Source organism: Lactuca serriola, chromosome 2, assembly GCF_051521515.1.
Source record: "Lactuca serriola cultivar US96UC23 chromosome 2, Lser_US96UC23_V15, whole genome shotgun sequence".
Taxonomy (NCBI): Eukaryota; Viridiplantae; Streptophyta; class Magnoliopsida; order Asterales; family Asteraceae; genus Lactuca; species Lactuca serriola.
The window spans coordinates 201,192,200-201,333,491 of NC_136409.1; the positions used below are offsets into that span (position 1 = coordinate 201,192,200).

At 37.9% G+C, this 141,292-nt stretch overlaps 4 protein-coding genes and 2 pseudogenes across 4 annotated transcripts; 3 read left to right on the plus strand and 3 right to left on the minus strand.

Annotated features, from left to right (window-relative positions):
• Positions 1-41,191: 41,191 nt before the first annotated feature.
• Positions 41,192-41,680, minus strand: LOC145089960 (putative RING-H2 finger protein ATL71 pseudogene; annotated as a pseudogene).
• Positions 41,681-42,557: 877 nt separating this feature from the next.
• LOC145088130 (dnaJ protein homolog) lies at positions 42,558-45,508 on the minus strand. The gene is made up of 7 exons (XM_079026349.1): positions 45,370-45,508; positions 45,076-45,260; positions 44,077-44,245; positions 43,831-43,975; positions 43,466-43,742; positions 43,170-43,368; positions 42,558-43,081 (listed from the first exon to the last, which is right to left on the minus strand). The coding sequence occupies exons 2-7, from the start codon at positions 45,223-45,225 to the stop codon at positions 42,759-42,761; spliced, it is 1,263 nt and encodes a 420-aa protein (XP_078882475.1). The 5' UTR covers positions 45,226-45,260; positions 45,370-45,508; the 3' UTR covers positions 42,558-42,758.
• A 19,531-nt stretch (positions 45,509-65,039) lies between these two features.
• On the plus strand, positions 65,040-65,531 carry LOC145089961 (RING-H2 finger protein ATL70 pseudogene; annotated as a pseudogene).
• Positions 65,532-82,387: 16,856 nt separating this feature from the next.
• Positions 82,388-82,885, plus strand: LOC145089962 (RING-H2 finger protein ATL70-like). Its single transcript, XM_079028335.1, has one exon. It carries the CDS (start codon positions 82,388-82,390, stop codon positions 82,883-82,885), a length of 498 nt encoding a protein of 165 aa, XP_078884461.1.
• Positions 82,886-88,420: 5,535 nt separating this feature from the next.
• Positions 88,421-89,787, plus strand: LOC145088131 (uncharacterized). The gene has a single exon (XM_079026350.1). The coding sequence runs from the start codon at positions 88,597-88,599 to the stop codon at positions 89,671-89,673; it is 1,077 nt and encodes a 358-aa protein (XP_078882476.1). The 5' UTR covers positions 88,421-88,596; the 3' UTR covers positions 89,674-89,787.
• Positions 89,788-90,161: 374 nt separating this feature from the next.
• Positions 90,162-94,469, minus strand: LOC145088132 (uncharacterized). Its single transcript, XM_079026351.1, has 3 exons — positions 93,951-94,469; positions 92,598-92,756; positions 90,162-92,087 (listed from the first exon to the last, which is right to left on the minus strand). Exons 1-3 carry the CDS (start codon positions 94,302-94,304, stop codon positions 90,417-90,419), a joined length of 2,184 nt encoding a protein of 727 aa, XP_078882477.1. The 5' UTR covers positions 94,305-94,469; the 3' UTR covers positions 90,162-90,416.
• Between the last annotated feature and the right edge of the window lie 46,823 nt (positions 94,470-141,292).

The window sequence follows — 141,292 nt, forward strand, 5'->3', positions numbered from 1 at the left end:
ATATATATATATATATATATATATATATTATCCAAGACTTCTTAGAAGTCAGGAATAACTATTCCTAGTATGATGTTAGAAGCATCTTAAGCATCACAGTGATGCCTTTAATAGGTATCATGCTCAGGTCTATTACACAAAGCAAATTGTTTAGGACTATGACCTTTAAATGTATATAATTTCACATCTCTCTTGAGATTCTCTCTCAAGACATGAACTCATTCATTGAAGTTACGTCTATTGAATGTTATTGTTTTATCAAGTCATTTAACGAAAATAACTATTCATAGTAATGAGTGTGGATTATTTATCTACAAAATTCATTTAGTATTTTCAATATTTAGTCTTTAATAATTAATACCCTTTTAGTTTCCAAAAACATTAATTATCAAAGTCTAGGATCCAAGTTGCAAAACAAATAAATGATTATGTGACATTTATCTCATTCATTTGAATTTAGTCTGGTAGATATTGATTATCATTTATATCTTACTATATAATTCATAGATTTATGGGATTACTATTAAAAAATTTAATTAGACATGTTAGATCTCATATATGCATCTGATCTCTCTTGCTTAGGTGACATTGATCACAAAAGATTTCCGATCAAATTATCCAATTTGAAAAACTTGTGTAATCGGCCTATAACTTGGTTTTATAATTCTAGTTTTCAAAAACATGTTATATCATGGTTATTGCATGCATCCAATAAACCATAGTATACTTTAAAATATTATTTTATGAAAAAAGAATCACATTTTAACAATGTTCTTTTATAAAATCCGGTTTTATAAAATTGACGCGATCAAAGTTTAATAACTATTATTAAGTCAATATTTTAGCATTTTAGAACATTTTCAAACCTTTTAATAAAATTTCTTTTATAAATTAAGGTTTGGAGTTTGAGAAGTTTACATATCTCTATTTTAAACTTATATAATTTTATTCCCGAAATTTTACCGGCTACTAGTTTTAACGAAAAAACTTGTTTTATTTTAAAACTATTTTTACCATCTTATGCTAAAAGGTAAATTTCATTAAAATCAAACTCTTTTGTGATGTTTATTCATGTTCAAATATTATTTTGCATTTTAAAAACTAATTTATCAACCATAACATAATAATAACGACATAAATATAAAACAACACAAATATGCTATAAACATATGTGCATAAACAAAGCCATAACTAGTAATATTTTTGTGAGTAATCACAAAAATATTAAGTCCATTCCTAAAGGGACTTAAGGGACCTTCATTTTGTAAAGTCTTCATGTGGTCTCACTTGCTTCAACACCTTGTAGCAAGTTTATAAAAATAATTTTATAAAGTTTGACAAACTTTAATAAAATCAAGTTTATAAACTTTGGATCTTCAAAATGGCCACCATCTTAATTCTTGTTACATTTTTATAAAATAAACTATTTCTAAAAACTAATCTATTACTTACAAAAATTAACAAATAAAAACTATCTATTTAATTATTACATATCATATGAATAAACAAATAATTACGACCATTTTAAATAAATCAACGCATGCAACAACACAAATGTTCATGGCTAGTTTATGCACATCATACACATTTATATACTCAAAATTATATAAACAACTCTTTGTTTTTCTAAGACAACTTTTATGACTAAAAATATACATGTAAACTTTTAGTAAAAAATAAAAATTATAAAATTTTGAAAGTTTTCATAGAAAATATGTATGGATTTTTCTTGCAAAGTGAAAACTATCCATGTTTTCCAAAAACAAAGATTTAATCAACTTAACAAATAATCTAACTAAGCTTACAAAAATGACTTTGGTACAAATTGTTGGATTTTTATTCAAAAATTGTTTCAAAAACATGTGGCAACGAAACACTGCGATTTTGAAAAAATAAAACTAGTTTTATATCAACCAAAAGATCATTTTGCAAAACTTAGAAAGTTAAAAACAGCCATAAAAAAAGTGTTACAACCTTTGAAGACTTTGATTCCCATGGGAGATTGGAAGTTGATGAAGTGTGGCATGAAACTTCAAGGTAAAAGTTCTCTAGAGATATCCACCAACAATAAATCAACTTGATAAGATTCTAGTCTTATTTTTGTAATAAAAGAATCTCTTAAGCTCTTAAGACAAAGAAACTAGTTTTCCTTAAAAGAGAGCATTCAAGTATCATCTTCATCTTTATGTTCTTAACACTTTAAGAGACAAAAACTAAAGAGAATATAGAGGTGGGAAGCCATAAATTTTTTGGTTCACTTAGTGCAAGAAGTGAGAAAACTAGTTCTTTTCAGTCCTTCTTCAAGTCTTTATCTTATGGATCTTAGCATTTTAAAATCCATGCTTCATCAAATCAACTAGCTATGCTTTCTAAAAGCATAGTGTGTTGAATAAATTAATCAAAAGCAAGTCTATTTTTATAGTCTCCTTGAATATTTTATAAAAAGAAGCTAGTTTTTCTATAAAAACTCCTCTAATTTTTATAACTTATAAAACATATAAATTCATATAAGACAAAAAAAAACCATTTTGGTCCACAAATATTTACATGACATAATAAATCATACTTTATGATATATTTTGCTACTTAACATTGAAATTAATATTTCCATGAAATAAATAATTTACAACTAATTACATATAGGCTTAGGTTATTGTGTTCTAACTAATTATTGTGTGGATGTTGGAATGATTGTAGCCTTGTAGGCCAATCATTTTAGTTATTTTAAGAAAATGATTAATAAATATTATTGAATTAAAAATAATTAAAAAATACCATCTAATTTCATTGTAAGGGTATTTTAGTCAATTAACATAAATTTAAAAATTGAAAATTACGGATTTTAGGAAATAATTAATTCTCTTAATTTTAAAAATCTGATTTTTTTTATAATAATTTTATTAATTCAGACATTTTAAAAGAATGTGTGTATGATTATCTTGAAAAAAAAACATTATATTCTGAGAGAATACTATAAACATATATTATCAAGATGAATAATTTTTAATGAATACATATTTTATACCAAACGAATTTTAATATTTTAGATTGAGTAAGTACATTTATTCTTAAAGAATACAACTACGAACATAAATTACATTCATTCTGAAAGAATACAACTAATATGGTCCAAATAATAAAATTATAAATATTCTAACATATAACATTCTTAAATATACAATTCTTGAAGAAATGCACTTAATATTCTTCAATGATCCAAATAATCAACTTGATTCCAACTATTCTAACGAGAATGTAATGTATTATTGTAAAAATGTACTTCTTAGCAAATATATTTTTCTTGAATTCGATATCTGATTGTATGTTCTGTAACCATTCTGCCAGAGATATATGTAAATATTCTGAAAAAACAAATGATATTGTAAATATTATGCAAGAATGATACACTAACATTAAAGACCATGTTAACAAAAAAAAAAAAAAAAAAAAAAAAAAAAAAAAAAAAAAAAAGCCCAACGCCAAAAGGAATGAGTGATATTTTAAATATTTTGCAATAATGATAAAATAAATTACGACTCCCATGAAATAGGAATCCAAAAACGAATTCAACTTTATACAAAGATAGTTTTGCCTCCGTATCATATCAACCCAAATATTAGAATTTAGAACCATGTGAAATTTTAATAAGATGAAGAAAAAACTCAAAAAAAAAAATAAAATTAACAAACACTTATCAATCAATCATAAAATTACAACAATAAAATAAAACATATGTTTGACTCCTTCCCTGCAAATGATTTAAACAAATGTTAAAATTTATGATGTGACATAATTGAAAATATAAATTTTCTAAAAAGTTAAAGTAAATTTTCAATGCTCACCTAGACTTAACAAAATGAGTTTTACAGTGAAGCGTTCACTAAAATCTCTATAAATGAAGAGGTAATTTGGGTTTTTAAAATCATTTGGCCATTTTCATTTAAAATTAGCCGAACCCCATTAAAATTACAAACAAAAACTAAAATAGTTGTATGTACAATTTACATGGTCTATATCCAAAGTTCCACACATAAGTTGTATATTCAATTTTCATGTCTTATTTCGTTACTTTTATCGTCCCCTTTAAATTCAAAAACTAATTAAACAATTTATATAAAAGCAACTTTTAGATCACCACCAATAATCATGGGAGAGGTTTCCCAATCCGTTTATGAACTAATTATGAAACATATATGAGGTGAAATTTGTCCTCTTTTCTTTATTCAATTGTTGCATGCTCTTTCTGGAGTGAAAGAGTTATAAACTTCTATAAGAAATATGCCAATAGTCTAGTGCAACGCTTGTTGCACGAGACCATGTTATGGGTGTTCAGTGTATGTGCCTCGATCAGTTTTTGCGAATGAAAGTAGTTATTCTAACATTCCAAAATTCAAGACCAAAAATTTCATTTTTGATATAACGATTCATAAAACAATTTATAAGAAAACATCATCAAGTTAATTCATTTCATTAAAACCATAGATCACATGTCTCGAAACCATATCATAAGATAGTAATAATGTCAGAGTACAAATCCCAAGAATCTCATGTGCGGAAAGTCATGTGTGTGATGTGCTGCTACCGTACCGGCTCCTTTCCCTTCGAAGAAGAAGGACCTGAAACAAAAACTGAAAATCGTAAGCACAAAGCTTAGTGAGTTCCTCCATCATACCACATACCATATAACATACATACTGTCTAGCATACCCGGGTACTAGACTACCCATTCAGTCTCTTTCAACTGGTAACTGCCTAGCATATCAGGGTGTTGGCCTACCCCTTCGGTCCTATCGACCGGTACCTAGCCTAGCATATCAAGGTGTTGGCATACCCCTTCGGTCCTTTCGACCGGTACCTTGTGTAGCATATCAGGGTGCTAACCTACCCCTTCGGTCCTTTCGACCGGTACCGAGGACTATTTCACCACATACTTTATCGCATAGTATCTAAGTGCATAAACATATAATCATATACTGCCTAGCTTATCTGGGTGCTGGCATACCCCTTCGGCCCTATCAACCGGTACTGGGGTCTATCCTACCCTTCCTAGCACATATCACATAACATCATAGCATACTAGCACATAAACATAACAGATAGCGACATACCAGATAATTATCACAAAGACAATCATCCTTACTATAACTCTTACTAGTGGGTCGGCCTTGGTGCCTTAGACCCACTTCTACTAGAAGGTAACTCACCACAATGTCGTGAAGTAGCTGAACTGTCCTCGGTGTTGGGATCAACTCACCTCAAACTCTTACACATAACATCTCTTTTAATTAGTCTTGCAAACTTATAAACCCTTTAAAGGTCAACTCTAGTCAATGGTCAAGTCAAAGGTCAACAATCTAGTCAAAGTCAACCTTCTGGTCCAAGTCAACATTCTGGTTGACTCAACTCACCGAGTTGGTCCGTCAACTCGTCGAGTTCCATGATTCATAGAATCTCGAACTCGCGATCCAACTCGCCAAACTACCCTCTAGCTCGTCGAGTTTCTCCTTATGACAGAATCAGTACTTTCTGTTTGAACTCGTCGAGTCCTTCCTTGGACTCGTCGAGTTCTCCTTCATACAGAGTTAGGGTATTTCACTCACAGCTCGGCGATTTCATCCTTGAACTCGTTGAGTTCCTCTTCATATCAGTTAGGACATTTTGCTCTCAACTCGCCGAGTTCATCCTTGGACTCATCAAGTTCATTGATCTTCAAGTCCATAAACACATCCAACTCGATGAGTCATCTTCAAGACTCAACAAGTTTGCTCAGTAGTAGAAAAGGTTGGGGAACCACGACCCAACTCGTTGAGTCGTATGAACGACTCGTCGAGTCCCCCAAAGTCCAAACTTATCCAGTCGATTTTAGTCGGGCTTAATGTATCCAAAACATATATATGGCCTCCTAGTGTCTATATAACATGTAAAGTTACAAACTTGACATTCATGCATGGGTTATTTAGCTCAAAAAGGCTCTAAAAGTGGTTCTTATGATGGATGGGACTCCCATGGCCATAAAGTTAGCACCTTTATGCCATGGAGTCCCTCAAAGACTCTGGATCTGAAGTCTTGACCCTAAACATATGCTTGCATCCATGAATGGTTCCAAAAATGGTTCCTTAAAACCCTAAACTACTCCATGAAGGGATCTAATAGATGAATAGACAAGGTATTGACTTTATAGCTCAAATGACCTGGAAATCGAGTTCTTCTTCTGGATCCTAAGCTCCTTCCTACCACCAAGCACTTATAGCTTTCCCTCCTACAAGAAAACACCAAGAAATCACTTCTTCACTCACACATACTCACAAAGCTCAAGATCACGAATTAGGGTTTTCTGGACTATAGGAGGCGATGAGGGATGCCATAATGGGGTTGTTAAGGTCTTTAAATAGTGTGCAAACCCTAAAAATTAGGGTTTCACTCTGCCAACCCTACTCGCTGTGTCACACCCCAAAACCAATAACGGCGGAACACGTTCTGGGGTGGAGAACGTCATGTACAGTATCATAACAATTGCATAATAGTAAAAACAAGCGACAACAACCACTGCATATATATTGTAAATTTCGTTACAAACGTGTTCTGTAAAGTTTATAGACACCAAAAAAAAATATAACAAAATAAAAGATGGGTCTTGTATGTGCTCTATCTTCTCCAAAAGCTGCACCTGTACCTATCTATCTTTGAACTGAGGATACAAGTTATTTTGAAAACGAGTATCATCATAAAGCTGGAGAGTTCATAAGAATTTAGTGTCGTTGTTGTATAAAAGTGTTCACAAACTTATAGTATAAAAACTGAAATTTATGTTTATAAGTAGTAGAAATCCCTAGAAAATCCTATATTTTCCAGAAAAGTACAATGTAAGTTAAATCCTTTGAGTTGTGTGTAAGTCTTATCATTGAAAACCTACAGTTGTAAAAGTACGGTAATAAATCTCATGTGAGTAACATAGATGAAGAAAAGTTATGCCTGTTGACAGTAGTAAGGGTGCAAACTTCCATTAGTAATAGATACTTACTTACTTCGGGATGTTAGCTTAGACTTTAGTCTTAGTGTATTAATTTAAATAAAGGTGTAACCCTCATGTAACCAGACTGGATGATAATAGAGAATCCGACGACCTTCCTGGTCATGCGTAGTGTAGTGATGTAGTGCCACCCCTGGGCCTAGTCGGCTCGGATTGTAGTTAACAGTTGGGATGTAATAGTGTCTTCCCAATTTAGATCTATACATGTAGTGTTACCTTCCGTCTGGAAAGCCCTGGTCACATGGTGTAAGCGCAGTAAAGTGTCTTATAGAGGGTTAGTGTGTATACTCTGGATTAGTGTATTCTCTTGTATTATAGTATGGTAGTCTTTTTGTATAGTTCATAGAGTGTTCTCTTATACGTGTATTACCTTGTAATAATAGCAGTTATAGTGAGTATAGTAGTAGTAGAGGTAACAAGCAGTAATCTTAATTATACCTATTATAGTTAACTAGAGTGTATGATCTCATGCCTTTGAATACCAAAAGTAGCGGGTAAGATGAAGACTTTCATATCTATCACGAATATATATGATATATAACTGAGAAATCAACGACAGTCGGACGGACAACAGATACCCTAAGACCACATCAAACAAGAACAGGAAATAAGGCGAGCTATCGGTCCTAAGTCCTTCAAGTCTTACTTATATAAATATATTAATTTAGATATATTTTAAAAGAAAAGAAAAATAGTTTAAACATAGTTTTGAAAATAGTTTAACAACAATTTGAATCTTAAAAATGTATTTAATAGTCAACTAAAACAGTTTTATTGGTAAGCATCTAAAAGTGTAGAAAATCCATTTTTGATGATAATTGATAAATCACATGTGATTTGATAATAAAAACTTGTAGAATTTTACTTGTACCCCCCCCCCCCCTTAAAACTTGTAAAAACATTTAAAAAGGTTCATTAGGGGTATGAACTCACCTGCAATAAGTAGATCGGGTGGATGTGTCGGATGAGCGTTTGGTGCCAAGTAAAGACTTGTACACCCTTTATGACCCTAGTAACATATGAAGACATATGTTTACAAGTAATTAGTGATTCAGACTCTAATTATACACTTATATACATCCTAATGTGATTAAAGGTCTTATGGTTGAGTGCTAGAAGGCTAATGGGTTGCAAGGGAAGAGTATAAGACCTCACCATGGAGTTTACTCTTCTAAAACTCACCTTAAGTGAGTTTACGGTTGGGAGACCACATCCCCCATGAGTTTACAGCTTAAGGTTCCAAAAGAGTACTCCCTTGGAGTCTACGGTCCAAAGACCACTCCTTGGGAGTTTACGGCCATAAACCCCATGGTTTACGGTAGTAAACTCTTGTACACCTCCATTCTTTGACTACAAGGCCCTTGGCTCATTCCTAACAAGTTCTAGTGAGGGTATAAGGCTCTTTAGGGGGCTTAAACTTTCATTTGGCATGTTTAAGGGGATTGTACAGTCTAAGCATATGCTTGGGCTGTAAACTCTAGTTTACCCCTCAAATATTGATGTTTAGGTGTTCCAAGTCCGAAATAGCAAGTGCCTAAGCCATATCTTAAGCCTAAATGTGGTTTAGAAGTGTTTTAGGCTTGGTTTGCAAGCTTAGAGGGTGTTTACGGTCTAAGCATGTGCTTGGACCGTAAACCCTCTTTCAAGCCCTAAAAATTGTTGATTCAAGGTTCAAACACTTCTAGGTTAAGTCCAAAACTAGTTTCTAATCTTAAAGATAAAAATTTGGCACTTTTGACAACATTTTACGGGTTTACGGCCTAAGGAGGTTCTTAGGCCGTAAACTCCTCTTTTTCAGCCTTCTTGCATGATTTTTGGGTTAAAACATTAATCAATGATGTCTAGAACAAGTTAGGCTAAGAGAACTTACGTTTTGGAGGTGGAAACTTGTGGTTTTTGGATGAAATCGGTCTTGAGGAGAGAGAGTAGAGAGAGAAGGTGGGTCTAGTGTGGTAACAGCTTTCTAAGGAGTTTTCACCCTCCTTTATATAAGGCTTGGGTGTTGTACCCGGTATACGACTACCCGATACTTATGTTTAACTAGGTTTAAACTTTTTACCTGGTTAAATGGTCGTAATTAAAAATAAACTTTTTCCAATAAAATGGAAATGTAATTTACGTGTTTTTATTTATTTTATTACGACGATAATAACATAAAATACAAATAAATAAAACATTTATTTATTTGCCGACCCCAAATTAACGGAACTTTTATAAAATAGAATATTCATTAACGGAAACGAGTTATAATGACGGAATATGTTTTTGGGGTTGTCACATCATCCCCCCGTTAAGGGAATTTTGTCTCTCGAAATTTAGAATTCAAGCAGTTAAGTTATTACAGTACTACTAAGTAAAGAGATGGGGATATTTGAGTTTCATTTGATCCTCGCGCTCCCAAGTGAACTCCGGTCCTCGTTTGGCGTTCCATCGAACCTTCACAATTGGGATGCGGCTTTGCTTCGTTCGCTTTCTTTCCCGGTCCATAATCTACGCAGGCTCTTCCACGAAGTTGAGGCTCTCGTTGACTTCGATCTCGTCGAGTGGGATTATGAGAGTCTCGTTAGACAGGCATTTCTTCAAGTTTGAGACATGGAAGGTAGGATGTATGTTACTTAGCTCGTGGGGTAGGTTGAGTTTGTAAGCTACGGGGCCGATTCTAGCGAGAATCTCAAAAGGCCCTATGTACCTTGGGTTCAGCTTTCCATGCTTTCCAAAGCGTATTGTGCCCTTCCAGGGTGAGACTTTCAAAAGGACTCGGTCTCCTACCTGGAATTCCAAAGGTTTTCTTCATTTGTCTGCGTAGCTTTTCTGTCGATCCCTAGCGGCTTTTAATCGTTCGCGAATTTGTACAATCTTCTCGGTCATTTCTCTGATGATCTCCGGACCTGTGAGAGCGCTATCAGGAACTCGTCCTTTAGCTCACTGAGTGTCACCCACCTCAGCCCAACACAGAGGGGATCTGCACTTCCGGCCGTAGAGGGCTTCAAATGGAGCTGACTTGATGCTCGTATGATAACTATTGTTGTAGGAAAACTCCACAAGGGGTAAGTGTGTATCCCATGCCTTACCAAAGTAAAGTCAATCACACAGGCTCACAGCATATCCTCTAAGGTTTGGATCGTCCTCTCACTTTGTCCGTCTGTCTGCGGATGGTAGGCTGTACTCATGTCCAGCCTCGTCCCTAATTCTTTTTGCAGTGATTGCCAAAATCTCGAAGTAAACCTACTATCTCTATCAGAGATAATAGATACAGGGACACCATGCAGTCGTACTATCTCCTTAATGTATGTTCTTGTGAGTCTCTCCATCTTGTCTATTTCCTTGATGGGTAGGAAGTGCGTGGACTTGGTCAATCTGTCGATGATGACCCATATGGTATCCAACCCACCCGTTGTCTTGGGTATTTTAGTTATGAAATCCATGGTGATCCGCTCCCACTTCCACTCCGGTATCTCCGGTTGTTGGAGAAGACCTGATGGCTTCTGGTATTCGACCTTGACCTTTGCGCAAGTAAGGCACTTACTCATGAAGGTAGCAATCTCTGATTTCATGTTAGGCCACCAGTATAGCTTTTTGAGATCTAGATACATCTTATCCGAACCTGGGTGAACAGAGTATCGAGTGTTGTGTGCTTCCTTCATGACCAAGTCTCTGAAACCACCGTGGCGCGGAGTCCAGATTTGGTCCATGAGATAATAGGCTCCGTCACCCTTGACCTCCAAGTTCTTATCCATTCCACGTAGGGATTATCCCGCTACATTCTCAGGCCTTAAGGCTTCGAGCTGAGCCTCCTTAATCTGTGCGGATAGATGCGAATGGATAGTCATTGTTAATGACTTGACTATTCGACCAGAATATTCTTTTCTACTTAGGGCGTCTGCTACCACATTGGCTTTCCCCGGTGATAACGAATCTCATAGTCGTAATCATTGAGTAGTTCGACCCACCGTCGTTGCCTCATATTGAGCTCCTTCTGGTTCAGTATGTGTTGGAGGCTTTTATGATCAGTGTATATTATGCTCTTCGTCCCATACAAGTAATGTCTCCAGATCTTTAGAGCGAATACAACCGCCCCTAACTCGAGGTCGTGGGTGGTGTAGTTAACCTCATGTGTCTTCAGCTATCTTGAGGCATAGGCGATGACCTTACCTCGTTGCATCAAGACACAACCGAACCCTTGGTTCGATGCATCGCAGTATACCACAAAATCTTCTGTCCCTTCGGGAAGGGATAATACTGGTGCGGTGCATAGAGCTCGCTTCAGGGTCTAGAATGCCTTCTCCTGCCTCTCTTCCCAGTCAAATGTTACGTCTTTCTATGTCAATGTGGTAAGAGGTTTCGCAATCCGAGAGAAGTTCTGAATGAATCTACGGCAGTAGCCAGCTAGGCCTAGAAATTGACGAATTTATGTAGGCGTCTTCGGTGCTGACTAGTTCTCGATAGCTTTAATCTTGGATGGGTCCACGTGGATTCCTTCCTCACTAACCACGTGTCCTAAGAATTCAACTCTTCGGATCCAAAATTCTCACTTAGAGAACTTTGCGTATGACTTCTCTGATCGTAGGGTTTCTAAGACTCGTCGTAGATGATTCCTGTGATCATCCTCGCTCCGAGAGTAGACGAGTATATCATCAATAAAGACGATGACGAACTGATCTAAGTATGGACGACACACCCTATTCATCAAGTCCATGAACACTGCAGGTGCGTTAGTCAGTCTAAAGGGCATCACTATGAACTCGTAATGTCCGTAACGAGTTCGGAAGGCTGTCTTCGGAACATCCTCCTCAAGCACTCGTAACTGGTGATACCCGGACCTAAGATCAATCTTGGAGAAGTAACTCGCCCTTTGTAGTTGGTCGAATAGGTCGTCTATACGAGGAAGAGGGTAGCGATTTTTGACCGAGAGTTTATTGAGCTCCCTATAATCGATGCACATACAGAACGATCCGTCTTTCTTCTTCACGAACAAGATCGGAGCTCCCCAGAGTGAGAAGCTCGGTCTTATAAAGCCCTTGCTGAGCAGCTCGTTAAGTTGACCGGATAGTTCTTGCATCTCGGCAGGCACTAAACGATAGGGCGACTTAGCTACGGAGGTAGCTCCTAGGACTAGGTCGATTCTGAACTCAACCTCACGTTTGGGAGGTAAACCTGGAAGGTCCTCTGGGAAGACGTCAGGGAAATCGCATACAACAGGGATGTCTTTTGGATCTCTCGTTTTCTGGATTGTGTCGACGACGTGTGCAAGAAAGGCGCGGTATTCCTTAGGCAAGTATTTCTTGGCTTGAATACTTGAGATGATACGAAGAATCGTACCGGGTTTGTCTCTGTAGATTAACAGAGTTTCATGATTCGGTGGATTTAGGCGAATGGCTTTGTCGAAGCATAGAATATCAGCGCGATATAGACTCAACCAGTCCATGCCGACAATGACATCGAAACTCTTGATCGATACTGGTATGAGATCGATTGGAAATGAATGATCGTCTAACGTGAGGGTATAACCTATGTAAATTTCATTAGAGATTTCGGTCTTTCCGTTAGCCACTTCTACTACGAATGTTTCTTTTAGTGGTTGTGGGGATTGTTTAAGTAAGTGTTTAAATTTTTGGTTTATGAAGCTTCTTTCTGCACCACTACCGAATAAGACACAGGCATAAAAGTTGTTGAGAAGGAACGTACCCATGACTACTGTGGGATCCACTACTGCTTCGTTGTGGCCAATAGCGAGTAGTCTTTCTGTTCCTCCCGCATTCCCAACCTTTGGACAGATTTTCTTGAAATGGCCAGCTTCACCGCAGCCATAACAGGTCTGGGTCACTCCTGAACTGGGGACTTGCGAGATAGGTTTGGGTTGGGATCTGCAAAACCAGACGGTATGGCCCTTCCGGCCGCAGTTGGTGCATTGCAATTCACGGCAGGGACCGTTGTGATGGAATGGGCACTTGGGGCACTTGGGCAGGTTCCCAACATAAGCTTTTGCTGGTGCAGGGGTAGCAGGAGTGGTGGCAGCATGGACAGCCACAATTTGTTGACCTTTGGAGGAGGGTTGAGTTTTCTTGCCCTTCTTCTGATCCCAATGCTTCCTCTTTTTGTCGTTTGATTTGGGTGGTGTAGTGGTAGTTGTGGTTGCTGTAGCTGGAGTGGAAGGAGTTTCATGATCAATCAACCTGTGGGCTAACTCCTTGGCGTTGTCAAAGGTTGCAGGATGGGAGGATAGAACATTTCCTTGATATGGGGGCACTAAACCCCAGATGTATCGCTTGATTTTCTTGCTCTCAAAAGGTATCATGTTGGGGCACATAGCCACCAGGTCGCAGAACCTGGCCGTATAAGCCACTATGTCTGTCCCTTTCATTTTGAGGTTCCAGAGTTCCTCTTCTAGCTTATGTACCTCTCCTCTAGGGCAGTACTCCTTCCTCATCAGGTCCTTTAGTGTGTCCCAACCCATGGCATTGGCTGTTACCAAAGAAAGTGAGTTAACATGGCCATTCCACCATGTCACGACCCTTTCGGTAAAGGTGGCAGCAACGAACTTGATTTTGCTTTCTTCGGGGCATGAGCACATTTCGAAAACAGCTTCAGCTCTTTCGATCCATTAGGACAGAGCAAGGATTCCTCCGGTCCCATTAAAGAATGTGGGTTTACAGTTCATGAAATCCTTATAAGTACACCCCTGTGTACGAGAGGGGATTTCACCATGTCTGGAGTTGGTGCCCATTCTGGCTCCACTAGCATCGCCAGAATTCATTTGGGCCATGGCTGCCATCACAGCTGCGATCACAGCTGTTTGAAACATCACTGGATTGAACTGCGGAGGAGGAGGTGGTGGAGGAGGGGTTTGAGTTGCTGGTCTGCCTCTGTTTGGGCGCTTGCGAGGAGGCATCTTTTACTGAAAGTTCATAGAAATGATAGCAATAGTAAAAGTCTATTGCTAATATGATAAGAGTGTTTCATGGACTAAATCATCATAGCCCGAAAATCAGAGAGAGAGTCATAGCAATAGAGTAGTTAACTGCCAATTTACTGGTATTAATGATGTAATACAAGTTCGGGAAAAGTGACCTAATAGTAGGTCTTACATCAATCCAAAAGGAAAATGTTGGCAGTCTAGAGGCCTAATTAGAGTACTTTCAAAGTTAGGAATGTTTACAGACAAGTGCTCTACTGAGCACAGAAAAGAAAAGGCTAGTCCTTAAACAAAAGAGCGAGGTGTTCCGACATCTTCTACTGGCGACGGGTCCCCATTGGGCGAACCCTCAGGTCTGCTAGTTGACGCATAACTTCCTGAATATGTCATTCATGAGCCCTCTGACATGCTCGGAGTTCCCTAACTTCGGCTTGGGATGCAGCTAGCTGTTGCTGCAGAGCCTTATTGGTCCTCCTTGTCCTATCCATAGCTTCTTCAAGTTGGCGGATGCGAACAGTGTTGAGGTTTGAGTTGGCATCCACTTCTACAACCCAGCCAATGGCTGCTTGACCTTGCTCGACGTTCCTGGAAATTCTTCGGACCATGATGAGCAGAACTTGGTCCGCTGATCCTCCCTCACTTACGTTGTAGAAGCTTCGGTCTCAATTGTAAGGTAAGGGCTGACCCTGCTCCTCGCTCCATCGGTTCAAGGTTATTGCCCACATGGGAGTGGGACCTTGAAATGTCGGACGGGGGTTGGGGTTCGGAGCTACAGGGGGTAGGTTGCTAACTTCTGGCTCGGAACTGGAGCTATCCGAAAAGCCTTCTGCATGATGATCATCCAAAGGGATCGGGTGGTCATCTTCTGGCTCCTCATCGAGCCATCCTCCATTGCCCTGGTTTGGATAATACGGATAGTCGGGGTAGTGGAAGCCAGCCATGCTATCTACGCGAGAAAAGGGTAAAGAAAGGTTAATAGACGTGCTAATCTAGGATACTTATAAGATGGACCGTTATTAGTCAACCCAATACTTGCGTAGTGCATACCAATTACATGTAACCGAAGCAGGATAGTCCTTCGAATAAGCACCCTAACTTCCGATCCCCAATCAAACAAGAACAGGAAATGAAGCAAAGGCCACAGATTCTGAGTCTATAGCACCCTAGTCACATGTAACCGTGGTGTATCCACTTAGCAACTATTGTCCTACCAGTAACGACCCTTTTAGTTATCATATACGTAGTTAGTAGAATGCAGAATACTCTTATACTATTCTAGTTCTAACGTTCTTGTGGTAGTGTTGGTAAGTTTTTGGACTTGTTGCAACACCACAATCATTCTTAGGCACATGCTAGTCACTCCTGGAAAAATGTAGTTGATCAGGCTACATCCACCCAGATGTCACTATATGTTTCTAAGCTTAATTGTGTTGTTCAACAATCTTCATACTTTTGTTCTGTTCTAGTATGATACTGACCCTTTTGTAGTGATGAGTGTGTGTGTGTGTGTGTATATATATATATATACTTAATTAAATATTTTAGTATTTATAAGTATATATTCTTGGTCAGAGTGTTTTAGTCCCGAAGTGTTTATAGTTCGTATATCTTTTATAGGTTGATATACTTGATTCACTATAAACAATGCTCTGATACCAATCTGTCACACCCCAAAACCAATAACGGCGGAACACGTTCTGGGGTGGAGGACGTCATTTACAGTATCATAACAATTGCATAATAGTAAAAACAAGCGACAACAACCACTGCATATATATTGTAAATTTTGTTACAAACGTGTTCTGTAAAGTTTATAGACACCAAAAAAAATATAATAAAATAAAAGATGGGTCTTGTATGTGCTCCATCTTCTCCAAAAGCTGCACCTGTACCTATCTATCTTTGACCTGAGGATACAAGTTATTTTGAAAATGAGTATCAGCATAAAGCTGGTGAGTTCATAAGAATTTAGTGTCGTTGTTGTATAAAAGTGTTCACAAACTTATAGTATAAAAACTGAAATTTATGTTTATAAGTAGTAGAAATCCCTAGAAAATCCTATATTTTCCAGAAAAGTACAATGTAAGTTAAATCCTTTGAGTTGTGTGTAAGTATTATCATTGAAAACCTTCAGTTGTAAAAGTACGGTAATAAATCTCATGTGAGTAACATAGATGAAGAAAAGTTATGCCTGTTGACAATAGTAGGGGTGCAAACTTCCATTAGTAATAGATACTTACTTACTTCAGGATGTTAGCTTAGACTTTAGTCTTAGTGTATTAATTTAAATAAAGGTGTAACCCTCATGTAACCAGACTGGATGATAATAGAGAATCCGACGACCTTCCCGGTCATGCGTAGTGTAGTGATGTAGTGCCACCCCTGGGCCTAGTTGGCTCGGATTGTAGTTACCAGTCGGGATGTAATAGTGTCTGCCCCATTTAGATCTATACATGTAGTGTTGCCTTCCGTCCAGAAAGCCCTGGTCACATGGTGTAAACGCGGTAGAGTGTTTTATAGAAGGATAGTGTGTTATACTCTAGATTAGTGTATTCTCTTGTATTATAGTATGGTAGTCTTTTTGTATAGTTCATAGAGTGTTCTCTTATACGTGTATTAACTTGTAATAATAGCAGTTATAGTGAGTATAGTAGTAGTAGAGGTAACGAGCAGTAGTCTTAACTATACCTATTATAATTAACTAGAGTGTATGATCTCATGCCTTTGAATAGAAAAAGTAGCGGGTAAGATGAAGACTTTCATATCTATCACAAATATATATGATATATAACTGAGAAATCAACGACGGTCGGACGTACAACAGATACCCTAAGACCACAACAAACAAGAACAGGAAATAAGGCGAGCTATCGGTCCTAAGTCCTTCAAGTCTTACTTATATAAATATATTAATTTAGATATATTTTAAAAGAAAAGAAAAATAGTTTAAACATAGTTTTGAAAATAGTTTAACAACAATTTGAATCTTAAAAATGTATTTGATAGTCAACTAAAACAATTTTATTGGTAAGCAGCTAAAAGTGTAGAAAATCCATTTTTGATGATAATTGATAAATCACATGTGATTTGATAATAAAAACTTGTAGAATTTTACTTGTATCCCCCCCCCCCTAAAACATGTAAAAACATTTAAAAAGGTTCATTAGGGGTATGAACTCACATGCAATAAGTAGATCGGGTGGATGTGTCGGATGAGCGTTTGGTGTCAAGTAAAGACTTGTACACCCTTTATGACCCTAGTAACATATGAAGACATATGTTTACAAGTAATTAGTAATTTAGACTCTAATTATACACTTATATACATCCTAATGTGATTAAAGGTCTTCTGGTTGAGTGCTAGAAGGCTAATGGGTTGCAAGGGAAGAGTATAAAACCTCACCATGGAGTTTACTCTTCTAAAACTCACCTTAAGTGAGTTTACGGTTGGGAGACCACATCCTCCATGAGTTTACGGCCATAAACTCATGGGAGGAGTGTAAGTGAGTGATTTCATGCCTTTTGTGGTTGTAGAAGTGGTCCTAAGGTAATATACAAGGCTATAGGGGTGTTTAAGGTTCCAAAAGAGTACTCCCTTGGAGTTTACGGTCCAAAGACCACTCCTTGGGAGTTTACGGCCATAAACCCCATGGTTTACAGTAGTAAACTCTTGTACACCTCCATTCTTTGACTACAAGGCCCTTGGCTCATTCCTAACAAGTTCTAGTGAGGGTATAAGGCTCTTTAGGGGGCTTAAACTTTCATTTGGAATGTTTAAGGGGATTGTACAGTCTAAGCATATGCTTGGGCTGTAAACTCTAGTTTACCCCTCAAATATTGATGTTTAGGTGTTCCAAGTCCGAAATAGCAAGTGCCTAAGCCATATCTTAAGCCTAAATGTGGTTTAGAAGTGTTTTGGGCTTGGTTTGCAAGCTTAGAGGGTGTTTACGGTCTAAGCATGTGCTTGGACCGTAAACCCTCTTTCAAGCCCTAAAAATTGTTGATTCAAGGTTCAAACACTTCTAGGTTAAGTCCAAAACTAGTTTCTAAGCTTAAAGATAAAAATTTGGCACTTTTGACAACATTTTAGGGGTTTACGGCCTAAGGAGGTTCTTAGGCCGTAAACTCCTCTTTTTCAGCCTTCTTGCATGATTTTTGGGTTAAAACACTAATCAATGATGTCTAGAACAAGTTAGGGTAAGAGAACTTACGTTTTGGAGGCGGAAACTTGCGGTTTTTGGATGAAATCGATCTTGAGGAGAGAGAGTAGAGAGAGAAAGTGGGTCTAGTGTGGTAAAAGGTTTCTAAGGAGTGTTCACCCTCCTTTATATAAGGTTTGGGTGTTGTACCCGGTATACGACTACCCGATACTTATGTTTAACTAGGTTTAAACTTTTTACCCGGTTAAATGGTCGTAATTAAAAATAAACTTTTTCCAATAAAATGGAAATGTAATTTACGTGTTTTTATTTATTTTATTACGACGATAATAACATAAAATACAAATAAATAAAACATTTATTTATTTGCCGACCCCAAATTAACGGAACTTTTATAAAATAGAATATTCCATTAACGGAAATGGGTTATAATGACGGAATATGTTTTTGGGGTTGTCACACGTTGAGTCGAGGCCTCTCGACTCGTCTAGTAGACTTCAAGTCCCGCGTCCATTCATTTGTTCCTACTCGAGGAGTTTGGGGCCTCCGACTCGTCGAGTCCCTTTGCAAAAATGAATAATTCTTTAATAAAATATATACCAGGAACTGGGCGTTACAGTTATCATGTATCATCTTTCATGTAATTGCTTAAGTAATATTAAGGGTTATTATTCAATGGTATATTGTAGATTAGGGATAAGATTTAGAATCGGAAAACCGGACCGGAACCGGAATCGGACCGGAACCGTAACCATTTGAACCGGAATATATAGAATCGGTTCCGGTTCCGGGTTTAAAATTTTGCTTTATCCGGGTTCCGGATAATCTAAGTTTGGGTCCATCGGGTCCGGGTAAACTGGATCTAAAAACCGGAACCGGTGTTTGGAACCGAAACCACTTTTAAGGTCGGAACCAGTTTTTGTAAAACGTTTAAAAGATGCATATCTCATTCGTTTCAACTCCGATTGACATGTAGTTTTTTCCAACATGTAGTTTAGAGTTTGTACATAATCTTAGACTATAAATTTTCCATTTTTAATTTTATATTCATTGAGTTACAGACCCCCAAAGTCGAGATATCAAAATTGTAAGTTTTTAATTTTTCAGTTTTTTTGTATTCGGTGAAAGTTATAAAACATGCATATCTAATTCGTTTGAAGTCGGGTTGACATGTGGTTTTTTCCAACTTGTAGCTTACAATTTGTACATGATTTTAGACTACAATTTTGTCATTTTTGGTTTTACATTCAATGATTTACAGTCCTCCGAAGTCGGGATATCAAAACTGAAAATTTTCAACTTTTCAGTTATTTGTTTTTGTACTTTGTATTATGTGAAAATGTTAACACATGCATATCTCATGCATTTAAAGTCGGATTGACATGCGGTTTTTTCCAGAGTGTATTTTAGAGTTCGTACATGATTTTAGACTGTAATTTTGTTAATTTTGGTTTCATATTCAATGAGTTACAGCCCCCCAAAGTCGGGATATCAATATGAAAATTTTCAAAGTTCAACCCACTAAGTAGTAAGTAATTACCAAAAAATTCTGGTTTTTCAGGGTTTTATGGTTCTAAACCGACTTTATACGGTTCCAACCTACCCACTTTGATGTTTCCGGGTTTTCCGGTTCTAGACCCACTTTACCCGGAACCGGTTCCTATATATCGGTCCGGTTTCTGGTTCTATAAAATCCTGTTAACCGGTTCCGGGTCCATCCGTTCCGGGTTTGGACCCACTTTCATCCCTATTGTTGATGCAATCAATGTTAGATCGTGTTTTTGAATTTTAAGTTTAGGTGCTGTCAAAGTCAAACTCCCTTTGCATTAATCTACCAGTCCAATATGAAGTAAAAAACAACTTCAGTCTAATATGTCAGACGTAAAATACTTGGGCGACATTTTCTTATGGACTTGGATATTATATAATGGAATAGTTTTTATGTTCAGCCTAGAGAAACCCTAATGCCAAATGTCGGACATTACAAAGAACGAAAAATTAAGCAATTTTAAAATTGATTGATATCATTATATAGACTAACACTAACAACCCATAATTAAAAATATTAATTTCTTAGTTTCTTAGTTGAATTAAGAGAACAGAAAACTAAATCGAATGAATGAATAAATACCGGATTGAAGGCGTAACGATGATCGGGATTGACGATAATGTCTGGGTTGGTGTACGGAAGCAACTGTAGACTTATTCTAGGGATGAAGGCTTGTGCGCCGACTATGGAGAGGGAGGACGAAGAAGTAGTAATGGCGTGATGACGATTAGGGAAGATACACATGGATTAAAGACGGCGATTGATCGATGATTTATGAGAAAGAAATGGAGAAAGATAATAAGGGTTAGTGAAAAAATTAAGGTAATATCCATAATTATAAGGGATTAATAATCGATTTAATTAATTAATATTATTAATTAAAATGTAAAGTTACAAACCTACCTTTATCCATGTTCTTAAAATGATTGGTCTATATTCATCTCTACCTCCACACAATAGATATTTAGAATACATGAACCTATATATATATATATATATATATATATATATATATATATATATATATATATATATATATATATATATATATATATCAAGAATCAAATTCTTATAAATAATATATTTGCATCAAGTTGTTGTTAGTGTGACCCATTAGGATCATATATTATCTAGCAATATCATAGTATAATGACTCTTGGGCATATAGATCTTTCACCCTAGGGTCTCATAATTTCGTCTACTCCTACACACTCTCAAGAGCCGAAATTTTGTTGTAGCCTCCCTGTAAAACCCCAACTCTCAAGTAATAATTTTACAGCGTTATTTTCATATTGAAAGGTCTACTCAACGAGTTGGATGCCCTGACTCGTCGAGTAGGAACATTTTTAGCCATGTATTTAAGTGACCAACTTGCCGAGTCGGAGGCATGACTCGACGAGTTGGAGTTGGAGGATGAAACCCTAATTTCCGGGGTTTTGCACCCTATTTAAAGGGTCATTAGCCCCCCCTTAGCCTCCCTTACGGCCCCCTTTGAGTCCAGAAACCCTAAAACGCATTTTCTCTCCATATTTGTGTGTTTTAAGCTTGGAGGGTGGATCTTGGTGAAAGGAGCTTGAAGAACAAGAAGCTTGAGGCAAGGAACGGTTGTGGATCTGAGTTCTACTCCAGTTTAGCATCACTTGAAGGTAACAAGTCGTTACCTTGAATTTCCTCCTTCAAGATCTCTTCATGGTTAAGATTAGGTCTTTTCTAGCATGTATGATAGCCATTTTCGGGTATGGGCTAGGGTTTGAAGTTGCAACTTCAAATCTGAACTTATCTTGGCCTCTATAACTATAAAGTTTCCAGTTTTAGCAAGTATGAGTTATTCCCTTTGAGTTAAACCCCATTTTAAGCCTGGATTTGGTATTCTAATCCTTTAGAGCCTTGCATGCACGTAAAGTTTGCAACTTCACGTGATAAGCATGCCTTAGGAAGCTAGATCTACCATTTGGAGCCTCGGAATGGCTCAAAATCATCTGGGCAATAAATGGATTGTATGCACTCGATGAGTCGGATAAGGAACTCGACGAGTTGGGAAGGGTTTTCCCATTGTTTGGTTTCAACATGGACTCGGCAAGTCAGCAGAGGACTCGACGAGTCAGTTAGGGTTTTCCTCGACTTCTGGACACGCATAGACTCGATGATTTGGTTGGAAACTCGGCGATTCGGTGGGGGTTTTATGACCTTCTGAAATCTTAAGGAACTCAATGAGTTGCTAGCTACACACGACAAGTTGAGTCAACATGGATTGTTGACTTTGACCGTTGACTTTGACTTGGACTAAGGGTTTACTAGTTGACTTCTAGGGGTAGTTTAGTAAATTGGAAATTTATGGAAATGGTCCTATGGTAGATATAGGTGGTGAAGTCTGTGGTGGTGATTTGAGAGATTAAGCTTACGACTTCAGTTCGACAGTTGTGAGGTGAGTTTTCCTCACTATACTCAAGGGTCTAAGGCACCAAGGCTGACCCTTTTGGATTGCTATACTAATATGTTGTATGCTCGAGTATTGTATGATCTGTTAGATCAGTATACTGGTAGATAGGATGTTATATGTTGTTATGATCCGTTAGATCAGTATCCTGGTAGATAGGATGTTATATGTTGCTATGATCTGTTAGATCGGTTTGTCTGTCTATAGACTGTTATGTGATTAGCTGATATATGTGCACATGTTTGATTGGTGGTTGAGGCTTATCTGCTTTATGCGAAAGCCAATAGACCTGGGCATTCCAACCCGATGGTTGTGGGTCGTGAGTATTCCATCCCGAAGATGATTGGACTCGTAGTATGTGGGCATTCCAACCTGTTGGTTGTGAGCCTAGGGTATTCCATCCTGAGGATGATTGGACCCATAGTATGTTGGCATTCCAACTGGATGGTTGAGGGCTTGGGGTATTCCAACTTGATGGTTGACTGGACCCATAGTATGTTGTTCGTGATTATATGTATATTATTGTGTGTATGGGTATTTTGGGGGAACTCACTAAGCTTCTAAATGTCAAAGAGTCAGTGGGAGTCTTAATGGTATTGAAAGGTTTCAAGAACAAATCAAATGAACCTTATCGATCATCACTATCACACGAGTTGAGGTTTACAACCTATCGTGTTGACATTATTTCTGTGTTGTTCCAATTGAGTTAATTATGCATGTGAGTTCTATGAGTTTTCATTTTGAACGCATAAAAGGCAAGGCACCTTAATCAATGAAAGGTACATTGATAGGAAAGGGTGAGCTGCTTAACTACTTGGAAGACATGGTGGGCAGCTGTGCTACCATAAGGCAAGAAATCAAGATTAAGAAAGTTCGGTCCATATGAGTTTGAATTTGTCGTAAACTTTGGTTTTAACAAATTCACATGGATAGGAACACATACACCGTTTAAATCTAAGTGTCATAAGATTTCCTCCTTCATGAAAATGATTGTGAGGAAATACTTTCACTAAGAAAGATTTTAAGAAGATAGTGATTGTAAAATTGCATTCTCGAATTCGATTATGGTTACGATATCCCTTTCCATGATTTGAATTGTGAGGTTTGGCAATTAGTCTTAATTGTTTAGACACACATATGAACTATCTAAGGCTAAGGTGTATAAGTTTAAGAGGCCTTGATAAAAGATTATCAAAGCATTAAGTATTAGAAACATGGACTTAAGAAATTCAATAGGTATTGTCTTTCTGGAAGTTAAGATGTTTATGAATACATGTCGAAGCTAGTGGGAGCATAAGTGTTATGTTTTATAATAATCATCATGATAGTGGGAGCATAAATGTTATGATTGTATGATTATTAAGGAAAGTATTTCAAGTTGGCAATATTAATTATAGAAAACAAGAGTCATTCTTTCCAAAGTTGTAAGGATGGAATGGTTGTTTTGCTATAATTAAGGGAGAGAATATTATGCTTCATTTCAAATCTAAAGGCTTAGGTTGTGGAATGTTTATAAATTTAGTCAAAGGTATATAGTGTGTTCTTAAAATTTCGATTATGATTACGGCATTCCTCTTCACAATTCGAATTTTGAGAACATAGCAAATAAAACATTATGGCAGAAGATTGATAAAGTATCAAATCTTTATGTAAGACATTATGCATCATGTCCCATACGCTTCGGGTATAGGATCGATTGCAAATGCTATAATATTTGACCATTCTAAAATTTTCCAAATGTCTAGCGCATTTAGAGGGAAAAGGGACTAGAATTTGTTTTGACTAAAATAATTAAACAACTATCAAAGGACAATCCAAAGTTCGCCGAGGATTGGTCGCTTATGAGTAGTTGGAAGTATAGTATTGGAGAATATGGAAATGTTTCCATATTGGATGGACCATATTGACATTATTATGAATAGACAAGATTCTATTTAGAATGAGTTGTCATATGGAAATTATGGAAACATGTCCATATTGGAAATTGAATATTGAAAATCTATGTGTAGATTAGAAACTTTTATGCAAGGGATGTTCAAAGGAATGTACTTTGAGTGAGAGACATCGTATCTAAGGAATTTTCTTGTAGCAATCTCCGATAGAGGACTTTGTAATATCATTGGCAATAGTCTTTGTGACTTTGGTGCAGTGACATTACGAAAGGATCATTGCGTAAAATGTTAGAATCTAGCATATTCTATAAGTAGCAAGAATTTGATATTCTTTCACTTATGGAAAAGGATTTGGAGTTGTGAAATGAGAATGATTGGAAATTTGCTCAATCTGGTCTATTTCACATAGTAAGAACCATAGGTAAACATTGTGTGCATGCTAAGAGCATGGGACAAGTGTAATAATTCAAGTAAGAAGTTGATTACCCGAAACAACAAATAATGAGTAATCGATATGGTGATAAATAAAAGGTGTTTTATTTATACTCAAAGGTTTGAGGCCATATGGGATTAGTATTATTCTTGTGTTTCACTTTGCATGTTTTGACTTCCAGAATAATTTAATTGGTTAAGAACAGTCAAATTATTCAAACGGGCCACAGTCGTTCATATGTTGGAAGTAGATATGAAAGAAGACTGTCGTGAATTGGTGTGTGGATTGTCTAAAGAGTATTAGACATAAGCAAATGTTTGCTGCAACGTTCATGAGTGCTTATGAATATGATTTGAGCATTGGATTAAACCCACGCTCACTTGGATCACTCCATGAATTGTATCACGAGTGATTGATGAGACGATAACATCTTATATTCTTGAAACCGAGATGTGTGAGTTGTATCTTGCAAATCGGTTGCACATTGATAATATGTAAACGCACTAGTAACTTGGTGTCATAAAACATATTGTTGTGTGTGATTCGGTGAGTGAGTGCAAGCGAGCATTGAATCAAAGTTTATCCGTTCCTTTTATCCAAAGTAGGATAAAAACAATATCTTTGGGCCCCTCGATGATTTAGTGATGACAAACGTAAATGCTCAGTCGGGCTAGGGCTAATTTGATTTGTTCAATTAGTCAGTCGTCATAAATCGGGAATCGAGATATAGTACAAAGAGAATGATTAGAAATCATGTCTCATACGATATCTAGAATGGAGGAATATATGATCCCTTATCTAAGGACACGCGTATCTGATAGGATCAGAGTTGACAGCGGCTTTGGAAAGCTACGATTGCAGATTAGGATCTGAAGTCATACGCATAATAGTTATTAGACTTATCCAAGTGGGAGACTGTTGGATTAGTGTTTAAGTCCATAACTATTTTGGTATGTACTTGACCCAATGGTGCATGGTCCTTTTGGGTTGCCTTCACCAAAGCAACTTGATAGGATGAATTATGGAGAGAAAGGATTAAATATGATTTATTAATATATTATGAGAATAATATATTAAAGGAGAAATCATATTGTTTAATTAATATTAGTCAAGAATTAATTGGTAATTAGTTTTGTGACTAAAAGAGATTAATTAAACTAAAGGGACTGGAATTGTAATTATAAGATAATTGCAATTTGGGCTATGGATTGTCTTAAATTAAGGAGTGGACGAATTATATGGGGAAACCCATAAGGAAATCTTCCAAGGCCTTAATTAAAGGGGTCCATGGGTTGCTTAGGGCTTAAGCATCCAAATTAGGGTTTCCTTGTTAGATAACCCTAATAGCCTCACTATATATAGATCCCTTAAGGACCAAAAACGTGGACATGACTCCTTCTAGGGTTAGAACACGTTTTGGGCAGCCTCCATCCTCTCTCCTCATCATCCTCTTGCTTATGGTGTTTGTGAACCATTAGAGGAGTGACACTTGTGACTCTAAGCTTTCTAAAGTCAATACAAGGAGGAATTGGATTGTTATTGCTACATAACAATCAAGGTAATATCTTAAACCTATTCTCATGTTAATATGATTACTTGAATGCTAGAATTAGGGTTTATAGTCTTGGATAACTTGCATGTACAATAGAGAAACCTAGATCTAAGCATTAGGGTTTGTATGAGCACATAGGATGTTCTTAGGACCAAAACCCATCAATTGCAATCATGATCCAATAAATATCCAATTAAATTGATATTCTTAAGACCCTAAATTCTAACACTCTAGATCTCCAAAAACGCCTCTAAGGTGCTCCAATGGTGGAAAAATCAAAGTGTTGGTTGCAAGACCTAACCCCCAAGGTAAATGATGAGCCAAATGACCAAAACGCCCCCAAAAGTGAATTTGTGTGGGTACCCTCGCAAATTTGTGCGGGTGAGACCCCACCCTCGCAAATGATGATGAAATACTATCAAATATTTTCTTCCACTACTCCACCCTACTAGTCAAGATTCTCTTGGTCCCCTTCACACCTCACATCAAATTTGGCCAATCATCTTCAAGCTTCAAAAAGGATAGTCCAAGCCCAATAATAAGAGTCTATGACCCATCTTCATAATCCTCTTTAATCCAAGTCTTCAACATGCCAAACCCAATTCTCTCAAAATGGATCCACAAATCCCAAAAACTCCTCAAAATCCCACCAAGCCCATCTCCAAGCTAAACCGTAACCGCATCGAGACTCTAAAATCCTGCAAAACACCTTATACAAAATAGAAAGTACCCAATATGATCCAAGATAAAGAAAAGAAGGAATATGCAATGCAATAACAATAAAAATGCTAAAAATGCTAAAATAAACTATAAAAAATAATGAAATAAAACAAACTATCATGTGCTTTCATACATGGCTCGTCCTTCACTTATTAATAACCTAATTCACAAATCGGTCAAATAATATTGGTACCCTATTTTTATCCAGGCAAAAGATATATCCGTCTTCGCTTTCATCTATCTTCATAGCAGACAATAAGATTTTTGTCTTAGAAGTGCAAATTCAAGTTGGGAGGAAGCAATCATAAAGAATCTCATTCTCTGCTATGGAGATAGATGAAACTTTTTGCCAGAGTGTTATTTTGTTTTGTGAGTGCAAATTCTTTTAGTGTCTTCCTTATGTTTTTGTCTTGCAAGTGCAAATTTGAGTTATGATGAAACAATCACAAAAAATCTTGTTGTCTGCTATGGAGATAGATGAAACCAAAACCAAAGACATTATCTGATTGGAGAAAACTAGGGCGCCATCATTATTTAATTGGTTCGTGAATTAGGTTACTGATATAAGTGAAAAACGAGTCACGTATGAGAACACCTCATTAATGATTATCCTACATAGGATGTCGTGAGCAAAATCTGAAGAAACCGGTTGATGCGACCTTGCTCTGGTTTCTTCTGTGAACTTCTCTCGATCGTCTAGCTATCACTGCAAGATCACAAAAACAGAGGTCGTCATCCGCATTTCGGGAGGGGCTCCCGGAAGAACGCTCCAACGGTCAAGTTAGAGGGTATTTTAGGGTTTATGCGTATTCTCTCTAGAAAACTTGGAGAACTTACCTCGCAGGTCTGAGAGCACATTCTTTTATACCTAGCACTCCTGCCTGATACGTACCAGACATAATCGCTTTTGGGGAGACAGGATCAGAGGCGCTGATTGGAGGGTCGTGCGCCTTCAACCGCTAGAGCGCTCTCATTGGCTCAGACGATAATGCTCTGATCCTCCTGCTTGTCTCCTGACCGTATCTTTTGTATTGGATCCAGGAGCGCCTCTTGGCGGGCGCGAGCCTTCCGCCCGTGCGCTTCGCTCCCGGGGACGCCAGCGGGCGCTAAGCCTGCTGGGCTGAGCTAAGTTGGTGTGCCCGACTCTTGGGCTAGACACGGTTCTACTGTGCTGCCCTAGGCACGCCATCAAGTCCCCCAGTCCAGTAGTTGTAGCGTTGCAGCGCTAGTTACGGCGTTCTGGGATTAACTAACTGTCGCGTGTCGGTTTTTCTTTATCCGCCACTCCGTCTTTAACGGCGACGTGACTGCGCGATATGACTGGCAGTTATGTCACTGTGCCAGACATTTAAATGTCCCGCCTCTTCCACTTCCTTATTAAGGGCCTTTGCATGGTTTCTCTTGCCTCATCTGTTCCTCCTTTTCCTCTTTGTGCTTATTTTCCATTTTCATTCATGGCAAACCTTCCCGAAATCATTCCATCCGCCGCCGAGTATCGCCAGTTGGAGATCACTTATGGTTTGTCTTCCTTGGAGGGTGTAGAGTTTCCCTCTCCAGGTTCCAGCATCTCTTCCCCTCCCCCTGGTAAGATTGGGGATTATCTAAAAACCCTAGACGCTGGTATATGCTTTCCGCTAACGGATTTTCAGGAGGAGGTCCTGCAGAAAGATGGTTGCAGCCTTCAGATGTTGACCCCCAACGCAGTTAACAAAGTGGTTGCGTTTGAAATGATCTGCAGGGCCAACGGGTACCTTCCGGATTACTTCGTCTTCAAGTTTTTCTTTCGGTTCTATGTTACCGGAGATAAATGCCCGGTCCGGCGAGGGGGACACGTTTTAGTCCCCGACGGGCGCACCCCCAAAAATTGGCAGGATAAATGGTTGTGGGTGAATCAGGAGCTAGTTGGGAGTGGCCGTTATCGTGCCAATGTTTTCGCCGATACCGTCCCTAAACCCTTCCCCCACAACCAAGGTGTCGCCGACTACTTGAAGGGTGTGTAGGTATCCGTTGAAGATTACTCCGAGGAATTTCTTTCTGGGGTAGGGAAGAGTCCCTCTTGGAGGTGACGTGGCAAAATGGCGGTGTTTTTCTCCGTCATTAATGGTGAGTGTTGTATCCCTTTGTTCCTTTTTGTCTCCTTATTACTCCTGTGTTATTTATTTTTGTTCTGCTTTCCCTAGGTGCTGAGTCTTCTCTGTCTATGGATGAGGTGCTGCGAAAACGCTATCGAGGCAAGTTGGAATTTCGCGAAGTGGATTTGGTCGATCGGCTTCCTCCACCTCGCCGGATGGATCAGCTTGCTCTAACCACTGCCCCTCCCGTTCCTCCGACAAGTTCATCGGTGCCCGAGGAGAATCCGCTGCATGCTTGCCCTATATCTGTTGTCATGCCCCTAGGTGCGTTCCTTCCTCCTCCATGGAGGATAGTGAAGACAGCAAGGAGGGGATCATTGTTGATGTCCGGCAGATGCGGGCGAAACAAAAAGCTGTACAAGCCATGGGTGAGCCGGTTACTGGCGCGCCCACTGTTACCAAGCGTATACATACTAGGCGCAGCTTTTCTCGCCTGCTGAGTTCTATGAGTTCCACACCGACTGGTATGGTGGTGATCCCTGATGACGACGCGCAACAGTCCGAAGGGATCGACAGGGCGACTGAACAGCCCGTTATTTCAGACTTCACTTCTATTCCTTCTCCAAGTGTTCTGTTTGTTCCTTCAAAGCCTTCCAATGCAAAAGGTTCTGGTGTCCCAGGACAAGTTGCAATCTCCAAGGGTGGTGGTCCTGGAGATGGTGTTTCTGAATCTACTGTTTTCATTCCTCCCTGGGATCTTCGCAATGACTCTCGACTCTCTGTGCACGCCAATGCTTTGGAATTTTCGCAACACGCCTTTCCTCCGGCTGCAGTTGGAGATATGGAGGCGATGGGTAACCCCGACCTTGCTCACAATATGGCCTATGCTGCCGCGCAGGCCATGTTTTATCTTGTTGCAGGTTCTCGACGCATCCATTCCCTTGGCGAGATGGAGACCGCGCATACCGCCTGTGGATCGCGTATGGCAAGTCTGGAGCGTCGTCTTATCGAGCTTGGTGATGATCTTCGTGTATCTGAGAAGAAGTGCGAGTTGTTAGCTTCTAAGAAAAACGTCCTTGATGAATCCAGAGTCGCGTTGGAGGCCAAGGTTGACTCCCTCACACAGATGAATGAGGGTTTGATGATTCAGGTGGAGAGTCTTGAGTGTGATGTCGCTGATCGTGACAAGTTTATGTCGTCGCTTCAGTTGGATGTGGATGCTTCTCGTTGAGACATGGATTGGTTAGTACGTGTTGGTGTTGTTTGTATTGTTGATAAGTTGATTGAGCATCCCGATTTTACCAATGCCATAAGCCTTATCCGTCATGTTGCATTTGTGGCTGGGGTTGAGTCTCTTTAGAAGGCTTCTGCTGGTGTTGGTGGTGGGGGTGTGGCTGCTGGTGCTTCTTTGGCTGGTCCTACGGTTAGTGTAAATGATGCTTTTTTGTCTTTAGCCAGTATGGATCATACATCACTGTTGGGTTTGGGGGAGTTAGGTATTAAGGGTCTTCGGGAGTTGTGTTCTTTTGGTGGTTCTGAGAGTGCCCCAGAAAGTGTGGTGGGTCAGGAGATTGTGCCAGTAGTTGAGGTTGGTGCGGGGGAAAATGTTAAGGATGGTGAGGTTGGTGGTGAAGGTGATCGCAGTGTTGGAGCGGGCATTGGTGATGGTAATGTTGGTGAAGTGGTCGTGGGCGATGGAAAGGATGTTGGGTAGGGTGCCCCGGCATCGTGTGCTACCCCTCCTGGGGTGTGAAAATTTCTCTGTTTAGTTGGTATAGGTTTTGATGTTTTGGCTTATGTAATGTTTGGACTTTCTTTTCTAACAAAAATGTTTTATTTTATGGGTGCATATTTTGTATGCTCTAAGCATTATCTCTTTTTTTTTGCTTTGCTTATTGTTTTGCTTGCTTGTTTATTATACATTATCTAAAAGATACAGCACCCTGATGTGCTAGGCATTTCGTTTTGCCCATGCTATCGTTGACACACTAAGTGTCGGTATTGGGTGCTCTTAGCACCCAACGATCGAGCTTTTCACGTGAACATTTAATCGTTATAAATTAATACGCTAAGTATCAAAGATCAGCAATTGCCTTATCATTCTACATTGACCGCAGATTTTTTAAATACACTAAGTATTAAACTCATGTCACTAAGCATGGACATATGTACCCTAAGTACTTAGGATGTGCTACACTAAGTAGCACATCGGTCAGCTGGGATTGCGCCTCTTCCCTCTTTCTTGTTTAAAAGAAAACTTTTTCAAGTTCCAAGCATTCCACGTTCTTGGAATCTGCTTTCCTTCCATTGTTTCTAACACATATATGCCATTCTCATTTGCTTATGTGACTCTATAGGGGCCTTCCCAGGTTGGGCTCGACTTGCCTCGTTTTTCCTTAAAACGTATTTACCAACTCTGAACGCTTTTTCTTTTACTCTTTGGTTGTAGTACCTTTCTGTCGCGTGCTTGTATGCATCTTGGCGCATTCCAGATTTTTCACGCTTCTCCTCTAGGGTATCCAGGTTTATCCTTAGGTCTCGAGCGTTGCTTTCCTCATCCTTGTTGGCCACCCTTAGTGTGTTCACTGCCACCTCCATGGGGAGCATGGCCTCTGTCCCGTATGTCAGACTGAAGGGGGTTTCTTTCGTGCTTGTTCATGGTGTAGTTCTGTATGACCACAGTACCATCGGTATCTCCTCCGCCCAATTCCCTTTTGCTTTGCCCAGCCTCTTCTTGATTCCATTCACAATAGTTCGATTGGATACCTCTGTCTGTCCGTTCGCTTGCGGGAGTGCTACCGATGTGAAATGTTGGCTTATCCCTTTGGCGGTACACCACTCTCTGAACAAGTTCTCAGCAAAATGCAGGCTGTTATCACTGACAAGAACTTTAGGCATGCCAAACCTTGTCATGATGTTCTTCCATACGAATTTTATCATGTGCCTCCCCGATATGTACGCCAGTAGCTCCGCTTCGATCCATTTTGTGAAGTAGTCCACGGCCACCAAAATATACTTTAGCTTTCCTGGCGCTTCTGGTAATGGGCCTACTATATCTATGCCCCATTGGTAGAATGGACACGGGCTGGATATGCTATGCAGCGGTACCGGGGGATTCGCTTGGACTGGGGCGTAAGACTGACACTCCCCACATTTCCTGGTCATTTCTATCGCATCTTGTTGTATCGTCGGCCGGTAAACCCCAATTGGCAACACCTTTGCCGTTAAAGCCCATGCCCCTTCGTGTGCGCCTACCTGGCCTGAGTGTGCTTCTTGTAACATCTCTCTCCCTTTGGCTTGGTCCACACACTTTAGGCATGGGGTCATAAACCCTTTCGTGTATAATTCTTCGTTAACCATTGCATATGAAGGCGCTTTTATACATATCTTCCTAGCCTAACCATAGTCGTCTGGTAATACCCCCATCTGTAGGAATTCCCGGAACGGTGTCATCCACATGGGCCCGGCTGGGGCTAGAGCGTTCACCTGCTGCTCGTCTATACTTCTTTCGCGGAGTACCTCTACTAGGACCTTCTTTGACAGGTGGTTGAAGCACGTGGATGCCAACTTACTTAAAGTGTTTGCCCTCTTGTTTTCACTCCTAGGTATCTGCTTGATTGTAAACCGCCCGAATGATCCTACTAATTGTTTTACCATCTTTACATACTTTCCCATCCTTTGATCTCTCACCTCGAAACTCCCATTAACCTAGTTTGCTGCTAGCCTCGAGTCGGTTAGGGTCGTTACAGCTTTCGCACCCATCTGCTTGGCTAGACGCAATCCTGCGAACGGCGCTTTGTACTCTGCTTCGTTGTTCGACGTGTGGAAATCAAAACGGAGGGCGTAGGTTACCTCTTCTCCTTCTGGGCTGGTCAGGATCAGCCCCGCCCCTGAGCCTTCCCTGCTGGATGCCCCATCCGTATACAAAGTCCATGAACTGTTATCAGTCGGGGCCCCTTCAACTGCCCACACTTTCTCTTAGGTCGGGTCCCCTCCGTCTGGAATTTCTAGTAAGAAATCAGCTAGTGCTTGTCCCTTGATTCTCGTCCTTGGGCGGTAATTTATGTCGTGCTCTCCTAGTTCGATTGCCTACTTCGCCAGTTGGCCCGACGTCTCCGGCTTGAGTAGTATCTGTTTGATGGGGTAACTCGTGAGCACCTCGATCTGGTGTGCTTGAAAGTACCGCCTTAGTTGTCGCGCCGCATAGATGAGTGTCAGGACCAGCCTCTCTAGCGTGGGATAGTTGAGTTCTGGTCCTTGCAGCGCCCTACTAACTAAGTATATAGGTTTTTGTTCCCCTTCCCCTTCTACAGTCAATACTGAAGATATTGCTTCGCCTGATGTCGAGAGATACACCTGTAACGTCTCTCCAGGGACGGGGCTGGCCAGCGTGGGTAATTCATGTAGTGCTTCCTTGATTCTGTGGAGCGCCTTTTCTGCTTCATTTGTCCACTGGAAATTGCTCTTCTCAATGCATCCCTTCAATGTGTGGAACAACGACATGGCCTTGTCAGCGGATTTCGAAATGAACATGCTTAGAGCTGTAAACTTCCCATTCAGACCATGTGCGTCCCTGAGAGAGTTCGGAGTTGGTGTCTCAATGAATTCATCAACCTTGGTCGGGCTGGGTTGGATACCTTGCCTGGTGACGTAGTACCCCAGGAATTGCCCCTCTTCTTCCCCAAACGTACATTTGGCTAGGTTCAGCTTCATTTTTACCGCCTCTAGGGTTCGGAAAGTCTCCTCAATATCTTGCAACATCTTGTCTTCATGCGGGCTCTTAATCACCATGACGTCCACATATACCTCGATGTTTCTCCCGATTTGTTTAGCAAATATTGAGTCGACCAGGCGCTGATATGTGGCCCCTGCATTCTTCAAGCCGAAAGGCATCTTGGTGTAGCAGAAAGTGTCATGATCCGTGTAGAAGGCTGTTTTCTCCTCATCTTCTTTGCTCATCAAAATCTAGTGATACCCTTTGTACGCGTCCAAAAAGCACTTTAGCTTGAACCCTTGTAACAATTCCACTTTCTGATCAATCTCCGGGAGGGGGAAACAATCTTTAGGGCACACCTTATTTAAGTCCAAAAAGTCTATGCACATACGCCACGACCTGTCTTGCTTGCGGACCATAACCGAGTTCGCGATCCATGTTGGGAATATTGCTTCTCGCACTATCCCGGCTTCTGCCAGTTTGGCCACTTCTGCATTGATTGCCCTGTTACGGTCTCCTCCCTGGACTCTCTTTTTCTGCTTAACCTCTTTTGCGCCTGGTTTAATTACGAGTTTATGCTCGATGACCTTCCTTTCTACCCCTACCACGTCTGTAGGAGTCCATGCAAACACATGTTTGTATTGTTTGAGCAAGTCAACCAGCGCTCTTCTTGTGTGGCTTAGGAGATCACATCCAATGCTGACTGTTTGGTCGGGGTATCTTTCATTGATTACTTCCTTCCCTTTCTCGGGGTTGTTTTGGGCCTCTTGGTCTCTTTGGTTATTTCTGTTGGCTTCATAACCGTATAGCATTGCAGTTCTTTGGGCGGGGTGGCCAGCACCGTAGCCGCTCCCATTGGGGTGTCGAACTTCATGATCCCATGCATAGTTGATGGTAGTTCCCCCAGCTTCAGGAGGGTTGTTCTTCCCAGAATGATATTATGTTCCGCTGAATGTCGAATGACCACGAAATCTATCAAGGCGGTTTTCTTCCGTTGCTTGTCGTGGCTAGTAATGGTCAGGGGGAGGTGGATTGTGCCCAACGGCCATAGGCTATGACCGGTGAATCCTACTAGCCTCCCAGATGTGGGTCGCAAGTTATCCTTCCAGCGATCTGGGAGGAGCCGGAAGCAGTGCTCATATATGATGTCCGTCGAACTCTCGGTGTCAACGTAGACCCTATGTATAGTTACATCCCTGATGGAGGCTTGTATCACCAGCGAGTTGTCGCCCCTCCATCCTTCCAGTCGAGGGTCTTGTACGGAGAAAGTGAGTGTGCGTGTTGAAATTTTGGCGGTCTCCTGCTCCCCCCATTGTTCTTCCCTGCTTCTCTTACTTCGTATCATGAATATCTCCTTGGGCTGGATCCCCTCACGAGGTGTGCCCTTGGCGTTTTCAGCATCAAACTTGGCGCATAGGCTTCGCGCTACTTCCACCAGATCTCTTTTGAGTTGCTTCTCTTCCATCTCTTTTTTTAATACCGAGCAGTTGATCGTATCGTGGGTCTTACTCTTGTGATATTCACAATATCGGTTCTTGGGTGACTTGGCCGACTGCTGTTTTTCGGACACCGTGTACACTTCTGGGCGGCGACCTCGTCTGTCGTCCTTGACAAACGGTCGGAAGCGCGCCGGTGGTCTTCCTGCCTGGCCATAGTGCTTATTCCCCCCCCCCCCCGAAAATCCATGTGACCCAGGTTTTGATGTCTGGTCGCCATGGCATTCAAGTAGGCCTGCTTGGCTGCCTCGCCGTCTTCCTGCTGCAGATACCGCTCTACCCTTTCCTTCAATTCGGCCCGTGTTAAGCGTTTCTTTCCCATGAGTTTTTGTGACAAAAGGCATCGTGCCCCTACACGTCCAACGTAGCATTTATAAACCTTGTGAAATATTCTCGTACCGTTTCCCCCTCTTTCTGTTTACAACCTATGATTGAATGAGAATCTCCCTTGTACTTATGTAACTGCATGAAGTTGGTAAGGAAAAGGTACTTAAGCTGAGCAAAGTTCGAAATGTTGCCCGGTTGTAACATCTTGAACCACGTGCCAGCATTGCCTTCAAGGGTTGTCGGGAAGTACGTGCACCAGAACTTCTCGTTAAGTTTCAATGACGTCATCGTCCATTCATACGTATCGATGTGGCTATTCGGGTCGATGGTTCCATTATACGTTTTGAGCATCGGGAGCATTGTTGTGTTTGGTATTTCATAATCCAACAATTCTTTGACAAACGGAGACGTCACACTACGGGAAAAACCTTCTTGGCCTGGAACAGTCGACGCTCCCTGTTGATATTGAGGGTTCATGCCATGTGATGGCGGTGTGAGGTAGCCAGGACTTAGTCCGTAAAAGGGGTATGGCTGGAATGGCAGCTGGAGGGGATAACTGGCGGAGAAAAGGTGTGCGGGGGTTATAAGGTTGATCATCACCGGCTTTTGCAGGCTGCCGTTGGCGGGGATCGTCGGTCCAGTCCATGCGCCGGCCATCGGGTAGATGAGTGGTGAGTGGTTTATCATGGTTTGCACCAGCGGCGGTAACGAGGTTGTTGAACTCTGTCCACCCGTCATCTGGAATGACGATGGCGTTGCAAACGACGGAGAGATTGAAAACATGGCTCGATGGAAGTGTTGTTGAGTGGACCGGTTGTGCCTGCTGCAGCGGCGATGCAAAGAATGGTGGCATCTGAAAGTGTGTAGACGGAAGTGGCCCTACCGGAGTCGTCCCTTGCTGAGGAAGCGGTGGTTGTGGAACGTTTCCGGCGATTGCTGTAGAACTTCCTTCGCCTAAAATGGCCCTGTTGACCATTGTAGACGGTGGTGTTTCGTCCAATGCCGTCATGGGACGTATAGGACTGGTCGGTCGTCCCTCACTACCGTTGGACGCCATTGACGTTTGCTCTTGTGCTTTTCGTTTGTGTTCTTCGTCTCACAAACGGATGGCGCCAAATGATGCGACCTTGCTCTGGTTTCTTCCGTGAACTTCTCTCGATCGTCTAGCTATCACTGCAAGATCACAAAAACAGAGGCCGTCGGCCGCTTTCCGGGAGGGGCTCCCGGAAGAACGCTCCGACGGTCAAGTTAGAGGGTATTTTAGGGTTTATGCGTATTCTCTCTAGAAAGCTTGAAGAACTTACCTCGCAGGTCTGAGAGCACATCCTTTTATACCTAGCGCTCCTGCCTGAGTCGTACCAGACAGAATCGCTTTGGGGGAGACAGGATCAGAGGCGCTGATTGGAGGGCCGTGCGCCTTCAACCGCTAGAGCGTTCTCATTGGCTCAGACGATAATGCTCTGATCCTCCTGCTTGTCTCCTGACCGTATCTTTTGACTTGGATCCAGGAGCGCCTCTTGGCGGGCGCGAGCCTTCCGCCTGTGTGCTTCGCTCCCGGGGACGCCAGCGGGCGCTAAGCCTACTGGGCTGAGCTTAGTTGGTGTGCCCGGCTCTTGGGCTAGACGCGGTTCTGTTGTGCTGCCCTAGGTACGCCATCACCGGTCATAAGAACTAAATGTGTGTAAAAACATTAAGGACTAAATGTGTACAAACTGAAAAAAATATTACTTTATTAAGGTCTCGTTTGATTTGTGTCTTTCCAGCTCCAAAAAGTTCTTTCTAGCTGAATGGCCAGAAAGACCGCTTGATTTGCACAAAAAAAGTTGTCTTTCTCGGTAAGATGGGTCTTTCCTACAAAGCCACAAAACCCAATCTGAATGAAAAATCCACTCGCTATAGACAAATGTGTCATAAAGAAACGCCTTGTTCGTCTCCATCAGCGCCTCTATCAAGCATCATCAGCCATCATCGCTCTTTCCTTCGTTGGCCCAGACGTCACCGTCCTCCTCCGTCTCTGATCGGAAGTCGCCGACCCCCTCCGTCTCCCACCAGGTTCGTCTTCTTCTTCTTTTTTTTTCTTTTTCTGATGCGTTTCTTATTCTGATTATGTTTCCATAGGCATCGATCTTTTTTTTCTGAAATCAAAATCAGATTTTGTTCGAAATCAGATAAACATTTCAATATCATATTTTGTTTCATATGAAATCAAAATCAGTTCTTTTTTTCCTTCTCTTCTTCTGAATCTATGAAATATTTTTGTGGGTAATATCAAAATCAGATGTTGTTTCATCTGATAGGAGAATACATGTTGAATTTTGTTCAAACATGCTGGTTTTTCGATATATATGTTGATTTTTGTTCAAACATACTAATTTGTACATATATATGCCGAATTTTGTTCAAACATGTTGATTTTTGTGTGTGTGTGTGTGTATATATATATATATATATATATATATATATATATATATATATATATATATATATAATTCATTATGTATGTATATATATATATATATATATATATATGTGTGTGTGTGTGTGTGTGTGTTTGTGTATGTTGCTTTTTATTATAAACATGTCACAAAGGTAATATGGTCATTTTTCATCATTTAACACAGTCAGTAAGACATACAATCAAACAGCATGGTGTCTATTTCAGTAGAAAACTTTCCCAGACAGCACTTTATCAAACAACAACTATCAAACGGGACCTAAGTCATTTTTCCGGTTTAACCTGGAGTAGTCGGTTATAAGGGCTGAATGTAGACAAAAAAAAGTCAAATATGGATAAAAAAAACTCAATGGCCAAATAATTACAAATCAAAAAGTATATTGCCCTTTTAAGTTATTATCTTAAACTTAAAACAAATATAATACAATTTTTTTTTTCTGTTTAACATGTTTGAGTGTTGAGCTTCCCTATGATGTATCATAATAACAATATTTGAAAGATTTTATTAAATAATAACTAATTTTCAGTTTTATTCTACATAGGTTACTCAAAATTTGAAATTGTTTAATCACCTGAGTTTAAGTTTTGTTCCTTTGTTGTGAAATTTTCTTAAATTGTAGGACATGAAGGACAACTTCTAAAATTATTTTGTTATTTGGAGTACCGTGCATATTGGGGAAATCTACTCTAATAAATGAAGGTTTTTTTTGTCATATGTCCGCTTCTCATTCATTTGGACACATGACATTGTGTAAAATCGTTAAATTTTCATTTTTCACTTTTTATTTTATTGTATTTTTTATTTTATTAAATTAAAATTTCACATTTAATGTGTAAGGTATTTATTAAAAATGGTGTATATATGTAATGTATTCAATACATTAAAGTCTCATTAATTTTAATAATTCAAAAAAATTCTATTTTTCTTACAAATTTAAAAATTGTTAAAATTCCATATTTATTTTTTTTTAAATAAACTCATGTAATATATGGGTGTCACACCTGATATAGATAAATAGTATAGGCAGGGTCGGCCCAAGGGCAGGGCGAGCTGGGCCACTGCCCAGGGCATCAATGGATATAGGGGCATCAACTTTTGCTTTCTTCTATTGGGTATGCATTACATTTAGGCCCAAGACATCTATTTCCTGACAAGGGCACGCTTTGAGGTTTGAGAAGGCAGAAGTCGAGCGGGGAAAAAAGAAGCACGCCTTTATTTTCTTGGTGAACGCACCCAACACGCCTAATTCCAAGAGTCAAGAGAATCAGAGAAGACGAGGAGACCTGGAGCAGTATTAAATATCAACGGTAGTTCTATTTTCTTATTTCAGTTTTCTAGTTCATCTTCTCCCTTATTCCCTTTTCAGCTTTACACTACCGAGAAAGCCTAGTTCTTCTTTTGATTTATGATTTCAAATCTGATATTACTAGTTTCCTGGTTAACTGAAAGTCCAAAGCTCATGAAGCAATATTAGACAGCAACAATTGACTTCAGTTGTTTTCATTAAGTATTGTTAATATTAGTTATTATTATTATTATTATTATTGTAGTATTGTTAACATAAGTTTTACACTAATTTTGATCAAGTATTGTTAATATTGGTTCTAAATTGATTTTGATTTCTGTTAATCTCCATAATTTCGTTAGTTCTGAATTCTGATTTTTGGGATTTCGTTAACAATGATTATTGATTCTGATTTCAGGATTTTTTTTTGTGAATATTGATTTTGATTTCTAGAACCCTTCCTGCGTTTAGGACACTTGCAGTACGCCATTAGGCATTTTCTTCTTATTCTTCTTCTTGATTTAGTAGTTTTAGGTGAGCCTTATTGTTTTTTTATAAAACTTTTTAACTCTCGTTAATGATTTCTAATTTCAGGTTTTGGGTTATGATGAACAGAATGCAAATTTTACTATTATTATAGGATAATTAATGTTTTTGCTTCAAGAATTGCTTTGTAACATTTAGTTTGTACCATTACGTAATCTAACAAAAAGTTGTTTTAAGTAGCTGCTTTAGAAGATTATGTTATAAAATTTTGGAATTGTATTAACATAGTATAAAAATAGGGCACTATCTTCTCTATTTGCCCGAGGCATGGAATTTCATTGGACCGGCCCTGAGTATAGGTAAATGTATCCGAAGAAATGCCCGACCAAAGCATTCACAAGACCCATAATGGGTTATTCATGATTTAAAGTGATTCGACTATTTAATCTCTGAGAGCATACAAATACAATTGAATTTTGCTTCGCTCATCAACTTCGTTTTCTTTTCTCTCATTCTTTTATCTCATATATTGAAACCTTAGGTTGGGAAAAAATGAAAATTATCAATATTTCTTAACAAGCTAAATGTTGCGTAATTTCAATTGCTTTCTGATTGGGCCAAAAGAATAAATAGAATAAAATAAAAAAACCCAGCAAATTAATATTTAAGAAAAAACAAAAATTGAGTTTGGTCAAGTTGCCAATAGATGATAGATCAGAGAATGGAATCTTTTTGCTACATAAAAATTGCTTGCTACTTGCGTATGTTAACAAATAAGTTCAAAGTTCGAGTCAAGTCAAATCCATCGGGGTCGGCAATGGCGAGTTCCGGCACACCGGGCAAGTAGGATGAACCCTTAACCACGTATCCACACAACTTACATGAAACATGTGACCACATTCCGGCAACAACCGGATGACATCCACCGGTTTATAATCCTCCAAGCAAACAGAGCAGCCTGCAGAGCCACAATCATCAGCATGGTTCGACGTGTTAGTCTCGCCGTTGAGAAGCATCACGACCTCAGAGTATAGAAACGTCGGGAAAGTCGCCAGGACATATTCGTCAAGACCTTGAGAGAGTCTTATAAAGTGATATTCGTCGTAGTCGGAGTCGGTGGTGGTGTCGAAAGAGGTGATCATGGGTGGCAGCTGTGATTGAGAGCGCCTGCTGCGGTTATAGATGTAAGAAGCATAAGAGAGAATGATTAGGAGGAAGAGGACGACGAAGACGAATCCTAAGCCGTAGGTGAAGCCTCCTTCAGTATTTGGGGTGTCGCTGGTTGTGTACGATGGTTCTCCGACGTCCATGAGGAGGAGTTGTGGACTTCGGTTGTTTAAATGCTCAGAAGTGGAATGCGCAGACATTCGGGGTCTTAATCGTGATTCGTGAGGCACATGCCAAGCCGTCATCGGCGTATGGCGTATCCTATGGGCCAGTCTATCTTCCTTTTAACATTTTTTATCATATCAGCTTGAAAAATCAATTGTTATTTGGGAAAATAAATAAATAACAAATTTTCAGTATTTGAGTGGAAATTGTGGGTTTGACTAGTCAACTATAAACTCATGGACAGCTATAGATTATTTGTCATCTCATATCTAAGAAATCTTAGGGTTCAACTTGCACACGTTTCGAATCTTAAGTTCCACTTACACGTATCGTGTCGTTAATTACTGAAGTCAAACGAGTTCCGACACACCGGACAGGTAGGATGGACCTTCAACCAAGTATCTATACATCTTAAATGAAATAAGTGACAACATTCCGGCAACAACCGGAGGACGTCCGACGGTTTATAATCCATCAAGCAAATAGCGCAACCGGAGCAATAGTTAGTGTTGTGGGTGTCCGTTTCAGAGTCAGCGTTGTGAGTCATCATGGCCTCCGAGTAGAGAAGCGTCGGAAAAGTCGAAATGACGTCATCGCAAAGACCTTTAGGGAGTGTTGTGATATGGTAGTCGTCTGAGCCGTCACTGGTGGTGGTCGGTGGTGATAACTGAAAGTGCATCCTGCGGTTGCAGATGTAAGAAGTATAGCAGAGGGTGAATACGAAGAGGAGGAAGACCAAATAGAACCCAAGGCTGTAGGCTATGTTTCCTCTGATATCATCGGAGCAGTCTTCACCGCCGCTGTAGGATGGTTCTCCGGTGTCCATATTCCGTCGTGTAGGATGAAACGGAAATGTCAACTTAGATTTGTTTATACGGGATTACTGAAATATGTATAAACAATGTGCACGATTTTTCCAAAAATAACAATATTTGATTTGATATAAAGCTTAACAGACGTAATAAATAATAAAATATGCCTGAAACAAAATCAAGCTCTATGAGTATCCTCCATATATATAATTTACAAGATTTGTATGTACTATGTATAGAAGGTTTGTTCTGAATTTAGTTTCTAGTTTCCCGGGTCTTAAAGCAAACGGAATCCAAATAAATCAAACACGGTGGGGTGCTGAATGTTGCTTTGAAGCGAAGGAATCTAATGTTAAAGATCATTTACTGATTTAAGGAACTAATTAAATATTACAGTACGAAGCTTATTTTAAAATCATTTACTGTTTTAAGTAACTAATTAAATAATATTGTTGGGATGTCACCCGGTTTTATTTAAAATAAATAATGTTCCATTAAAATAAATCTTGTTCCATGACTTACGTGCATCACTATTTTTAAAAGTTTTGATTCGAGTTCTTTTGTATTATATTTATTTGTTAAATAATTCAACGTGTAAATGGCCAAAATGGTACATATGAATATGATATTGTAAAAACCGTAAGCTCAATGTAAGTTCTACGATGAGTGTTACTTTTGATCTTTCCAGGGAGCACTTTCAACGAGCTGTCATTGTGGTTTAAATTTGTTGCGGCTTTGGTCTTTCCAAGTTCCAACTCCGCCATTAAAAATAGTATGCTAAGTGCAATGACAAATTTTCCCTCCTCATTTGTGTCGTGTTTTTGTTACTTTGATGTCCTTTTAATATGTTTTATACACTCCATTACTTGTTATCATCAGGAGAAAACAAAATCAGAGAAAATGAAAAACAAGTTAAACAAGTATTTCAGATGAGTTTTAACCATACAATCTCAAAAAGTCTCAATACAAACAGACAGACAGACAGTATAAAGAAAGAAAATCACAGCCTGACATTATTGTCTTGCCAAAACCTATCATCATAATCATAATAGATAACCAAACCACCGTACTCCATATGCCTCAAAACTCAAATCATTGCTGTGCACATTGCACCCTCTGTGCACCACCAGGCATCTCATCATCTTCATCATAAGCTTCTTGAGCTTGTTGCTGCTGTTTCCTTCTCATCTCCTCTTCAATGTTGACATCATGCAGAGTTGTCTCCTCACATTCATCCAACTCCATATCTGTCATCTGCATGGAAGGCTTAGGTGGCAGCACCCCCTCCAACGCCTTACACTGCTCAGGTGACAAAGATTCCGGGAACTCAACAGTAAAGTGGATGTACAGCTTCCCCTTCATGAATGGCCTCTGATACATTGGCATTCCCTCATCATTTATCGCCTTGAATTGATCTACACAAACAATGATCATAAAATAACAATCAGAATCAGACTAAAACTAACAACATTAAGCAACTCACAAAGAAAACAAAACACTTACCAGGCTTAACGACCTCCCCAGGTTCCGATTTGATGAGAAGCTGTCTGCTATCCAAATGAGTTAATATGAACTGGAACCCACACAGAGCCTCGGTTAAACTCAATGTGTGCTCAACAAACAAGTCATCACCCTTTCGCTTAAATTTAGGGTGCTCCTTTTGTTGCAACACAAACACAATATCACCTGTAACCGTGTCAGGCTGCAAAAGAACATAAACAAAGTCAGTCTGTAATCTATGTATATCTAATGTAAATGACTTTATACATTCAGATCATAATTGAATGATAAAAGCTTACAGCTTCATCTGCTTCACCGGGGAAGGTAATCTTCTGGGAATTCTGCATGCCCTTCTCGACGTGGACTTCTAGAACCTTCTTTTCTTGAACAACTTTCTCACCCTTGCACTGTGGGCAGCGATCTTTATCATTAATGGTTTCACCAGTGCCCTTGCACTCGTTACAAGGATGCTGCATTTGTTGGATCATAGATGGGCCAAGATGTCTGATTGAGACTTTCATTCCTGAACCTTGACAGCCTGCACACTTCATTGAAGCACCTGATTTTGAACCCTTTCTGCAAGATTTGAACTTTAGTTAGTGGGGATTAGAAAAAGGGTAGGAGATAAAATATCAAAGAAGGTGACCACTGACTACTCACTCACCCCTTACACTTGGAGCAGAGTACATTACGTGAAAGAGAAAGTTTTTTGGATGTTCCATTGTAGAGATCCTCAAGGGAAACTTTAAGAGGGTGAATGACATCTTCACCCCTACGCTGTCTTCGCCCCCTGCTGCTACCACCAGCACCTGGGAACAAATATTTCAAATGAATCAAGCAATAAACACAAAGCCATGAGCTTTAAGCAAGAATGGAGCTTATAGACAAGAACTAGATTGACACTGCTTACCACCAAAGGGATTACCACCACCAAAGAAGGATTGGAAGATGTCAAATGGGTCATGACCACCGCCTCCGCCACCCATTCCTTCTTTCAAGGCATCCTCACCATACTGGTCATATATCTCACGCTTCTCGGGGTCACTCAATACCTCATATGCTTGAGCAAGCTCTTTAAACTAAAAGATAAACATCACATCACAGATATAAATACAAAGATCACAAAGATATTGATGCCCATAAAATGAAAATTGTCTCAAATAAGAATCATTTTTCTAAACTTAACATGGAGACAACATTAACTTTTATTGATTATACTTCAATACTTTAACTAGAAGAAACTGGTTTTGATATTTTGTGTATGAATTCCTTCTTGATTTTTAAAACAACTCATGTATTATGATTTATAAAAGCTGCCAGAATCAACATTAAAAAAACAAAACAAAAAAAAATCTCTTTAAATGATTTCAGCTGCATAACCCTACTAGCAAGTTATCATGATCAAAGCATCATATGAATATATAAGATACCCAAGAATGAGCAAAAGTCTCATATAGAAGGCGATTAATACATAAAGTATGATTGTAAAGTTTAAACCTTGTTAGTTTTACTTCAGTGAGCTGGCATATTATCAATAGAAACTACAAAGGTAGCACTCCTTTTCAGCATTAAGGGCTGCATAAAGATGCACTAAATCCAAATCATCTTGATCCAGGCCATATACAGCATATTAGCTGACTAAAGTTTTCTAAAGGTTAAGGGTAACATAACATTAGACCTAACCAACAGCTTAACAAATAAAACTTGTCTTTATCAAAACATCATCTAAGGAATTACAAGAGCCAATTTTCACCCAGTGACGGAATTAAACCATACGAAACTCATCAAGTAACAACCTTCACAACAAGCTGTATCCTATTGTTCTCTAGTATTATGAGGTTTAAAGGTTCAACACACAGTACAATAATAACTAAAGATTAACTGAAAGATTAGGGTTAGGTTTTAGCACCTTTTCAGGATCTCCACCCTTGTCAGGGTGATTCTTAATGGCGGCTTTCCGATAAGCCTTCTTGAGATCATCCTGGGAAGCACTTTTGGGAACACCCAGGATCTCATAGTACTTCGTATTATCGCTCTTCTTCGGCTGTCTTCCAAACATCCTGTTTCTTCGACCTTCGATATCTAATTACAAATCTAACACAAAAACACAATCAAATTAAAACCAGATCGGGCAACTATATGATCGCGCAATTTTACACAACAACAGCGTAGAAAATTCTGTAAGGTAGATATAGAAGCATACCTGCCAATAAGCAGATCGGAAAAGAGATCGAAATCGTGAAGACTTGAGTCGGGTGTGTTCGGCGAAAGAGAGAAAGAGGGGTTTGGAATTTTGGGGTAGAAGGTGTGATATTATTGAGGAGGTTGATATGGACGGTCCAGATTGTTCGATCTGTGGTTACATCGATACCAAAGAAGCCTCTAGAAGACTTTTTGTGTTTACACTTTACATCTAGAAACAATCCCCACCATTCGGGCATTCCACACATATAATAAAATCTTAATTATATTTTACTTTAATAATTTTAACCATCTATAAGGTTAGCCAAACACGTCTTAAATTAAAATACAAATAACTAGTTTAAAATTGATGTAATTTTTTTAGCTATTATTATACACACCTTATTGATAGTTATACAATTTTTAATATCGAGATTCTATGTCTAGAATTATATAGGCCCTGATCTATAGCAAGAGTTTAATTGTATGCATTGATGGACTGACTTATCGAATTAAATTAATTTTATCAAATACACTTCTTCTCATGATTTTGATTTTATGTTTTCTTTTTCTTGGTTAGCATTTTGATCGCTCATGAGTAAATATTTTAATGAAGGGTTTGTCAGAAAAAAGTTTGTGAGATGTGGTTTTGAAAAGTTGAGGCATCTTCAAACATACACTAAAAAAATCATTTTTATATTATAATGTTTCAACCCTATACTATACTTAACATTATATATAGTGTTGGATTTTAGTGTAATCTTAGATATATTGTTGAATAAAAAATAATATTAAGAGTAAATTACACGAATGGTTCCTATGGTTTGGGTAATTTGCACATTTGGTCCCTAACTTATTTTTTTAACTTGGAAGGCCCCTACTGTTTGCTTTTATTATGCGCTTGGTCCCTACTGTTTGTTTTTGTTACGTGTTTGATCCATGTCTTACCTAAAAATACTATTATTCAAATAGGAAAAATGGTGGGATAGGTAAGGTCAGAGTCGGTCCATTGGTTTTTAATGTCTTGGCGAAAAAACTTAACAATGCCCCAATACTTGTATTAAATCTATATCATAGTTAACTTTATTAAAGTTATTTGTAATGTAATTGATTCTAAAAAAAAAAAAAAAAAAAAAAAAAAAAAAAAAAAAAGTCAAACAAAACTATTAAACGTGAAGCAGGAAAACAAAATCTAGATACATTAAACTATTAAACTGTGAAAAACACCCCTAATGTCATTATCTTAAATGTCAATATTATAATAAAATTAGAAAACAAAAATGTCAATGTCTTCATCAAGTTGTAATATACTCTTTTGAAGAAAAAAAAAAGTTGTAATATAATCTCAAAATTGAAACAAATACTCTTCAAATCCACTATCAAAACCGGAAACAAGGAATTAGGAACAAAACATTGTTAGAATTGCAGTAACAGTACCCAATTAAGGCAATCAACTTCAAGGGCATAATAGTCCAACTAATTTATCCCTGTAATATGCTTCCAAACTAAACTCCACGTCACTTTAAATTGACAATATTAACTAAAACACATCAATGAGGCAGAGGCTAATAACATCAAGGGCAGAATGGTCCAGATTGATTGCTTTAATAGTCGAGCAAAACCAAACCAAACTTGCAAACATTACATCGCACATGGGTAAAATTCCAAATCAAAAAACATAACACCTAATGAGAAAAATTGACATCCAGAAGAGCTAATCAACAAATTAAGAACCGGGGAATTCCATAGCAGTAGGGCCATGATCATCCATAATAAAACCATACAGGGAATACTTCCATTCCAAATCTGATGAGTTCTAGATAGCAGTCCAGATAGTCACTGAAATCGGATCTGGAAAGGATATCTAGAAAATGAAAAAAATAATACTGTTAAGAGAGAAGAATTTAGAGAAATCGAGAGACAATATAGTAGATTTTATAGAAATTATGGTGCTTGTTTTCTTGACAGAAATCGATTGCTTATCCGAATAAAAACCTCTTGACCAATCAACGATTGGAAAACCAATCGATTCCACATCCTCTACATCCTGGCATTTAGATTTTCTAGGTGACCATTGGAAGATGGAAACCAAAACCAGACGCAAGATTTGAAGCGAGTAAGCGACACAGATCGGAGACGTTAAATTCATTTGGGCCAGGTACTCATACAAGTAAACTTATGCCCTCTCTCTTCTGCTGCCCTAGACCTCCGCCCAACTCGCCCAGGTATTGGGCCGGCCCTGGGTAAGGTAAGGTGAGGGTGGGGTTGGGGTGTGTTTATTTAAATAATTTAAAAAATCAAGAGAAAAATAGTCTTTTTAGCTAAGACATGGACCAAACGCGTAACAAAAACAAACAATAAGGACCTTTTGAGTTAAAAAAAGTAAGTTATGGACCAAACGTGCAAATTACCCTAAACCATAGGGACCATTCGTGTAATTTACTCTATATCTAAAATATTACTTTTAGTGTTAAATATAGTGTAATGAGTTGGAGGTCGTTAGTGTTTACATTATCTTTTACATTATTATTATAGGTATATTGTTAAAAAAAATGTGTTAAGGGTTGGAGATGATCTTAGTATTATCACCAGATACAAGCTCTCCCCAAACCTCATAATATCAGGGAACCGCATTGGATGGTAAGTAACTCATTTTGTCTTTTAATTATTATTATTATTATTATTATTATTATTATTATTATTGTTGTTGTTGTTGTTGTTGTTGTTGTTGTTGTTATTATTATTATTATTATTAATTCATAACAATCTTATCTACAGTACCAAGTTTAAGCCAAGCTAACCCACCTCTCATTTGGCTGGCTGGTTTGGAGTCGATGGGTCAATAGCTGGTCAATTTCATCCTTGGCTAAAATTATGTGAGTCATCGACTTCTGACTACAAGTTCATGCGACATTCTATCATCATACACTGATTTCCTTCTCCAAGACGGTGTCCTCTACCGTTTCTATTCCCCAACACCATTGCTCCAGCACACCACTCTCTTCATCCACAGTCTGATCTCTTTTCCTCGGTCGCTCTATAGTCATACACTCACCACCACAAAACCCATCTTCGATCAATTGATTTAGAAAGCCTCACCCATGTTCTCCTCCACTACTTTGCTTACAACTATGTCCTGTTTTTGTATTCAACGGCTTGATGGATTCTTTGGTACTTTCCTACCGACCACCGCCGAACCAGAAGTACCCCTTTTGTATGTTTTTAACCTTTAATCGGTGATTTTCTTATTTGAAAGATAAAATTGGTTGTTTATGCATATATGTTCCTCCACCGACTCATGGTGGCCTATGAAAAGTCTCTATTACGAGATTTTCCTCAGGTACATTGTGTTAGAAAGTGGTCTACCATTTTCATTGTTTTTAGGGTTTATGATTTGGATTTCGTTGTTTTGATGTATACATGTGATTTCTGTTAATTTCTACTATGAAAAAATGCACTTGATATTAAATACTTCAAGCTATTTCTTCCACGTCTTCTTCTTGTATGTGTGTTTTTTCTTTGCCCTTTGTATCTATTTGTGAACCTTTGTTTGTGCCTGTTTTCATTGTCACATTTTTTGTATTTGTTGCCCTTCAAGAAAGAGGTACCGACAGACAAAGAAAATCGAGAAAGGAAGCATATCATATGGATAGGGGAACCGGGATAAAGTTTAATCGGTAACAGGCAACCCCCCCCCCCCCAAATTCCCCTTTAGTCGATCAATGTTTCACCATTTTTGCCCTCCAAATTCTTACTCATTACATTGGCATTCACTCGAATTTTGAATTTTGCTAACAGCAAGATGTATTTCATATTTGAAAACCGATACATATCACACCAATTTCCTTACCGGTACTCTCAGTCTCAAAGAGGAAAATGAGGTTTTGAGTTGTTTATATGAGGGCTTTGATTTTCATCAGTTTCCACTTTATTTTTCTTTGTTTCAGGCTCATCTAATGTAACATCCCGAAATCAAGTATTTTTATTAATTATTGAATCTTTTTTAAAAGTGGCACATTTGGTCCATTAGAGAAAAAAGGCTTACGAAATTGGTCGTACGTATGGCATACGTAAAAGTACGTGCAGCGTACTCATGCAACATGAATGATCGTGGATGGCCAGTAAGTACGTTGGGCGTACGTTTGGTACCTTGGGCATACGTTTGGTACGTCGGGCATAATAGCCCAGACTTAAAACCCTAATTTTAAGCTTGCCCCCTATTTAAAGAACATAATGTCTTCATTTGAGCATCCTTATCGGCCACCTAACCCTTTTTAAAACCCTAATCCCAAGTTGAGTTGCTTGTGTGAGTTCTTGCAAGTTGTTGAGTGTTCTTGGTGCTTGTAGGGGAAGAAGGAGACTGGAGAAGAAGGAGTGGGGGATATCAACCTTGTAGATCTAGAAACCTCTCCCCTTTATGTATCATTTTCAGGTATAAAGTCTATACTTTGCAAGCTTTTCATTATATTTTCATGGTTGAAGTTTCATGAACTTTTGTCCCCAAGATTGGACCTTTATAAGTGTGGAGCACTCCAAGGAACTGGATTTGTCCTTTCATGTATTTTAGGACCTTTAGATTCATAAAAATGGTTGCTTGATCATCCCCTTTAGCTCATGCATGAGTAAAGTAGATTAGAGTGTTTAGCTGATACATGAGTAAAGTAGATTAGAGTGTGTTAAAAGTTAAAGATTGTTGCTTTGGGTCCTTCCTAGCCATGCAAAGGCTTAAAGACATCAACTTTATGGGTTAAGACGTCTTAGATTGGTAAGATCTAAGGTTGGATTGGTTGTCTTAAAGGATTAAGACACTAAGTTGGTGGAAATGGAGGCAGACAGAGTACGTCAGGTGTACTCCTGGCTACGACCCGTGTAGCCGGTTCCGCCTTCGATGGATGTTGATTTTGTAGTACGCCCTGCGTAAGAAGTAGTACGCTCTTTGTACTCACTGATAGTTGACTTTTGTTGACTTTAACATTTTTTTTTGTCAAGATTTAGGGTTTTGGACCATGAGAATGGCAAAATGGTCCTTTTGCCCTTAGAAGTTTTAGTTGTGGAATTTGGACTCGTGGATGAGTTTTGGGCCTTAATTATTAATTAGGGTTTATTATTTTGTTGATTAGACGGAGTATAGATCCGACAGTTCATGTGTGAGATTTACTTATCGTAAGTATCAGGTGTCTCATTACTTATTCTTACCTGTGTGGTAGAATATATGTATATGTGATGACCAACTGGGTCTAGTTATTATTATTGTGTTATGTTGTTTATTATGTAATTGAGACTATTGATAGTCTCTAGGGTTGCATATAACCCATCGGTTATGGTTAGCCCACTGGGATTGTTGATAGTCCCCAAGGTTGCTAATAACCCTTAGTTGTTTACTTATGTTGTGTTGTATGTGGTATCTTGGAGAAATCACTAAGAATCGTGTTTACAATTATTGATTTATATGTGATAGGTACTTCCGAGGACCGGGGAAAGGCGAATGTTACATGCATTGGGAGATTTACTACTTGGACATGTTTATGAACTATGATATTTGTGATACTGGTTGTTTTGGGATAATTATGTATTTGATAACTTGGTTTGTGAAACCCTAATTTTGGTAAATTAAAATGAAAATTATGTATTAGATAACATGGTTCGGGTACCATGATTCATAGCAGATTGAGAGGAGATAACATGGTTCGAGTACTATGTTTCGTAGCAGATCGAGAGGTGATCACATGGTTTGAGTACCATGATTCGTGGTAGTTAGTGCTTCTGTTTTTACCAGTTATCCCGTTGTGTTTGATTAGACTGAGATCATATGTGATAGAGTGTGGGGTCTGAGGGCCCTGTCGAACGAGTTTCAATGGAGCATACCTTGAGAAGAAAATCGAGTTAGTTTCTGAGAGATTTTTTGGTGAACTGCCAGTTGGAGTCGCAAGACTTATGGATGAGTAGAGATGATGCCTATTAGGGGATTGCGGTCTGAGTTGAGTAATCGACCGGTAGATGAGACGTCACCTTCTATGACAAGAGTTGAGTTGTCCCCATTTATGGGAGAAGCGAAAGAGATAACGAGTTTTCGGTTTCAAAGTTTGGAGGTAAACCCCGTGGGGTAATAGGGTTGCAACCTTTTCCCCATAGTATTTGAGCAGTATGTTTGCTGCGAGGTATTTTCATACCATGAGGGAGTCATTAGTAGGACTAAAATGGAAGAGAACAACGAGGTGCCTTATTGAGGGAGGCATACTTTTAGCAACAGTTACAGGTGATCAAGAGGAGTATATCGGGGCGGTGGCCCTCGTTGTCTACGTTGTGTATCGATTGTGAGAGTGAGGTCTCTTGCTTTTTTGATGATTCCCGCGGTAGGAGGATGGTCGAGGAATCAGTGATGAGGTGTGTGATGGTGTATTATTTTGATATTGAGAGTCAGGTCTATTCGAAACAGTTGGCGTATCCAGCGGTGTGTCGGACTGAGGCTGCAAGATGACTAGAGGTAGTCATGTTGGGAAGATTCCGAGATTTTTGTTTGAGTTGTAGGATACTTGGAGTTGGTTGGTTTCCATTGAGAAGATCATTGAGTGATTACATGGTAAGTTCCAAGAGTCAAGTGTGATGTACTTGGTAAAACAGTCTGGAGTAGATTGTTGGTATGCCAATTGGTGATGGTTCGAACCCTAAGTGGGGGAGAACTAGGTATTTTATTAGGAGGATCAGCGATTCGTTCAAGTGCAGGTAGAGAACTAGTTATGGAGATATGTGGTGCGAACACATAAGACCTGGGTTATTGGTGGATGAGGCGAGGTGCAAGGTGGGACGACGTATGAGTATGTGCTTAAGAAAGGATAAGTGAATCCATGGAAGGTGGCCATTGGTCATAGAATTTGTTGGGGCTAGGGAATTCTTCGGGTTTGCAAATATTGAGTTCGAGGTGGTTGGGTCACTGAGTTTAGGGTGTGATAGCTGAGATTTACGGGTATAGGTATAGATTTTGATCTATACTATAGAAGGGGCAGCAGTTGATTTGTCAACCAATTTTAGAGTCGGTATGAGTAGTTTCCTATAGGTGGTGATCAGTAGAGGATGGAGCTTCGGATTTTCTTCAACGTGTATTCAGTCGTTGATGATTCCTCCGTATTTCCATTTGGTAGATGGGAGTATTTTGAGGTTTCGAGTTGCGTAAGTGGGATATCAGTGGTTGAGACAAGACAACGTGAGATGCTGTGATGATGTACCGAGGTACCCGAGTATAATGTCTAAATTTTTGGTCATGTTGAGACTCGAGTGTGAGATGGCGAGTAGAGTACCGAGAGATTTTGTTCCAGTGGGAACCCATCAGTTAAGTTTCACCGGAGTGGGACTGTCCAAGGGTGTATTTGTGCTGAGAAAAGTGCCTTGCCTTCGAGAATTCACATCATGGAGTGGCGGTGCATAAGCTGGGTGGGTGTAAACACCTATCTAGGTTGAGTTGCGGAGCATGAGTTGGTGAACTTAGTGTAGTGATGTCTTGATGATGATATTATGGGGTGTTAAGAGAGCAAGTGGATCCAGGTGGTAGTAATCGCTTTGGATTATCAGTAGAAACCATGGAGTGAGCCCATGGCGAGTTAGTGAACGAGAGAGTGTTGTAAGACTACGGGGTGCCGTAGCATTCATGAGTTAGTGGGAAAGGGTATCGTGGTACTACAGGGAGCCGTAGTATTCGCTAGTCAATGAGAGAGTGTCGTGATACTGCGGGGATCCGTAGTGTTCATTGGTTAGCGGGAGAGTGTTGTGATACTGCGGGGAGCCGTAGTACTCACTGGTAAGTGAGGGGTGTCGTAAGCCTACGAGGGGGGGGGGGGGAACCGTAGCACTCAGTAGTCGATAAGAGTGAATATTGTTCTGCGGGGAGTTGTAGTATTCACTAGTCAAAGTATGACACAAAGGAGTTCTTAGGCTTGGGTAGCCTTACCACTTGAGTCTTCTGGAACTTAGTTACCGGACCAGGGGCGAGACTGGGGTCTCCGTGTCGGATGAGGATTGTTGTTTCCCAGGTTGAGGATGGATTATCATAATCGGAAGGAATTGGAGAGATGTTGTGTGCATAAATTTCGCAAATCGAGGGTACGGGATGAGTATCAGATTGGAAATGAGTGGTTCTAATTCTGCTGTGAAATCAGACTCTCGAGTTGAATTTGGGGCAATTCATGTATTGAGTAGGCAAGATGAGGTTCCGGATTCGCAGATGGGTTCCATTTTGAGGGGTATTGTGTGTCATCTGATGTCTTAGACTTAAGTGGGTCTGTTCATCTGTATGGGAAGGATCGTGAGACATATGGAACTAATGAGTAGTAGACGATAGAGGTCGAGGGTGAGATGATTTAAGTTGGGCTTGTAGTATTCGCTTGGGGTAAAGCGAACTTCGTGACTTGTGTGTCACACTGGGTCGAGATAGTTAGTGTGAGAAGGAAGTCTGTGAGACGTTTTGGGGTATGCAACGGGTAACCTTTGGAGGTTCAACTGTTGGGTCGGGAGTTGACCTGGTGCATAATATTGAAAGGGATATTTGAGAAGGGAGTTGGGGCTTACGATTGTTAGATGTCAGAGGATACTTCTGAGCAAGCATGACCATTTTCATGTGTCTGAGGACAGGGTGTTTAGAGTTTAATTTTCAGATGGGTTTTGATTGCAGTACAGTGGATGGGTCCCCGGTGTGATGTGACTTTTTCGTTCCTTGGAGTATGATATGAATCGTTTAGCATGTCTGGTATGAGTGATTGGTAGCCAACTCTTGGGCATTGAATTGTTTCCATCAGACACAACAAGAGAATCTGAGGCGCCGTAAGTTATCGGGGTCTGTTACTCGAGGGACGAATAACATGGTGATATCTTGAGAGGGCAGTTTGGCAGTGAGACAGGCCACTAGAGTCTCCAGGTTCTGGAGAGTCAGACCGGGTATTGTAGCGGAAGAGGGTTATGTCCTTTTTCGGGTTTAGGAGTTCATGTTTGGATTCAGGTGTCCATGGAGGAAGATAGTTGTGTGGTATGAGATCCTTTCGGTGGTGCTTTTCGGGTTATTGGGTTCGATCTATGTGTTGTTGAGGAGCGATTTTGAGGGCGAAATCTAATTCAAGTGGGGGAGAATTGTAACATTCGGACTCCCATGTATATTATTGTGTGTTTAACTTTTAAGATTTATTGAGTGACTCGAAGAGTTGTCGAGTTGATCGCGTGGGATTAATGAATAGACTCGGCGAGTCAAAAAGTCGACTCGCCGAGTTGGTGTTGTGTTGTGAAACCTTAATTTCCCAGGTTGGGGCCTATATAAGGGAACTTATGCCCTTATTTCTTCCTCACCAGCTGCCTAACCTTCCTGTGTAAAACCCTAAATGTGTGTAATGAGCTAAAAGAGTCTTAGAGGCTAACTTGGAGTAACCTAGTGCATCTTCTGAGGAGAAGAGGAGATTATCCATCAAGGAAGCAAGAGAATCGGTTGGATCTAGAGTATCTTCATGCTAGGGCTTCAGTGGGAGGTAAAAGCTTGCACCTTTCTCATTTATTTCCCTAGATCTCAGTATATTGGAAGATTAGGGTTTCTTCCACCTTTTGTTGGGACTTCGAGCATATAGAGTTATCATGGGGTTTAAACCTCAAATCTGGACCTCGTGAGGTCCCTAGAATCCAAAGGTCCCAACTTCATTCATCCACATAAGGGTTATTATGCTTAACACCTTGTGAGAGCATGTTTTGGTATATTGGAGCAAATTACCATACGTGAACGTAAAGATCGAAGCTTTACGTGACAACCGAGTCTTGAGATGCTAGATTTAGTGTTTGGAGTGGTAGATCTGCTTTGAATCGTCTGATTAAGGAATGAGTTTGAATGGACTCGCCGAGTCGATGAGCCGACTCGACGATTCGGTGAAGGTTTGTCCCAATGAGCTTGATCATGTGATAGCTCGATGAGTTAGGGGTCAACTCGACGAGCTGAGCTGGACCTTCACGAGACTTCTGAGGAAAACGTGTGGACTCGACAAATCATATGGGTGCACTCGGCGAGTCGGGTCAAACATGGGTTGTTGACTCGAGATTGACTTTTGTTGACTTTAGGGTTGGGTCAAACATGAGTAATGGAGACCATGGAGGGGTAAAATGGTATTTTATCCACTTCAAGAGTTAGAGAGAGAAAGAATAGCCTTCGGGTATTAGAGTCATGAAAAGAGTATTAATTAGAGATATTAATCCTTCGTGTTAGGCGGAGGTTAGTTCGAGATTCGAGTACGAGGTTATTTGCTTGCTTGCTTGCGAGGTGAGTCTTCTCGCTATACTTACCATGAATGGTATCTTTGTGTGATTGAGATGTCTTATGTGTTTATATTGAGTACTGAGATATCCTGCATTATGTCTATGTGATTTATGTTGTGTATTATTCTATGCTTACTGAGTTAGGACCAGAGGGTCCACTCGAGTTATGGGATCGGAGGGTCCCACTGAGACACATTGACCGGAGGGTTTTACTGTGTTATAGCCTCGAGTGGCTAATGAGATGTGTGTGGTATTTTGGAGAACTCACTAAGCTTCGTGCTTACCGTGTTATGTGTTATGTGTTTCAGGGTTTTCTCAAGATCGCGGGAAGGCACCGGCTTGATTGTACACACCAGCGAAAGAGTTGTGTTCTGAGGATCCTGGATTTTAATCAAACAATTATGGAGTTGCGAGTTGTAAATTAAATAAATGAGATTTTTGTGAAATGTGTTATGAGAAGTATGTGATTTTAAATGAAAATTTTGTTTGAAATTTTTCGGTGTTACAAAAATAGCCAAGATAATATAATCCCCATACTCTTTATAATTCTTCACCATCTCTTTTGACAGTGAATCCTAAATTTTAAAACTATGTTCAATGAAAACCATTTCACAGTTACTATCCTTACAAAACTTATGCACAGAAAAAATATTAACTTTAAACTAAGGAACAACAAATATATCAAAGACATTTAAATTTGATGATAATTAAAGATTTCCAATCTTATTTATTTTAGCAGACGATCCATTAGGATGTTTATTAAGTTTTGACACATCCACAATGTCATAAAGAAGTGACTCAAAAGTTATCATATGTTGATTAGCTGCTGAGTCAGCGACCTAACTTTGATAACTAACACACGAATTAAAACACTGAAATAATGGAATACTTGCCATATTAGCAATTGCAGTAATATCTTCATTCATTGAACTCTCATTTATGAGACGAAGAAACTTGTTATATTGCTCACTAATGAGGTAATGAGCATCATTTCCTCCAACCAACTCCGGTGAATGACTAGATGTACTGTCATAGGTAAGAGAAGATGAATACATAGAAAAAGTTTATTTTGATTATTCTGATTATTAAAATCACTCTTAGGTTTGAAACCTTTAGGATATCCAATTAGTTTATAACACTTTTCAATCAAATGACCTTTAAGGCCATCATTTTTACATTGCAAATTCGGATTTCTAGACCTATTTTGATTTTGATTCCTTTTAAATTCATTAACCCTACTATTAAACACATATGTTTGAGTTTTAGATGCATTAGTTGAAATCAAAGAGCCATTCTTTTAATGTGATTCTTGTCTAGAGATAATAAAAAACAGTTTTGACATTTGGTAGAGGATCCATAAAAACAAAATGACTTTTAACTGGATTATATGTATCATCTGTTGGGTTAAGGTGTCTAAGCCCATAACGAAATTGATATACTATTGTAATTACAAGCAAAGTCCTTTTTGGGTTGCCCTCATAACTAGAAATATCTATAACTGATATTAAGAGAGAAAAATATAATTTATTAGATTATTATATGATTAATAAACTGTAATGGGAAATTATGGGAAAATGATTTGTTAATATATTATGTGATTAATATATTAATTAACAATAGATGGATAATTGTTTATTTGTTATGTGGTTAATAAATTAATATGAGATCAATTGTTAAATAATTTATTTGTTAATTTACCTGATTAATAAATTAATGTGAAATCAATTAGAATTGATTAATTATTAATCAAAAATAATCTGAAATTAATTCAAGATTGACTGGAATTAATTAAAGGTGCAATGAGTGAATTGTAATTGTTCCATAGTTGAATAAAAGAAGGAATTCTAGAACCCTCCATGGTATGGACGGTTTTGCATGGTTTCCTAGGATTTTTGGAAGCCTCCTGGTTGCATATAAGGAAATGGTTTGAATTATGATTAAATATATTATTTAATTAATTCAAATCTTATTTTGCCTACAAGTTACCTAAACTATAAATAGGACCCCTTGGCTTGCCAATTTCATTGACCACATTACCCATAAACATAGGAATGAAATTTTCCTTATATCTCCTCTCTCCTCCTCATTCTCGGGTTTTTGGTTTTGGGTGTGAGCCATTAGAGACATCACCCTTTTGATACTAGCTTTCCAAGACCAACTACCACACCCCCAAACTAGAACGGTGAAATCGTTCGAGGGCGGATGACTTCATGTAGTATCGTAACAGTTGAATTAATAGTAAAGAAAGTAAAACAACCATCATATATATAATTTAAATGTTGAATGATACTTGTTTCAAAACAAATTACAATATGATGAAAAAATGAGTTTTAAACCGACGCCTTAGCGTCACTTCTCCAAAAGCTAAAGTTTACATGTATTACTGAATCCCTGAGAAATACAAGTAGATTTGAAAGAGTAGATCAACATTTAAGCTGGTGAGTTCATAAGTATTTAATGTCAATGTTTGTATAAATTTGAATGAAGTTGTTTGTAGATGTTTGAAAACTCCTAGAAAATCTCATATTTCCTACTAGAATAAAAGTAGTCTTCTACCAAGACCCGACTGTTTTGAATGTTTGCTTCTAGAAATCCAATATTTTTCCATAAGTATGTGGTAGTTTAAAAGTTCTAAAACTGTAATGCAATAGTGTTTTTCATGCCTAGAATAGTAGATTTATGTGTGTATAAAATCACTAAGGCATTTGATAACCCCGTAAATCAACGTGTTTTAATACTCCATGTGAGTTTTATAACCATGCTATTGACCCACACTGTCTGTAACAACGTTCTTCAGGAGTTGAAATGTTATGACGTTTGTCACCCCAGACCTGCCGGTCTAACTGTAGCTAACAGTTTAGGTGCGGGATTGTCAATCCCATATAGATCTATCCACAAGTATCACGCTCTCCCTACAAGAGATTATGGTATATAATACAGGACTTTAACTGCATACTTGAAAGTACGTGAAGTTGAATGTCTCACAAAACATAGTATCAAATAGGTTTACGTATGAAAAGTCCATTTGTTCTTGTATATGAAAGTATTTCCTTGATATAGTACTTATAGTATGTAAAATCTCATGAATATCTAGTAAACTATACCTATTATAGTTTCTCCAAATGTATGATTTGTTTGTATGATTAACCCTAGTGTAGCGTCGACTTTGTATGTAAAGTATATGTTAGGCGTGTCAAACCCAACAAATAAAGGGGTACAAAATGACTCCATAACATTGTTACTTTGCACTAAAAATGTAATACAAGGTAAGCAGGGTCGATCCACAGAGACACGGGACAAGTGCTTATACCTTTTGCGGAAGGTACAATAATGGTCACATAAATGGGGAGGGGGGGTTGGTATGCAATGATTTAAACAAGAGGATAAAGCGATAACTAAATGATCAATTAAATGAAACAAATTCAGGATTTGTGAGAACTCCAACTCTATGTAAGACAATTTAACAATGTGATTCCAAGGATGAAATAATATCTACTCAATTCCACCTAAGTTGGTACTTGAAAGTGTTAACAAGTTCTAACACTTCTCATTCACCAAGTTGTCAAATTCAAAACAAGCTCTTTGAAAATAACCTAACCTTCTAATTTAGTCTAAACAAGCTCTTAGATAGAAATCAAAAGGTTGCAATAAGATTTATGTGAATGTTCCCAACAACACCCAATACTCCTCACAAGCTCGGGAGTGTAAGAGTATGTGAATAAGTTTTACACTAAATTCATTCAATGGAAATCGATTTAGTGTTTGTTACTTAGTCCAATTCACAAAACAATTACAGATTTTGCAATTAGATAACTTGAATGACCTAACCCTAATTCAAATGGCTAATAAGAATCACAATTAGAATCAAACATTCAATTGAAACAAAATCAAATTCACTAGGTAGGAACTGGAAGCAAATATAAAATCACATGATTGAAATCACAACTATAAAGTCAAGACATAAAGTTGGAGAAACTAGGGTTCTAGCCACTCATGGCTAGAACAAGATCACAAATCTAGAAAATGAAATTAAAGTTCTTACAAAATGAAATCAAATGTTCCCAAGTGTTAATCAACTCCAAAATCCTCAAGAAAATCGCCTTCTCTTCTCCAAAAGTCGACCCCGTAAAGAAAAAATTGGTTCCCCTTTTAAGAATGGTGAAAAACTGCTTTAAAACCCACATTTACGTTTACACGGCCCGCGTAAATTAACATTGTCATTTACACGACCCGTGTAAACGCAAAAATATACTGCGCAGAAATCTACGTTTACACGGCCCGCGTAAACGCAAGGCTTGCATTTACACGGCCGTGTAAATCTCTGTAAAGTCAAAATCTTCATTTCTTTGATATCTTGCTCCTCGGTGCTCCGCAAGTCCTGAAATTTTGTCTGCAACTTTTATTTACCTCATCCAACAATATCCTACCTCCAAAAGTCCCTGAAATATCACAAAAGTATTTGAATGAAATTGTCTCATGAAAAATCCCGAAAAACATGCAAAATGCATGAGTTTAAGCCTATATGCAATGTACTTTTATGAAATAAAGCTACAAAATGGGTACATGAAAAGCACCTAACAGTATAACATTTGTAATAACATTATTGAACATTTATACTCAAAATATAAATAAAATGTTTGATATTTATATAACAACATGTTTCATTCGAAAAGGACAAAGTGTTATTGTGATATGTTGTATGAGAACGTTTTCGTATGATAGTTTATAAATCACATATGATTTATTATATAATAAAAAGTATAGCTAAAGATTGATGTTTTTCACACAAGGATAACTGTGTGTGTACTTGTATTCACCCCCTTAAAAGTGTATAAAATCATTTATAAAACATTTGAAAACGTAGTTATAGGGGTATGAACTCACCTGATAGATTGAAGAAGGTGAGACAAAAACCAAGCAGAACTTTGACTTGAGAAAGTTGATTTCTCGGGAATCTCGGAAATCTCGGGAGTGTAAAACCTTCCTTCGGAACTTGGATGTGAAGATCGGGGCTTCGGGATGGCTTCGAGGGTTTAAACGCAGAGCTTCGGCACGAGAAAGAAGAGAATTGAGCAATGAAACCCGAAACCCTTTGAGCTCTATTTATAGCCCAATTATTGGGTCCCATGTCGTGGCAAAAGGGTTGCCCACGTCGTGGAGTCGATCCTATCCCCTTCCATGGATGAGACGTCTGCTGCCATGCCTGAAAACCCATCAGTCATGGTCCCACGTCGTGACCATTCGTGCCACGTCGTGGCCAACCTAACAGCCTCGGATTTTGTGTCTCGAACTTGTAAAATCCGTAACTTCCGCGTATGAGCTCCGTTTTCGACGTTCTATATATGCACGCGTAGGTGAGAATATGGTCTACAACTCTCGTTTAGACTTCGTTGGCTAATTTTGACTTTATTTTTAATTAATTATTTTTAACAGGCCGGGACACGAAAACTACGTCGTAAATCCATAACTTCTTCATCCTACGTCCGTTTTCGTCAGACTTTTTACCGTTGCACTACTATTGTTGAGATCTTCAATTCTTATTTAGGTTGTTTCAGCCAAAAGTCTCTCAATCTCTATTTCGAGTTTTTAGCTGTCTACTGTTATATCCGGAACTTGGAAAAATCATAACTTCCTCATACGAAGTCAGACTTGGACACTCTTTTCACGTACATTTACGGTTTAATGATATCTACAATTTTCATTTAGATACCTAAGGCTAAAAATTATTGTATTGAAACTTCAAGTTTTACGTTTAACTGTATTGACGGTTTTTCTGTAAATTTTAAGTTGGTCATAACTTCTTCGTTATAACTCGGATTTTAGTGTTCTATATTTCTGAAACCCTTGACACAATATCTATCATTTATGCAATCCAGTAGAGACTTTTGAACATTTTATTTTTGACGATAATTTCATTATATCAAAAGAGATTACAATTCTTGACTTTTTAGGTCATTACATTGATTCGAAATATCGGGTTGTCACACCAACAAACACAAGGGATTAAAGTGATTTGTTTACTACAACAAATCAAATGCATTTAACCCTAATCCTATGTATATTTCGATTATAATAGGTTTCCTTTAGGATTCTTGATGTTCATAATTTATTGCTATCAATTAGAGAAAACATAGATCCTTTATAGGTTGCATGTGAACTTAAGCGTTAAGATTTTCTGCTTTATATCTTTTTGATAACCTATAAACCCTTCATTATCAAGCCCACTTAAAAACCACATTAACTTCACTAGTTTAGAATTATCATTAAACTTAGTAGTAGCTTCACAAATACATTCAGTCTAGTTGGTAAGTCCATCAAACTCTTTCCAAATGGAATCAAGGTTATTAAAATATTCTGAAAGGGGTGAATCATTTTGTTTGAAGAAATTTATTTGTTGATGAATTATAAAAACAATAGATCCATCAGCCTTATTATATGTTTCAAAAAGTTCATTCCATATATCTTCAACATTCTCAGGATAAGCATGTCCAACACATATTGATTCAAAAATAGACCTAAGAATCCAAGAACACACTACATCATTAGCACGTTCACATTTTAAAACCTTTGATTGTTCAACCTTTTCTATTTTAAGAGTATCATCTACAAACCCTAGCTTATTACGAGCCTTAAGTCCTCTCATCATAGAGTTATGCCATAAACGCTAGTTTTCATTTCCCAGTTAACTTCATAGTAATAATAGAGGTTATATCATTATTAGATGGATGAATATATATATATATATATATATATATATATATATATATATATATATCCCAGTTAACTACCACCAAGAATATCAGTGGAACCAATAATATTTGAAAATTAGACAAGAATAACAAGCAAGAATGTACAAGAAAACACATACTATTGTGTTGATTACAAGTCCCAATGATAACGACGGTATGTTGGGGCCCAAGACAATAAACACAAAGTCAGAAAACAATACAAGAAAACAAACAATTGCATAAATAAGTAACTGGTGTACTAAAGACAACCATGATCTCCCACAACTACATCTACGAAAGAGAGTAAAGGGAACGCGAAATAAATCACAAAGGCTCTATAGATATTTTTGGAGAGACCGTATCTCTTGGTTTCATTCCATGCTAGAGTTATTTCGATGATGAAACTCGTTCTTTAGTTGAGTTAATCAAAACTTCGAAAAGAGATCGACCGATCGAAGTTCAAAAACGCCATAGATCCTCTCAGGAATGCAGATGTCGAGTATCTACCAAGATCAAATCCTGAAACAAAAGAGAACTCGTAATAACAAGAACTAAACACAAGGATTAGACAAATGCGAAACTCTACACTGGTGTAGATCTACAAGGAATCAAGCAGAAACCCTAGATTTGACACTGATAATATCAAATCTACAAGGTTAATTGATAAGCAAAAAAAGTGCAGAAGAACAAGAGAAAAAAATACTCTAACCTTTGCGTAACAGACGACTGTGAGACAACGTCGTTCAGTCAGTAAACAAAACTTTGAGCAGTGAGCAACCTCTGCTCTGCTACCATGATGAAAATACACAAACCCATGATTTTCCCAACTTCAATAGTTTCCTTATTGATAAGAAACCAGTTCGTTATACACGACACTTTACAACTTAATCCTCTATACAAGAATCCTAACTCTACTCTCAATACAAATCACTTAAAAGAATATTCATCAAGAACTAAGAACATCAAGTATGTATGAAACCCTAGTTCTACGGAAACCCTAATATCCGAAGAGAAAAAAACAAGAGCGCGTGAAAGAGTGTGTGTGTGTGTGCGCGCACATATGTAAACTGAATGAATGACGATCCACAACTCCGTTTCAACAATATATACTCGAGTTGCTTGTATGACCCATGGGTCAAGGATACGCGTGTCCAACATGTTAACATTCAATAAAATGATCCGCAACCTAGAAGAAATACAACAAAACACAAACAATCCTTTATAACAAAATATGTTTCAAAACAAGTATTACTGGTTGACACATTTAACCCTACAAACAAAATTAATAACAAACTAATACCTAAACAAATAAATAATAAGATTGAATATGAAACGGTTTGTATTTTCAACACGAGAAATTAAATATCATCTTACCATTTGTTCCTATTTTTCCTCCTACCATATTAAATGTTGACAAGTGGAATAATGATTATTAATTTCATTAAATGTCTAATTAAATGTGACACATGTCAACATTTGATATGGTAGGAAGAAAAATATGAACAAATTGTAGGATGATATTTAATTTGTCTTTCAACACATACACATCCTCAAATTCTATGATAATGTTATCCTTTTTTTTTTTTTCATAAATCGATTATTATATTTTTAAATTTATTACAACTAAATTATTATGTATAAGATAAGATGAGTTATTCTGTATATCTTAAGAAATCTTGTTTACTCTTTAAAACCTTAATATAGTAATATTTGTTAAGTCAAATACTCATAATTTATTCGTTTAATATATGGATATGGTTAGCATCTGTTAGTTTAATGTTAGATTACGATAATGACCATAATAAAATACTTACATTTATGTATGTTGTTATGTGTATGTAAAGTGCCGTTCTAAAAAAATAATATATATATATATATATATATATATATATATATATATATATATATATATATATATATATATATATATATATATATATATATATATATAAAGCAATCATTAGATAAAATTAATTAGCAAGCATATAAAGTATAAACAATATGTTGAATATGCATTATTATTAATCTTTTTTGTCTTATTTCTTTATGTATTTATACATAGATTCGAGGTGAAACTTAAATATAATGAAAATATATTTACTCAATCTGAATCATTAGCTTAAACGGATTAAAAACATATGAGAGTTGTTTTTAGAAGTTTTTTATTAAAAAAATTAATATGAAATTTTTTTATGTATCATCCATAATGGGAGGGTTTTTTTTTTTTTTCATTTTAATTTTAATATATATGTTTAGTAATTTCCTTTTTGTTATTATTGGTGTCTATCTTTTATTGGTAGAAAAAACAATAAGACACACCACATCATTAAAAAAGCTAAAAAAAAACTTGTTAAGTAGCATTTTTTTTTTTTGAAAAATCTCTAATATTTAAAAACTCATTCATAAGTTTTTATCTTTTTGTTTTTCTAACAGCTTTTTGGCATTAAAAATCTATTGAAAACTTCTAAAAGGCTTTTATTGTGAATGTTGTAAACTGGAATAAACAAAAATATTTACGATCTTTTTGAAATAATTAGATAAATGAATGATATACTTAAAAATGAATGGTATCTATTTACCAAAATACAAAATTAGCATCTAATGGGTTTTGATTAAACTCAAAGGTCAAGGACCTTAATACTTCCATATAAACCAACCCAAGTTGACAAATACTCCCCTCATACACAATATGAGCGAATCGCCGGACACCGGAGATTTGTACAGCACCGACAGCACCGGAAAACCGGAAGGAAGCCTTACCTATGTCCTCGGGCTCTCCTTTGCCATCATCATCCTCTTATTAACCCTCTCTTACGCTTCTTACAAGTGCAACCGCAGCAGACAATATCAATCACCATCAGTTGATGACGACAACGGCAACCACCTTTTCACAGTCTCTCGAGGTGTTGATGACGCCGTGCTCATGACTTTTCCGGTGTTTGTTTACTCTGAGCACGTGATGCCTCACAAGGTTGACTCTGCCGCCGATGCCAATGGATCCGGTTGTTCTATTTGTTTGGCAGATTATAAACCGACGGATGTTATCAGGTTGTTGCCGAAATGTGGTCATTTTTTTCATCGCAAGTGTATAGACACGTGGCTGAAGGTTCATCCTACTTGCCCGGTTTGCCGGAACTCGCCGTCGCCGGAAAAACTGTCGATTCAAATTCAACGGAGTTGACCGATCAAACAAATCCAATGCAATATATATATGTGTGGCAAGTGAAATTGAATTTTTTGTTGTAATAATATTTCAAAAATGAATACATTCGGTATGGATGATTACGTACATTGAGTGGGTTGTACTAATGAGCTTGAATCTCACTCATAAATACATCAAGTGAATTGTTGAAGTATATCAGTAAGTCGGGCATAAAATTTTCCTCTTTTCTTTTATGCTTTGGAAGTAACTCGTAAATTTTCTTATACAGAGCCTCTGGATTCGAAATCCAAGCATATATATTTCCTTTTATTGTTCCGTTATTTACCCTTCATACGATGATCCTGAAATGAATATAATATTGACCTTCAATGATAAGGTTTACCATTCTTAAAGTACACAGAAATTCCCAAAATAAATTTGAAAATATTTAAGTGTAATTTAGTAATTTACCACCATCATCTGGTGGTTATAAGTTAGAATAAAAAATTCAAAATGAAATCTCAATGTAAAAATTAGGAAAAAGTAATTTAGATTATTTGAAAATTTTAATACATCAACTAGTTTTATAAAAACAACATGTTCCTTGTTGGTGGCCCTGGAATTCCCTTTAAATATTTTCTTAATATTTCCCGAAAATCTTTAAATATTATTAAAAAATAATCTTTAATTCACCACTGAAACAATTAAAGTCATTGTTTTTATTTCAATTTTATGTTTTTCACCATTAGATCAAATTGTTGACATCATCTTTCCCAAATAGAATTCAAACATTGTTTTTTTTACTCGGCTCCGTAACCTATTTGTGAGAACAAGAACGATCTAATGCGCAGGAACAAGGTTTGAAAACTCAAACCTTGAGTTAATATTTTAAGATCAATATCTACTTGCTAATCAAAGTTCCAGTCAAGTCTGGATAGACCAGTCAAGTCTGAGTTAATGTATTCAACAAACGATCAAGTCATTTAATGAAGAGAGAAGATAATGATCAAAGCTAAGTTAATAAATGAAGAACAAAAAGAATGTTTGAAAGAATATTTAGAAAGATGAAGTAACTTGGATATTGCTAAAATGAGTGAAAATTGATCCATCGTTGATTTAACATTGAAATCTAGTATAAATAGGAGTACATGAAACATGGTACTAACCAATTACAATTAAAGGACTGGATAAAAGAGTTACATCTGACACTCTGAATATCCGTGTTTGAAAAATAAAGCTAAGTCCTATGACAAGTTAAATCAAACAAAAGACAAATACAATTAATGTAAAGAGTCAAAGCCTAGATTCCAGATCAGCAAACATTCCGGACATAAAGTCCATTCCGGAATGCCTTCACTTCTAATTGCCACTGTAACAGCCCGGATTCCCAGGTATTATTCATTTATTTATTTTGATGATTTGTGAGGGGACTCGGCGAGTTGGAGCCTAGACTCACAGAGTATGATCGCGGATCTGGACGCGGGTTCGCGCCTGGACTCGGCGAGTCCGCGCTGTTTGATGAAACCCTAATTTCTCGGGTTTTGGGTCTATTTAAAGGGCCTTATGGCCGTCATTTGTGCTCACCAGCCCCCAGAGCGAAACCCTAGCGCATTTGAGCGTGTGGAGTGAGAGAAGGAACCATTATCAACCATTGGAGGTGTTATTTAGCAAGGGAAAGGAAGTTTTAGACAAGAGGAAACAAGGGGATCAACTTCCTGAAGATTTGAGGTCCAGAACATCACGTTTGAGGTACTATTTTCGAGCCATTCTCTGTTATGTTGATGTTCATGTTGATTTAGGGTTTGTTGAGCCTTTTTGTGGCTAGATCTAGTGCCCAATTGGTTCCATAAACGAGTTAGGTTCTGGATCTGGACCCTTGGAGGTCCAGAGTGTCCCTTTGTCCAAGCTTTTTATGAATCCATGGGGGTTTTGGATTAGGGTCCTTGTGCTTGAGGTCAAAACACCATTTATGAGTCATGGGGTGTGTTATGAGCGCCAAGACATGAACTTTACGTAATGAATGTGTTTGGGAGGGCCAGATCTATGAGTTGTTGGAGCGGATCTGACCTCAAAAGTGAGATTGAGTTGGTGCATGGCATGGACTCGCTGAGTCCGAAGAACAGACTCGGCGAGTAGCATGAAGTTTGTCCTTAACCACTCAGCGAGTGGTCTTGCCGAGTTAAGGGTCGGCTCAGTGAGTCAGGGAGAGTTAGAGAGGGTTGACAGGTGGACTGAGTCGAGCTGGAACTCGCCGAGTTGTTCTTGAGACTCAGCGAGTTGAGTCGTGGTGGCCCCGCGATTCATGCCAGGTGGAACTCATCGAGTCAGGGGAGTACTCGACGAGTCAAAAGAGAATCCTAGAGAGTTAGTGAGCACGTATAGACTCGCCGAGTCGCTCTAGTGCACTCGCCGAGTCCGGTCAAAGTTGACCGTTGACCGGAGTTAACCAGTGTTGACTTGATGGGGGTAGTCAACCCTAGTTGAGAAAGTGTTAATTAGAGGTATATTGTGTTATAGGATGATTATAGCTCGGAGGATCGAGCGCGAGTGACTTCCGGGATTTGCAAGTTATCGAGATACGCGAGGTGAGTCTTCTCACCATACTATACCTTGAGTAGGTAACCAGAGTTATGTGACAAAGTATTTGTATGCTATGTATGTTATGTGTTGTACTGCATTATTTCTATGTGATTTATGATGTTCATGTTTACAGAGTTAGAACTGGAAGGTTCCCAGAGTTAGAACCGGAAGGTTCACAGAGTAGGATCCACGGACCCACAGAGTTATAGCCTCGAGTGGCTAATATGTGTTATGTGCGGTATTTTGGGGAACTCACTAAGCTTCGTGCTTACAGTGTTTTGTTCCATGTGTTTCAGGTTTCTCTCAGGATCACGGGACGGCACTGACTTGATTGTACACACCAGAGAAAGAGTCATGTTTTGAGGATCCTGGTTCATTATGCAAGTGAAAACGGAGTTATGTTTTGTAATTCGATTATGAATGAGATTTTACGAAAAGTGTTTTTAAGAATTAAACGATTATTTTTAAATGAAAAATTGCTTTGGAATTTTCGGTGTTACAGGCACACCACTAACATATCTTCAAGTCCGGACATAAACAGATTCCAGAACAATCTTCACTACGGAACACCATCTGACTTCGAAATGAAATTGGGACTTAGGATTGCTAGAGGTTCACTTTCAGGTTCCAACAATCTCCCCCTAAGTGAACTTAGCAATCAAGTTAGCTTAGATAGCTTCTTCCTTGATGAATGTGTAGGCTCTGAACAACCATTCTCGCACTTCGATGTACTAGGTCAGCTGACTTACAAAATTTGCGTTGACCTGTTCCGGAGCTTCAGACATGGATGCACACCTGATGAACTTTTGAAGAGATTTGGTAGGAACCAGGTGTTAGTCAAGGACTCTGAAAAAGTCCTTCTTGTTTGTCTTATTTTTTATGTAGACAAACCCTAGAACCGGTTCATCAATTGGACCATCCGCAAGCAGTTCAACTTCAGGAAGCACAAAGTCGATTTTTGCAACAAAGTCTTCAGTTCCGTATAAATGAGCCAACTAATAGTCGCGTCTGCAAAATTTTGCGACATAGTCTTTGAGGAAACTCAGAGCAGCATGGTAAGCTCCCATACTGATATCATCGTTTTGGATTCCTTGAAAGTGAGCAACTAATGTAAGAATGTCATTCGGATTCATCGATGGGAAGTCAACATCAGTGATTGTGCGGTAGGCTGGTTTGTTTCGGATGATGTGATATCGAAACAATGGGCAGTTAAGCTCGAATTTCACCAGGATCTTTCTTGCAAACCCATGAATCTTGGTAATTCTCTTCCTTGTCCACACTTCCTTTAGAGTTTGTGCGTTCTTGGAGTAGAATGTTTTAAGTCTTTCTCACTCAGTCCGGATGATCATCTCCGGATTGTCGTTAGGGTGGAGAGGAGCGAACTTGATGTAAAACTTGTTATAGGGAGAGAGAGGAAGATCGAGCTGTTCGAAATCATCCATCGGAACATCATAATACATGAAAGGAATGATTTTAAGATCACGAAGGATGTCTTCACGTCATAGAGGGGATATTCCACGCATCGGGTCAGGATTATCCTTAAGAGCTTGGATCCGAATGCTATCCTCTAAAGCTTTGTTGATATCCTCCTGAGACCATCCAAATTTTTGCTTTGGCGGAGGTCCAGAGTGGAAGGCTTGATGCTCAGTTGTAATGGGCTTTTTGCCTTTGTCATTTTTATGGCGGAGATGACATGCGCCATGTTTTCATATATCACAAATTCTGGAGTGGACGTCGGAAGAGGTTTTTCTGGATCATCAGAGATTACCCGTAGTATTCTTGAGTAGAATCATGTGATCTTTGATACGGTCAAGGAGGGTATCATGGATATTCTGGATGAGCACTTGGGCACTTTCCATTCTGAGATGGTGGCGATGATGGGAGCTCGCACTTTGACTTTCCATGAGTTCCGGGCATGTGGGGCTCTGGATTTCTTCGGGAAGAAGGGCCTGATTGCGAGCAAGCGTTGGCTAGATGATGTCAAGAACGCCTTCTGTAGTAGTTGTTGCAATGAGGGGGAAAAGTTTAGACTTGCATCATGTCTTCTGAAAGACAAAGCTCGAGACTGGTGGGAGGAGGTTGGACACGCCTTATGAGGAAAGGAGGTTGAGTCGATGACCTAGGAGGATTTCGTGACGAGGTTTCAGGCTAAGTTTGCACTGGTGATTGAGGTCCAGCAGTGGGCGATGGAGTTTCAGGACCTTCGCCAGACTAATGAGACGGTGACAGAGATCATTGTTATGTTCCGAGAGAGGGTGTTACTTGTTCCACAGTATGTGGCAGACAAGGAGATGAAGAAGGCGAGCTATCATGAGATGTTGACGAGTAATATCATATAATTTGTAAGCAGATCCAGTTGCAAGACACTGCATGATATGGTGGTGCGGTCCAGGGAGAGGGAGATTGACCTGGAGATGGAGAAGAAGAGGAAGTCAGATTAGGTTCAGAGTTCTGAGGGTTAGGGAAAGAGGCGCAAGGTTTTTTACTCGAGGTTAAGGTGCCAGCAGGGCCAAGGCCGCTGCGACAAGTGCAAAAAGACGCACGATGGGGAGTACAGGGTGGGTGGTTCTGGTTGCTTCAAGTGCGGTAGGACGGGTCACTTCAGCAGGGATTACATTGCCACCACCACCACCTAGGTATCTTGATATGATTTGCTTCCATTGCAATCAGAATGGCCATAATAAGGCCAATTGCCCGAGTTTAATAGCGAGAGGACTAGTTGTAGCACCCGCTCCGGCGACGCTATGGATTACTAATTGTCATCAGGGCAAGGTGGAGGCGCCTGCTGTGAGGAGTAAGGCATTTCAGTTGACACCCAATGAGGCTTGTGTGGCACCAGATGTGGTGACAGGTATGTATTTTATCCTTATCTTTTATTTATGCTGATTTTTCCTGTTTATATCTATGTTTTGTTTTACGGTTGTTCCTCGTGAACGATATCTCTGTATTGGTCTTGTTAAATTGGGTGGGGGGGGGGGGTACCCAATCCTTTGTATCTTTTATGCTCAGCAAGAGGTTTGCCGATGCTCCGAGGGAGCTGGATTTTCTATTAGAGGTTGAGATTGCTGATGATTGTCCTGTGCGGGCATCGAAGTTCCATCGGGGATGTATATTGGAGTTTTTTAGTGAACGGTACCTGATTGACTTGGTTCATATCCTCTGCGTGAGAGCAAGGTAATTGTAGGGATGGATTGGTTGAGCCCTAATAGGGAAATGATTGATTGCGAGCATCAGTTGGTACATATTCAGACCCCAAGTGGGGGAGAGTCAGTAATCCAGGGAGAGAGTGTTCAACGTGGGTCAACTTTATGTTCAGCAGGTAGGGCAATACGCTACCTTCAGTAGGATTGTTCCTAATTTGTTGCCTATGTGATGGATACCCGTGAGAAGGGTGAGGCGACTATGGACTATGTAATGATTGTTCGGGAGTACCGGATGTGTTTCCTGAGGATTTTCCTGGTGTGCCTCGGGAGAGGCAGGTGGAGTTTTGGATTGACTTGGTTCCTGTTGCGGCTCTGATAGCCAAAGCACCTTATCGGTACTCCAAAGATGGAGGAGTTATCTATAGAGTTGCAAAAGATATTAGACAAAGGATTTATTCGGTCGAGTAGTTCACCATAGGGAGCGCCGATCTTGTTTGTAGAGAAAAAGGATGGGTTACCTTCGATATGGAGTTGAATGAAGAACCGTTACCCACTCTCGAGGATTGATGATTTATTTGACCAACTCCAGGGTGCATCTTGGTTCTCTGAGATTGATTTGAGTTCAGGTTATCATCAGATGAGGGTCAGAAAGGATGATATGTAGAAGACGACCTTCCGCCTTCCGGAGTCGTTATGCTCATTACGAGTTCATGGTGATTCCCTTTGGACTCACCAATGCTCTAGCCGCATTCATGGATCTCATGAATTGTGTATGTAGGCCTATGTTTGATCGGTCTGTGATTGTGTTTATTGATAACATCCTGGTCTATTCCATGACCATGAGTAGCATGAGGAACATCTGAGAGAGGTATTGGAGACTCTGAGGAGGGAGCGATTGTATGCAAAGTTTTCTAAGTGTGAGTTTTGGTTGTGAGAGGTATAGTTTTTGGAACACCTTGTCAACCAAAACAGTATTCCGGTCGATCCGACCAAGGTTGACGCGGTGATGAGGTGGGAGGTTCGGAGGCCTTCATTTGAGATTCGACGTTTCCTTGGATTGATGGGTTATTATCGAAGATTGATTCAAGATTTCTCCAAGATATCAGTTCCCTTGACTATATAGACAAAGAAGACTGTCCCTTTTTGTTGGGGCCTTGAGCATCAGACAACTTTAGAGATTTTGAGGCAAAGATTGTGTGAGGCGCTAATTTTGACCCTGCTAGAGGGCGTTGAGGATTTTGTGGTGTACTATGATACATCAATCATAGGTTTGGGTGCAGTGCTGATGCAGTGCGATCATGTGATCGCTTAAGCCTCGAGGCAGCTAAAGCCTCATGAGACAAGTTATCCTACGCATGATTTAGAGTTGGGGGTAGTGGTTTTTGCCCTTAAGATTTGGCGGCATTACCTTTATGGGGTTCGTTGTACTATTTACATGGACCACAAGAGTCTGGGGTATCTGATAGATCAACCAAGTCTGAACATGAGGTAGCGTAGGTGGTTGGATGTGGTGAAGGATTATGATTGCGAGATCCTTTACCACCTGGGAAAGGCCAACATGGTAGCCGATGCTCTTAGCCGCAAGGCAGTTGCTACCCTGATCAGGGATGCGTGTTTGAGGATGAAAATGATCACCCCACTCTTAGAGCAGATTTGAGTGGCTTAGGTTGAGGCTATGAAGGAAGAGCACTACAAGAGTGAGTGTATAGTAGGTCAGGTGGCTTCCTTTTATTTTGATAGCCAAGGGTTATTGACCCATCATCGGAGGGTGTGGGTTCCATATTGGGGTCGTGCGCGTCAAGTGTTGATGTAAGAGGCACACAAATCGAGGTTTTCTATTCATCTTGGAGCGATAAAGATGTATAGAGATCTCCGGCTAGACTATTGGTGGCCATGCATGAAGCAAGATGTGGCCTGGTATGTGGAGAGATGCTTGACTTGCCGGAAAGTCAAGGATGAGCATCAACGACCCCATGACAAAATGGAGTCTTTGGGTATTCCCATTTGGAAATGGGAGGAGATTACGATGTATTTTATTACCAAATTGCCTCATACGACACGCAGAGTGGATTCGATATGGATCACCGTGGATCGATTGACCAAGAGCGCACATTTCATTCCGATCCAGGAGAGTATTTCGGCAGAGAAGTTGGCCGATATCTACATTCGAGAGGTGGTGACACGGCATAGGGTGCCGATTTCGGTGGTCTTAGATAGGGATGTTCGATTTACTTCTAGGTTTTGGAAGAGATTCCATAAGGATTTGAGTACTCGAATGCATTTCAGCACGACTTTCTACCGGCAGACTGATGGTCAAAGTGAGCGAACTATCCAGACACTCGAAGATATGTTGTGGCATGTGTTCTGGATTTTGGCGGTAGTTGGGATACGTATCTTCCATTGGCAGAATTTTCATATAAAAATAGTTATCACGCCAACATTAATCGACCTCCTTTTAAAATGCTCTACGGGAGGAAGTGTAGGACCCTGATATGCTGGAGTGAGGTCGGTCAACGAGTTATGGGGAGTACGGAAGTGGTACTCAAGACAACATAATTGATTCAGTAGGTTCCCAATAGACTTCAGACAACACATAATCGATAGAAGAGTTACGCAGATAGGATACAGTCAGACTTGGAGTTCTAAGTTGGGGACATGGTACTCCTGAATGTGTCACCTTGGCAAGGTGTCATCCAATTTAGGAAGCGGGGTAAGCTAGGCCATAGGTATATTGTTCCATTCATGGTGATAGCCCGGGTGTGCATGGTTGCATATCGTTTGGAGTTGCCCGAGGAGCTCAATCAGATTCACAACACTTTTCATGTGTCTCAGCTGCGGAAGTGTTTGGTTGATGATTCCGCAGTGATTCCATTGGAGGACATTCAGATGGATGATCGCCTGAATTATATAGAGAGACCAGTGACGATCCTTGATAGGAGGATGAAGACCTCGTGAAACAAGGTGGTGGATATCGTGAAGGTGCAGTGGCAACACTGAAAGGGTCTAGATTTGATGTGGGATCCTAAGGACGAGATGAAGGAGCATTACCCGAAACCTTTTATGGCAATGGACTTCAAGGACGAAGTCTAATTCAAGTGCGGAAAAGTTGTAACACTCGGTTCTAAGGTAATTATTATTTCAAACCTTGTTTTAATTTATGTGAAAATCTGTTCCCAAGGGGGAGAAAGTGTAATTTTTTTTGGGGGGGGGGGGGGTGAGTACGTTGGGCTTACGTTGTCTAGGGACAAAACCTAATTTTTAGGGTTTGGACCCTATTTAAGCATCATTATAGACTCAAGATTGTCACACCCCCAAACCGGAACATCGGAAATGTTCGGGGGCGGATGACGTCATGATCAGTATTATAACCATAGTGAAGAAAGTAAACACAACCATCATAAATATAATTTAAAAGGTTACATCGTTGCAAAAGTACATGTTTCTAGATAAATTACATATGATGTCAAAATAGTTCAAAAGAAATCTACGCCTTAGCGTCTTGCCTTCAAAAGTCTTGTGGTTACCTGTATTACTGATTACTAGAGAATACAAGTAGTTTTTGAAAGAGTATCAGCATAAAAGTTGGTGAGTTCATAATCAATTTATGAATGAAAAATGAATGTTGTTCCTTAAAGTTTGTTACAAGTTTGTTTCCAGAGAATCCAATATTTTCTAAAAGGTTTAGTGTAGTCTTAACTGAACCAAGACTTAGTATATGTAAGTAAATCATCATACTTATATGTGGTTTTATATTTAAATAAAACTCCTTTTCGTGAAATCCTTAAATTCTCGTGAACGGTGTGTTTGTTAATTTCCCATGCGAGTTGTTATAACCATACTATGACTCGAAGACCTCGTACTCGATGTTCTTCAAGCGTCAGAATGTTATGACACTTGTCACCCCATACCTGCCGGTCTAGCTGTTGCAAGTAGCTTAGGTGCGGGTTGTCAAACCCAATATAGATCTATATACAACTATCACGCTCTCCCTACAAGAAATTCTGGCTATAACTACAGGACTTTTCTGTTGTACTAAAGAGTACTCCGAAGATGAATGTCTCACAAATTTATTCATTAACATGTTCACATAGTTTGTAATAAAATACTCGCTTTGTAAATCGATAGTATTACTACTTCTTTGTTAAATGAGGTGTCCAAACTATACCTATTATAGTTTTATCAAAATGTTTTATGTTGTAAATGAAACCTTGTTATGAGTGACCTTGTATTTCAATAAAATGACATTGAAAATGCTAAGTATAAAATCTTACACACCTTGCTCAGCATGTTACAAGGTGTGAATAACTCTTAAACTTGTTTTGACAATTTAACTCTTAAATGCCACTGTTTTATATTATTTATAGAAAAATCATCGTAAGTCAAAAACTAAATCCGCAAACTCTGAGAGTTTGGAAAAAGAGTCTAATATGTTCACAAAATTTCTTATAATTTTTGGTGGTCTCAAACCAGTGGGAAAATGTTCCTTTTCACAACCTGGTTCGATTTCGTTGCTGCAGAGATAGGCAGTTTCGTAAAAATCACCAAAAATTGTAGAAAAATCGTATGGAGATGTGCAAGTAGTCATTTTAAAGGTATAAACCTAAGATATTTGCATATTGAACAGTTTTGAAAAAAAATATTAAGTTCAAGTTGGGTAAAATAGTTCGTGAACAGGTCACAACTTTTCTGTTGTAAGCTGTCAAGTTAAGTTTCAAATATGTTTTGGTGTTTTAACTTGTATTCCCCCCCTGAAAACTAAAGAAGACTAGAAAATGTAGGGGTATGAACTCACCTTGAGTGATTCTTGGAAGAGTGGAAGGTTGAAGATGAGGAGTATCAAGTCAAGAACACTTGATGAACATGTGAGAGTTTGGATGATCCAAAAAGTGCAGTAGCAACTCAAGAACACTTGCACAAGATGGTGGAAAGTAGAGAGAAAGAAGCTTTCTTAAGGTGATATGAGAAGTGTGTATGTTTGAAATGACCAAGTCAATCAAGAAATCCTCCATGGATTTCTTTATATAGAAGGTTGCTGGAGCAACTTGTGAGTTTGAAGTGATGTGTGAATTGGTTTGTGTGATGTGGATAAGGTGACAAGTGAGAGGGTGACACATGGAAGGCAAGTGAGCACACTTGACCCACTTGTGGGGTAAATATTCTCTTAATATAAAATAATGATTTTTTTATTAATAAATCCTTGAGAAATAAATAAAATATGAGTTTTGGGGGTTAAAAATGGTAAAAATATGAATTTGGTGAAAAAATCCCGTCAAAAACGTCAAAAATGGGTTTAACAGGCGAAAGTAGTCAAAATCAGCTTTAGGGACCGAACTTGCGAGGTTCGGCTCTAAGAAGCTAAGAACCGAGAGAAGGGAAGAAGAAGGACTGAAGGTGCGAGGGGGAAAGGAGGGACCGAAGTTCGATTTCGGCTGCTAACTGCGAGGGTCGGTCCGAGAGGCTTCTGACAGGAGGTTCTGCTCCTAAGAGGTTCGGCTCCTTAGAGGAGTTTCGGTCCTAATTAGCTGTTTTTCGATATAACTCACCGATTCGATCAGTTTTTGGTCAATTTAAGGGTCGGGATGACCCGGGTGACTATAAAAAGTTTGAGAGAGATTTGGGAGAGATTTGAGAGAGATTCACTTTTAGCCATTTTCATCGAATAATCTTGCAATGCAAGGTCCGTGGACCCCGTTATACTTCGTTTATGATTATTTTAAGTCCCCAAAAGGGTTCATAGTCGTGTTTTGATGCGTTTAACTCCCTTCTTAGGGTTTCACATTGATAGATTTACCGAGACACTCGAATTCTTGACATACAAATGTACGTTTTCATAGAATAACTTTTAATCATACAAGTATTATACAAGATTGATCGGTTTGACTTGTTGACTTGACTTTGACTTGTTGACTTTGACTTTGACTTGTTGACTTTGATTTTGACTTGAATTTGACGGTTGTCACAAAGACCTTTCCCCTCATCAGACTCCTTCCCTCTAAAGATACCACACAAAACCCTAGCCATCTTTGGCGCATTCTTGGTGGTGGTGCATTGTTGGAGTTGGAGCCCCAAGATCCAGAGCTATCTTCTTCATTGCAGTCTTCTGGAGCTAAAAAGTTCTTACCTTGATGATTCCTTTGTTGAGATCTCGTTTATGGGTAGATTTACGAGCTATTGGTCCCATGACCTTGGTTCTTGGGAGTATGGGTTACTCCAGAACCTTAGAGTGACATTTCTTAGTAGATCTTAGGTCCTTGAAGCATAAAAGTCGAGTCTTGATGGTTTTGTTTCAACCTAACGAAGTTGGTATCATTTCTTATAGCTACACCAAATCATGTGTAGTCTGGAGCAATATACTACATAGATCCCTACATTCATTGTCATTGCCCTAAACTAGAAACTGACACTTGATAAAATTCCTTATATAAACTTATTTTATAACATAATGGAATGATACTCCTTATCTGAAATCTAACAAACACAATACAAAACCAAAGAACCTTCAAATAACGCAAATTTACCACTCCAGCCTAACCATACCATGACATCCTCTAATTTCCAGAAACAAAAAGAACTTTCTTTACGCTTTAAAAATCATGATACTTCATTTGTGGAAAATCTCAGTATATAAAAATCTTTTGAGAACAAGATTGCCTTAAAAAAATCCTAAGGATATCATAATCAATACAAATACATAATTTATAGCGTAAAGACCTAATGGTCCTAAACAACATTTCATGCTTTCTTTTAATCACTCAACATCCTAATCAAGTTCCATTAGTTTAAATCTTGATACTTGTGATACATACAAACTGAGTGGGTTAGGTTGGGAAACCTGGTGGAATACATAGGGATTTCAATCCATGAATGTTATTTTATATATATATATATATATATATATATATATATATATATATATATATATATCTTAATCCTGCAAAACCAATTGTTACCAAACAATATATAGATATAATTTCCGATTTGGATATCTACAAAACCTCATACCTTTACATACCCACCCCAATCGATGCTCGTAGATCCTAGTTCATGATTATCATGAAGATAAACCATTTAAAAGAAAGTATTTGACTACAACGTTAGGGGCTTCCTTGGCTGGTGAAAGTCATAAAGGCATTCGCTCCATTAGAGTATTTGATGAACCCAAAATCTATTTTCCTTGCCAAATAAACCTTTATGTTGGGCGTACATGGAGTGTACGTCGGGTGTAACCCTCTTAATGGATGGTGTGTTGTGTTGCGTACGCTGAGCGTACGTCGGGCGTAAGCCTCTTAATAAATAGAATGTTGTGTTACGTACACTGATCGTACACAGGGCATACGTCGGGCATACTAGAGCTTGTCTCAAAAGCCTAAAATTCAAGGTTGTGACCCTTATTTAAGGTCATTAACTCCCCTTCGACCTTCTTATAACCATCCTCCACCTCTCTTATCCCCTATCTAAAAACCCTAATTCTTGTGTGTGTGTGTGTGTTTTGAAGCTTTTTAGTGATATTTTGGTGTTCTTGGTGGTGAAGGAAGATCTTTGGAATTGTAATGTTGCACTCAAGCTCTTGGATCCATAATCTACTAATCTTTGTGCATCTTCAGTAGGTATAAAGTTCAAATCTTGAGGCTTGCTTTGCTAGCTCTTGTTAGGTTGCTAGTTGATGACCTTTTTTTCTCAAAAACCTTGGTCTAACGAGTATAGTCTACTCCAGACCATTTGAGCTACCCTTTCAGATGTTTTTGGGTGTTTGATGACATAAAATGCAAGCTTGGAGTTTTGTACTCATCCATGCAAGAGTTATGGGGTTTTAGATGGTAATATAAGTTAGGGTTTTAGTTTTGAGTTCCTTGTAGCCATGTAAAGGCATAAAGGTTGCAACCTTATGATTTTAGTCGTTCATTGGGGTTAGATCTGAAGTTTGGACGTTAAGTCTTTAAGAATTAAGACCTTAGTTGAGAGTTTAGAATTCAGGAGTTTTCACTAGGCGTAATCCTCGGTACACTATTACATTGAGCGTAGACGGTTGCCGCCTTATAACTCTTCCAAGGTTAGGCTGTATGTTAGGCATAATGAGGAGTATGCAGGTTGTACTCCTAGAAAAACAATTTGGGCCATTTTGGGCCTTGGTTTGTTAGGGGTTTGGGGCCTTGAATATTGGGTCATGTATGGGAAAGGCAAAATGGTCTTTTGCACTTAATAAGATAAAAGATGTTTTGGACCATTGATTATGGGTTAAAACCCTGATTAGTAATTAGGGCTGTCTTTGGGTTTTCATTAGTGTGAGGAGGCGTGATAGCAGCAGCTCGAGTGTGTGATTCATTCATCTTCAGTTAGAAGTGAGTCTTTTAACTGTGCTTGTGGGTCGAAGACACCAATGTCGGCCCACCAAATGGTTTATTTAGAATGCTAGTTGCTATTTGACTCTTACATGTTTGTACGATTAGGTTGGGTTAGGCCCATTATTGTATGATTGGATTGAAATAAACCCCACGGCTGTCCCATGCGTATATGATGAGTTGAAAGAAACCCCAGGGTTGGGCCCCATGGCTAGGTCCATGATTGTATATTGGATTGGAATATACCCCAGGGCTAGGCCCGATTGTATCTTTGGTTTGTGGTACTTTGGGGAACTCACTAAGCTTTGTGCTTATAGTTAACGTTTATGGTTTCAAGTACTTCCGGTACGAAAGGGAAGGGCCCGTTGTGATGGCACAACATCATCCCCTCATGATTTCCGCACTATTTGGATATTTGTACTATGATGTTTTTGATATTGTGTTTTGTGATTGACTTGGAGACATTTGATGTATGAAACTAATGTTTTTTTTAAATAACAAAAAATTATCACTGATTTTACAGCAGTGCTTCACCTAACACCTTGGTTTTTCCTTTGATGTGACCTAGGTAAGAATGCCACTAAGTCTTAGTCATATATTCCTGGTGACTAATGATAGTCTGGATTTCTCAACCATCTCAATGTCTACATCAAGATCTATCAAGTAAGGAATAACCAGGTATGATCATATCGGAGGTAGTGTCCGTTTGGTATACATGGTATACTGTTTGGAAATACCACATTAAACATCTCACCAAATCCAGCCTAAACATCATTCCCATAAGTAGATCAATCAGTATAATGCCTTAGAATTACAGATAAATTTTATTTATATATTCATAATAACGACTATGAATATAAATATAAGTTACACTTGAAGCATAATAAGTGTAGCTTAACTTATAGAGGTTTCTGACAAAAGTATGGATAGTTCGTAGGCAGAACTTCAACCCGGACACTTCTATTTCATCGGCGACTTAGGGCTTCGCAAAAAACTTCTAAAATCTAGGGGAAAATCTAGCTAAAATCTCAGATAATCGTTGAGAGAAATTGGATAGGTTTAAGGAATGGAATGGGGCTACAACAACTATTTATAGCTGGATTTTGACCATGCACGTTGTGCCCTTCAAGGTCTGCTGCCACGTGTCACAATTTTGGTGGTCCGCGTCTCACATTCTAGAAGCGTCATGTGCACGCCGTGCGCTACAATATTTAATTATTTTCTAAAAATCATATCTTTCTATACGAACTTCGTTTTCAACGTTCTTTATATCCAAACATAGGTATCGACAAGTACTACAACTTTCATTTAGACTCTGTCGGTTAATTCTCGTTTTATTTTTAAAAGGATTAGACTGTTAAAACTCGTAAAAAAATCATAATTCTCTCATACGATATATGTTCTCGACTGTCTTTATATCGACGTATAAGTATTGACGAGATCTTCAACTCTCCTTTAGATTGTTTTTCCTATCAATCAACCGTTCTTAATTTTGGTTTATGTGTCGCATACTACTGCGCATAAACTTCTAATAATCATAACTTCTTCTCACGAAGTTGGATTTAGACGATTTTTATATGCACTAGTTGGCTTTATTTATTACTATAACTTTCGTATAGGTTATTTATCCTAAATAACATTCTATCAAAAACATTTATTTATTGCCATGACTAATAATTATCTTATTATTCTTTAATCATCTAGCCCTATCTTGTGGGTGTTATAAGTACATTTCTGAATATAGTCCAAAATACGTTTTTCTAGTCCGAAACGTACGTGTGTCAGATTTTAGACTCGGAACCCACCACCAACTCCGAAGTACCACATTTAAAGGAAATCGTTATCTTATAAATTTTATAAAATGTTGGGTTACTTTTTTCAAAATACTTTGATTATATATATATATATATATATATATATATATATATATATATATATATATATATATATATATATATATATATCCTAATAAATGAAAATGTTATTGCCACTTGTCATTCTCTCAATTATTTGGCCACATGTCATTTTATCATAATTTTGAAATATATTTATTTTCCACTTATCAATTACTTTATTATTCATTTTCAATATATCATTAATTTAGTTTCCATAAATTAAACCTATTATAATAACTATTAATTTCAAATTTCAAATTTGAAATTTCAATTTCAATTTCAAATAAATTTACACTTTAAACATTTATATTTAACATTTTATTATAATAAATCGTTTAATACACGGGTTTAACAATTAAACACATAATTTTAATTAATTTATTTTTTGCATGTTTTTTTCTTCATAATTTTCATTTATTTCATATTTCAAATTTAAATAAAATTTTCATTTAATCGCTTCTGTTTAACATTATGTTTTAATTAACCCGTATAATATACGGGTTTCACAACTAATATATATATATATATATATATATATATATATATATATATATATATATATATATATATATATATATATATATATATATATATATATATATATATATATATATATATATGGGATAAGTTGGCATTGTTTAATATAATACCCACCAACTTCACCAAATAAAAGGGATGCGTAAGAGTGGTGATTTATCATCTTCTTCACTAGAACTTCTCTCCCCGCAAACGTGAGCAGCATAGCATCTTTAATTCTATATAAATATGAATACGAATGTAATATGAATATAAAAACTAAATATTATAATAACTCAATTAAATTATATGGTTACTTCCCCTTAAAGTAAATTAAGAATATAAACAAATTCTCAGTTTTCTTCAATGTTTCTCATATAAACAACATTAGTTAACAACTTCTCAACCTTATCGCACGCAACATGAGCACCACAGTGGACGACGTAGCACCACCACACAGCGGCAAACCCCCAGGAGGTGACGCCTACATATTCGTTGTTGCGTTCTTCTGCATCATCCTCCTTCTAATAACTATTACTTACGCTTCTAACATCTGCAAGCGCCCTCGGTCACCACCACCACCCATCATCTCTTTCGGTGCCACCAGTACCACCTTCGACGTGGCTGACAGCCACCATCTCATAAGCTTCTCTCGTGGCCTTGATGACGATGTCCTCGTGACTTTCCCCACGTTTCTTTACTCCGAGGTGACGATTCCTCACAAGGGTGCTACTGACAGCTGTGACACAGCCACCGATGCCAGCACCTCCGGTTGCTCTATTTGTTTGGCGGATTATAAATCTAAAGATGTCGTCAGGTTGTTACCGGAATGCGGCCATTTATTTCATGTCAAGTGTATAGATACGTGGTTGAAGGCTCATCCTACTTGTCCAATGTGTCGGAAGGAGTTGACTGATTGATGTATGAGCAAATTAATTCAGTATATATTAAACTTATAGTTCAAAATTTATTCACTTTTAGATTCTCTAGAGCTTTTTCATTTTTTTTTTATATCAACGAACATCGTTACTTCATCTTTAGCTTGTTGATTGGTAGTCGATGAGGGGTTTTTTTTTAATTGAAGTGAAAAGTGTTTTAGAGAGTTTCTAATATAGGGATAAAAAATTTGCGTCCAAATTTCTGTTGCAATTTCCAACGGATATAACGATGGGAATAGCTTGACTTTGTGACAGGTAATTAACCTCGATAGATACTAATTATTTTTTCCACGAACTTTCTCTGTCACTACAAATTCTATTGTTACAAACCTGATGATATTTTAAACTTTGGTCATTCTTTATTTAAATTGGTATGCTAAGTCGTAACCCCTTACGTATTTGTGATGGTTTTTAATTATGTAATTATATTTAAAAATATACATTTAATTCCGTAAGCCTTATATGACCAAGAATGGGACAGAAGTCGATTTTCCTATATAATTGGATCGTTGATGAGAAGCTACATTTGGAGCAGCTTCAATTAAAATTCAAAATTAGAAAGAAAAAAAAAACTGAAATAACCAACTGTATATTACTTTTTAAATTTTAATTATTATATGATTAACAAATTATATAAATTAAAAACAGAAATCTTGAAAATTTAGTAAAACTGAACTTCGAAGTACTACATCTACGTATAATAAATGAAGGTTTTTTTGTCACATCTCATCTTCTCATTCATTTGAATACATATCATTTTCTAGAAATTTTAAATATTCTATTTTCCACTTGTCATTTTATTGTATTTTTTATTTTATTAAATTAAAATTCCACATTTAATATGTAAAATAATATATATGTAAAGTATTTATTAGAAATGGTTTATATATGTAATGTATTTCAATTAAAAAAAACCTTCATTAATTTTAATAATTCAAAATTTTTTTTATTTTTCTTATAAATTCAAACTATTCAAATTATTAAAATTTCATATTTTTTTTAATTAAACTCATGTAATATATGAGTCTCACACCTAATATATATATATATATATATATATATATATATATATATATATATATATATATATATATATATATGAAGAATTTTTTGTTTATTGAGACTTTTTTATAAGATGCTCGCAAACTCTTTAACTTTAATATGCATCAAATAAAAAATTATCCCATTTGAATAACGTATATTTATTTACTTGAATTGTTTAATGAACGTTTCTGCTAACCATTCGATTTGTTTGCAGCCCAAGCAAAAGACCACTTGTCCACTTCTAACTTATAAATAATATAATTGTATATATATGTTCAAAGAGTATATATATATACACACACATTATATGCATCCTCATTTCTCTATCAGTTCCCCCAAGCTCTCTCACACACAATATGTACGCCGTAGAACCACCGTACACTGCCAACAGCAGCAAAGCCGCTGGAACCGGCGACTACATATTCATGGCCGGATTCGTCTTCTGCTTTCTCCTGCTAGTCACATTTGGATATACTATTTACATGTGCAGGCGCTCTCAATCACCAACACCAATTAGCACCACCAACGATGATACGCACAACCACCACCTCATAAGAATCTCTCCAGGTCTTGATGACGATGTCCTTGTAACTTTCCCAACATTTGTTTACTCCGACTCCGAGGCTCACAAAGGTGGCACCACTACTGATCATGCCAAGGATTCCGGCTGCTCTATCTGCTTGGCCGATTATAAACCGGCAGAAGTCGTACGGGTGTTGCCTGAATGTCGCCATTTTTTTCATGTCAAGTGTATAGATATGTGGTTGAAGACTCATCCTACTTGTCCTGTGTGTCGGAACTCGGTGATTGCACTACCAGTTCAACAGAGTTGACTGATTTATGTACAAATGCAACCTGCAAGTAAATCTTAGTATAATTCGATGTTTTCATTTTTTTTTTTCTTTTTACTTTTATTAGTCATTTAGATTCTGTACAATGTTCATCTCTGTTTATAATAAGTTTTAATCGGACCGGATAACCGAGATGTCCGAGTCCATTTGTCCTTGATGGAATGATGGGTAGTAGGTGTACAAAAAAACCGGTTTAGGAAAAAACCAATTTGATAAAGACCGACTGTTTAAAACCAAACCATTTATTTAGTACTAGTTTGAGAATCTATACATGTAGCCTCCTTGGAACCGGTTTTAGTTAAACTAGTCCAAAATCATTTTTTTCATTCAAAATGTCCGGTTTTTAGCTAGTAGAAATATATTGTTTTTTTATCCATTTTAGGCCCCGCTTGTCATCCCTTTGGACTCAAGGAGGGACCTGTGTAGTGTTTTGGGCCCGTAGAAGAATAATACATATATATATATATATATATATATATATATATATATATATATATATATATATATATATATATATATTATATTATTGTGCAACTAAAAAATGTAGTATAAATCCACCAATAAAGCAATATGATGCATCAAAATTTACTCCAAACTTGTAAAAAGCTTCCCAACGCAACTTAACATATAATAGTCCAAAGAACTATAACCCAATACAAAAGCCCACTTCTAAAAATTTAGTCCAAACTTGTAAAAAAACATCCAATGCAATTTAAAGTATAATAGTCCAAAAAACCATACCCAATCACCGGCATCCTTTGCCATCTCCATTCTCGTCTCCACTCCCTCGTTCATGAATCATGAGATAACCGGTAAACATTTTTTATTTTTTTTGTTTGTGTAGTAGATAACTACATATGTTTCAAATAGATACAATTTTATATGAAAAGAAAAGTAGAAAGCTTGTTTAATGAAGGGAGTAGGGCATAGGCCGTAGTGTAATTGAGTTATAAAATGAATAAAGTGTTTAGGTGAACAATGACAAGGTTTTTTGGTTTTATCTCACAACTATAATTAAATTCGTAACGTGATAATTTTCTTTATATAGTTTACATCTATTGTTTTAATACAAAATAAATATAATACAATCAAATAATATTAGTTAATTTAAGGAGAAAATTATAATTATATATCATATTTTTTGGTTTATATCTCACAACCATAATCATATTTTATTTAAAATTTCGTTATCAGTATAAAATGTTTTTTTTGGTACAAATTCTATTTATTTAGTTAGATTAAAGATATCAAATAACATAAAACCAATGAATATATTTGTTTGAATGTAAATTATATTAAATGGTTTCTCATTTTTATACCATGTATTTACTTTTTTATAGCACAATAATTTTTATTTGAAATGTTTAAATATTGTAATTTATAAAATGTGTCTAAGGTATTAAAGACAATAAACACTTAGATGCACGTTTTATAATATGACAACCCATTTATTAAATGTGTATGTGTGTCCGGGTCCATTTTCAACTTAATTAATGTCTCCATCCGACCTAACCCGATACGGACCTGTTTATCAGGTCTATGTTATTATATTTGATCGATTTTTTTTATACCACTACTGCTAAATATTCATGTGTCTTCCTTTGTTTGGACTTTCATTGATATTGAAAAAAGTTTTTTATTTTTAATAAAATTAAAAATAGAAAAAATACTATTTTGAATACATAAATGATTTATGAATGGTTGAAAAAACATTTTACACTAAAAACAAAAACAATGTTTTTTTTTAATGTCGATTATTATGACGTGTTATTAGTTATTACAGATAAAAGTGGTTCAAAAAGATTTTTTTTCTTCAAAATTTAGTTGTTTTATCAAAAAAATTTGTACTTAACCATTGACACTAAGAATTCCAATAAAGCCATTGGCAATTTCATATCATAACAATTTTAATATACTTATCACAGTCTATGTAGGCGTCATGTTAAATTTTTCACTCTTTAAAATTTGTCATTTATATAGCACAGGTTGTCATACTTGTCATGATACTTTTTTCAAATTAATTAATTTAAAATATAAACATTTCAAACATATTATTTTTTTTAAAGCTAAAATTTCATTAACTTCAAACACACACACACACACTTACACTTAAAAAACAAATCACATCTGAAATTAAAATAATACACACTTAAACTTAAAAAATATAACACACTTGAAATTAAACTAATACACTTAAATTTAAAAAATGTAACACATTTGGAAAAAAAAACTTCAATTAAAAGACAACAAGTTTAAATTTGAGAAAAATTTGGGGACTGCCTTACAATTTGCCAAAACCAACATGCCGAAAATCTTTGTTATTTTCAACACGGTAAACTTAATGAATATTCTCTAGCAAAATATTTTCATTTTCAACATTTTCAGCTTCATGCATCACCCAATGAAACTGTTAAGCTGAGTTGTAAGAGCATTTGTGCGCCTCCATTTGGAGTAGATTTCTTCATTACCTCGAGGGACCGGAGCTTCGAGGTTGTATTTTCCGGTGACTCTCCTCCAACAGGTTGTTGTAGGGAGGTTAATGTGGATTGGGTCTTCTGTAACATCAACTCATGGACGAACCAACGAGATCTCTTTTTCAGGGACCAAACATGAACCACACGAGTCATTAGCGATGGAGTTTTGAAGAAGATGAAAATAAGAAAGTTTGGAGAGTTGAATTAAGAAAATTTGATTGGCTGAAGAATGAATAAAAATGATGGTATTTATAGTTGAAGATTAAAGTTTAAAATTTAAAATTTTGAAAAAAAATGACGGTTATATTTTGAAATTTGGTGGTTTTTTTTGAAAAGAATGTATTTTTGAAAAATGGAATTTGAGTTAATGGGTAAAAAAATAACTTTCTCTCATCGGTCACCAAGTCGTTGAGTCAAGTTCGACGTGTCGAGGCCTCGACCCCATGTTCGTCGAAGTTGCCAAATAAGATGTCGAAGTCACTCCAACCAACCTAATGGGTTATGTTGAACTTAACAAAGAAAAAGGTGTCAGATATATTTATTGACGAAAATAGAATATAGTCAACTCACAAAAATAACCAAAATATAATAAATTTGTGTATTTTACCCATATTAAGATAGTCCTTTTTGTTAAATTTAGACAAGTTTCAAATATTCTTTATTTGCTCTATCTTTGGTATCGTCTCCTGAATAAACTTCAGCTTAGCTATATTTTCATACATTATGGCAGTTAGCATAGGTGAATTCTAGTTAGTCGATAACTATAGATCTTCGTCCTAACTTTCTTCAACATCTTTTATTACTTTGCTTAACCAAAGTTAGTTCTTTTTTCTAACACAAGAAATTTCATTCTTATTAAAATATCTTATTAAAATATATTAAATCAAATAAATATTTCTAACTTAAATAGCAATCATTTGTAAATTAAAAAATGTTTAATTTTTGGCAAAAGATTGTTTAGATGATGATCAGTACTCAAGCAAAAGTTGCAGTAGGCCAGTATTCCGGCTCGACCGTTGTCTACCACCGTAAAGCATTTACACTACTCTACCACTCATCATCCTACACGTGTCTAATCAGCTTCATCTGACGGCCCAAAACCATCTCCACTCCAGCTAATAGTGGATCTCCCCATACCCTATCATAACAAAATTTAAAACTACGCCCCCATAATCTTTCTAGCCGTTAAGAAGATAAAACAAGCAAACAGTCTTCAGTCTTCATTTCCAACCCCATCTAAATCCCCATTTTTATCTCATTCATTGATCCTTTAAGGAATAAATCTTCTTGGTAGATACAGTTTCTGTAAGTTGAAGAAAAGAAAATGAAGGGTGTAAAGGGGAAGCTCTTGAAGAAGTTGAAGACGATCAAAACAATCGGGTACCTGAAACCTGATCGAATTCTTCATGTTAATGCAGCCGATGGGCTTATCGATAATTTCTTTCCGAAACCGAGCAGTAAATGTGAATCCCTTTCGGTTCCTGAAGAAGGACAGCAGATTGAAAAAAAGAGCAGTGTTTCAGTCCAAGAACATGAAATCATTGATGTATCGGAGCTCATGAAGGATCTTCAAGATGACGATGGATCCGATACGGATAGTGTTGTTGAGGACAAAGAGAATGTTCGACCCGTTGGTGCCCTGGTTACTGATCATAAACTGGTCCATGCGAATTCCAAGATTCTTGCTGCTAAACCTTTGTCGGAGATTGACATCTCGTCTTTCCGGCCACCGGATTTAGATTCCGGCACACTTTTCGACCCGAATCTTTTAGCTGCTTTTGAGCAGGCGGTTTTGGAGTTTAAAGCACAAGAAGCAGAGAGGAGAAATAGAGTTTTACAGAACATCGAAGACTATTTAGATCAAGAACCAGAGACAGAGCCGCCATTGAAGTCGCTGAAATTAGATGAAATCGCAAATCCCCTTTCGGATTTCGAGAAAATCTGTCCGCCTGGAGGAAAAAATTCAGTGATTCTGTACACAACAGGATTCAGAAGCATCAGAAAGACATTCGAAGATTGCTCCAGTATCCGATTTTTACTAGAAAGTTTTAGGGTTTTATACCAAGAACGAGATCTATCCATGCACTTGGATTTCAGAGATGAACTATGGCGGATTCTGGGCCGAAAAGTAGCACCGCCGAGGCTGTTTATAAACGGTAGGTACATCGGAGGAGCAGAGGAGGTTTTACGGTTGCACGAGCAAGGGAAGTTCCGGCCACTACTGGCTGAAATACCGCTAAAGACGTCGGAAGGGCCATGCGAAGGGTGTGCTGGAGTTCGGTTTGTGGTGTGTTGTAATTGCAGCGGTAGCAGGAAGGTGGATTCCGGTGAACAAGGATTGCCGGAAAAGTGTACTGAATGTAACGAGAATGGGCTTATCAGATGCCCTGTTTGCTGCTGAAATGGTTCCTATGTTGCGTGTGTTGTCATTATCAGTTCATGACAAAATGTTTGAATATTGTATGCTTTTTTCTTTGTCACTTCTAAATTCTATTCATTATTTTTGTTTCTTTCATTGTTCTAAACACTAATTTATTTTGCTTTTTTATTCAAAATTCATTTGAATTGTTTGCTTTTAAAGTTATGTGTAATTGGTGCATTATATCCATAGGGCAAGAGTTTTTAATGTTTTTAAAGGTTTTACAACCCAATATATGTAATTATGTAAATATCCTCATGAATTTTATTCCTATATATATATTCTTCAATCATTTTTTTCTAATGACAAGTATAATAAAATTTAATTAATTTTATTAAATATGACAAATATTATAGGAAGATATTTGATTTCTTATATAACACTGTTATATTCTTTTTCAATCATATTTCAACGTGTTAAAAATAAAATGTTAGCATGTTCTAGTTGTACTTTGTAGAGAATAAAACACATGAACCAAAAATTTGAGAGATTTATACGTATTAAACATTTACATTTATAATTTCCATTCCATCCAAGACGTGAACAACCGCAAAAGTCTCACAACCATGTTACAGACTTTCACTCGTACAAAAACGCCTACCAAAATAAACACAAGAACGAGAATTTTACTTTTCAACCCGTTCCCTTAAAAACACATACAATTATATTTAGGCCAAAAGTGTTAACCTACAAAAACAATTAACAAAAAGTTAATCTTTGTTATTTCATACTGTAATCGCCATTGTCTCTGTCTTTGCTTCAACCAAACACTGAGTGTGATGAAACTCGATTTGCAGCCTATGATGTACAAGAGGTGTTGATGACGCCATCAACCCCTTCTTGAGATCCGTTTGCAATTCCCTTATGGGAATTGCAGCCAAAAAGCTCTTTATATACTCCTTACACGACTCTTTCCCTTTGCACACAAACTCTTTTTCGCTCTTCTCCACACTTGAAGTTTCTTCGCTACTTTTACTTTCACATTCATCGACCTTTTCTCCTTCTGTCTTCTCATTTGACTTTTGAGCATCAACTTGTACTACTACTCTCTCAATCACCGTATCTTTATCAAACTTCAATACATACGCCTGATCGCACCCCTCATAAAGCCTCTCCCCCAACGTGTCAATAACATAATACGCATCATGCTCAACTTTCAACACAAAAAAGTGGTCATTCCAGCTCACGATATACACCAACGGGTTCATGTTCATGTTCATGTTCATGCCATCAATGTTACTTATTTCATCCCATATGCCATCAAACGACATAGCCCCATCAAGAAAGTGAAGATCACCTTCCCCTTCTTCAAGTTGAAAAAACCCGATAAACGACTTCTCCGGGTTTACAGAAAGATTTCGGATCTTGGCTTGGAGAACAGTGTCAAGGTCAAAATGTTTATCCGGAAACCGGGCCCGATAAACTTCATTCCCGCAAAGATTCCTCCACTCTAACGACCCGTCTCGAATCAAACTATCCAATTGGGACTTAATCGGCATTTCATTCGGGTTATTTTGGAACCAATCGGCTATAACCGCGACTAAAGCCGTACACGCGCTTTCACCCGCTGCTCTTTCGCTTCTTTGATCAATGGACGCGAAGAAAACTTGCGTCTCAAGTTTCATGTGTCCGTCTCTGGACACGACCTCTTTCTTCTCCCATTTCCCGACTGCAAAATTATCGTCTCCAAATTCAGAGATTGAGGAACGGTCTTCGTTTGACTTTTTGACTCCATAACTTGACTCATCTGAAGAACTCAACATCCGGCGATCAAAGTCGATGTCATCACCGCCTTCTTCCCCGGAATCTTTCTTCAAAAGTGGCTCCCCTTTGATTTTCGGTGACCGGAAACTCAACTTTCGTTTCCTCCATGGGAAGATGATGCTTCGTTTTGGGGGGGTTTCTTTTTCTAAAGGATCGATGATGGATTCAGTTGGATACTCGGATTTTTCTTTATAGTTTCGGTAGTATATCCAGTCTTCATCTTCACTAGAGCTTGAGTTGAAGTAAGATAAGCCTCCTCCAGCGTGATTTGCATAGGCTAGGGTTCCGTAACTGAAAGACTTACGAGCAGTGGATTCGGCATCTTTGACTTCTTCAGAGTCAACTTCATCTCCTTCAAGTGAATCGGTGTCAAACGGGTAATCTGCATCGTAACTTGTACCTGAGCTTTTTCCATCGCTACTACCCTCTTCTTCATGACATGGTTTTTTAGCCCGATTAGCTGATGATATCGCCCTGAAGATTTTAACTTTCAGGCCCGTGGGCTCGTCTTTCTCTTTCTCTGTAGTTGAGAGTTCTCCATTAAGAGGTGTCGATGGAAGAGGTATAATGGATCTTTGTGCTTGTTCTGTATTCTCGTGTGCAATCCTCAGCTCTTGTAGGCTCAGAGATACCTGAAAATTCAATCAACAAAGACTAAATACACAACCAATGATCAACTCTGAATGTACGTAATTTTATCTATTATTTGTATAATCATATTCTATATGTAAAAATTTGTTAGTTGTGATGTTATATTATAAATTAAATTGATATTCTTTTATGTCATAAACTTTTATGTTTCAAACTTATTTATAAATTTAGTACTTTGGTCGTATACAAATTTAAAATATGGTTCTTTTAATAATACAATAGTTGTTACATGCGAATAATTTATTAAGTTATAGAAAGGAATATACCTAACATATTCTTTTTGATATTAAAAAATAAAAATGGTTAATAGGTGAGAGAGGAAACACTCTTTGCAAGAAATAAATATAACACGCCGTTTTAATCATTTATTTTGGTGTAAGCAATGGTGTAATGTAATTCCCTGATTTATTTAAAACATGATTAATCTAGATTCTAGAATACACTTTATACAGACAAAAGTTAATGGGAAAAAGAAAGAAACGGGCCCTTACATGAAGTATAGGTCCAGCAGCCTTTGTTATGCCACTACCCATTGAAAGTGGAATGCTTATATCGATCTCATTTTGCTCAGCAGAAGAAGAAAACTCCACAAGATCTAACAATCCAGTTGCAATTGAAGAGTATCCCTTTTTTGGTTCTTGATTTAAGTCCTGATGACAAGAGGAGAAACAAGCTAATTAGCTAATAGAATAAATCAAAGTCAAACTATGATCTACTTGCTGTTAAAAAAAAAGTCAAACTAAGATCAATATGCATACGCAATAAAGATATCATCATATCAGTGTATTAATTTGCTGATCGTTTGTATACGGTTGAAGACAAGAGGAAGCTTCTTTCTGTAGAGAAATATAGTAAAGTTATTTGGGGCAGGTTGCTTACTAAGTCAACTTTGGTAGGAAAAGTAAAAAGATATTAAGAAATAGAATTATAATTCCTTCTTGATTTAATTTAAAGATAAGTTCTTCGTTATCCTTGTTCATGTGACTCTGTAGGAAGGGCACGTTAAAAGATGGATATGAATAATTAAATGCCAACCATAGCCTACAATTGGTAAAATACTTAAAAGGCTACCCACTTTTATTGACACATGTTCAATATCAGAATGCTCAAAGTATAACTTTTTTCTTCTTTAACCAAAACGAACCACTAAGAGGAATACGCGTATCAGTCTCTATCCTGATTAATGGAGATGATCAAGTGATCATATAATACCGGTAATATCAGATAATTAAACTCGAGGTCTTTATTATCTTCTATATTTTAATATTTGTTAATATTTATGATTATTTTTTCCTGTAAATCGAGGCCCTTTTGGGGGGAAAAACATGGGACATATGCTGGTATATGCAGTTATTATTGATCTAGCATATGGCTTTTAGCTAAAGAAACTGATCTGTTAATCAGATATAATTATTAGTTGAATGTATAGGAAACTTAATCAGGAGGGAAAAAAAATTGGAAATTATATTTATTGAAATTGACATCTATGAAAAACCATCCCAATAAAGTCAAAACAGATCTTCAAATTCACTGCTACATGAATAGTCCCAGAGGAAAACCACTCTGATGTTCATATAAAGTCAAAACTAAACAAAAGTTAAATGAAGAATTTACGAATTTATCCAAGATTCTTCCTAAAAAAGATAAGTTGATCGGTTTCGATTAGGCTTGATTGATGAAAATCTCAATTCGATTAAAACTTGTAAATTTAGGTCAGGAAGGAAAAAGTTAGGATAAATTATTGGAATAGAACAAAAACGCAAGAGAATTATCATTAGAAAGAATAATATAATAAATTAAAACCAGACAAAATATATGATTATGTTAATTGGATGAGGACTTACATCGAACACCGTGAATGCAACTTCCCACTGATGAAAACCCCCATCTTTCAAACCCAAGAAATTGCAAACAGTAACAAATTCTTCGTTCCATTCGATAACCCCATCATCCTTCAAAGACCCTTTCTTCGTAACATTCCTCCTCACACTTCTTCGCTTAAAACTAAGCGGATTGTTGGGCTTATTTGACCCTTTCCACTTAACTTCAACAGCCAATCTTGAAAGATCTTGAGAACCATCGTTGGTGGTTGCAGTATTCTCAGGCAAACCTTGGAGATGACGGATGATAATCTTGGTTTCAAATTTCTTGGATGAAAGCGGTGGCCATGGCCTCCATTTCATCATGCCCACTACCATCTTTTTCAATTTTGATCGTTGGCTCCGTGCGTTTGAGACTAAAATTGGGAATTAGGTGAAGGAGATGAGAAGAAATTTTTGAAAAGCAGTTGGAATTGAATAGGAGAGAGAGAAGAGTATATCGTGTTTATAGAGGGAGGAGAGATTCTTTATAGGTATATGCTGCTCTTTTGTGTGTGTGTGTATGTATGTTGTGGGGTGGGGTGGGGTGGGGGGAAGAGGGGGGAGGGAGGAAGGGGGCCGGCAGCACCGAATAGTCGCACACAACATAATCTTAAACAATGAAATCTTGAGTTGAGAATTTCCACATCAGTCGCTTCATCTACTTGTACGCTATGCTTTCATGCTTGTTAGTTGGGGATCTTTTTTCATGTCCATCTCCTTACGTGCTTTTTTTTTTTTTTTTTTTTTTTTTTTTTTTAATATTATTATGATTTTCATTTTGAACGTTCGATTAAATTTGCAATATCTTTTTTTTAGGAAATTCTAAAAAACATGAATTTTTTAATCAAAGAGATATATTTTAGTAGTAAACTAACTAATGTTTCAAAACAACAACAAATATTTTTAACGAAGTGAAAAAAATAGTGATTTAGAAATAAACATCCCTATTTGTGTTCAAAAATACTTGGCTGTTAAAAAAAACAGGAAAAGTGATGTATAGTTGAGTTAAATCTATATGTCCCATTGAATTAGATTCAACTTAATAGTAGATATAATAAGAGATATTAGAGACTATATGATCCAATCAAAGGTTTCTAACTGTGATATCAAACGATATATATTTGATCGAATCAAACTCATCATTAACAAACTCATCATTAACAGATCTAATAAGAATCATATCAAACAACTAATAAATCACTTATAATAGAAAGTTCTATTAAAAAAAGTTCTAAAGAAAAATGAATCGGTTTCAAATATTGCCAGTGAATTTTAATGTAATTTTAACTATACACTAACATAATAATTAACCAATAAAACATTTAAACCATTATAATTATTATATATATAATAGATGTGAGACCTTTCTATTATATAATTTTTTTAATATAAAATGGTATATATATATATATATATATATATATATATATATATATATATATATATATATATAAAGAGCGAAAAGAAAACACACAAATAAAATAAAAATATAGGCACTTATAAACTGATGACAATATAATATTATAAACATTAAACATCATTTAATTTAAACGTGTTAAATATATACAAGTAAAATGAATAACTTACTATATAATAAAAAATAACTATTGAAATACTGACACTTATTTTATGAATCATAATTTTTCAAATACTTTCTTGATCACAACATTATATGTCGTATTTGTAAGTTTACCATCTTTATATAAAATTAATATTTTTAACTATTGACAATGCAACATACAACCGTAAGAATAATATTACGGAAATTTACAAAAACAAATAAGAAATAGGAAAAGTTGAGACATGTGTTTAACACATTGTCTTTAAAACAAATTCGTTCGTTATCGGATGTTTGTTTCCCATGAAACAACAACTAGAAGTGGTTCTTCTAGACCACCCAAACTCTCATTATGTCTGGATTTTATCTTTAATTCAGCAAGAAAACTAAGAATATGTAATGGGGAAGAAGAGAGTTTTTTTTACATATTCTAGTCCTCAAATGGTTGTATAGTAGTATTATTTACACTACACATTCTATAACCTCTCATTTAAACACCTCTATTAATCACAAAATTAATGTGTGTTAATATGTAATTAAATTGTAATATTAATTACAATTTTAGTTACAAAGGAAAGATATTTGCATGAAAGGTGCACTAAACTTTTCTTTTCTTTCACTCAACCATTAAACTCTTTTATTTACTTCTTCCAAGACCATTACTTTAAGGACTAATTTATCATTCATATAAATTCATTTTGGACATGTTAAAAAATGGGAAAAAAAAATCATTTTTATGAATTGGTTAACACCAATTTTCCAACAACAACTGTCCATGCGTGAATATTGGTTGTCTAAAAAACAACACCACCTTCGAATGTGATTATCCTTGGCTTTTATTTATTGTCATTGCAAAACATATAATGTAACGTCCCAAAAATATTAATAAAAGTTTTAATATTTAAACCATCAAATTCATACAAACATTTGTTTCAAAACCAATTATAATAAAATATATCTCTCAAACATCAGAGTAAAACAGTAATAATCAGCACGGAAAAGCCATCAGGGGATGTTGTGCAATCAAGTTGGGCCTTTAGAACTGGAAGTACCTCGAAATATTTAAACCACAAAACCTTAAGCACAAAACTTAGTGAGTTCCCTAAAATACTACATGCCATATATGGGATAGGGAATGTTATAAGCTAATCCATAGTCTTACTATTACTATTAACCATGAGCCAAATCATGGTCTTTCCTTACAACATTAGGCGCCAAACTTTGATCTTACATACAAGTATCAAGAGATACATCTTGGTCTTACATGCAAGCATCATAAAGACAATTAGCATCCTACATACAAATATCAAGGCTAGACCCAAGTCTTACATACAATTGTGAGTAGCCAAATCCTGGTCTTTTATATATTTGCCAGGAGCCACATCCTGGTCTTTCATATAATTGCCAGGAGCCAAATCTTGGTCTTTTATATGATTTTCAAAAGACTCACTTCGCATACGTAGTCAATAATTATCAACTCACATAACCAAATGAATGGGTGCTATACACCTCCTAATAAACCATACAAGGTATACTCTTAGTTCACCTTCCAAAACTAGCCAATTGACCAAAAGTCAACCAAGTCAAAAGTCAACAGTCATAGTCAACGGCCAAAATCATCATCGGTTGACCTCCACGTCGTGGCCAGTTCATGGCTTACTCCAAACAAAACAGTCGACGGTTCCCTCATTGCCACATTGTGGCACCCTTCATTCCACATTGTGGCTACTACTTGAGAACAACTCAATAGATTGAGTCCTTAATCCATTAAGCCTTCAACTCCAACTTTCCATAAAGCTTTTAGGGACTCTAAAGGCTCATAAAATCCAAACTTTATGGACATGCATGTCACTCTCTCATCTAGGTCAAAAATGGAAGAAATATGGTCAAAACCCCCATGCATGAATTCAAAACTATACAACTCTTTAGATCTGGAACATCTAACCATCTAGGGACCTAGGCCTGGCAATCGTGTCGTGTTCGGGTTGGCGTGTCGCGGGTTGGCGGGTCAAAATATGCCAACCCAAACACGACCCATTTAAATATACAGGTCACGGGTTGGCGGGTTTGGAACATAAACCCATATATGACCCACCAACCCGTTTATTTATACGGGATCACAGGTTGGCGGGTTCGTGGGTCAGATTTGGGTTCGTGGGTCAGATTCCATAAATAAAATTGACAATTAAACATAAATAAAATTTTGATGGTTGATGCAAATATATCCAAATTTTAGACAGTTAACTACTTAAGTCTTAAAGATCCAAATGAAAATCAAAAACATTCGTAGAAACATGTTCAAATAAAAAGTTAATACAAACATAGATAATACTTATTAAATATTAATACTTGATACATAAATACACTTAAAAATAAAAAATATATATCTTTTTAATTAAAAATATAAACGGGTTGGCGAGTCAACCCGTTTATTTTTTGAGAAACCCATATATGACCCGTTTAATAAACGGGTTGACAGGTTGGCGGGTTGGCGTGTTGGCGGGTTGAAAAACTCAACCCAAACCCATTTATTTCGTGTCGTGTCGTGGGTCGTGTCGAGAATTGCCAGCCCTATAGGGACCTCTCTGACCAATAAAGTTGCCAAATTTATTGAATCTATCCATTCGACACATCAAGAACATGATGAAGTACCATTTAAACCTAGATCTAGAAGAGGCTAACCAACAAGATCAGAAAAAAAAGGAAACTCACAAAGATCTAGAAGTTGCTCAAATGAAATCTCTAAGCTTGCCAAGAGGTACTCTACATAACAAGGGTCTTCTTCTTCCTTCCAAATGCACCAAATCACCAAAAGTAAGCTCAAATATGGTGGGAATGGAATTAGGGTTTGCTTCAAGGTTCTAAGGGTGATGGAGGCTATAAATAACGTCCTATATAAAAAGTTAGAGGCTTAAATATGGAGCAACCCCTAAAATTTTTGGCTTGTCCCAAACAATCACCACGTCGTTACACCTTTCATGTCACATCGTGGAGTCCATCCAAGAAACACGATCCTCATATTGCATGCCAAGTCGTGGCATATGGTTTTCCTTAAAAAGCATGCCTTTGACTATTTTATGCTATTTGTTGATCCATTCTGAGATATGAGTAGTAAATACAACCAGTAGAAACTGTCTTCTTTGAACTGTGAAAGGAATCCTTTTATCTGAATGCATCAAATACATTCTTAGAATAAACGTACGGTTTCCACTATTACTTCCATATATTATCTCAGCCTCTATAACACACTTACCAAATGCAATAACTCGTAGCCTCGTGTCATTAGATAGTCTGCATTTCTTATCAATATTCCTTAGTAACATAGATGGAACACCGAATTTTAATACCAACTTATGAATTGGCAGACTTGACGGTTTAAGACCATTTAGAACATTAGGGGAGTGTAAAGTCTCATCAAAGTCATCGCGAACAAAATCTAAATGAGAAAGACTATTTGAACTTAAGTACGGTTGTTGAGCTCTTGGAAATAATGATAACGCTCGTTAATCTCTTGAAGGACTTCATTCTTTGGTGCAAGGATTGCTCTTTCTTGAAAAAAAGATTGGATTGTTGGCATTTTCAATAGTAGAAGGATAGAAAAATTAAGTTAATGAACCAATATGTAACGCTCGCAAATTCAGGCTACACATAATAAGTAATAATTATTAAAATTAAATCCTTGAATAGGATAATCTATAGTCGTGCGAACTGCAGACTATATAATACAAGTTTCGTATTAAGGAAAAATAGAAAAAATCAGCTGAATCGTTCGTAAGTCGTAAAAATAAGTGCGCCAAAACACACACACACACACACACACATATATATATATATATATATATATATATATATATATATATATATGTTTAGGTTATTATGTTTTTACTAACTATTGTGTGTCAGAATGCATAAATTTGGACCACCGGATGAAATAAAATCAAAGGTTAGGATCTGAGAATCTATATTATTACAATAAGGTAACATGTATCATATAATCATATAAATTTGAGCATTAGGGTATTTTTGTCAAATGAACTATATTAAAAAAAAGAAAATTTTCAGATTTTAAGGGATAATTAGATCTCTTATTTTTAAATTTTTTATTTTTTTTAAATTAATTCAAATTTAATTCTAATATAGGTTTTAATAATAACTGATTTTATTTTGTCAGAATGACAAAGTCAACCATAAACTAGTAAAGATATTTTTGATTTTATTTTTGTAGAATATGGTTATATTCAAGATATTTTTTTTTATAATTAACATGCTTAAAAAATTGTACAACATATTATCAAGAATAACATTTTCTAAAGAATACAATTTTTATTCTTTAAGCATTACTAATTGCATTAATTCGTAAATGTAACGGCCTATTTTGAATTGTTGCCCATTTGGGAGTGGATAATGTAATTTGGATGATCTGGGTTTTCAGTTTGTGCTTTGGAGCAAAAGAGTATTTTGGTAATATATCAGCTCAAGATCCTATGTAAAATAGACGTTGTTCGAGTTATGGTAAGGCAGGTACGAGTTGATTAAAGTGTAGAGTTTCTCGTTACCTTTTCATGGATATAAGGACTGTCGAAATGGGATTTATAACAAAGAAGTTATGGCCTTCGGAGTGCTTAAGGGTTTAAGGGGAAACCCTAGTACACGAGGCGTACCTAGGGAGTACGTGCAACATACCGATGCAAAGAGCATTATGCTTAGCGTAAAGTGGTGTACGCTTGGCGTACTGCGAGGGGTGATGCGGTAGTGTGAGGCCTCGTACGTCGGGTGTATGAGGAGTACGTTGGGCGTACGAAGGTAAGTGAGAAAAACCTTAATTTTGTGTTGTAGCCTATATAAGCTTTATGATAGCCTCTTTTGATCAATTCTTAGCCAACCTTCATGCTCTAAAAATGATAATTTGACCTCTATCCCTTGTTTGGTGATCTTGAAGCTCTTGTGAGATTTTTGGGGGGTTTGTGGATCTATAAGAAGAAGGAGAAACTTGATGTAACGTCCATAGATTCGGGCTAGTCAATTTAGAGACGATGAACATCAAAAATGAGTTTTTGATGGAAGATTATTTAGAAGTATTAATCTAAACCAAGTTGTAGTATATGTTACAAGGGTTCCGTACATATAAAGAACGGAGTTATAACGAAGAAGTTATGGCCCGTCGAAGTTTTACGGCAAAACCGGCACGACACCAGGAGACGTAAATAGTGAATTTACGGTAGAGGAATTTTTAGCCTTATTAATCTAAACAAAAGTCATAGAATATGTTAAAATGAGAGCGTCCATAAAAAGAACACCCAAATCTGACTTCGTATGAGGAAGTTATGATTTTTCTAACATTTAGCATAACAGTGCACAACCCGGAAATTCGAATTTTAGATCGGTCGATTTTCAGCCAAAATAATCTAAATGAGAAATGAAGATATCGTTAATAGGAGTTAAACGATAAAAATACAGTCGAAAACGGAGCTCGTATGCGAAAGATATGGACGAAACTTAGTCTCTACTCTTCGAGCGCGGCGAATTCGATACAATTTTGTAAATCCGAGATAGAATGAGAATTAGCCAACAGTGTCTAAATGAAAGTTGTAGTAATCATAATTACCAACACGTGGATATAAATAACTTCGAAAACGAAGCTCGTATGCGAAAGATATGGACGAAGCTTAGTCTCTACTTTTCGAGCGCGGCGAATTCGAATACAGTTTTGTAAATATGAGATACAATAAGAATTAGCCGACTGGGTCTAAATGAAAGTTGTAGTACTCGTAAATACCAACGCTTGGATATAAATAACGTATAAAACGGAGCTCGTACGCGGAAGATACAGACGAAGCTTAGAGACTACTTTACTATAAAACTCCTATAAATAAAGGGTGAACTCCTCATATTTTCTTCACACCATAACCTCTCTTTCTCTCTCTAACTTATCTCTAACCTCCCTAGACCCCTCCCAAGTCTAGGGAACCTCCCTAGCACAAGAAGAAAGCCCCGGAGCGCCCGGCGGCTCCGAGAAGAAAAGCTTTCGGCTCGGAAACGCTGCTCCAGCGAAGCCCGGTTTTTAATAAAAACCCGTTGTAAGTGAACTACGCATATACTATATTTAATATAGCTTTTATTTAATTATAGTAACATTATTAGGAACTTAAAATAATTATTTGGGCTATTATTATAAGTTATATTGAGTGTTATTTAACGCTTAAATAATCGTAATAATAGCTAGACTATTAATTAGTCGCGGTTAACGTTAAAAACTAAACCCTAGTGGTATTGATACTAGGTTTTGTCGAGGAAAATTGTTTTGAGATAACAAAGCGCTGTCTGAGTTCGGAATCACCACCTAATCAAGTGAGTGCATGGTCCCTTTCATCTTACACATAGATATGAAGTATTTTATATAAATTACGTGCTATATGTGCATTTATCCGAATACTTGTTGTTTATGATGGATGAATGATTTTATACATGTTTTAAATGATTTAAATTGTATATTTATTTTATATCTACATATATGTTGGGATAAAACATGGGTAGATGAAATAGTTGATGTGTGATGAAATAAAACAATGAGAGATAGGTGATGATAATTAGGTGAGGATAGATAGGTGATGATGAATCGATGATGTAGGATGAAAGATACTATAACCTTATCCGGCAATTTGGAGATGTAGTCATCTACCAGAGTATAGATGGCGACCACGGACTATTATAGACAACCCCGTGGAGACACCAGCAGGCTCATAACCCGTAGGTGATGAATTACGACTTCAGGCGATGTTGTAACTACGTATTCATGCGATGATACTCTAACCCCTTACTATGAATTACGAGTTCAGGCGATGTTGTAACTACGTATTAATGCGATGATACCCTAACCCTTGTTGGGCACGTATTGAGGGAGTAATCCCTGAATCAATATTGTCTATGCAATGTAGGCGATGATCCTTAGGGAGAGTCCTTAGGAACAAACATATAAGGAAATACGATGTAAGGAGATGAGAGGTAAATATGATGTAGGAGACGACCCTTAGGATAAATCCTTAGGGATGGTACTTAGGAATAAAGAAGATAATGGGGATGGGGAATTGGGTTAATTGTTTGATGATTAAACATAATAGTTATATTATTGTGGGTTGAAAACCCTATGTACTCACCAGGTTTCCCAACTTGACCCACTCAGTTTACTTGTATCACATGTGACGATGTGAAGTTACATTACACTGAGAGATTAAGGAGATATAGATCACTAGTGTAAATGAATGTAAGTTCTGTTTATGCTTATGTTTCGGTATTGACGATGACATCCTAAATGTTTTAAAATGAATAAAAATACATTTCTTCGGAAATGCTTTGATAATGAAATTATCATGTTTTTTTTTCTGGGAACAAATTCCGCAACGTTTTTATTAAAAGAGATACTCTGATTTTTATAAAGCATAAACAAAAATCGGTCTTTTCTGGCCGTGAAAATGGGGATGTCACACTTGAAGATTTGTTCTTTGAAGGAAAGCTTTAAGATCCAACATTTGCATCTCCTTTTGGTGGATTGGGAGGTATAAAGTCCAAACCTTGCCTTTTATTTCATGGATCTTCCTCTTGGTTCATTTTTGGTCATTTTGACCCTTTTGGTTGATGAGTGGGAGTTAAAGTCGTTTTTGAAGCTTGAAATTATAGATCTGGATATATCATGGGTTCCTATGGTGGTTTTGGTTCCATGCATGTATTAAGTCAAATATTAAGTCCCTTTGAGCTCTAGAGTCCTATTTAGTCATACATGCACATAAAGTTGGCAACTTTATGTGATTAACCATCTTGGGGAAGTCAGATATGAGTTTGGATACAAGTCTTAATGGATTAAGTGATAATTTGGAAAGATGGCCATGACTAGTGAGTATGTTGGGCGTATAAGTATGTACGTTGCACGTACAAGCCCTCCATGTTGTACGCTGAGCGTTCAGGCTGAGTACACCCCGCGTACTCGGCAGGCTTGGGCTCTTTCATTTTGGGCTTGGTTGTGTTGGGCCATGTTGGGCCATCAGGATTTTATGGTTGGACTGTTATGACTTGTTGGAACTTCTTGGGTAAAGGCCCACGAAAGGAATTTAAACCAATTTGGAAAATTGGGCCATATTTGTGATGGGTTTTATGTTATACATCAATCCTATGGTGTACATGCAAAACCCTAAACTTTGGATCTAGGTTTATCTTAATGTACATTCAGTAATCATCCAAAGCTCATAAACCCTAGATCTAGCATACATGTAATCGAATTAACATAATAACAGGGTTTAGATCATACCTTTGATTGTTATGTAGCAATAACAATCTATTCCTTCTTGTAATTGGCTTCAGTATGCTTAGTGCCTCAAGTGTTGCACCTCTAATGGAGTCACAAACACCATAAGCAATAAGGATGAAGAAGGAGGAGATAGGAGGCACCAAAATTCGTCTAGAAACCCTAAGGAATCATTCACCACGTTTTTGGGGCTTAGGGGGTCCTTAAATAGGTAGGCTATTAGGGTTATCTAACAAGGAAACCCTAATTTGACTGCTTAATCCCTAAGCAGTCCATGGACTCCCTTTAGAATACCTCTTGGACGAAAATCATATGGGCTCCCCATAGATTTCGTCCAACCTTTATTCTAAAGCAATCCATAGCCCAATTGCAATTATCTTATAATTACAATTCTAGTCCCCTAAGTTTAATTAATCTCTTTTACCCACAAAATTAATTCTTTATTAATTCTTGACTAATATTAATTAAACAATATGATTTCTCCTTTAATATATTATTCTCATAATATATTAATAAATCATAATTAAACCTTTCTCTCCTTAATTCATCCTACATATTGCTATGGTGAAGGCAACCCAAAAGGACCATGCTCATAATCGAGTCAAGTACATACCAAAATAGTCATGGACTTAGACACTAATCCAACAATTTGGGCCTTAGATGCTTATTTTGGATTTTGGGCCTTTGGTCATCTAGTTTGGGCCTTGGCCTTGGGCCAAGCTTGAGGAAGGGTAAAATGGTCTTTTACCATATTTTGGACTCATAGTGTGAGTTAGGGGCTAGATGTTAATGGGTTGTCATTTTTGGTATTTGATAACGCGTGGATTTTAGCAGATCTGCAGTTAGAGACTATTCGTGGGATCAGCTTCTGAGGTGATTTTTCCTCACTGTACTTATGGTTTGAAGGCACCAACGTCGGCCCTTTGGATTGTTATCCTGGTTTATCGTATGATTGAGTACTGTAGTGATATGTTAGATCTATATCCTGAAAGATAGGATGATGTCATGCTTAGTGATCTATTAGATCTACCTATTATCTATTTTGGCTATATGTTTACCGGTTAAAGGTGTTGATATTGTGTGGTTGGGTTGAGACTGTACTGCTTTGTGCGGCCAATCAACAAACCTGATAATGTATGCTTATATGTGTTATATATATATATATATATACACACATACATATCAATGTGTTATATGTATGTTTATATGTTATGTATATGTCAACATGGTTTATGTGTGGTTGGGTTGAGGCGGTCCCGCTTTGTGCTGAAGGCCAACATACCCAGGTCGGCCCGGATAGACTAAAGGCCAGTACGGCGTACCAGTCAGGCCGAAGGCCCAAAGAACGGTCTAGATAGGCTGAAGGCCCGGTGTGGCGTACCAGTCATGTTGAAGGTTCTATGAGCGATCCATATAGACTGTAGGTCGGAGGGACGTTCTAGTCATACTGAAGGCTCTGCGGCATGCCAGATAGATTGTAGGTCGGTGGGGGGTTCCAGTCATGCTGAAGGCCCTGTATGCATGCTGTTTGTTGGTATATGTTATCTGTCTGTGTGTTGGTACTTTGGGGGAACTCACTAAGCTTTGTGCTTACAGTTTTGGTTTATGGTTTCAGGTACTTCAGAGAATTGTGGCAAGGTGAAGGTGTGACCGTACACATCTTGATTTTATGTCATTGATCTTGGGAGGCACTAATTTTTAAATAGTGTTTTGAGAACACTAATTTTGTAAACATTTTTATTAGTAAAAGGGGTCGTTTTGAAAAGTTTAAAATTGTTTGAATTTTTGGGATGTTACAAGTTGTTATCAGAGCCTTGGTTTGAGTGAATTGGAGGAACACTCATGTAAATCCAATCTCAAACTAAGGAAAAAGATGTTTTCAAATGATTTTAAAATAGTTTTCAAAATAATCAACGAGGATGTGATGTGTACGATCAGCCGGAGACCCCAAATTACCACATAATTATTTTGAGATTTTTCTTTGATATGTTAGAACAACATGCTAGTAATAGGATAGGGATCTTCAGGAGTTGTATGATAGAAATGCATGTTATATGATGCCTTATCTATTATAGTATCCTTGATTGATTATTGTATGACTCTTTCGCGTGTGATCTGGCTATTGAGTGAATGCGCTAAGTCACATGCTACATGGTTTAACTGGTCTTAGGATAAGGGGTTTGGTCCTGCTGCGCAGCTCTTTTCTAAGTCCAACCATTGTGGGGTTGAATCTTTTAGTCTAGGATTGTTTAAACTATAGGGCATGCTCTTGTATTCATGTAATAGTTGTCTGGCACCAATAGAGGGTCTCATGGCAATTTGTAGCAAGGTGAGTTATGTGGGGTCATCCGGCCAGTTGTGTTATTGGATGAGGAGGTTGTGGTTTCCTTAGAGTGGGTGCGGTTATAGTGGGTCAACGCGAGGAATGTTTAGCCACTCTTGCGAGAGTAAGGGCAGGGGGAAGGTGCATCCAAGATGCTGGGAGGTAGAGGTCGAGAGTTTTGTATGAGGATCTGTTTGATTTTGTTATTTTTTGTGTCAATCGACTCTTATGCTCGAATGTTGCTTGCTTTGTGCTTTGTGGAACTCTTAGGTGATGGGAGTTAGCTACTAAGTGAATATGTCAAGTCACATGTGACAAGGGTTGAATAATCTTAGAGTGATGGATTTGACCCTTTTGCGCAACTCTTGTTTGGGTCCAACCGTTGTAGGGATGAGTCTGTTACTAGAACGATTATCTAAGCTTTGTTGAATTGTTGTATGTGCTTGTATTCATGGGGTGGGTGAATGACATTATGAGGAGTTCTTCAGTAGCTCATGGCAGGGTGGGGTCGGGAACCTAGGAAATCCTAGGGATTGCTTTAGTGGGTATCGTTGCATTGGTTAGCGAGTGTTGGGGTATGGATTTGTGAAGGTGACTTAGAGGATTCAGGAGCATTCTTGAGGAAAGTATGGATAGGTGTGGAAGGTTGTATTGGGCTCGTACTACTGAAAGCGCAAGATCCATACTCGAATCGGGGAGAGTCTTGGAGAATCTAGGAAGCCTATGGGATGAGGATTCATGGGTATATTTGGATCTTTTGCTTGCTGTTTCGGTATGGTGTTGAGCACTCGGGAATGGGGTTCAGATTCTGGTTTCCGGCTCAGTAGCAGGTACTGAGCCGATTGATGCACGAACGCAGGAGTTCATCTCATCAGAGATTACGTGCATGGCTTTGCGTTTTCCTTGATCTTACTACACAAAGAACCCAACATCTAAGCCCCGCATACGCCATACTTACACCCAACGTATGACTTCAGCTAGCCCAAACACGAAGAACCCAACCTCTAAGCCCCAAACAACTTCATGGCCTAAAACAAATAAATGCAAGATTAAATAAATTAGCAATACCTTGGAATCACAGATGTTACACTTGATGATGATATTGTTAGATCTAGCTAGTTTTGAGTGTTATGAGATTTTGGTCACTTTAAGTGCAATAAGTTTAGATCTTGAAAGTTTGTGACCTTGTTATGGATAAAGTTGGAAACCATATCCATCTAAACATCATTTTGATTCAGATCTGAAGGTTTGAGACATGGACTTAATGGATTAAGTTGAAAAAAATGCACTTTTGGGTCCCTTTAAGACTTAAAAACTAGATCTTGTTTGTTGGGACCATTCAAATGGATAAAATTGGAAACTTCATCCATTATGGAGCTATTATGAACCTTAAAAATGGTTGCTTGATTGTTTCCTTAGAACCATGCAAGAGTTACGTGGTTTTGAGTGTTGTAAAAGTAAGGATTTTGGAGATTTAACCCTCTTTAGCCATGAAAGGCTTAAAGGTTTTGACTTATGGTTTAAGACATCATTTAGGGTTAAGATAAGAGTTTGGAAAACTTGAATTAAACCAATAAGATCTTAATGGTGAGTTTTGTCCTCTGATGAGTACATTGGGCGTATGAAGGCGTACGCTCAACATAGTGTTTGGTCGGTGCATCAAGAACTTGTATATTCTACTTCGTGGCTGGGTACGCATCGCGTACATCAATGGTACGCAGGGCGTACTCCCCAGGATGGACATTTTGGGTTTTTTAGGGATTGGGCCTTATTGGGCCATTGGACTTTTGACGTTGGGCCATGGATTGATTGTGAGCCTTCTTGGTATTGGTCCCATGATAGTTTTTGGGCCCAATTAGGAAATTGGGCCATATTGGGCTTCGAGTTGCCGTTTAGGAAGTTGGGCTTTTTGGAGCAAATGGATTGGGCCCAAGTTTCGGGTCAAGTAAGGAAAGGGTAAAATGATCTTTTACCCTAGTTATGGATTAAGTGGCTTTAAATCTTGTTTTGGGTCAAGATCCAATTATTAATTGGATAATTATTTGATGGTGCTAGCACAAAGGGATTTCCGGATCAGCAGACTGAGAATTTATTGGGAGATTCAGCGGCTTGAGGTGAGTTTCCTCACCATGTTTAGCAGGTCGAAGTCACCAATGTCGGCCCATGGTTTGTTATGTTAGGATGCTAGATGTTTGTGTGACTCTTTCATGTGTATGTGCTTGTAAGCTTACTGGGTGGGGACCGATGATTATTTTGTATATTATTATCTTGTTATGCTTATATGATTTGTATGTTGGGCGAGGCCCGTTATACTCAGTGGGCGAGGTCCGTTATATTCAGTGGGCGGGGGCCGTTATTTGAGTTAGGGTGGGCCCGTTATACTCATCGGGCGAGGCCCACTATATGTATGATATGTATGGTATGTGGTATTTTGGGGAACTCACTAAGTTACTTGATTACAGTTTTCAGTTTTTTATTTCAGGCGTTTTCGGTTCAATATAGAAGGGCCCAGCTTGATCCTAGCGCATCCACCCATGTTTCTGCAACATGTCGATTTTGGGATTGTACTCTCTGATAACTCTGTTACTTTGAATGTTTTTTGTAAATATAATTGGTGTTTTGGTTAAATAAAAATGAAATTTTTACCTCTTGATTTTCAGGATGTTATAATAGTCTTTCTTGCCATGATCCAACAACGGTTTTCCATGGAAGTCACAAAGACAAATAGGTGTTGTGATCCAACCATAATTTTTCATAAAAGTGTTGTGATCCAACCACAATCTTTCATACAAGTGTTGTGATCCAACCACAGTCCTTCATACAGGGGTTGTGATCCAACCACAGTCTTTCATGTAAGATTCACAAAAACAATCTAGAAACCTACATAGTATAGTGAGAAGACTCACCTCACACTCGCAATCAGACAATCACAACTCGAAAGTCAATAAACTGGTACTACAACCCACCTATCGAGATATCCAACGTCAAACCTTAGTCTACATTCCAAAACTAACAATTTGACCAAAATTCGACCAAGTCAAAAAGCCAACGGTTATGGTCAACGATCAAAGTCAACGCCTGTCGACCTCCACGTCGTGGCTATCCAGTCACAGTCGCGATCATGAAGTGCTTCAATGTCATGGTTGACATGCTACTATGTCGTGTCAGCACCAAACAGAATCATCATGAATTCCTTTCCTTCTCCACGTCGTGGCAACCAACTCGCCACATCTTGGCTATTGGTCTTGGATAACTTAATGGATTGAGCCCTAAATCCATAACCCCTAAACCTATACTTTCTAGAAAGCTTCTAGGGACTCCAAAGGCTTATAAAAATCCAAACTTCATGAACATGCATTCCTAATGCATATCCTTCATGACTTCATCCAACTAGTCCAAAATCCAAGAAAATGTGACATAAACCATATGCAAGATGCTAAAACTCAACCAACTTCTATATCTGAAAGATATAAGGCTCAAGGGACTTAGGTGAGTCATAAAGATGCAAATTTTATCTCATAGGACCATTCCTACCATAACTAAGAAGCCAAAGATGTTATAAATCCTAGATATACAAAAGAGGACCCAAAAAGATAAGATCTTGAAGCCTTACAAATGGTCCATAGAATGATTCCAATGATGGAAAGGAGTTGTTTACTTGGTCCTTGCACCAAAACCTTATTCTTCTTCCTTCAAGGTGCACCAAAGTCACCAAAATGAGACAAGAACTTCAAAGAGAGGCTATGGTTTACCAAGAGTGGTCTGGGAGGTTATAGAGGCTATCACTTCTCTTAAATAGGGCCTTAAGCCCGAAAATTAGAGTATAGCACATCTGTCGTCGCCACGTCGTGGCACACATGCTGCCACATCGTGATGACCTTTAATGAAACATGTGTTTCATGCAAATTGGCGGGTCGTGGTGATCCCTTCACCATGTCGTGGCCAACCACAAATCTCAAAATCATCAAGTTCAATTAATACCATAAACCGAGCGTTACATTATGTATTTTTTTAACTTTATATATATATATATATATATATATATATATATATATATATATATATATATATATATATATATATATATATATATATAGACACACACATACGTACACACACGTATTTTTATGTATTTTAAATGTATAAACCTATTTTTACATATTTATATGTGTTTTTATGTGTTATGTTTTTTATGTATTACGTATTAATATGTATTTTTACGTATATATGTATATTTTTACTTTTTTATGTCACGCTAGTATGTAACTTAGTTGACGGTGAAGTGGTTAACATTACAAAAAAAAATTAGTAAACTTTATAACTAAATTGAAATAAAAATAATGTAATTTTAAAATCAAATTTTATAAAAATATACTGAATTTTGTGAAATTTACCCTAAATACTAAATGTATTTTATAGATCCATATTCTTTTTCATTTTCGTGACTAGCGCTAAATATTTTGATATAATCAAAGGTTTAATCATTAAATATCTAATCAAAGACGCATTATAAATTCATGGATATCACATAGCAAAGTTAAATACAATCATTCAAATTATGCTCAAAAGAGATTTAGTTAGAAAATATTTAGGGCATGAAATACTGATTTCGAAAAGAAATTCAAAATTACGGTCTTAAAAACTGATCAGGTAATTTTCTTTTACTAGATGATAGCTATTTGATTTTGGTTTCAAATATACCATATATAGTTGGAATTAGCCTCATTCAAGCCAAAACTATTTTCCATGCCATGTTTTGGCCTCTGAGAGTCTGAGTATCTTACCTAAGTTACGAGCGACCTAAAATAAAATTGTTGGTGGTTTAGGTCAAGTTATGATATTCTTAAATAAATTGTTAGTGACCCCAGTGGTGTTTTGTGCTTAGGGTTGTTTTGATAAGGAAAGATGGGACTGTTTTCTTTAAATAATTCGACGGTGACTCATTCATTGGTATCTACATGCAAGAAGACCTGTGCTATGGTTTCTATATTGAATGGTCCAAAAGAATAACCTAACATTTAATCTTTCATTAATCATTTTTGTTTTATTTTAGATAGACTATGGTATTTGGAATAATTACATAATTACATAGAAATATGACAAATTTGTTATCAAGGTTCAAAAGACAAGTGGTTGAGATGCAACGAGACTTCAGTAATACGAGACATGTTGTCATACTAACATATATTATATTTTTAAAACACATGTTATAACTAAATAGAAATATGATAAATTTGTTATCATTTTTGTTTTTATTTTAAAGAGACTTTAGTAAAATTTTAATTTAAAAATATTTTTAGATAAAAAAAATGTTGTCTCTATAACCATTTATTCATTTAATTTTGCTATCTATAAGACTGAAGATCTTTATTCTTAAAAATACTTTTAGATACGATATGTTGTCTATGTATAAGAGTTGTATGGAAAGTCATCGGCACACCATTAACCCTATGATACAGTTGTATAAAGATACAACTCCGTTATGTCATTCACACGTAATCATATTAAACCTCATTTAATGTCATGTCACAACACTGTACAACTCCCATTAAGCCCCAACTGGAGATGACCTTAGAAACAATTAAAATGACATCAACTAATAAATAGTGATAATTTATGAATCTAATTTTAATTACGTAATATAAACCAAATGTCTAACTATTGAAAAAGTGCGTTTTTGAACGTGTCAATTTCGATGATTGTGCACATCAAACCAAACTGATTATATGATATTTTAATATCTAATTTTGCCTTCTACTTCAATTTTTTCCTTAACACACATCAACCATCCGTTCATTCCATTCACACCTTCTGTTTTATATAAATTAAATATATTTTTTTCCTTTAAAAACAAATATAGCCATTACCATGGCATTTTAGAATGCATATTACATCTAACAAACACCAACCATTTTAAAGCTACATCTCCCAAAAGTGTTTGTAACAACAAGTGAGAATAATACCGGGAAAATACTGGTAATAGTAAAAAAAATTGGGGGTATTTTTAAAAGGGAAATCTTCAAAAAAGTCTCAATATTTACGAAAAAATTACACTTTAGTTATTTTGAACGAAAAAGTTCCGAAAACCGGCAAAAATTTGCAGTTTGACCCTTTTTGACCGGTTGAAACCGGTACCAAATTAATTTGGGACTATTTCGTAAACTAATCCAAAATATTGGGACTTTTCTGTAAACAAAAATTATTAGGGCTTTCATGTAAACAAAAATATTATGACTTTTCTACAAACAAAACCCTTATTATTATTATTATTATTATTATTATTATTATTATTATTAGACAAAATTGCAAAAATGGTCCCTGTGGTATGCATATTTTTTGGGTTTCAGTCAAAACCTCGACTTTTTTGGATTCATGGTCCTTTTGACATAGTTTGTACGCAAAATTGGTCCCCTGACTTAACTGCCGTTAAGTTTTGCTGTTAACCTCCTCATGTGCATCTCACATGAGGGTATATTTGTCTTTTCATTTCTAAATGACCATTTTTGCACCTATATATATATATATATATATATATATATATATATATATATATATATATATATATATATATATATGTATATATATATATATGTATACATATATATAGGGAAATCTTTAGAAAAGTTCCAATATTTACGGAAAAGTTACACTTTAGTCCCAATATTTATTTTTGAACGAAAAAGTTCCGAAAACCGGCAAAAATTTGCAGTTTAACCCTTTTTGACCGGTTGAAATCGGTACCAAATTAATTTGGGACTATTTCGTAAACTAATCCAAAATATTGGGACTTTTCTGTAAACAAAAAATATTAGGGCTTTTCTGTAAACAAAAATATTAGGACTTTTGTACAAACAAAACCCTTATTATTATTATTATTATTATTATTATTATTATTATTATTAGACAAAATTGCAAAAATGGTCCCTATGGTATGCATATTTTTGGGGTTTCAGTCAAAACCTCGATTTTTTTGGATTCATGGTCCTTTTGACATAGTTTGTACGCAAAATTGGTCCCCTAACTTAACTGCCGTTAAGTTTTTGCTGTTAACCTCCTCATGTGCATCTCACATGAGGGTATATTTGTCTTTTCATTTCTAAATGACCTTTTTTGCACCTATATTATATATATATATATATATATATATATATATTAAAGTAATACCTTTTTATTTATTTTAATAATGAAAAAATAAACGATCTCTCTCTCTCTCTCTCTCTCTCTCTCTTTCTTTCTCCACCGTAAAAGCCCTTTCTTTTTTTCATTCCTTCACAATGAATCTTTAATGGCTTCTTCCCCATAACACTATGTAGATTCGAAGCTGAAAGATTTCCCCAAGTTGTTGATCTCTTATGGGTCACTAGCGGAGGACAGGTGGTTAACAGCAAAAATTGAATGGCAGTTAAGTCGGGGGACCAATTTTGCGTACAAACTAGGCCAAAAGAACCATGAATCCAAAAGAGTTGAGGTTTGGACTGAAACCCCAAAAAAATGCATACCATAGGGATCATTTTTGCAATTTTGTCTTATTATTATTATTATTATTATTATTATTATTATTATTAAAAATATAAATAAGAATACTATTTTTTGAACTTGTTATTATTAATATTGTTACTAATACGTATAAATGCATTAAATGAAAAAATAATATTAATGACATTGTTTAAGGGTGGAGGTGGAGGTGGAGGAGATGGTGATGCTTTTAGTATTGAAATTGTGAATGTCTGCTTGTATATTTTTACTTTGTATATGGTCATTTCATATTTGTTATTATTATTTTCAATTCAGAATATTAATATTTAACAATTTGAAAGAAGTTGCATATTAATAGTTTAAGGTAGTAGGGTTTCTCACTTTGTAAATAAAATTGTTTAAGGTAGAAGAATTACATTCCAAATTCAACAAATCCACTACAAACATCTGCATACAAACATCTGTATAGGTAATAGGAATAATTCAAAAGTATTAATCAAATTCAAAAGTATTAATCCAAAAAATATGTCCTATTACTTTTTATTAAAAAAGATATTTTAATTAATATTTTTGAATTTTGATAGGGCTACCTATGTAGATGTTTGTAGTGAATCTGTTGGATTTGGAAAATAATCATTCTACCTTAAACATTTTTATATACAAAATGAGAAATACTTCTAGCTTAAACTATTTATAAACAATTTTATAAATATGCAACTTTTTTTAAATTGTTAAGTATTATTATTCTGAATTGAAAACAATAACAACAAATGTGAAATGACCATATACAAAGTAAAAATATACAAGCAAACATTCATGATTTCAATGCTAAAAGTATCAACATTTCCTCCACCTCCACGCTTAAACAATGTCATTAATATTATTATTTTTTTCATTTATATGCATTTATATGTATTAGTAACAATATTAATAATAACAAGTTCAAAAAAAAGTATTCTTATTTATATTTTTTTAATAATAATAATAATAATAATAATAATAAGGGTTTTGTTTGTAGAAAAATCCTAATATTTTTGTTTACAGAAAGTCCTAGTATTTTTTGTTTACAAAAAAGTCCCAATATTTTGGATTAGTTTACGAAATAGTCCTAAATTAATTTGATACCGGTTTCAACCGGTCAAAAAGGGTCAAACTGCAAATTTTTGTCGGTTTTTTGGACTTTTTCATTCAAAAAAAAATCTTGGGACTAAAGTGTAACTTTTCCGTAAATATTGAGACTTTTTTGAAGATTTCCCTTTTTAAAATATATACACAAAAATGGACTTTTCCGGATATAGACATGCATTCCGCGGAGGTAGCTCTGCGGAGCTCCGCGGAATGGCAAAATCGTAAATAAATCAATGTAAAAAAACACTCAAGATCCATTTTACGGAGCTACCTCCGAGGAATGAACTCATTCCGCGGAGGTAGCTCCGAGGAATGGATCTTTAGAGTTTTTTTTTTTTTTTTTTTTTTTTTTTTTTTTTTTTTTTTTTAAACATCGATTTTTCGGAGTTTATATTCAATCCCCCAACTAATTATTTTTAAGAAAAGATTATCATACTATCATAATCTTTACTTGAATATAATTAGTTGATGAATTAATATAAACCCCGAAGAATTGATGTGAAAAAAAAACACTCAAGATCCATTCCGCGGAGCTTCGCGAAGCTACCTCCGCGGAATGCATGTCTATATCCTGAAATGTCCATTTTTGTGTCTATATTTTGAAAATACCCCCCATTTTTTGACTATTGCCGGTATTTTTCCAATAATACCCCTATCATTTATGTGGCTGATATCATCACTTATTCACCCCCACATAGTTGACTTAGGAGTTCCAGTCTCCCCAACCAGCAAGCGATTATCTTATTCGTGAATCACATTAATTAGTTTCACCTAATGAGCTTTATCTTCACTCAAAAAACGTCATCTCCGTTTCAAAATATGCACTTGATTAAATAAAAACCTCTAAACTTCCAATATCAAGGTTACCTTTGTCTTTTGAAAGATGAATCAAATCCCACTTAATACAAGGAGTTTTACAATCCACTTCATTCCCTCCTAAAAAAATCTAGCTCATAAATGTTAGTGTAACTCACATCGATGTGACACTGTCTAATAAGTGTCTATATGTGTTGGAGTCCCCACCTTTCTCCGTAAGGGCTATTATGAAGAGTTAATACGTGATTGCATATATATCTTACATGGTATCAAAGTTGGCATCTTGCACCTTTGTGGCTAAGTATATCCATGTTTATCCTCATCAAGCTTCCGACTCTAAGGGGAAGTGTTAATGTATCTCACATCGATATGTGTAACGACCAAAAATTTCAACCAATTTAAAACATTTTATTTCATTCAAAAACCATTACGTTCACACATCTTGTTTTCAAAATAGTTTAAACATCAAAGTATCCCCAGAACCATATCACACAAATCATAAAACATGAGGAGCGATACGATCACGTCTTCGCCTTGCCACGATCTCCTGAAGCACCTGAAACAATAAACCACAACTGTAAGCCTGAAAGCATAGTGAGTTCCCCCAAAGTACCCATACACACATAAACATATGCATACAACAAAGAACAACATACTACGGGTCCAATCAACCTTCCGGTTGGAATACCCCTGGCCCTTAACCATCGGGTTGGAATGCCTACGTACTACGAGCCCAATCATCCTACCGGGATGGAATACTCTCGGCCCACAACCATCGGGTTGGAATGCCCATACACCTATCCATACAACAATAACTACTATGGGTCCAATTATCCGTCGGGATGGAATACCCCAGGCCCCTCAACCATCGGGTTGGAATACCAACGTACTATGAGTCCAATCATCCTATCGGGATGGAATACTCCTGGCCCACAACCATCGGGTTGGAATGCCCCACCTCCTATACATACGGTAACTACTACTACCACTATGGGTCCAATCATCCCTCGGGATGGAATACCCCAGGCCCCTCAACCATCGGGTTGGAATGCCAAACTACTATGAGTCCAATCACCCTATCTGGATGGAATACTCCTGGCCCACAACCATTGGGTTGGAATGCCAATCTATACTAGCAAACAGGCACACATAACAGGCAACCACATAACACTCTACAGAACCAACATACTAGGGCCCTATCATCCTACCGAGATGGAATACCCTCTGCTACTGCTCAACATACATAACCCGCAGGTAACCTCCTACCAGCGTACATAAGGCATGACCAACTACAAGTCTATAAATAACCACCACCCAACTACCAGGGCGCTGATCCGACAGAACTAGCCATCACTTAACTATCCATTCCTCTAGGATACTAAGCTAACAAGGCATATTCTCATATCAATATCCTATATACCAAGATACTAGTAAGCATATCATCACACAACATAACAAGCTCTAAACAACAATCCAAAGGGTCGGCCTTGGTGCCTTAGACCCTTGAGTACAGTGAGGAAAACTCACCTTGAACTGCTGAAACACTGTTGGTACCCTTCTGACTGCTATCTGACAATCCCTGCACCGCTGCTCCTCTAGCGCCTCGAACTATCATTGCCACAAAAACACTTAGACCCAAAACAATATCCTTCTAAGGGTAAATTGACCATTTTACCCTTAACCCAAACCGGTCCATGACTAAGGTCCAAAATCACAACATGAAAAGCCCAACACTAGAAAAGCTTCTCAAGCCCACTAGTGACCCACTAATTGCCTAATTGCTATATTGGGCCCAATCCCATAATGGGTCTCACCCTAAGCCCAAATTATATTCCTTGGCCCATACAATGTGATTTTTGTGGGCCCACTAAGGCCCAAATAACCAAACATGCCCCAAACCATGACCCAAAACTCATGATCTAACAGACAGGGTTACGCGGGGCGTAAATCAATGTACGCTTAGCGTACCGGCTCGATGATGGTACGTTGGGCGTACCTACACGTACGCTCAGCGTAGTGCTCTGCTAAGTCATTTCATCGTTAAGTGCTTAACACTCCAAACTAGGTGCAATAATCACAGATCCAAGTCCATTAAGATGTCTTAAGCTATAAAGTCGGCTACTTGGTGGCTTGCAACCCACAAAATGAACCCAAACTTGAAATATGACATCATACTTCCATAAAGGTGGCTAGATCTCATGCATGATCACAAATGAGCCCTAAAGGTTGAAACTTTAATGCATAAGGGACTCATATGATACTAAGGGTGGCAACCCTGGACTTAGAAACATGCTGGACTCATAAAGATGCATTCTTGGGACCAAAAAGTCCATAAAATTGTTCCAAGAGAGATCTAAGAGATTATTCGTCAAGCTCAAAGCTTTTTACCTTGAAGAGGTCCGAAATGAAACACTTGTCCCAGATCTATAAGCTCTAGCTTCCAAGATTCCTCCTTCCCAATCTTCTTCCTTTCTCTTCCAGGCTAAAAACCACCAAGATGAGCTTTTCAAGGCCAAGATCTCTAAAAATGGAGGTTGGAACGTTCTAGGGTTTCTTTTGAGGTTAGGGAGGCTGATATGGGGGCTAGGGTTGAAGCCATTATGTTCTATTTATAGTGGCTCCAACAACCTTGTAACAGTGACTGACACCAAAAACAATGACGTGTATTATAAACCAAGCAGCCCCAAAACTAATTTAAGTTAAATTGATCTACCACCAATAGAAAGCACTTTTACTTTCCGATTCGACAACATCTTATAAAATCTATCAATCATAGTTTGTCAACCTTTCACTCTAGCCATATTATCTCCAATTGGAATAGCAAGGTAAGTAAACGATTATTTTTCTGCTCGACACCCCATTATTGTTGCAGACTCTTCCACTTAATCAAATGGTACCCCATTGTCGTATAAATTCGATTTACCTAATTTAACTTTCAATCCAGAAACTAAGTAGAAACATCCCAACACAGTAACAATGTTTGAGATATCTTCATGAGACCATTTCACCACAAGTCACATGTCATTTGCCTTAAACAAATGTGAAGTCAAAAAATTCTCCAAACCAAATTTTATACCTCTATACGAATCAATTGACATTGCATTTTCTATTTCTACATGTAAACCTTCCATAGTCTAATGAATAAAAAAAGAGACATTGGATCACCTTGTCTCAAACCCCTCTTCAATTAGAACTCATGAGTAGGATTGTCATTTACTAAAACCAATAACCAAGCCACATGTAAACAGGCTCAAATCTAGTTTATCCATTTCAAACTAAAACCCATAAAATTACATGGCCGAGTTAAAGGAAATCAAAGTCAAGTGAATCATAAGTTGTGACATCCCTAATTTCACGGCCAGAAAAGACCGATTTGTTTATGCTTGTTTTTCAAATCAGAGTAATCTTTTAAAGAAAACGGATGCATAATTCGTTCCCAAAACAAAATATGATAAGAATTTATGAAAGCATTTCTTTAAAGAAATGTATTTTCATTTTATAACAAAATCTCGGGATGTCATGTTCAATACAGACCAAAAGCATAAATAGAACAAAAATAGACCTTACAACAGTTATTCATAACTACAGGCCTATAATCCAAAATCGCTCGTTATGTCAGCCAACTTATGCTCTCGTACCATAACCTGTAATACAAAGAAAACTGAGAGGGTCAGGCTTGGGAGCCTGGTGAGCATATAGGGTTTTCAACCCATAATAATATAATTATTATATTCAATTATCAAACAATCAATCCAATTACCAACCCGCATTATCTCCATTTATTTCTTAAAGATTTATCCTAAGAACCGATTACCCTTCATCCATTCATTGCTAAGGATTGCCCTAAGGAACTGGCACAAAGTCTAGTGCTGCCAAGATTCTTAGATTACCTCTGGTGAACACGTGGTTCACAATAATTAATGAACACCTAGTTCAAGAACACCTAATGAGCACTTAGTTCCAATATTACCCAATGAACACCTAGTTCAAAAACACTTAATGAACACTTAGTTCAAATATCCCTGATGAACCCAATCACCTAAGGAACACAGAGTACGAAAGCTCTTAGTTCAAACAATGTGATAATAAAGTATATCTCGATCCCGCAAAACCACTAATATTATAAACACATATAAATCATATTTATAAAACAATATATCCCATCCCATCGATCCCCACATACTGACCCTATGCAATGATCTTACGAGATCTAGCCTAAGGAATCGATATGAACCACAAAATGAGGAAGCTGCTTCGGAAATTCCCTGGCAGCAAACGAGGATCAATAAAGACATCAAATGAGGGGAATGGAATAAGTTTCACCACGAACCTTCGTTCGTAAAAGAAAGAGCCACAAGTCATTTTAAGTCAGGGGTAGTTATCTAGATAACAATGCCTAGGCGTGGTCCGACTATCATGAGGTATTATACCCATACTCTACCTATCCCAGCATCGAACTTTGCCTAGCAGTGGTGTAACATCCGGATATCCAAGCATAGAAATTTGAGTATTTTATTATGGGATATGAAGAGACTCGGCGAGTTGATGCCTCAACTCGTCGAGTACGATCGCGACTTGGTGACCTGTTTAATGAAGGGACTCGACGAGTCGGGTATCTGGACTCGCCGAGTCAGTGCTGTTAAGGAAAACCCTAATTGTCCGGGTTTGAGACCTATTTAAAGGACCTTATAGCCCTCTTGTGCGGCTACCAGTCCAAAGAGAGGTACCCTAGAGAGCTGGAGCTAAGAGTGAGAGAGATAAAGCCATTTTAAGCATTCTTGGTGTGATTTTGCAAGGGAGAAGTCATTTCCAACAAAGGAAGGTCAAGGGAGTTGTTGATTTAGAGTTCCTGAGCTCGTATCTTCATTGTAGAGGTATCAAATCAAATTCCCTTTTCTGTTTTGGGTGAGATTGGTGATTTTAGGGTTTTTACACCTTCCTATGGCTTGTAGTGATGAGTATAGGGTTCCTTTGTGTGAGAGATCCCAGATCTGGACCCATAGAGGTCCATAGGGCCTTATTTTGTATGTTTTATGTTGATCCATTAAGAGAATGAGACTTTGATGCCATTCTTGGAGCCATTTCTCCAAGGAAAGCCTTGTGAGCTTTGCATGTACGTCAAGCCTCGACCTTTACGTGGTTATTGGTCGTAGGGAATCCAGATCTATGGATTAGAGGAACAGATCTGACCTTAGAAGGTCAAATGAGTGCTGACATAGGAGCAACTCGCCGAGTCCATGGGGAGACTCGACGAGTCGAGTCGGGTTGCCCCACGATACGAATCCAGTGGAAACCCGTCGAGTGGAAGGTTCACTCGACGAGTCGAGTGAGGCCGTGGAAGAGTCAGAAGACACGCATGGACTCGCCGAGTCACTCTTGTGCACTCGACGAGTCTGGTTAGAGTTGACCGATGACATGAGTTGACTTTTGTTGACTTTGGGGTTTTGGTCAACATAAGTAGTAGAGATCATGGAGGGGTAAAATGGTCTTTTACCCACTACCCGATTAGAGAGGGAAAGAGAAATTTTCGGTTTAATTAGAGATATTTGCCTTACGTGTTAGGCGGTGGCGAGTTCGAGATTCAAGTGTAAGGATAACTTCTTTCTGCTTTCAGGTGAGTCTTCTCACTATACATTACCTAAAGTGGTAGTTATGTGTAGACCGGAGGGTCTTGTGTGTTATGTGTATGTATGAGATTATGTGCATTGTGATATATGTATGTTATGTGTTGTATAGACCGGACCGGAGGGTCCAATGATATAGACCGGACCGAAGGGTCCAATGATACGGACCGGACCGAAGGGTCCAACGAGCTATGGTCAGATCAAAGGATCCAACGAGCTACAGGACTGGAGGGTTCCGCTGAGACACATCGACCGAAGGGTCGTATTATAGCCTCGAGTGGCGTATGTGTTGTATGTGATATTTTGGGGAACTCACTAAGCTTCGTGCTTACCGTGTTAGGTGCTATGTGTTTTAGGTTTTTTTCAGGATCACGGGACGGCACCGGCTCGGTTGTACACACCAGAGGAAGAGTTATGTTTTAGAGGATCCTGGATTATTATTTAATTTATTATGGAGTTATGTTTTGCAATTTAAACAAAATGAGATTTTTACGAAAAGTTTTTTAAGAATTAAGCGAATTTAAATGAAAATTTTAGTTTTGGAAATTTCGGTGTTACAAGGGGCCTGAATATCATGAGGTATTTCACCCCCAGACGCACCCTATCCAACAATATAACACCAAACATACCTAGCAGTGGTCTATTATCGACACACTTTATAAGGCAGTCTACAAAGTTCCCTTAATTACATCGTGAAAGGAAACGCTGACATATGAAGCTCGATCAATCACTTCGTAAAAGAAACGCTGACTCCAAAGCTCTCTCAAAATAAAATTTATCCATTCCACAATTATCTCAAATAGACAACAATATATACACACATAACACGTAATTCATAGAAAATATTTAATATTTATGTGTAAGAAGAAAGTGACTATACACTCACTTGATCAGAAGATGATCGGGCAGCACTACGGATTGTAGAAGTAGTATTCTTCGGTGAAACTGTGATCTCTTCACACACCGAGCCTCTCGCGGGCAGAGCTTCGGCTCGTAAACTCTTTTCTTCTTGGGATCTTTAGAACTTCGGGACTTGCTTCGAGTCTCGGGAGAATATCGGGGTTTCGGGGTGTTAAAAGAGGGCTTAGAGAGGGTATCGGGAGTGGGAGAGTAAGAGATGAGCAACCAAACTCGGTTGCCCCTTGAATACTATTTATAGGGAAAAAATGCTAGGTTCACCTCGTGAGCTCGATACGTCATTGTGTTCGTCATGGCCACATGGCTTGGAAGACGTCCATCATCTTTTCACCTCGTGAGCCACTAATGCTTACCTCGTGAGCTCTGACACAGCCTTGGGGTTCATGCCCCAAACTTCAAAAAATCATAACTTTAGCATACGAGCTCCGTTTTTGACATTCTTTATATCCACGCGTAGGTGAGATTATGATCTATAACTCTCGTTTAGACTCCGTTGGCTAATTTTGAATTTATTTTTATTATATTATTTTTAGTAGGCCGGGACAGGAAAACTCCGTTATAAATTCATAACTTATTCATTCGACGTCCGTTTCCGTCTGTCTTTTTACCTTTACACTACCATTGACGAGATCTTCGATTCTCGTTTAGATTGTTTCGGCTAAAAACCGCTCGATCTCAAATCGAGTATTCGGGTTGCACACTACTAAGTCGAAACTTCGGAAAATCATAACTTCTTCATACGAAGTCAGATTTGGGTGTTCTTTTTATGCACGCTCTCGGTTTAACGAATTCTACAACTTCCGTTTAGATCGCTAAGGCTAAATATCGCTCTATCGTAAATTCATTATTTACGTCGCGCTGTGTCGTGCCGGTTCTGTCGCGAAACTTTGACAAGTCATAATTTCTTCGTTATAACTCGTATTTCAGAATTATTTATATATCTGGAATCCTTGTCACAGCCACTACAACCTAGTTAAGATTATTCATTCTAAATAATCTTCTATCAAAAAGTCATTTTTGATGTTTATCGTCTTTAAATTGATTAGCCCGGATCTACGGTCGTTACATAAGTCTTCACAAAATCAACTCAAACAATATATATCACATTTTCGTCCTTTATTACCAATCCACTATTTCATTCACCATTATCCAAGTGTAAACATACTCGAATCTAGTCTATCTAGTAAATTTCCATGATAATTTTAAAGATTATGTCTCCTTAAATTCTCTATTTTATCTTTGCTTTTCGAGCAAGATTACAACTTTCAACTTGCTCAAATCCATGCATTTTTTAAGCATACTCAACCGATCCAACACAATAGCTTGAGTTGATGCACCCTCTTCTATTATTTTATCAATGTCTTTCAATCGATTATTATTTTTCCTTGTCTTCTCTCACTTTAATCACCTTATGACATTTTTATGTTGTTATTTAAATGTTGGCATTTATTTTTGAACTCAAGAAATTTATTAGTACTATTTCAAGTTGATCATTCAAAACAAGACTAACAGTTTGGTACTCCGATTACATCCAAAAATCATACGACCTGAAAGGTATTTGACCAAAATCTGAAACCTCGTTGTAATGTACCAAAAATGGTAGCAAAAATTTTCATTTTTATAACCATCAAATCAATACATCAAGTGTTTCAAAACTAATCCTAGTAAAAATGTATCACAATCATCAAAATAGAGTAATAGTAATCATCGGTGCGGAAATCATAAAGGGATGTTATGTAGTCAAATTGGGTCCTTCCTTTTGGAACTGTAAGTACCTGAAAATTGTTTAAACCATAAACCGTAAGCACAAAGCTTAGTGATGTAACACCTTGTTTTGAAAGTACTTGGTTGTGGTCTCGAAAGCCAAAGGGTGGTGGCGATTCGGTCTTGTATAGGTCTCGGGTTTTATCCGAAAGGTTTTAGGCTTGGGATGTGGCTAGGAGCATAGGGCTTCCCGCCACCTTTTCATGGATATCAAGTTCGTCGGAAACGGACTTAGAATGAAGGAGTTATGGCACTTTGAAGTTATTGTTAATTTTAGCCCCTAATGGAGTTTTGTGACAAGGTATCCAACGCATGCAAGGAGCGCATGCGGGTGTTTAGCTGGGTACGCCCAGCGTATAAGGACGTGTGGTCGCGGGTGCGGAGAGGCGTATGCCCAACGTACAAGAAGTATGTCCAGTGTACGCTTAGTGTTTCTAAAACCCTAATTTTAGGGCCTTGTCATTATAAAAGGAATAATGAGCCTCAAGGTTCAGCCTCCATCTCCTTCTTAGAAAGCCACCACAAAACCCTAATTCCCCCTTGAGTGTTCTTGGAGCTTAGAGGGCCTCTAGAGAGCATTTTGGTGTTTTGGATCCACTTTTCAAGGAAGTGAAGAGCAAAACAAGGTGGTGGATTAAAGTAGAAGGTATAGATCTGGGGTTATTGCTTCATTTCATACTTTCTTGGGGTATAAAGTATTGAACTTGTCTCTTGAATGCTTAGATCTATTATGGTGGAGTTTTGGACATTTTTTACCCCAAGGATGAAGCTTTATTGTCTAAATCTGATTCCTAGACTAAGGGTTGCCACCCTTGGTGCTAAATGATTCCCTAAGACAAAAACTTGTCATCTTGGTGGTATTTTTGGGCTCATTCAAGAGTTAAGACCATTTTCATGGAAGTAGAATACCATTTTTGGAGTTTGGGCATGTTTGGGACATGTAAAGTCACCAAGTCATCGACTTTATGGATTAAGACGTTGAAGAGGAATTGGATCTGTAATTATAGCTTCTGGAATGGAGTATTAAGCACTTAATGGGAAAAGGAGCTTAACAGAGGAGTACGATGGGCGTACGTGCAGGTACGCGCAACATACACCACCTTTAGGCTTCAACTAGTATGCTTAGCATACAGAAGAGTACGACCCGCGTACTCATCAGTTATGGGCTTGGGGTGTTTTGGGCCTCGGGTTGGGCCAAGCAGTGGACTTTGGGTCTTAATGGGCCATCAGAAGTCAGATGTTTTGGGCCAAGAATATGTTTGGGCTTAGGGTAAGGCCCATTAGAGGGATTGGGCCCAATTTGGCAAATTAGGCCATTAGTGGGCCACTAGTGGGCTTGGAAACCTACCTAGTGTTGGACCTTTTTGTATTATGGCTTTGGGCTGTAACGCTCTAAAAATTTCAACCAATTTAAACTTTTCAAAAACAACCCAGTTTCATAAAGTTATTACAAAAAGGTTTTCAATACGATTATTATCAGAGTCTTCCTAGAACCACATCATAAAACATAATCATGAGGAGCGGTACGATCACGCCTCTGCCTAGCCACGGTCTCCTGAAGAACCTGAAAAACATCAAACCACAACTGTAAGCCCGAAAGCTTAGTGAGATACCCCCAAAATACCAACCACATATACCATACACGCACAACATGCCATATCATAACAGAACACAGGACAACCATGCACTTCGGGTCTACTGTGTGACTGGTCCGCCGTACCGGGCCTTTAGTCCACCTGGTCCACCCTCCGAGTCTAGCTATATGCATCGAGTCTACAGTGTGATTGGTCCGCCCGCACCGGGCCTTCAACCCACCTGGTCCACTCTCTGAGTCTACAGTATGCCTGGTCCGCCCGCACTGGGCCTTCAGTCGGCCTGGTCCACTCTCCGAGCCTCGACATGTCTGGTCCGCCCTCTTAGGGCCTACAGCCTATCCGGACCGCTCATTGGGCCTTCGGGATAACCAGTCCGCCCTAGGTATGTTGGCCTACAGCATAAAGCAGGACCCGCATCAACCTAACCCCAGTCCAACAACCATGTGCACATAAACATTCAATCATATAACAATTCACATTCAATCAAACCGATCTAGCAGATCACATAACATATCATCATCCTAACCAGGATACCGACCAAACCGGTCACTAGTATAGCATCATCCTATATACCAGGTTACCGACCTTAACCAGGTCTCTAACATACCATCCTAACTACCACGATGCAAACATAACAAAGCAATAACAACGATACCCGGATTACAATCCGATAAAGGGCCGGCCTTGGTGCCGTAGACCCTGTCGATATAGTGCGGATAACTCACCTGCAACTGCTGACTGCAAAGATAAGACCAAGCTGCTCTGACCACTGACACGATCTCCACCACTAGCCAATCACCAAAACACTGAACTCAAAACAAATGCCAACAATTACCTAAATGCCCCTGGAAGTCAACTGGTCAACCCTTGGTCAAATTCAAAGTCAAAGTCAACTTCCTGATTGACTCTACTCGCCGAGTCAACCCGCTGGCTCGTCGAGTCCCCAAGCTCAAAACTCCCAATCTGCGACTCAACTCGCCGATTCGCCCCAAGACTCACCGAGTCCAACAAACTCAGAGTCCTTTCTCACTCAACTCACCGAGTCATCCCTTGAGTCACCGATTCACATCTTAACCAGGAAAATGTTAGGACCTCACGACCAGACTCGCCGAGTCCAAGGCTATCTTCAACCAACTCGCCGAGTTGTTCTTCCAACTCGTTGAGTTCCTGCCCATCTTCATGCAACTCGCCGAGTACCCCTAAGTCTTAATCCATACAGAGGCTTTCCAGGCCATGCAGATGATCCAAACCATAGATCTACCCTTTTACAAACCATTCATCACGTAAAGTGGCAAACTTTACGTGAATCCAAAGAGATATGAGCATATAACACTCTAGGGTTAGGGTTTGGGACAAGATGGCTTCACTAATCACTCAAGAACAGGGACTTTAAGGCACTCTAGACCTTATCCATTCTAGATCTTAGGTAGAAACCTCATATCTAACCTCCAAACTCAAAATATCACAAGTTATGCTTTCCAAAAACTCCAAAATGATAATAACAGCCCAAGCAACGAAATAATACCTCAAAAGAAAGCTCCAACAGAAGAGAAATCCAAATCCTTGCAAAGCCCCTTGCTCCAAGTCTCTTAACTCTCCAAGATCTCTTCCACAAACACTCCTCCAAGGCTCAAATGCTCTCAAATTCACTCACAATCGCGCATTAGGGTTTTCTGGACTTCAAGGGAGAGTAAGGAGGCTGGGGAGAGGGTATAATGTCCTTTATATAGGGCTCAACCCCTGAAATTAGGGTTTTTTTTACACAGCACCAACTCACCGAGTCCAGCCACCGACTCGCCGAGTTGGCCACTTAACACGCGACCAGAGTCGCGACCCTACTCGCCGAGTCCACCCATGGACGCGCCGAGTTGCCCATTCACATTTTCACTTTGAACCCTGAACTTGCACTCCTGAACTCAGGATGTTACATGGGCCTTAGATATGGACCAAGTTAGACTAGGGGTAAAATGGTCATTTTACACTAAGGAGGATTATTGATTTGGGCTAATTGTCATTTTGGGTAATGGTAGCTCGGGGAGTCGATAAACCAGCAGTTCGGGGATCCGCCAGCTAGCAGCGAAGGGTTATTCGTAGGTTTCTACAGTCGGCTTGTGAGGTGAGTCTCCTCACTGTTTGTATGGGTCTAAGGCACCAATGTCGGCCCATTTAATTTATGTACGATAGGAAGACCTGGGGGTTAGCCCTAGGCATTATGCATGAAAGACCAGGAGGCGGCTCTTAGCACACATTATGTTATTATGTATGGTAGGAAGACCTGGGGGTTAGCCCTAGGCAATATGTATGAAAGACTAGGAGGTGGCTCCTGGCACACTCATGTTATTATGCATGAAAGACCAGGATGTGACTCCTGGCACACTATATGTTGGTTATCTAAGTAGAGTAGTATGTATGCTAGTTGTCTTTGTGATGCTTGCATGGAAGGCCAGGAGGTGGCTCTTGGCACTTGTCTGTAAGACCGAGGGGGGTAGCCCCAGGCTTGGCAAGAAAGACCACGTGCGGCTCGTGCAATAATGGCAAGACTATCTTTGGCACATAGCACCTTACTTGATTTATGGATATGTTTGATATGTATGGCTCACGGTTTGTTTAGCATGTATGGCCCAATTCATATGTATGGTATGTGGTATTTGGGGGACTAACTAAGCTTCGTGCTTACGGTTTACAGTTTTGGTTTCAGGTATCTTCAGTTTTCAAGAAAAAGGAGTTCGGGACGATTGCAGCGCATTCACCCATGTTATTCTGCATTATGTGATCTTTGGGATTAGACTCTGATAATTGTTTTAACTGAAATGTTTTTCATGTCTGGAACAAAGTTACTAAAGATTTTCTTATATTAAAAATGAAATTTTTGGCCTTAAATTTTGGGATGTTACAAGTGAATCCCCCAAAAAACTACATACCATACAATGTGCCCAACCCGAGATACAAATTGGCCTATCCCAACATGTAAATGGTCCTAGCCCAACATGTAAATGGGCCCAACCCAACATGCATACCAACAGGCCAAACTCAACACATCGATGGGCTCAATCCAACATATACATGCAAGAGTCACAAAGACAATTAGCATCCTACATGGTATAGTGAGAAGACTCACATGTCTCACGAAATCAGCTAAACCACAGGTCAACAATCAAAGTCAAAGTCAACAACCAACAATATTAACCAATAAACCTCACGCAGTGACCATTCCAACACACTCGTCCCAATTCCAACTTGTCTCGCTCTAACTCAGCCAACTTGGTCACGGAAAACCCACTCAGCAAGCATCACGACGTGAACCCTCCTTGGTCACGTCGTGAGCACAACATGACAATATAATCATGAAAACTTCAATTGTCACGACATGACATCCTCAATGTCATGTCGTGACCACAGTTTGAGACTACAAGTTAATGGTTTGAGACCTTAATCCATTAAGTCTTTAACTTCCACTTTCCAGAAAGCTTCCTAATGCCCAAAATCATCTAAAGATCAATGATTTTTAGCCAAGCATGATCACTGAGAGTCTGACGCTTAAACTTGGTCAAACATGGGGAAATATCACCAAATATCTCATGCATGGGTCCAATACACAACCAAACTCCAAATCTAAACCATATACACTCAAATGGCTTCAAGGATCCATAAAGTTGCCAACTTTATGGAATCTCATCACTTCAACTTGCTCAAAATTGAGGATAAAGGGACAAGTGTTGGATTAGTGTCTAAGTACATAACTATTTTGGTATGTACTTGACCCGATTATAAGCATGGTCCTTTTGGGTTGCCTTCACCGTAGCAATATGTAGGATGAATTAAGGAGAGAAAGGTTTAATTATGATTTATTAATATATTATGAGAATAATATATTAAAGGAGAAATCATATTGTTTAATTAATATTAGTCAAGAATTAATAAAGAATTAATTTTGTGGCTAAAAGAGATTAATTAAACTTAGGGGGTGGAATTGTAATTATAAGATAATTGCAATTGGGCTATGGATCACCTTGGAATAATAGGTTAGACGAATTCTATGGGGAAGCCCATTAGAAATCGTCCAAGGCATGTTCCAGAAGGGGTCCATGGACTGCTTAGGGCTTACGCAGTCAAATTAGGGTTTCCTTGTTAGATAACCCTAATTGCCTACCTACTTAAGAAGCCCCTAAGCCCCAAAAACGTGGTGAATGATTCCCTTAGGGTTTATGGATGATTTTTTTGGTGCTCATGTCTCTTCTCTCTTCATCCAAGTTGCTTAGTGGTGTTTGTGACTCTATTAGAGGTGTAGCACTTGAGGCACTAAGCTTTCTGAAGCCAAGGGTTGATTGTTATTACTATATATCAATCAAAGGTAAGATCTAAACCCTAATTTCAGTCATAGTTTATTAGATCTAGGGTTTATGGCTTTGGATTATCATTTGCATATTCATTAGACAAACTAGATCCAAAGCTATTAGGGTTTGCATGTACACCATAGGATTGATGTATTGCTCAAAACCCATCAACAAGGACTTAGATCTAGCAACCTAGAAGCATAAAGTTTGAATCTTGGATACTTACGAAGATCCAGAATGTACACAAGAGGATAATGATGAGGTTTCCTTGCTGGATCAACACACTAGAACACCTTCTTCTTCTTCTTCAAGCTACCAAAAGCACCAAAATAAACCAAGAACCACCAAGAGGGATTAAGGTTAGGTTTTTTGAGGTTTGAGGGTGATGGAGGTTGATAATGAAACCTAAAATCAAATTATGGGGTTTAAATATGAATGAAACCCTAAAATATCATGAGATTGGGCTGCAACCTTCCTTACGTCATGACCGCATACACGTCACGTCGTAACCACAGTCTAGATACACGTTCCTCACTTTGGCTTGTCACGTTGTGACCACCCTATGATCACGTCGTGACACTAGGTTTTCCCCAAAATCCAATCTTTTGACTCCTTAATGTCCTAAACCGAACCATTTTGGAAAACGAGTGTTACACTCGTTCTTCAAGATATTACGAAAAAGATCATAAATCACATGTAGAAAACCAACGAAAAAATTGGGAATTTTTTCAACCACCTCATCAGATATCATTAACCAAAAACTTGTAAACTTTACTCTATTTCTCACCATTCTTAATTCTCATGAAACTGTAACCACCCAAAGGAACTAATGTTAGAACCCCATCATAAATAAAATCATTAAAATGACCAGTTGTATTATGAGAAAACATAGCCCCATCAGATATAAAATCATTAAAATGATTGGATGCACTTTAAGAAAACATAGTACCCATTCTGTAATGCCTATGTTCCAGGTATTTTTATATTCGGATTAATTTATTAAAAAGTTTGCAAAATCGGTCCATACGTTGGGCATACGTGATAGGTACGTCGGGTGTAGATCATTAAATGTGATCGTGGGTGTCCTTGAGTATGTTGGACATACGTTCTTGGTACTTTGGGCGTACTTATACAGGTGTCAAACCCTAATATTTAGGTTTTGGACCCTATTTAAACACCATAAGACCCTCAAGGCCTCTCTTATCACCAGCCTCTATTATCCTAAAGCATCATTTCGAAACCGTAGCCACCTTGAGAGGTCCTTAAGCTCTTAGATTAATTCTTGTGTGTTTTGGTTCATTTTGAAGAAGACGGAGTTAAATGGAGAGGTTTTGGGAAGCTTAGAGCTTGTAGAACCAGACTTGGTTTTTCATATTTAATCTTTTGGAGGTATAAAGCTTCAAACTTTACAGATCTTTAGTGTAAATCTAGTTTTGGGTTATGTTTTAGTCTCATGGTTTGGATCTTGAGAGTAGAATCCATAACCTTTAAGCATCATTTCTAGTCATTTCTGAGGTCATTAAGTCATAAAAATTGCATATTTTTTGGTACATTTCTTCCATACATGAGTTATTGGTCCTTTGGTGAAGTTATGGACCTAGGGTTTAGTTGTGGATCCCACTGATCCATGTAAAAGCTTAAAGCTTTCAACTTTATTAGTTAAGACCTTCCCGAGATTAATATATATGGGTTGGACATTAGGTCTTAAAGCATTAAGAGCTTAAAGTCGAGTTTTGGGCAATCGTGGAGTACGCAGGGTGTAACGGGTTTGGCTCGAGTTTCGTTTCTGTTGAAGCCCAGTACATTGGGCGTAATGGGGTGGAACGCATGGCGTACTCACCAGAAGGCCATTTGGTCCATTTTTTGGCCTTGGTTCATTATGGGTTTGGGCCATGGTTAGATGTGTCAAGTAGGGGAACGGTAAAATGGTCTTTTAACCTTAGCATGATAGAATACAATCTAGACCATTGATTATGGGTTATTACCCTGGTTATTAATTAATGTCGCTTTTGGATATCTTCAGAGTGAGGAGTCGTGGTAGCAGCAGCCTGAGAGTGTAACAACCCAATTTTTCAAAAGAAAATTTTCATTTTTGATTAACCAAACACATCTCCATAAATCACTAAATCCAAATATAATTATTTTCAAAACTCATATCAATTACAACTTTTATTTCAAAACATCAGAGTGTCCTATAAAACACCTGAAAGAGTGCACATTGCGCCATCAAGCCTTGCATTTTCCCTTGGGCTCAGATGTACCTAAAACAAATCCAAAACCTATAAGCTAATGCTTAGTGAGTCCCCCAGAGCATACCCCACACACAATCCACATAACACATATCATATTAGCTATAAAAGCTACATATACCACATAAGCCATGCATACTATCATATAAGGATGTCGTGGGCTCCCCTTAAGGTCTTATACCTTCATGCCATAGGTGTAACACCCCAAAATTCAAGGCCAAAAATTTCATTTTTAATATATGAAAACCGTTAACAACTTTGTTCCACACATTGAAAACATTTCAATTAAAACAATTATCAGATTCCAATCCCAAAGATCACATGGTGCAGAATAACATGGGTGAATGCGTTGTGATCGTCCCGGGCTCCATTTTCTTGAAACTAAAGACAACTGAAACCAAAATTGTAAACCGTAAGCACGAAGCTTAGTGAGTTCCCCAAATACCACATACCATACATATCAAATGTGCATTACATGCCATACACATTGTGAGTCATATATATCAAACATATCCGTAATCAATTAAGGTGTTATGTGCCAAATATAGTCTAGCCTTTATGCCACGGGCCGCACGTGGTCATTCTTGCCAAGCCAGGGGCCATCCCCCTCGGTCTTACAGAAAAGTGCCAAGAGCCACCTCCTGTTCTTCCATGTAAACATCATAAAGACAACTAGCATACATACTACTCTACTTAGCTAATCAGCATATAGTGTGCCAGGAGCCACCTCTTGGTCTCTCATACATATTGACTAGGGCTAACCCCCGGGTCTTCCTACCATACATAATAACATATAGTGTGCTAGGAGCCGTCTCCTGGTCTTTTATACATATTGCCTAGGGCTAACCCTCGAGTCTTCTTATCATGCATAATGCCTAGGGCTAACCCCAAGGCCTTCAAACCAGGTCAAACTTGATCAAGGTCAACGGTCAAAGCCAACGCTCCGAGTTGACTCAACTCACCGAGTTGGCCCACCAACTTGTCGGGTCCTACAATCCACACGTAGATCTAGACTTCGATCCTACTCGTCGAGTCTTCCTTGAGCTCGTCGAGTTCACCTTTAAACACGTTGGGACCCTTCTACAACTGACTCGCCGAGTGCACCTTGAACTCGTCGAGTCCATCTTCATAAGTTAGGGATATTGTCTTGGACTCGCCGAGTTCACCCTTGAACTCGTCGAGTACGATGATCTTCAAGTCCATATTAAACCCAACTGGCTGAGTTCTCTACCAAATCCACACACACCCGCTAACAGAAGGGTTTTGGGCAAGAAACGGCCTGACTCGCCGAGTCCCAAGAGCAACTCGTCGAGTCCTCCTAAGTACAATTCTATTCAGACGATTTCAGTCGGGCACAAAGCATCCAAGACCTAGATCTAACCCTCTAGGGTCGAAATAACAAGCAAAGCCTCTGCCTTTACATCCATGCATGGCTCTTTTTTCTTAAAAGTCCATAACAACCTCTTTAACCTTACATGGGGAGTTCTAATGGCATAAAGCTTTCACCTTTATGCCATAACCACCCTAAATACTTCCATATCTGAAAGGATCTGGCTTGAGGACGTCCAAATCCCAAAAGCAACCATTCTAGGACCAAAGTCTTCATAAAAGGGGGAAAGAATAGATCTAATGAACTAATGATCAAGTTAGATACATGATTACCAGAAAATGATGAGATTGATAAGCTATTTTCTGGATCCACAAGCCTCTCCTTGAGCCTTCAAATTTCATCTACTTCTTCTTGACTTCAAGAACACAAAATACTCTCAAAAATGCCTCACAAGCATTAGGGTTTCGAGACCTGTGGGTTCTGGTCTTGGAGGATGGATATGAGACCAAGAGAAGGGGAATAAGATCCTTAAATAGGGTACCAAGTCCCGGATTTAGGGTTTTCCCAAACCAGACCAATTCGCTGAGTCGGTCCCCTGACTAGTCGCGTAGGTCACTTAACCCGCGACCCGAATCGTGCTCCTACTCGACGAGTCACTTTCTGATTTTGATGTTTTCGTTTCCTTTCTTGGTCTTCTAGATTTGGGGTGTTACAATGGGCTCCCCCACATGGTCTTTACCTAGGAATGCCATGGGATCCCCCACATGGTCTTATATCCAACTGCCACGGGCTCCCCTGGGGTCTTCCAGGCAATAACATACATAAACAACTAGCATATCATATATCACAGAAGTATCTATCATACTACATAACACACACATAAACATATAAGGATGTCTTGGGCTCCACCCATGGTCTTATACCATCATGCCATGGGCTCCCCCACATGGTCTTTACCTATAAATGTCATGGGCTCCCCCACATGGTCTTATATCCAACTACTACGGGCTCCCCCCGGGGTCTTCCATACAAATATCATATAATCACTAGCATACCACATACCATAAAGCTAACTATCATACCACATATCTCTACCACATCTAGTGTACCATATAACATAATATAGGCCAACCTTGGTGCCTTAGACCAATTGGTATGGTGAGAAGACTCACATCTCACGAATATTGAACTGACAAGCTAGAATCAGATATGTCCCATGTGCTGCTCCAACTCAACTGCCTATAGCATCATAAGATAGACTTTTCATCATCCCAAAATCATCCTTAAAGTCAACCTTGGTCAAAGTCAAGGTCAACAATCCATGTTGACCTCAACTCGTCGAGTGCATATAGCGACTTGTCGAATTCCTATCGAGTCCAGAAACCCTCGTCAACCCCTAGCCAACTCGTTGAGTTGTTTCATCAACTCGACAAGTTCACTTGATATCAATAAGGCGGGGAAACCCAATCTGACTCGTCGAGTTACTAGGGCAAATCGTCGAGTCCCCCTTCTTGTTTGCTTGTTATGATGATACATCGAATGCAGGGACTCCAGGGCTTGGATCTGAAACCCTAAGGTGTCTACAAGGATAAATTTTCCAACTTTACCCTCTACAACCATTCCAAATACTCTGAGGCCCTTATCAAAGGTTGTAAAGCTTCACAACTTTGCCATAAAGTCCAAAACTCTAGGGATCTGGAATCCCTCCTTTCCAGAAGGGTTTCTAGTCCTCAAAACGTTCCAAAGATGGAGGCTTTATGGACATGCATGTACAATGCATGTCCTTAAGTCAAAATGGCCAAAAAGAGGGAAATATGCCCTAAAAACCCTTTCATGACGTCCTTGCTTGACCAAAGGCTAGATATAGCCCACCTTGGGACCATTTTGCCCTAGAGATCCATAAAGTTGCAAACTTTATGAACCTCATGCATGAAATCAACAAGAAGGATAGGAAATGAAGAGTAAACTCAAGATCTAGCCATATTTTAAGATAAAAATCGAGTCTTGAAGACTTACAGCAGTCCACAAGATGGTCAAGCTTAAGAGTGAGGGATTGGTTTGCTAGATCTTTTCCTTCTCCTCACTATCTCTTTCTTCTTAAGCTTCAAAAGTCACTCTAGCTAGCAAAATTAAAGAGAATGGGGATTAGGATTTAGCACAGACGTTATTAGGGTTTGGAGGCTGATGGAAGGTCAGCCTCAAGGTTCTTAAGGAGATTATATAGGGTGCAAACCCTAAAATTAGTGTTTTCTCTCTTCAGCTCCTACTCGCCGAGTCGATACTTTTGACTCGTCGAGTAGGTCCTGCCCCCGCGTCCATGAGATGGCCTCTACTCAACGAGTTGGGACATCCACTCACCGAGTCCATGCACAAGCCCTAAAAATTCATGTAAATTACTTAATACCTGAAACAGGTGTTACAAATCTCCCCCACTTGAACCAGACTTCGTCCTCGAAGTCTGCTGCCCCAAATAAACCTGGGTCGTGGTCTCGCATCTCCTCCTATGGCTCACATGTCCATTCGGAGCCCCTTCGATGTTGTCATTGCACCTTTACCAACTTCACTTCCTTGTTCCGAAGAACCTTGGTTTTCCTATCTATAATCACAACAGGCCTCTCAATGTCGTTCAGGCTCTCATCTACCTGAATGTTGTCCAGAGAGACGACTGTGGACTCGTCAGTGACACACTTCCGAAGCTGCGACACATTGAAGGTTTTGTGAATCTGGCTAAGCTCATTCGGCAGTTCCAAGTGATATGCTACCTTGCCTACCCAGGCCGTAATCCTAAACGGGCCTATATATCGAGGTCCTAACTTTCCCCTCTTTCGAAACCTGATGACCCCCTTCCAGGGCGACACCTTCAGTAACAAAAAGTCACCCATCTGGAACTCAAGGTCCGATCGCCTCCGGTCAGCATAACTTTTCTGAAAGATCTGTGCGACCCGCATCCGGTCGTGCACCTGCTGAATCAGCTCGGTAGTCTTGAGTACTACCTCGGTGCTCCCCATGACCCGATGTCTAACCTCGACCCAACAAACCTAGGTTCTGCATCTCCTACCGTACAACATCTCGAATGGGGGTCGGTCGATACTGACATGGTAGTTGTTATTGTACGAAAACTTTGCCAGTGGGAGGTACGTATCCCAACTCCCTCTGAAATCCAACACACGTGCACGCATCATATCCTCAAGTGTCTGGATCGTCCTCTCACTTTGGCCATCTGTCTGGGGGAGGTATGTCGTGCTAAAATGCAACTGAGTGCCCAGTTCCTCATGGAACTTCTTCCAGAACCTAGATGTAAATGGAACATCCCTGTCAGAGACTACTGACACAGGCACCCCGTGTCTAGCCACCACCTCCCGCACATGTATATCCGCCAACTTCCATAAACTAGATGTAAATCACATAGACATAATGCAGGATATCTTAGTACTCAACATAAACACATAAGACATCTCAGTCACACAAAGATACCACTCATGGTAAGTATAGTGAGAAGACTCACCTCGCAAGCAAGCAAATAACCTCGTACTCGAATCTCGAACTAACCTCCACCTAACACAAAGGATGAATATCTCTAATCAATACTCTTTTCACGACTCTAATACCCGAAGGCTATTCTTTCTCTCTCTAACTCTTGAAGTGGATAAAAGACCATTTTACCCCTCCATGATCTCCATTACACATGCTTGACCCAACCCTAAAGTCAACAGAAGTCAAACTCGAGTCAGCAACCCATGTTTGACCTGAATCGCCGAGTGCACCCATGTGACTCGTCGAGTCCACTTGTTTTCCTCAGAAGTCTCGTGAAGGTCCAACTCAGCTCGTCGAGTTGACCCCCAACTCACCGAGTTATCGCATGATCAAGCTCATTGGGACAAACCCTCACCGACTCATCGAGTCGGCTCATCGACTCGGCGACTCAATTCAAATTCATTCCTTATTCAGACGATTCAAAGCAGATCTACCACTTGAAACACTAGATCTAGCATCTCAAGACTCAGTTGTCACGTAAAGCTTCGATCTTTACTTTCATGTATGGTAATTTTTGCTCCAATATACCAAAACATGCTCTCACAAGGAGTTAATAACAATAACCCTCATGTGGATGAATAAAGTTGGGACCTTTGAACTCTAGGGACCTCACAAAGTCCAAATCTGAGGTTTAAACCCCATGATAACTCAATATGATCGAAGTCCCAACAAAAAGGTGGAAGAAACCCTAATCTTCCAATATAATGAGATCTAGGAAAATAAATGAGAAATGTGCAAGCTTTTACCTCCCACTTAAACCCTAGCATGAAGATAATCTAGATCCAACCAATTCTCTTGCTTCCTTGTTGGATAATCTCCTATTCTCCTCAAAAGATGCACTAGGTTACTCCACGTTTAGCTTCTAAGACTCTCTTGGCTCACTACACACGTTTAGGGTTTTACACAGGAAGGTTACGCAACTGGTGAGGCAGAATGGGGGGCATAAGTTCCCTTATATAGGCTCCAACCCCAGGAAATTAGGGTTTCACAACACAGCACCAACTCGGCAAGTCAGCTCTCTGACTCGTCGAGTCCATTCATTAATCCCACACGGTTAACTCGACTCTACTCGACGAGGTGGACTCACAACTCGTCGAGTCACTCAACAAATCTCAAAAAATTAAACACACGATAATATACCTGGGATTCTGGATGTTACAATTCGGGTTTCAAATAACTTACAACAAAGAGTTATTAAAAAGAACAACAATTTATACATGACAATGGCTACAACAGATACTAGCATTATAAAAATTATAACATCTGGTTTCGAGGATGTGATTTATCTCATTAACATCTAGGGTTTGTGGTGTGAGCCATGCCGTTAAGTAGCGACACGACCTTATGTTGGCACAACGCAAAGCCGTCACAACCTAAAACCCTAGATATTGGGTCTTGCTCCCTACTTAAGGAATATGATTTTTAGGGGTTTTCTATTCCAAGCCTTCATACTGCATAAACATTTTTTCTCCCAAACCCTAGCCTCTCCCATATCTTTTTGGTGAAGTTTGAAGTTGCAGCAAGGAAGGTTTTGGTACACCAACGGCTAAATCTAGGAAATGCAAGCTTCTTAACCTCACTATTGTGATTTGTAAGTATTCAAATTCTGAACTTTATGCTTGTTGGTTGCTAGAACTAGATTTTTTAGATTTTTAGTGTATTTTGGGTCCCTTAATGGTGTTCTTGGAGTTGGGAGATCTCCAGAATCTTATTGATGTCTTATTTTCTTCTAGACTTGTTAAGAAGATAGAAAAAATAAATACTCACTTCTATATCAAATTTCTTTTTAACATATCCCCTAAGTAGCATAACACTTAATGTTTGTTTGTGTAAGATTTGTGTAGTGTAATGGCTATCAATCTAAGCATAGCTACCAACTGAACCCAATTTCAAATTTCTTGCTTAATTATGCTCATTTATAAGAAACTTAATTTGCAAAGAGTGTTATTCACTTATCCATGAAGCCTACAGTCTAAACTTGCATGGACAAGAACAACATTTAACTAAAAGTCTCCTATTTTTTTTTATAACATCACTGATAACCATTATCAACAACATAACTACACTGATGGATTTTATAGGTTACAAAACTAATGTGTATGCGGAATTTCACTTAACACTTAATCGCACTTGCAACCTAAAGTATCTTTGTCATATACTTTGAATGCAAACATACTAAGAACAGCAAAACTAGATTAACCCTAATATAATTTAAATATAATACAAGAATTAGGGTTACATACCTTTGATTTGTTGTAGTAAATAAATCACTTCAATCCTTCCTTTAAAGAGATTAGAAAGCTGCACCAAAATGATGATGCTGATGGGTTTTAGTCATAAGAACTTTCCTATGTGCACATGCAAAACCCTAATGCTTGGATCTAGGCTTTCTAATTAAACATGCTTTGAATCCAAGACTTCTAATGGCTAATTATATTAAATAACAACACTGAAACAGATCTAGAACCATACCTTTGAATTCCTTGTTGACCTTGTTGTCTTGGAGCTTCTAGAGTCATAATTGTCACTCCTCTAATGGCTTACAAACACCAATAGCAATAAAGATGATTTAGGAGAGAGGAGAGGGAAGGAAATCGGCCAGGGTTTCTATTCTTTTGATGAAGTGCCGATTTCCCTTGCCCATGGGGTCTATTTATACTTGTAGACTCCTTAAGGGTTACAACCTAAACCCTAATTGGATAATCTTCTCTTAAGGCTATCCAAATCCTTTCCATAGATAAGTCATTGGACGATTTTGGAGCTATCCTAGCTTCTAGAATCCGTCCACTATATATCTATAAGGATTTATAGTCTAAAACTTAACTATCAAACGATTGACAGTTTATACCCCTTTATTTAATTAATCTCTTTAAGTCACCAAATTAATTCCAATTAATTCTATGACTTATATTAATCAAATAACAATATATTATTCTTTATATTATTCTCATAATATAATAATAATATTTACTCTCTCTTAATAAATCATCCTATCAAGTTGCTATGGTGAAGGCAACCCAAAAGGACCATGCACAACCGGGTCAAATACTTGCCTAATATAGTTGCAGCCTTAGACACTATTCCAACAGTCTCCCCCTTGGATAAGTCTAGTAACTATATGCACAAGTACAATTCGGTTTGCAATCGTAGCTCTCAAAGACGCTGTCAAACTCTGATCTAATCAATCTTGTCCTTTAGATAAGGGATCCTACAGTCCTCTGTTAGATATCATGCTGACAATCCTATGGAATGGTTAGTCAAGCATTTAGGTTTCTCATTCTCTGATTTATTCGACATAGAACTTAATCGAACACATCAATTCAGTTCTGACCGGGCCCGGCACATAAGTCAAATCAAATCATCGAGCGGCCGAGATATCGCTTTTACCTTCTTAGATAAAAGTTACAGATAAACTTTGACTTATATGCATTTACTTATTCATTAACCAACTTTACAAAACAATGCGTTTTATAACACCGAGTTACTGATGCGTTTTCGCATTATCAATATACAATCAATTAACAAATAACAAACCATATATCTAGGTTTTAAGACTATATGATATTATCGTCTTGCGATCACCCTTTTATATCATATTCCATAAGGTGATTCCAGCAAGCGCGGGTTTATTCCAATGCTCAAAACTAGTTCATAAGCACTCATGAACGTTGCAACAACCCTTTGCTATGTCTAAAACCATTTAGACAATCTACACACCAATTCATGACAATCTTCATTCATATCTACTTCCAACATATGAACGATTGTGGACAATTTGAACAATTCGATTATTCCTAATAAACTCAATTATTCTGGAGGTCAAAACATGCAAAGTGAAACAATAGCTAAACAATTAACATAAGATAGTAACATTACTCATAAATAAAACTCCTTTATTTAATCATCGAATGTCAATTACATTTATCTATTACACGTTTCTAATACTATCTAATCTATGCTAATATCATCCTTCAGCCCAATACTCCTAGCATGCTGCAAGTGCTTAACCCTACTCAGTCCCTTCGTAAGCGGATCTGCTGGGTTATCTTCTGATGATATCCTCTTCACTACGAGTTGTCCTTCTTCTACACGATGTCTAATGAAGTGATATTTTCTGTCGATATGTCTTGATCTACCATGATCCCTCGGTTCCTTGGTCAAGGCAACCGCTCCTTCGTTATCACAGAAAATCTCCATGGGCTCCTTTATGGCAGGTACGACTCCAAGATCACCGATGAAGTTCTTTAGCCATATTGCCTCCTTCGACGCTTCACTCGCTGCAATGTACTCTGATTCGCACGTTGAATCAGCTACGGTTTCCTATTTGGAACTCTTCCATGTCACTGCTCCTCCATTTAGGGTAAAGACCAAGCCCGACT

What these genes read in the sequence shown, in the direction of transcription:
- LOC145088130 (XM_079026349.1), bottom strand. Translation starts at nt 45,225, where the DNA reads ATGTTTGGAAGACAGCCGAAGAAGAGCGATAATACGAAGTACTATGAG. An exon ending in TGGTGGTAATCCCTTTGGTG is followed by an intron (nt 43,976 to 44,076) that starts GTAAGCAGTGTC and finishes ATTTGTTCCCAG; the next exon opens with GTGCTGGTGGTAGCAGCAGG. An exon ending in TGGGGAGGTCGTTAAGCCTG is followed by an intron (nt 43,082 to 43,169) that starts GTAAGTGTTTTG and finishes TTGTTTGTGTAG; the next exon opens with ATCAATTCAAGGCGATAAAT.
- LOC145089962 (XM_079028335.1), top strand. Translation starts at nt 82,388, where the DNA reads ATGAGCACCACAGTGGACGACGTAGCACCACCACACAGCGGCAAACCC.
- LOC145088131 (XM_079026350.1), top strand. Translation starts at nt 88,597, where the DNA reads ATGAAGGGTGTAAAGGGGAAGCTCTTGAAGAAGTTGAAGACGATCAAA.
- LOC145088132 (XM_079026351.1), bottom strand. Translation starts at nt 94,304, where the DNA reads ATGGTAGTGGGCATGATGAAATGGAGGCCATGGCCACCGCTTTCATCC. An exon ending in TTGCATTCACGGTGTTCGAT is followed by an intron (nt 92,757 to 93,950) that starts GTAAGTCCTCAT and finishes TCTTGTCATCAG; the next exon opens with GACTTAAATCAAGAACCAAA. An exon ending in CTGCTGGACCTATACTTCAT is followed by an intron (nt 92,088 to 92,597) that starts GTAAGGGCCCGT and finishes TTGAATTTTCAG; the next exon opens with GTATCTCTGAGCCTACAAGA.